The sequence below is a fragment of the Taudactylus pleione genome, unplaced genomic scaffold (assembly GCF_031769625.1).
Source record: "Taudactylus pleione unplaced genomic scaffold, aTauple2 ptg000703l, whole genome shotgun sequence".
Taxonomy (NCBI): domain Eukaryota; kingdom Metazoa; phylum Chordata; class Amphibia; order Anura; family Myobatrachidae; genus Taudactylus; species Taudactylus pleione.
The window spans coordinates 4,830,270-4,968,039 of record NW_028285105.1 but is presented as its reverse complement, the minus strand read 5'-3'; the positions used below and the strand labels follow the sequence as shown (position 1 = coordinate 4,968,039).

Sequence of the window (137,770 nt, the reverse complement as noted above, 5' to 3'; positions counted from 1 at the left end):
AATGGGGTTTCTTTTATCACTACAAAATGTACTAGGCACTATGGATATTTCTGACAGCTACTTGTTACATAGCCCCCAGCTAATTATTGCTGCTTTATGTTGCCATATGTGATATATGTTATATGTTGTCATATGTGTTTGTTATAGATGGTATTGCTGCTGATTCAGCAAGGCTTCGTAAACGAGCAACACCATATATAACAAACACATAGAGTATCACAACATACAGTAGCAATAATTAGCTAGTGGCTGCAGGGGAAGGGCATGGAGAGCCATATGTGGCCACAGGGTTGCCCCTTGCCCTTCACTGGTTGAAACAGTCTCCATGTTTTTAAGTAGTTAATTGGCTGTGTTGGCATTATTAGCAGGTATTTCTGGTCTTTTTGTAAGAAGTCAGCAGCGTGCAATAATCAGTGCCACGGCTTACACCCCCATCCAGCAGACTCCACAAACACCCCCAATACCCCACTGCACTCACATCGGCTGCCCTCGCGCTACAATCAACAGTAGCTGCATGTGCACCTCACCTCCTATATTCTCAGCTCAGAGGAGTCTCGGAGCCTGCGGGACCAAGTGAATAACGGCGACTCACTGTCCGTGACTGCCGTGGCGCCCTCCTCAGTCTGGCGCTCTATGCAGCCGCATACCCGGCGCATAGGTCGGGCCGGCCCTGACACCCACATTGGTGCACATCTTGTTTTAACTGGAGAGAGTAACAAGGAAGTATAGCTTTCTCCTATCACTATACTATGTTAAGGGTGCTTCCTAAAGGAATACACCCAAATAATCCTTTAGATTGCTTACCATTTCTGGACATTCACCCAGTGGCAACAAGGCCGGTGCTAGGTTTCTGGACACCCTAGGCAAAGCTTCACACTGCTTAACCCATTATGTGTGTTGTCGCGTGCCACTTATCTCCACTTATAAGCCAATCAATGGAATATATTCGGCCAAGCTGAATAAGCGGGCGTCGGCATGATAGCGGGTCCATGATGCTCCCTAATGAGAATAATTAATATCTGTACTAGTTTGCTACAAGTGCATAATATAAAGTGGCTCTGATTGTTACCTACACCATAGAGCTGAGGAAATTGACAAGGAACAATTTCCAATCAGCCAACGGCATCTCATATGATAGATAGAACCATCTGAGAAATAGCATTATAAAGTGTCAACATGTGCACGACCAATTCAGAGTGCTAACAATCTGAGAAGCCTCCCACATTTATTTCTACACTGACTGTGATATTACTGTCAATAATATCTCAATAAACTGCGAATATTCCTAGCAGTCCCAATATATATGTGGTGTCAATACATCTAGGGCTAAATGAATTACGAACCATAGCAAAATCTGCTATGGAAGTAATATAAGCCAGCAGTAACAATTAAATTATATTGTTGCTATTCTCTGTCAGTTACTATTTTTGACATTGCAACAAAATTTGCAACATTCATGTGCGTGATTGTTTGTATGGATGCATGCTATTGGGAGTAACTAGATACAATACTTACTTTCTGTTTTCTATGGTGTGTTTTTAATTTATTTCAAAACACTAAATATTTAAATCAATCAGTGTAAGGATATTCTTATCCGAATTTATTAATCCAACATTAACAATTGATCATCTTGATGAATAATGAGATCTGAGGTGTGAGATCAACAACACACCTTTAATCAATCTGTATTTTCATTTGATAATAATTGATTTCCTGACCTTCTTTTATCTTATGCACCTATTAATATTGTGAGTTTAGCAAGTAATTAAACTTCACTATTGATATAGACAGGAATTATAAGCCAATAACATGCCAGTTATATATAATAGTTTAACCAATCAATATCCTGGTCTAGTTGAAGTATTTCATTATAACATACTCCCATTACATCTAGTTACACAATATTATCCTATAGGGAATAGATATATCAGTGGACCTCGCTTTTTAATTATGTGTATTTCACATTATTTTTAACTTCCCCCTTTTTTTCTTTGTGCTTACACATGTATTGTCAATTTGTATTTTGTTGAATTTTTTTTTAAAAAAACCTTTATATTTCACTGTATAATCCCTTTGATTTGGAATAATCTTAGTGTAATACCTAATAAAAGTTATATTGTATTGAGTTAATTCTTTTTGTGCGCACAGTAACACAACCCCTGATTTTCTTTTTCTTTTTCAACTCCACGATTCAATTTGGTTGACCAGGGCTGCACCCCCATGATTTAACATATTATTTATTTGATCATATTTGGGGCCTAACATTTATAAGATTCAGTGTGCAGGTACTTTCCTTCTCTCTGTCCTTTTCATGGACATAGTGAAAAACATGCTGCCTATTGTTTATACTGTACATAATTTATTACATAGGTACACACTCATACATAACACAAACTGTACATGCCGCTCCATATTCCAGTAGTTTTGAAGTGATGGGTCTCTCACTTTGGTAGTACTGCATCTCATGTAGACACTGGAGCTCATTCAGAGCCGCTCGCTCGTTCGCGGCCGATGGTTAGCAACCGCGCATGCGTACACTTCGTTCTGTGCATGCGCAAACTACTCAGAGCAATTGGAATCCGCTCGCTCACCCTGCAAAGACAGCCCAGTGTAATGAGTGACAGGAGAGGCCGTTTGTGGGTGGTTACAGGGGCAGGACTCTAATAACGAGGGAGTGGAGGTGCGAACGCAGGTGTGCCTGAGTGTTTCAACGCCGTTGCATAGGCGTGCATAAATAACAGCCAGCGTCATAGTACACATCACATGGCTGTTTTTTACAGTGAAGTCCTCGCAGTGCTTGCGGTAGGGTAAGGCAACCACAAGCGCTGCGATCGCTTCCGATTGTCCTCGACGTACCAATGTTTTAATACACTTCCTGGAGATGACGTGTGCTAGTGGGTGTCTCTTCATAAGCTAAAGGGTGTCTATAGAGACAAAGTGATCACCTGCCAAAACAAAGTGGTGGCGTGCTTATGCCTTTTCGAGCGAGCACCTGTCATGCCGTCCCTTATCCGAATTTGCATACGCTGGGTGTGAGCGATCTCATCTAGCGAGCAGGTCTGAATCAGATCCATAGATCACAAGCCTTCCACTCATATTAGATGCATACAGACCTGTGTGCAACTCAGAATCAGGCTCTATGTCTCCAGAAAATGTATTTAGACAACACGATGATTTGCAAGAAAGTTGTATAACTGATTTATTGTACATTGGATATACAGTACAAACATAAAAAAACATTTTATATTGAGAACAGGTAATATAGAACATTTTTAATCACCAATACAATAATACTTTCTGTGATGCATTTTAATGTATACCGCCCAATATTCTTGGTTGGACAATTGAGACAAATTAAACCGCACACTGGATCTCCTCAAATCACAATCTGTCAACGTCATGTCAGTCCTAGTAGACCATGTCTCCCACTTATCACAGAAAGTTAGAGCAATCATTCAGCATGTGTTACCTTTTTAAGTAATTAAGTAATAATTAAAAAAACATTTACTCCACGTCTTCCTAGCTTTTCAAGTCCGAACAAGTGGGCCTATTTCATTTCAGTTATCTGCAAAAAAATATACATAAGCATAAAATTATACAAAGTAGAGACAGTAATTGCACATTACTAGAGGACAGGGCTGGTTCCAGATCTTGTGGAGCTCATAAAGAACTGGAACCCCCCCCAAAAAAAAAAAAAAAAATTAAACTAAAGAGGACTCTCTTGCGCTCGCCCAAGGCATGCATGCTCTCGAAAAGGGGGTATGGTTTCATGATATGCTCCTTGTTCATAACTCTAGGGGACATGCCCTATGGAGAGGTAGAGAGTGACAAGGAGAAGGTGGCAGGGATAGGCATGGGTGACAACATAAAGCAGTGGGTGACAGCGAGAAGGTGGCAGGGAGAGGCATTGGGTGATAGGAGAGAGTCAGGGAGAGGCAGTGGGGGTTCAATGACATGCCCCTTGTTCATCAATCTAGGGGACCTGCCCTATGGAGAGGTAGAGAGTGATAGGGAGCAGGTGGCAGGGAGAGGCATGGGTGACAACATAAGGCAGTGGGTGACAGCAGAAAGCAGAGGGTGACCGAAGGTGGCAGGGAGAGGCATTGGCTGACAGGAAGATGCAGAGGTAGAGAGTGACATCGGATGGCAGAGGTAGACAGGGAGAGGCAGTGGGTGACAGCAGAAGGCAGAGGGTGACATAGAAGGTGGCAGGGAGAGGCACAGGGTGATGTGTGAAGCAGACAGGGAGAGGCAGTGGTTGACTGGGTTTTCAGTGGGTGACAGGAAGATATGGAGGGTGACAGGGAGAGGCAGTGGGTGACAGCAGAAGGCAGAGGGTGACATAGAAGGTGGCAGGGAGAGGCACAGGGTGACGTGTGAAGCAGACAGGGAGAGGCAGTGGTTGACTGGGTTTTCAGTGGGTGACAGGAAGATACGGAGGGTGACAGGGAGAGGCAGTGGGTGACAGAGGAAGGTAGAGGGAGACAAGGAGAGGCAGTGGGTGAAAGCATAAGGCATCTGGTGACAGCAGAAGGAAGAGGGTGACGGTGAAAGAAGCAGGGAAAGGCAATGGGTGATAGGGTAGAGGCAGACAGGGAGAGGCAGTAGGTGACTGGGTAGTCCCTGGGTGACTAGGGGAAGCAGTGGGTTACTGGGTAGGGAGTGGGTGATACATAGAGATAGAAAATAACTTTATTTCTTCAGGTTACTCCACACAACTTTGCCCCGAAATAACCATTTTTTGTAAAGTGGTAAAGATAGCAGCATCTACTGTATATATGTATTTACAAAAGAAATGCTTTCTTTTACTATTTTGGATTGTATTTTAACTTTTTAATATATTTAACATGAATAGGTGCTTACTGTACTTTAATTCTTACACCAACTGCTCCCCACTGCAGTCCTCCTCATGGAGGTGTATCAGTGGGTTATGTATGGGATCCCAGCGGTCGGAATGCCGACAGCGGCATCCCGACAGTCAGAATCCTACCCTAACACTAACCCCTAACCCTCCCCGGTACTGAGACATATCCTACCCTCCAAGTGCCTAAACCTAACCTCCCCTTCCTCACACCCTAAACCTAACCATCCCCCCCTTAGTGCCTAACCCTAAGCCTCCCCCTAGTGCCTAGTCCTGAATGCTACCCTTAAACCTAAAAGGATACAAACTGTAAAAGTGTAGTGTCCAGGGGGCATGTGGCACCCTGCCAGTGACATCCCTCCCCATGGTGTCACCCAGTGTGGGGAGGGACGCTGTGCGTGGGGCACTGCCGCACGCTGCCAAAAAAGTGTCATGACAACGTGAGAATGGCGTAGCCTTGCGGCCCGAACCCCCATGCCTATTACTTGGGAGGGAAGGGGGGAAGGTGCAGGAGGTCCCTGTGTGGAGTGCCAGCTGGCTCCTTCAGTGTCAGGAGCCGAGTGCTGCACTTAATGCTACAGTGGAGCACCCAGCTCCTGTCAGTGAGGGGGAGTCTGCACCTTGGTGTCACCCCTAGGCGGGTGACACCCAGGTGCGGACTGCACCTCCCTTGTGACACCAGTGCACCCTGCCCCCCGGCCCAGGCTGCCACTAGCTGTAAGATTAGACCTTGTTGGTGGAGTGACTGCAGATGCGCCCCCAGGCCAAAGAGCCCCGGGCGTCGACCCCGCTTGCCCACCCCTAGACCTGCCACTGTTAGAGGACAGTATTTCATACTGTATAACCAGTTAAAAATATATAAGTGTAATAATTGTGCATACCACAAAAATATATAATATAACTAATGCCTATCAACAGTAATATAACACTGCCTGGTTGATACTGAAATATCTTGTTGGTGTTGATATTTAAAAAAAAGGAAAACCCAAAGTATTGCAGTTGCTTTTAAAAATGAAATTGAGTACTTTAAAAGTACTACACTATTTTGAGTTTTCCTTTTATTTACATATATTAATTATCAACAGTTATTTCAGTATCAAGAAGATCCTTTGGACCCAAACGGTGTATTACCAGATAAGCCTAATTATGTATTTTTGTAGCAGTTATTAATGCAGCTTATAACCTCTTACTTCTGATCACTGTGTACAGTACTGAGCTTCTCACCATTCACGTATACGAGTGGCAGCAGCTTAGGTTCCTGAGTTTATACTGTGTTATTTATTTACTTCTGTATCTGTATCTCTTTCACTATTTATGAGCACTCTCATTAGACTAGAGTCCGAGTAGGTTCCTGCAATGTTATGACCAGGTCCCTCTATCTGATCTGACCTAACAGCAGAAGCTCAATATTCCTATTCTCACCCCTTGGTGAGCGGACAGTACATTCACATATCATTCAATACTGGCTATAATTATATGCAGCAGCTGCTACCCTGTGTAAAGGGGATAGTCTATTTTCGGATTTAAATCTGCCTACCTTCTCTGTACTACTTATTTGAGGTACCTGAAGCAGGATACATACACATGGCTATTTGGTGTCTCATATTGAATGTATCTAATTATTAGGAAATATAGGTTTGATGTTTTTTATTAGTGATATTTTCCGACTTATGTTAGATACCACTCAGAAGTGGATTTTCTCTACTATTATGCTATGACTACTGTATGTGGTATTCGCCATTACCGTGGCTGCTGATATACCAATTGGTCATTGCACCTTTATATATATATTTTTGTGGTATATTTTGATTACCGTTTGGTTATGATACGGTGATTTTGATATTTTCATAAATGTTACTGGATATTATATCATGATTACATGTTTGCTAAATCACCTGTGTATATTTCACCAGCTTCCCTTTGCGTGAAATTCTTTTTTTTAAAACTTCTGGTTCTTTTTATGGTCTGCCTCTGATGTGTGAATTTTGGCAGTTATAATTTTTAATAGATATATAATAAACATTATGTTTTATGTCTGATACTGTATTTCAATTGAGTGCCCCCAAACAATGACAGTTTCTTTTTTCCTCCTAAAAACGATCTAAGGTTCATTAGGTTAATTTTATAACAGAAGTCTACAAGAGTGCTGTATAAGTGTTACATTTTGTATACTGTATTGCCTTACTTACAGAGAAAGCAATACTTATACAGCATTCTTGTAGACTTCTGTTATAATTTTAACCTATTGCATCCAAGTTTTAGGGTAGATTAAATTAGGATACCATGATGACAGTCTATTAGCAATTAAGTCATATTATATGCGCAGAATGGGCAATGTACTAGAATATCACCTGTAGCTGTAGTCATAGGAAGACACATAAAAATATATTATATTATAAGTCCCTTCATCACTTAGTCGTAAGAGTATTAATCTAAAATATTACAATATAAAGGTAATTTAACATGCTAATAATCATATTACTGTATATGTGCATAGTAGGAAAACCATTAATTTATGAATATGCTATGTAGCTTTATGAGCAATACAAAATGTATTAGCTGACACATTAACAATTATTAATAATTCATATGAACAGTCATATTTTATATTGAATCACTCACATTTTAGTAATTTATCACTTACAATTATTATAGATGATTATTTTGATTAATTTAACCATTTTGAGTATAGTTATGATCACTGGTTATAGACCTATATTCCCCCTTTTTTTCTAATTTCTTGTTCATCTTATCGTTTATATTATTTTTTTCTCTTTACTATTAAATAATAATCCATCAGTATACTGTTGGCTTCACTTTTATTATCATAATCACGTCCGTCTTAATTTTGAATTATGAATATCTAACACTAAATGAATGAAATGAAAAATAAAGGCTTACAACTATAAGAATATAGATATTGGGCAGATGTACTAAGGACCTGATTCAGACCCGGATGCTAAGCCGTGATCGCTTGCTATGGGCGATTGTCGCCCATCTGCGCATGCGTATGCATCGCAGTGAGCATGCGCGAGCCAGTCACTGCGATCGGGAATCGTGCGCTCATAGCACAAAGACTGAGCGCTACCTTGAGTGACAGATAGTGCCATTTGTGAGTGGTAACAGGGGAAGGTGCTTGTGAATGGGGGAGTGGTGGTGCGAACGCAGGCATGTCTGGGCATCAAAACGGCATTTAATGGGCGTGCATAATTAGCATGGAGGCATCATTGTTCACGTCACCTGGTTGTATTTCAGTCAGCACTGATTGCAGTGCTTGCGGTGGGGTAGGGTCTACCTCAAGTGCTGCGTGCAGCTCCAATGGCTCTCGATGTTACCGATTAATCATACACTTACTGGAGATGACGTGTGTTAAGAAAGGAAAGTGGGTGTCTTTATACACCAGCGTATGCTCACTGCGTCGCTCTATAAGACACAGAGGGCATCCTTACGCCACACAGTGCGATTGCGGAATTTGCATAACCGGCCTCTTTTGGCAAGAGAGCGATCGCGGCTTAGTGTCCGGGTCTGAATCAGGCACTAAGCTCTGGAAAGTGATAAATTGGAATGTGATAAACTACCAACCACTCAGCTCCTAACTGTCATTTTTCAAACAAGGCCTGTAACATGACAGTTAGGAGCTGAGTGGCTGTTAGTTTATCACTCTCCAATTTATGACTTCCCAGAGCTTAGTACATCTCCCCCAAGACATACAACTACAAATTACAGGATGAAAATATAAAAAACAGGACTTTTTTCCTACAATAGTGACTGCCGAATGGGGAAAGATAACTACTTTATCGTCATAGCATGATCTATTTTAATAATATGGGAGAATAGAAATACAAATTACATTATCTGACAATAAAAATAGAAAAGGGACAGGGAAAAAGTGGGGGGCAATAATTAACCACACAGATCCTCAACAGATTATCATAGACAAAGAATAACAAAAGTGCTATAGCCACCTCTGAAATAAATAACGGTATTGTAATATCTTTGGTAATACAGGGTGCTGGTGCTACCTAGAGTAATACAGGGGTTACGTAAAACAAGAGGTATAAGTCAAAAGAAACTTCAACCTAAGAAACTCTATAGTGGTGCACTCCAATAGCTTTGAAATACATCTATTGAAACATAGCTTCTATTAATATCATCTAACCTATCAAAGTAAAAGGACTCACGATGATGTCAAAGATTTTACAAAAGTATTGAAAAGAGTGAATAAAGAAATCCTGGTTAAAATAACTCAGATAAAGTAGGCAAAATCTAGAAAAAACATATAATAAACAATACAACATGAAACATGTATTCGTAAAAAAACCCAGGTTCGAGTGATGTTAGTTGTACGCAATAAATATCAATACGATCTTATAGTACCCTACTTGGGTTGTACCGGCAAGATAAAAGAATAGAACGATAAGGGGTTTCAGATTAAAAACCAGCTCTCTGCTGCTCCTTTCACACTTCAATAAGTGGAGGAAAAGGAGTGAGAGATCTCCTAGTACTGTAATGTCTAGGATAAGTAGTCAACAATTGTCCATCTTATAAACAAATCACTACTATTTGCTATTATTCCAAATGGTATTGGACAACAATAGAGTGAAATATAAGGTTGAGATGCGGGCCACTGGAAAGACAGATAAGTAATCATAAAAATAAAACCTGATATCAGGTAGGAGATATCCAATTTGGGGAATAGATAATCATTTTTTGGATATATCACAGTCAATTAGCATTGACATGCTCTGATTACAAAATAAAATAGGTAAAGAAATGTAAGTTAAAGATAAGTGGGTGCTAAATATTCTACAACCAGGCTCTGCTGCTCAGTCTCATGCACTGTTGCAGAGGAGGAGGAGTGAGAGATCTGCTGGTGTAGTAGTCCTGTGAAAATTAAGTCAAGAGAGGTCCCCGTCATCAACCCCAATTTCTGCTGTTGATTGTCATACCCAACGGGCCTTGGACAACAAATGAGAGAATCATCAGGTTGGTATGAGAACCTCTCGAGAAAATAGATATATATTATTAAGTGAAATATGAAGTGAGATGTATCCAGAAATAACTGATCACATAACAAAATAGTGTGAGAGAAAGCCTCATAAATGTAGTGTATTGGTACAGTTAAATAATGAAGGCAAAGGCTGATCTAAATCTTAAAGCAAAGGGATATATCTCAACAGTGGATGTAATCTTTGCACCCAATCATGATAAATGGCATGAAAGAAGTATTTGTCAAATCATACATCAAAATAGAGTGATACGTTGGATAGGAGTCTCATTATTAATCTTAATTGAAAGCAACCATCTGTCTACCGCTGGTATAAACAAGGTAATCCAGATAAACAATTGACTGGTCTAAACAGTGGAAGTTCAATACGATTGGCATAATAAATTGCTAATAAAAACAGAAGCGGGTAAATCCTAAACGCCAAAAGCAAGTAGCAGCAGTGAAGGGGTAAATCCCACAAAGGAAATAGTCACTTAAATTGACTGATAAAAGTAATACAATTACCATTCATGGCTGATAATAAGTAACATATTGTTTACATAATACCAGTACAAATTGTACCTGAAAGAGCATATCACACAAGCATACCACACATTGGCAGTGAAGGGGTAATCCCAATTGCCATAGTGTGCTTGTCAGTGAATAATGTTGTGCTGTTACACAATATCAAACATGCTGTGTCTGCAAGAGCAAATTATGCATTGGCAGTGAGAGGCTAATCCTGGTTGCCGCGGTATGCTCTATCTTACAGTGACATGTTGAAATAAGTTGGTGTCTAAAACAAAAGTTCCATGGATACAAAACCTGGTGTTGGGGTGTCCCGTACTGCGCAGTCACTGGAACACCCTGGATCTGTGCCGACGCGCGTTTCGCCTCATCAGCTGGATCACGGGGGATACAGCTCCTGATAGAGCATACCGCTATTTTGTTATGTGATCAATCATTTGGGATACATCTCACTTCATATTTCACTTAATAATATATATCTATTTTCTGAGAGGTTCTCATACCAACCTGATGATTCTCTCATTTGTTGTCCAAGGCCCGTTGGGTATGACAACCAACAGCAGAAATTGGGGTTGATGACGGGGACCTCTCTTAACGTAATTTTCTCAGGACTACTACACCAGCAGATCTCTCAATCCTCCTCTGCAACAGTGCATGAGACTGAACAGCAGAGCCTGGTTGTAGAATATTTAGCACCCACTTATCTTTAACTTACATTTCTTTACCTACTTTATTTTGTAATCAGAGCATTTCAATGCTAATTGGCTGTGATATATCCAAAAAGTGATTATCTATTCCCCAAATTAGATATCTCCTACCTGATTTCAGGTTTTATTTGTATGATTACTTATCTGTCTTTCCCAGTGGCCCACATCTCAACCTTATATTTCACTCTATTGTTGTCCAATACCATTTGGAATAATAGCAAATAGTAGTGATTTGTTTATAAGATGGACCATTGTTGACTACTTATCCTAGTGGTTACAGTACTAGGAGATCTCTCACTCCTTTTCCTCCACTTATTGAAGTGTGAAAGGAGCAGCAGAGCCTGGTTTTGAATCTGAAACCCCTTATCGTTCTATTCTTTTATCTTGCCATTACAACCCAAGTAGGGTACTATAAGATCGTATTGATATTTATTGGGTACAACTAACATCACTCGAACCTGGTGTTTTTTACGAATACATGTTTCTTGTTGTATTGTTTATTATATGTTTTTTCTAGATTTCGCCTACTTTATCTGGGTTATTTTAACCAGGATTTCTTTATTCACTCTTTTCAATACTTTTGTAAAATCTTTGACATCATCGTGAGTCCGTTTACTCAGATAGGTTAGATGATATTAATAGAAGCTATGTTTCAATAGATGTATTTCAAAGCTATTGGAGTCAACCACTATAGAGTTTTTTAGGTTGAAGTTTCTTTGACTTATACCTCTTGTTTTTCGTATTATCTGACAATATTAAGAAAAAAATCTGGAACCTAATACTTACATTTTTCGAATAAAGGAACTCGGTAAAGTCCAGGTATTAAATTGATATCTGTAAAAAAAATATAACAGCAAAGAACATAATAGCAAATAATACCTGAATAGATTAAAATGCTTCATCTTTAAAAAAGTCATTAATTATTAAATATAATATATAGGTAAAAATAATGTGGCCAAAGATGACAATAATATATTACCTCACTAAAAGCAGGGAGAATATCCACACATTTAACAAACTGGAATTGAGATAAACCCAAGAGAGATACAAGCTTCAATGTACACTTATATTGATTTAGTGTATATGTAACTAATGTACATTTGACATAACTGTATATAGACATCTAATAATTAAAATAGGGCCTGATTCACATACTGTATGTACGTAAGCCTAGTGGTTTACGTACATATCCAATGTTTGGACACTGCACTGGGATCACAGATGCATGCAGGAGGTGCCTATTCCCTACAGACACCGCCTGCTGTATTTGCATTTACCGCTACATCTGAATCTGACCCAAAGTCACTGTGAATCATATATTATTTAAAAATACAAAATTACATGGTAATATCTCTTGAAGAGGAATATCTCTCTTATTATTTATCTTATAGATTTAAAAAAAATTTGGATCATGAAAATAAATATTCTTTATGGATATAAATATATATCGAAATGCCATGATCAACCTAGCTTAAGGCATGATATTAAAATAAAACTTTTTTTCTTGAATATACATAAGCATATATTAGGGCACAGGTTCTTAAACTCGGTCCTCGGGACCCCACACAGGTCACGTTTTGCAGGTCACCCAGCAGGTGCACAGGTGTAGTTATTACTTACTGACACATTTTAAAAGTTTCACAGGTGGAACTAATTATTTCAGTCATGATTCTGTGAGGAGACCTGGAAAACATGCACTGTTTGGGGTCCTGAGGACCGAGTTTGAGAACCACTGTATTAAGGAATATATCAAAATGTGAAAACATTTTGAAATTACAATGCTAGATCTATATTATAGTATATGGATATACAAACTATCTTATACTGTATATAAAATTAATTGGTCTGTTTGTTTGTTTTACTGGTTATGAATTTGGGCACCCCTGCATCGATTGGGATGAAACCAATGCAATGTGATCCAGTTGGAACCTGGCCAGATTTTAGGAGGGTTAGGGTCCCAGTCGGACCTCCCGTTGGTGTACGCTGGGCAGAACCAGCGTACACCAGGGACCCTTTGACCCAGGGAGCTTGTTCTGAGCCTTCCACTGGATGGATTTGGATGAAAACTTCACAGAGTGGTAACATTGGATCCCAGAAGACGTACTAGGGGGTTGAGGTCCCAGTTGGACCTCATGTTGGTGTACGCTGGGCAGAACTTTGACCCAGGGAGCATGTTCTGGGCTTTCCACTGGAAAGATTTGGATGAAAACTTCATAGAGGGGTGGCAATTGGTATGGGATGCCTAAAGGAGTGGTTGGGGTCCAGTTGAAACCTGGACAGATTTTAGAGGGAAAAAGAAGAAAAAGAAGACTCTTTCTTGGAGGCACTCAAAAAGATATAACTGAAAATAAAGAATAATTAAAATTTAACATTTATTGGTTATATTTCTAAAATGTAAGGTTGACGTACGATATATAGTATATAAAAATGTCATATGACATGTATGTTATCTGTACCTGTTGACAGATGTATGCCTAAGAAGAAACTTTTGAGAAATTTATCCTCATAAAGTAAAATATACTAAACGATGGCGAATATTGAAAGATAAAGGTCAATCTGTTCATAGAGGATATTTCAGATATACATAAATGTGACCATATATAATTATAGATCGTTGTAGATCAAAGAGTTGCCAGAACAATGATTGACACTTATCATGTAAATGAATACACAAATAGAGTGCCCTCCTGCACGGAGGATCCCTCATGCACCAACTTGCAATATAATATGTACAGATAAATGTGTCAAAACCTAATGCCTGTGGAATAAAATTGATGATAAAGTAGCATGCATAAATATTCCAAATAAGTTGTAAATAAACACAATATAAGGATATTACAATATATCAATCCCACTTGTTAGGATAGGATGTTACGGAGGATCCCTCATGCACCAATTTACAATATAGTATGTACCAGTAAATGTGTCATATCCTAATACCTGTGGAAAATAGTTGATAATAACGTAACATGCATAAATATTCCAAAAGGATTTTGCGACCGGACGCATAGTCCGTTGGAAAATTTCAAATAAAAGGACCACTTACAGGGAACAAGGAGGGGATTATACCTCCTCAGAAATAGAATCGTCGGGGGAAGAAGGAGATAATAACAGCACATATAATATCTTTCCCTCACAAGCACCCCTTTTTTTAGGGAACCCACGAGGTATCAGAGGAGGATACCGGGGCAACAGAGGCGGACCAGGAGATCGATCAAAAAGAGGAAAACTCAAATGGGACAATTTTTCACCCAACAGGTACAGCACCCGGAATCAACCAAAAAAGTAGCTGATAATCTTCAGATAATCAACCTGTCGGATCATATCCTAACTCATATAGAAGAGGATGTTCTCAGTAGGGGTCTATCTTTTTCACCTACCTCTAATTTCAATTGATTTGGATGGGAGAGAGATCTTAAACTCTTTGGTCGCAAATTACTTTAAAAAAAATTCTTTTCATCTAAGGAACAAAATGTTACGTCTAGCTCTGAGGAATCTCTGGTGGAAACGGAGATATTAGCCTTATGAGCACTTGAGGAATTACAAGAGGAAGCGCAATCCAACTGCCCCACACCTAGACGGAGACCACAATGTAAGAACAAATCGATGTTCTTCCCATCTGAATCAATATGCCCAGAAGTTAGTGTCTTTATGAATCTTGTATCTAATGATCTAGATAGACTACATATGAACAGACATCTATATAAAAAAACCAACAACCTCAATAGGGAAGAAAGAGAGGCTCTCAAGAACATCAGGGGGTGGCAGGATGTTGTGATTAAGCCCTCGGATAAAGGGGGCAACATCGTGATATGCCCAAAAAAAGATTACACTAAAGAGGCCTATAGACAACTGCTAGATGAGAACTGTTATCAACAAATATTGTTGAATCCAACAGAAGTTTTTAAAAATCTATATATGGATATGATCAACAGAGCCTTAAACAATGGTATTATATCCAAATCTGAACATACCTACTTACAAGTGGAACATCCCAGAGTGGCGACATTTTACCTCTTACCAAAAGTCCATAAGAACCACCGAACACCACCAGGTAGACCGATAGTTTCTGGAATAGGGAGCCTATCTGAAAAGGCCAGTACTTTTGTTGATTTACATCTTCGACATTTTGTCCTAGAACTACCATCATATACGAGGGACACCTCGGATATTTTGAGGAAAGTACATGACATACACTTAGGGGAAGGACAACTTTTGGCAAGTTTGGACGTTGAAGCTCTCTACACTAGTATTGACCACTCTTTGGGAATGGAATCGATAAGATACTTTCTGAGTATGGAGGATCATAATGATTTCCATAACCTCATACTAGAACTGTTATACTTTGTGTTACACTACAACTTTTTTACATTTGAAGACAAATTCTTTTTGCAGACAAGAGGAACTGCAATGGGCGTGGCTTGCGCACCAACCTATGCGAATCTTTATCTAGGCTGGTGGGAACGCGAACATGTGTTTAATGATAACAACGAACACTACACTAACCACGTTATCTCATGGTATCGATACATCGATGACATTTTTGTCATCTGGGACGGTGAAGAAAAACTCCTCTGTGATTTTATTCAACATCTCAATAACAACACCTTCAATCTTAAACTAACACATGAGATCAGCAATACCGCAATATCCTTCCTGGATTTAAAGATATATAAGAACTCAAAGGGGACCCTGGAAACTGAACTCTTCAGGAAAAGCACTGCTACTAATAGTGTATTACATCAGACCAGTTCTCATTTTCCACCAACTGTCGAAAACATCCCCAAAGGTGAATTTCTTCGCCTACATAGGAATTGTTCTGATCCTCAAACTTTCAAACAACAAAGTGCAGTTCTGTCATCTAGACTTAAGGAGAGAGGTTACAGCAATAGGTCAATTAAAAAGGCACTTAGATCCACTTTGAAAACCAATAGAGAAGATCTTATCTTCACTGAGAAATGTAAAATTGGAACAGATACAAAGGATACTATTCGATTTGTGGGAGATTTTTGCTACGAATGGAAGATGATCAAGAATGTTATTCAAAAACATTGGCATATTCTACACCTAGATAAGGATCTATCATCCAACCTAGGTGAAAATGTCTCGATGAGTTGGCGACGATCTCAAAACCTACGGGATAACCTCACCCAGAGCCATTATAGACGTACTAATCCCCGTCCACCTCCAATGGAAGGCTCATATCCTTGTGGATCATGTAAGGCCTGCCCCCACATGATTAAAAAGAAACAAGTAAGTGACAAATATGACCAAGTCATATCAATTAAAAATTACATCAACTGCAGAACCAAAGAAGTGGTGTACTGCATTACTTGTGAATGCGGTATGAGATATGTGGGTATGACAATGAGAATGCTCAAAGAAAGGATACTAGAACACATTGGCACTATCAGAAATGCCCAGCAGGACTCCTTGAAAATGTAGAAACTCATGTCAGTAGCCAGGCACTTTTACCATATCCACAAAGGAAATGTAAAATATTTTAAAGCCTTTTGGTTAGAAGAAGTCAAACTTGGTATAAGGGGTGGCGACCTTACAAAGGAACTACTTAAACGGGAAAGCCAATGGACTCAAACTGGGCACCCTTGTACCAGGAGGATTAAATGAATATATTAATTATAGTTCGTTTTTGTAACATCCCATAGTAGAAATCTCACCTTCCCTCTTCCATACGTCTAAACACACATATATTCTAGCACTCTGCAGGCTAAGATATGCACACGGATTAGTGCATGTACTACTCAGTTTTCATACGGCATAACTAATAATCAAACTGAATATGTTGAACTTCTATCTATCTCTATTCAACTACTTCACTCACACATTATGCCGTCCTTTTGTTATAGTAGGTATATCCCTCTCTTAACTCACATGGTTATGGCATCTGTGATCTCACATACACCTGTTCATACGAATATATGAATATGTTAATACTTAGATCTCACAGGGTCATTATGAACCGGTGGATACATGTGTACATATGTGCGTACATGTATGTCCGAGAGTGTTCAAATGTGTTTAAATGTGTATGTGTGTGTGTACATATATGTATATCTGCGCATGCGCATTGGTCCTTGGTACAGTAATCCTTTTACCGTTTCCTCGATTTTGTACTTTTTTATATCTTTTTCTTTACATTTTTTCTCTGCTTTGGAACAAAAACATTGATTTATGGAGAAATGTGCATATATGATTTGCATATGTACATGTGTATACTCAATGTGAATACGTGTACACGTGTACTAATGCATACAGATGAACCCCCTGACAAATCAGGGGAACTATCTATTTCTCAATTGGGTATCATACAATTAAGTATAATTACTCTGCTTCCATCATCCTCACTATTGATGAATTAACTGTTACTACGAATATCTTTAATAAATTATTACTCTCTCTCTCTCTCTCTCTCTATATATATATATATATATATATATATGCTTTTTATGTTCTATCTATGCTATCCATGTATGTGGATGACATAATTGACTGGTAACTATACCTCCGGGCATGTATATCATGTAATATTTGCCAATGGGCTTTCTAATTACTTCAATCAGGTAGGGTATAAATATCACTTGAACACATCACACTTTGCTGGATGTGAACAAGCCTCTGAATAGGCGAAATGTACGTCATCAAGAATGGTCATGTGATCTGGGAGGCAGGGCACCCTCCCGACTGACGCACACAGGGATTTCCCTGGAGCTCACCGCCGCCTGATCACAGTATGGCAGCCGCTACTTCCTGCCCTACACAAGGGTCACATATCTGGAAGGCAGGGCACCCTCCCGACTGACACGCACTTGGGATTTCCCCGGCACTTCACTGCCGCTTGGTTACAGGACGGCGGCCGCGACCACTTGTCCTCCATGGACACATCTTACTAGAAGTTGCCCTGATCTGCACGCTGTGCATCAGCACGAGGTATTTGAATCCCCGCACCTATAGACACAATACGGAGCTGTACGGTGATTACAGCACACTTGTCTGGGACTCAGTCACTACTTATGGGCTGTGACTACATGGACACAATATATCAGAAACTGCCCTGATCGAGCATCGGCAAAGGGTAATTTAATCCCTGCACCCACAGGCATTATATGGAGCAATGTGGTGACAATAGCACACTCGCCCAGGATTTAGTCACTCTCAGAGAGGTGTGACTCTTGGGCATTACGTATCACAGTACTCTATCATTGTAAGGAGTAGGACAATAGGTAATAAGTTGTACTAATAATTAGCCCTCTGACGTCCTCATAATACTGAGGACAATCAGTACTAATATATTGGGATACCACTCAGCACATGCCCTTTATATCCAACGTATGCTAAAGCAGCTATTTACTCTATTTTCATTAACTTTATCTTGCTGAAATTACCTAACTTAAACATCAGCCAAAAAGACATATGTAAAACTCTTTTCACTGTGTGGAATTAAACTGCAATTTTTATGCTGTATTCTTATTATTTTTCGCACTCTCTCATCAGCCGACCGGCCCTGCCTGTCCTGCAATGTCTCTGATATCAGGATAGCCGGGGTTTGCGCACACTGACAGCAGAAGTGCTCATTTCCTTCCTTCCCACCAGCTGCCAACCCCACTCTCTCATCCCTTGTCCTCTGTTAGATACAAGACTAGGTGACAGCAGAAGTGGGGTAGTCAGGATCTGGGCACCTCTCCTTCACTCTGTGATACTCACGATATGGTATACCTATTGAATTCTCAGATATCCAATCTGACATGCTATACCTAATCTATTTTTTGCTCCATAGGTGACAATTTTAGCTGCTTAAACATCCTATCCTAACAAGTGGGTTTGACATATTGTAATATTCTCATATTGTGATTATTTACCAATCATTTGGAACATCTATGCATGCTATGTTATTATGAATCTTTTCCCACAGGTATTAGGATATGACACTTTTACTTGTACATATTATATTGCAAGTAGGTGCATGAGGGATTTTCCGTAACATCCTATGATGACATGTGGGATTGATATATTGTAATTTCCTTACATTGTGGTCATTTACTAATTATTTGGAATATTTATGCATGTTACGTTATTATCAACTATTTTCCACAGGTATTAGGATATGACACATTTACTGGTACATACTATATTGTAAATTGGTGCATGAGGGATCCTCCGTAACATCCTATCCTAACAAGTGGGATTGATATATTGTAATATCCTTATATTGTGTTTATTTACAAATTATTTGGAATATTTATGCATGCTACTTTATCATCAATTTTATTCCACAGGCATTAGGTTTTGACACATTTATCTGTACATATTATATTGCAAGTTGGTGCATGAAGGATCCTCCGTGCAGGAGGGCACTCTATTTGTGTATTCATTTACATGATAAGTGTCAATCATTGTTCTGGCAACTCTTCAATCTACAACGATCTATAATTATATATGGTCACATTTATGTATATCTGAAATATCCTCTATGAACAGATTGAACTTTATCTTTCAATATTCGCCATCGTTTAGTATATTTTACTTTATGAGGATAAATTTCTCAAAAGTTTCTTCTTAGGCATACATCTGTCAACAGGTACAGATAACATACATGTCATATGACATTTTTATATACTACATATCGTACGTCAACCTTACATTTTAGAAATATAACCAATAAAAGTTACATTTTAATTATTCTTTATTTTCAGTTATATCTTTTTGAGTGCCTCCAAGAAAGAGTCTTCTTTTTCTACATATCTTGTTATCCTGACTCTGGGGAGCACCGCCAACTATAAATATCTATTCTCCGAATCACGGTACTTGAATTCATTAAGTTGGTTTATAAACTATATTTTCTTAATATGTTAGTTAAAATAATTTGTTAGGGCAGTGGTAATCTAATATTTCCACAAAAAATTGCCCTCCCATCCTGAACTGAGTCCTGTGCAAAAACTCAACTCCAAACACACAGATTTTAGGGGGGTTAGGGTCCTAGTCTGACCTCCCGTGGTATACGTTGGGCAGAACTTTGACCCAAGGAGCCTGTTCTGAGCCTTCCACTGAATGGATTTAGATGAAAACTTTACAGAGTAGTAACATTGGATCCCAGAGTACATACTAGGGGGTTGAGGTCCCAGTTTAGCCTCCCGTTGGTGTATGCTGGGCAGAACTTTGACCCAGGGAGCATGTTCTGGGCTTTCCACTGGAAAGATTTGGATGAAAACTTCACAGAGGGGTGGCAATTGGTCTGGGATGCCTAAAGGAGTGGTTGGGGTCCAGTTGAAACTTGGTCAGATTTTAGGGGGGTTGGGGTCCCAGTCAAACCTCTCGTTGGTGTACCCTGGGTAGAACTTTGACCCGGGGAGACTGTTCTGAGCCATCCACTGGATGAATTTTGATCAAAACTTCACAAAGTGGTAACATTGGATCACAGAAGACATACTAAGGGGTTGGGGTCCTGATTCGACCTCCCACTAGTTTGACCCGGAGATGCAGGGCAGAACTTTGATCCAGGAAGCATATTCTGGGCCTTCTACTGGATGGATTTGGATGAAAACTTCACAGAGGGGTGCTAACAGGTCTGGAGTGATTGGGGTCCCGGTCAGACCTCACGGTAGAGTGCCCGGGCAGAACTTTGACACAGGGAGCTTGTTCTGGGCCTTCCACTGGATTGATTTGGATGACATCACATCTTAATAACTTAAAGATTTAAACCCAGGCAACACCGGTTACTTCAGCTAGTAATTACTAAATAAAGGTGATTTGATTAGGAATAGATTTATAATGTAAGAATATTAGATGTATGGAATTGAATTACATTTATACACAAAAGAAATCTGAGATGTGAGAAATAGAATGGGTAAGTTATGATGATCGAGACGTGTGAATGGATCACTGGGTAATGATGTAATTACAAACAATTGAACACCGAACTATGAATGAATGATGATCATGACTAATAGACAAAAGGATAACTAATAACTACTTTGAACATAGAAACCTAATGTGAATAAAGTTAAAAAGTGGCACTGCAGGATTGGTCACTGTGAAATATCTGTGTGAGGTCACTAGGTAACCCAGTGTATTATTACAGTTCATGAATTGCAAAGACATAGACAACAGGCAAGATACAACTGTATTGTTATTTTATTGTAAGGTGGTAAAATAACATACCAATATCACACTAAATGGTACTTAAACAATCCCCAGGTTAATCACCAAACCCTCTAGTTCAGATCTTACCCATACAGTGTTTCTGGGAGGAAACAGCAGTTTACAGTATGCACATTTAGAGACAAAACTCTCAGGTTCAATGTTCTAAAGAAGTGAGAGGGAGCTCTCCAGTCTAGCAGAAGCCTAACAACTCTAAGGTCTGGACTTCTTCCCATCTGTAGACTCTGCAACACAATCCAGCAGTTAAGGGATAGTACTCCACACAACCAGTCTGCTCAGAATGGAACCAGCTGGTAGGAGAGACTACACCACACTCCCAGCTCTGTTTAGGATCTACCATCTGGTAGGGGACAGCACTCCATTTTCCAAGCACAGGTTAGGATCAACCAGTTGGTAGAGGACAGTACCCCACTCAGCCAGAACTGTTTAAGATCAGCTAGTAGGAGATTGTATCCCACTCATCCAGCTCTGCTCAGGACATGATCAACCAACATTTCTCCTAAAAACATATCTCTATTCCCATGCTACCTGTCCCTCCCCTGGGTTTAAAACAAGAGGACTGTAGTGTGTGTGTAAACATTCCATTGTTTTGCTAGTGGCCTCTTGCTGTGTCAATGAATGCTAGTATACATGCTTCCATGCTGGTACAATAAAGACCAGTTGGTCACTTTGCAAAATTGCTCCATAAAGGCACCATGTTGCACAACCCAAGAGGAGACAACCAATCTGGTAGAATGGACCACCGGGTGATCCATATTCAGGAAACTGTCTGAAACATCTGCTTGTAGAACGATAGCCATGATCCATCTAGCCACTGACTGTTTTGTTGCCGACCAACCCCTATTGTGTGCATCATAGAGCACCAGGAGGCTATCAGTCTTACAGAATGCAAGTAGACGTCAGGTAGACTCAAGGTCAAGAGAATCTGCACTGCCAGAATATGAGTTGTGGTTCAGAGCCAGAACCTCAATGTCTTGGTTGACATGAAAATGCAACATGACCTTGTTAAAAGGTGTGGTGTGCAGAACCACCCTGTCTTGATGAAAGACCAGGAACGGTAAGCTTCAGGACAAATCTGCCAACTCCAAGAAGCCATCTGGCAGAAAAATGGTCAGCATGAAAGAAACCTTCCAGCTGAGAAAATTCTGATCCTCCACATCTCTAGGTACAAAAGGTCACTTTTGAAGTGCTGAAAGGACCAAGTTGACATTCCAGCAAATAACTGGGGGAATAAAGAGTGTATGGACATTGAGCACACCCTGAAGAAAGGTCTGAACTTCCCACTTAAAGGACACAAAAGACTTTTTGAATTTACTTACCACCATAAAATGGGAAGAGGGTTTAATCATGGTCACAGCTGAGGTCCGGTCTCTATATACCATTATTGATCATAGAGATGGTATTAATGCAGTAACTAAGAGCCTGGACACTAGTACTATGAACCAAAGTTTAAAGAATTTTATTATTGAAGGGGTGAATTTTATTTTAACAAATAATTATTTCACATTCAAAGACGTGTTCTATTTACAGAAGGTCGGGACTGCAATGGGCACCAGGTTCGCTCCTAGTTATGCAAATATATTTATGGGGCAATGGGAGATGGACCATATTTGGAACAACAACCCCTTTGGAGCGAACCTGGTGTCCTGGTCTAGATATATAGACAACGTCTTTTTTATTTGGAGAGGTGATAATATTGTCTTGGGGGAATTTTTTACTTATTTAAATACGAATCTTTTAAATATAGAGTTTACATTTAATAGTAGTGCCACCGCAGTCAATTTTTTAGATATTACAATATTTATTGAGAATAATTTAATCCATACAAAAATTTTTAATAAACCAACAGATTCAAATGTCTATATCCAAGTGAATAGCTGCCATCATTCGACTTGGTTAAAGTAAATTCCTGGTGGACAGTTAAGAATACTTAAGAGAAACTGTACAGACCAAAATATGTATGATGTTCAAGCAAGAGAGATGTGCACTAAATTCACGGCATCAGGCTACACTAAAGATGTTTTAAACAAAGCTCTAGAGGAAGTAAGAGAAATCCCAAGGGAAAACCTATTGGAGAATAAAAATAAAGAGAAAAGAGAGTGCCCTTCAATGGAATGGGCATTTGTGACTTCATATAATAGTCAGTACAAAAATATAGAAAAAGTCCTATGTAAGCATTGGAGAATTCTACAAAGGGACCCTCTGATAGGCTCTTATTTACCATCTAGACCAAAGTGTATTTATAGAAAGGCCCCAAATATTGGCACTAGTTTAGTCAGAAGTGCTCTCCCCCGAACAGATTCTGCACTGAGGATTAAGTCTCAGGGCTTTTTCCGATGTGGAATGTGTCTAGGTTGCAAAGAAATAAAAGGTGATGGCCAAAGTAAAATTACGGAAGAAACAATTAATGGACATAATTGCAAAATAAAAGATTTTGTTACATGCAACACAAAAAGCGTGATTTACGCAATAGAATGCAGTTGCAATTTGTATTACATTGGTAGCACCTTAGAAATATCAGAAGGGGTCTGGAGAACCATGCATTATCGAATCATTTTAAACTATTTCACAATAGTAATACGTCAGGCCTTAGACGCTTTGTAGGACTTCAAAACATAAAGGGACACTGGCGTAGAAGGGAGAAATTAAAAGTATTTTTAATCTGGACACATTGAAACCGGGAGGACTCAATCTCGATTTCGAGATAAAATGGTTCTTATAATGGAAATTTGTGGCCTTAATACTTACCATATTTATGCACTTTATTGCACGTTTGACACTTTTTTCACTTGCATATGTTTTTTAAGTATTTTAATATGCACTGTATTTATGGAGTTTTATCAAATTATTAATTATGCAGTTTTCATTTACCAAGGTTTTGTGACTATTAAATGTCACATGATAAGAATGCAAAAGAAATTAACATTGAAGAAGAAAATAATGCATCAAAGATCTATTTACATGTGGGAAAATGACAAACAACTCATCTAAAGCCAGTCAGCAACCAAACTACAATACAGCGCTGTTTGTTTACATTTCCTTGACAACAAAGCGGAAGTGACGTTACGCATTTGGTTCCCTGTTGAAAACTAACCGGAAGTATCGGGACTCCAACGGCACGTGATTGGTCGGGCGCAGCTAAGGATCATGGGACTTGTAGTCTGATTTCTGTCTAGGGATCAGCTGCGCCCGCAGTCACGCGATTGGAGGAGGGGGGTTTATTAGGCTAGGGAAGGAAGTGTGCATCATACTCACCTTGAAAAAGACCCCAGTCAGGGGTTGAAACGCGTTGGTTTTAGACGGGAGAACCACGGGCGAGCAGGGAGTGCAGTATCCGGTAGTGGAGATTGAAGCCCAGACCAGTGCAGTTCCCGGGACTACTTCTGTGTCATTACACGCCTTGGCTTATTAAGGACTGTTCGTTAACAGCTCCTTTACTCCTATCCAGTAATTGTTACCCCCTAGCCATTTGTGGACACCCGTTTTCTTGTTCATTCTCCATACGTTTGGATTTATTATATGGTTTATATAAGTGCTGCATATGCACTTTTTAACTTTGTGTGGAAATATATGCCCTGAAGATTTTTATTCTAATTCATGTGGATGTGATTATGTATGTCTATTATATGTGCCATTTGTATTAAACTATACTTCACTATACATGTTTTTTTCCCCTTACTTTTGGGTATCAACCCTGGGGATACAAGGAGATCATGTATCATATATGAAAGAGAATCCAATATCCGGTTAAGGTCTGTGATTTTATTTCATATCTATAGCGCAGACAAGGAGGTTTTCGACTATTTATATATACTATTATGTGTATGTATGTGTTTGTGTGTATATACTGTATGTGTATATACAGAATGTGTTAGTGTATGTATACTGTTCATGTATATGTATTAGCGTGTGTATGTATGTGTTTGTGTGTAAACTGTATATGTGTGTGTTAGTGGAGACGTAATATATAATACATTAGTCTTCTACATACATATGTGTGCATGTTTAACACACACACACACACACACACACACACACATATATATATATATATATATATATATTATATATATATATATACACACATATATATATTTTATAATATATATATACATATGGAATCAGTATGATTTACCACCTGCCGCAAATCCCAACAGTGCGCTGCCCGACACAGGAGGAAATCCCGATCGTCCCTAAGGTAAATACTAACTTAATTCCCCCCTAACCCTAACCCTCACTTAGGGCTGCCTAACCCTAACCCCCCCCAAGTGCCTAACCCTAACCCTCCTCTAAGTACCTAAACCTAACCCCCCCTTTCCCCGCTGCTTAAACCTAAGTCCCCCGTGGGGGGTGCCTAACCCTAACCTCCCCCTGGAGGTGCCTAACCCTAACCCTCCCTCCCCTTAGCCTAACCCTAACCTCCCAGGGGGGGTGCCAAACTCTAAGTACCCCCCGGGAGCCCTAAACCTAACCCTACCCCCCCTGCGGCTGTCCGCACCGGCTTACCTTCGATCGGTAAGCCGCGTGTCGGGCTCCCGGTGTAGGTCTAATGACAGGCGTCGGGATTTCGACGCCTGTCATTAGTGCCTTGCCGGGATTAAGCAGTCGGGAAGCCGGCAGACGGGATTACGTCCGTCGACTTCCCCTACACACACATATATATATATATATATATATATAAAATCTAATGTTGAACTGGCACTCGAATTATATAGATGATGTAGGCCAGGGTGCCCTCTGCATAGGATACCAGTAGTGCTTGCAAGAAGAGTCAGCGGTGCTCCTGGGCTTGTATCAATCAAAGGTGTTCTTTATTGCATGCTTAACATAGCCAATGTTTCAGGATCACACAGGACCCTTTTCTCAAGGCTAGCACTGCAATGTGACAATCTAATATACAAAATTATATTAGATTGTCACATTGCAGTCCTGTGCGATCCTGAAACGTCGGCTATGTTAAGCACGCAATAAAGAACACTGTTGATTGATAGAAGCTCAGGAGTGCCACTGACTCTTCTTGCAAGTTCTATTGGTATCTATGCAGAGGGCACCCTGGCCTACATCATCTATATAATTTGAGTGCCAGTTCAACATTGGATTTTATATATATATAAAATCCTACGTTTGCCCCTGCCCACATAGGGTCAGTGTGACCCTGATGAGGCTTGGTGTGGCTTGGTGGGGGCCCCCACAACTTAGTTGCCCAGAGACCTCTCAAGCCTTAATCCGGCCCTGGTCACCAAGGATGATCTGCGTCCATGATGGGAACTCCCTCTGCTTTTGCCTTTTTTAGCACATTAGCGAGCAGTGGAATCAATGGGAACAAATACACTAAGTGGAACTTCCACTGGACCATCATTACATCCACCAGGATTGCGTACAGATCCCTCATTCTCATTCTGTAGATTGTCACCATCTGGTTCTGTCAAGAGGCCATCAAGTCCACCTCTGGCAGACTGCAGAGTAGAATGGACACCCACTTGGCAGACAGCAGGGCAAGAACTCCCATGGACCTCAAGAGCACCACTTTGTCATGACCTTTGTGAAGACCCATGGGCTATGGCCAGACCAAAGGGAGGAGCCCTGAACTAGTTATGCCCCTTCAAGATTATGCAAGTACACATATTTTATATCCATGTCAACAAAGAACTTGTTCCACTCCATGGAATTGATGACCATATGGAAGGACTCCATCTTGAACTTGGCCATTTGAAGATGTTAATTTAGAATCTTGATATTCAAAATTCGAAAAGGTTAAGTCCAGTTTTGGAACCAAGAACAGGTGGGAATAAAATGCCAACCCTGCCTCAACTGGCAGAACAAGAACAATCACGCCAACACGAAAAAGGGATGAGATTGACTCATAAAGGGCGAGATGTTGGGCCCTCCACCCTAACATTTTTTTTACAAAGCTGCTTCCTCTGGATGAGACCAAAAGTTCCAGGATATAACTGCATTCGATAATGCCTCCCACCCACCGATCCTAGGAAATAGTCACCCACTTATCATGGAAGCACAGTGCCACATTGCGGTTCTTACCTCACTTGGTGCCAGAGCCGGATTGGCCATCTGGCACTTATTGCAAATGCCAGAAGGGCCAATGGCCAGCCGGGGATACTGAAAGATGGATATGTGCTGCAAGGCCAGGCCCCTGTGACTTGCGGCATGCCCCCATGAGGTGAGGCCACGTCCCTTTTGCTGTAAGGCCGCACCCCTTTTGCACACACACAGGTAGGCTTCCAGGACTGCTTAGCAGCCCCAGTCCGTCTCTGCCTGGTGCTGTCACTATTCCACATGGCATGTACATGCAGCCCAGATTCTACATGTCCTTCCAAACATGGATCCCGAGTAACAATGTTTCTTAAGTCTCAGCACGGCATGGGCGCTGCCATATTGATACTCACTCATCACATGACTCTTATTCCTAACCTGGACATTCCACATGATCTTCCCAGCCAATCCTCACTCAAAATGCACTATTTAAGTTCCTCAAGTTTACTAGCAAATTGCCAGTACAACTTGTCTCCTCACTAGTTCCTAGTCCAGGGTCTACAGTTCCGCTTGCTGACTTCCCTGTCTGTCGCTCGCTGAGTGCATCCATTGTTCCTGCTTCCTCACTATACTATGCTAGTGTTCTCCTGTGGTGCGCAACCTTATATACACCAGTGTTCTCCTGTCTGCATTCCTTCATAGACCTGCTGTATGCCATATTCATTAAAGCCTATATCTTCATCCTGGAAACAACGTGCAACTACCTTATCTGCGGATTTATTAGTTATCTGTGTGCAGTATCCTAAATATTTTTCTGCTGACAGCTGCCTTCGTCTGCTAACCCATGCAACTTCCAAAGATCATTTCAGTGTACTGATTACTTCAGCTAAATTCCAGCTGGCTTCATCTTAGCAACTGTGCTGTATATCAACATCCAGCTTCCATTACAGATCTTCCCTGAAGAAGGTGCATGTAATAGTGTGTATCCTGTTCTTCCTGAACTATCACACAGTTCTTAAAGCACCACTCACCTTCAAGTGTTCTAGGTTTGGGCAGTGTTCAGCCAGGGCAGTGTTCAGCCACAGTCAGGCTATCCACCAGTGCCTCTACCTTGGTTTAATATGTCCTGCCATTATTCCTGTTAGCTCTAACTATTAAATAAAAGCACCATTGCTGGACAATAATTCATATACATTAGTATAGGTTTTTTTTCACAATAGAGAATTACAATGACAAATAACAGATTTTCTGAATGCAAATATAAATGATTTGTAGAAAAATACTGAACAGTTCTTTCCAATAGCACAAGTATTTTCCACAGTAGAGAATTCATTCAAAATAAAAGGTTTTCTAAATGCACAGGTAATTGCCTTGTAGAGAAACACTAAACAGTTCTTTTAAATAGCACAAATATTTTCCACAGTAAAGCATTGATGGCAAGTAACAGGTTTCCTGAATGCATAGGCAATTACATTGTAGAGAAATAACAAGTATTTTCCATAGCAGAGAATTGCTAACAGATAATGGATTTCCTGATCAGCACAAGTACTTTGCACAGCAGCAAGCTATTGGGTAGATCTTCAGAGTACTCCAATTAGTTGCCCTGTAATGAAATGCTAAACAGTTTTTTTTTAATAGGCACAAATAATTTGCACTGTAGCAAGATACTTAGCAGATCCTTAGAAGAATCCAGGTTAGCTTCACAATAGAGAAATATCAGCTGGTAACAGACTTTCCGAATGACACAGGCAGATGAACTTCACTCAGCAGCTCAGAGCAAGAATCAATGTATGTATCAGGACAAGATCAGAATCAGTCTGATTACAACCCACAACAGTGGAGACTCCCTATAAGGGCTGAAAATCCTATCAGCACCAAATAACCAGCCCTATCAGCACCAAATAACCAAGCAAGGCTCTAACCCCAGCTTCAGCAATCAGGAGTCAGAACGAAGCCCAGCACAATGAAACCTAGTCTGCACAGATGATTGCCAGGAGACTAACTTTAGCTTACAGAACTAACCTGACCACAATCTACTAAAAAGTGCTTATTCCAGGTTATAACAATAATCCATATAGACCATCGCATCCTTAATCAAATCTGATAAAGGTAACAAGTCTGGTAGGGGAGACCCAGAATTTAACCCTTCAATGAATTAGTCAGCCCTTATTGGCCCAGGCAGCTGCCAAGACAGGCCTGGAGATGCCCTAGCAGTGATCGATTTACTGATCCCCTAACATTTCCTATCTGAGCTATCCTTCAAGGATGCTGCATCAGGAATGGGGATGGTGGTGGCCTTAGGGCCTCATTCAGAGATGTATGCTATGATTGTTTAGGGTCTGCACATGTGCAGAATCGATTCTGTGCATGTGCTGAAGGGGTCCTGTTATCTTGCTTGCAAACCTCACCCAAGCAACAGCATGATTGACATCTTGCAGCATTTGGGGGTGGAGCATGGGTGTGGCTGGCCACCATTCCCGGAAGCAAGGCGTGTTGCCCCCATTTTCCGGGAGGTTGATGCAGATTTCCTGGCCTCACAGTTGCCAGGACCTGGCCAGGTTGCGGTATGCTTCAGCTACTGCAACCTGACCAAAGGAGCAACCATCTGTCACGATGGTTGTGATGGTGATCCCAGGCTGTTGGATCGTAGATGTAGCAAGGAGTAGTCTGTTTCCTACAGACACCTCCTGTGTGTACGGCTCTGCAATTCCATCTATCTCTGAATCAGGCCCCTAGCCAGCAATGTAATGTTGGCAAATCCTATCCAGATCCTCCTCTGAGAATGGATAGGAAAAAGTGAACCGCTTTAGTACTTGGAAATGCTGATCTCTGTACGGTTAGAGTCAGAGAGAAAAAGGACTGCAGATTTCTTTTTGCATTTCAGTAAGAAAACTGGAGGAATGTAAGGTTCCACCAGATTTTTTAAATTCAAGGCCTGGCGAATTGTTAAGACCAATTCCTCCACCCCTTGGTGGATGGAGGTTTCTCTCTCCCAGGTAGCTGGGTCCACAAGTTCTGAGCTCATGCCAACCTCCCACTACTCCACTTCAGAGAGATCTGAATTGGATTCCTCTGGTATCTGGGCCTGCACAGAGCTCTGATGCAGGAATGGCCTGACGATGACGCCTCACAGATCCTATCCAATGATGAGGCCAAAGAGTCCATCTTCTGCTGCATAGAGCTATCCCAGAAGGAAGCCTCTCTTCTGGGTAATGTCCACCGGCAGGAACATAGGGACATGTGAAGAAGATGGCACATGAGGAGGGGCAGGGGAAGGGAAGAACTGGTCACTCACCGGACACTGATGGTCTGACCTTTCCTGTGCAAGTTCTGCAATGGAGTGCACCAACATCCTCACTGGGTTCCTTCATCTCAGCTGTTACATCTCCAGAAGGGCACAAAGCTTGGTTCCTCGCAGCACAAGACGTGCAGCGGTCACCTGGTTAAGAATAGCCATGGAGCAATTTAACCTAGTATTGGGAACACGTGTAGTATGACACCGACTATTCCTGTGCAGACCGGGACCAGTAGTAATATTTTCAGATATAATGAAAGAATAGAAATAAAACAGTAGCCCTGATTCAGAATTGGGAATAGAGTTAAGCTAGCTACACACTGTCAGATTTTCTTGATCGGGATGAGGAACGGGACAATTTTCCAGAAAATTGAAAGCACCAATATCTGTGCTATATATTATGCAATTTTCCATAGAAGCTACCGATTTTCCACCCACCACACTGATTTTGCATATGTACGCCCACAAGGATGATGACAGTGACAGGAGAACATAGTAAATATGGGCAGATTATTGAAAATGCACACACACTGCTCGATATCGGGAATTTGAGGCTGAGATTTTTGTTCTTGACCGACAGATCAGATAATGGAAAGAATGAGTTTGTGAATGTTTTCTTACCGTTTTACCGGTGAAACTCTGAAATGATCATTCATACACACACTATACAATAAATCAGGCTATTATTCGCCAGATTATTCTGGCGAATTATAATTTGCCAATCAGCCCAATAATTATTATTCGCCAATCGGCCCAATAATTGTATAGTGTGTAGGTAGCTTAAGAAAGAGCAAGTAACTGTGCATCTTGGTAAACTATGTTGCACTTCAGGTGGGACAGAGAGATTTAGATTTGCCCAAACTGAAATCTAAACTGCAGTGTAAAAATTAAGCTGTTTAGCACTTGTGGTCTACATGCAAAAGCAGCCAGTATTTACCCCACATGCAAAAAATATTATGTATTTGCACCCCTTGCAGTGCAATATTGTTTGCTTTGTACAGTTACTTTCTCTATCTTACTCTATTCCCAATCTGAATTAGGCCAAGTGACAACAATCATAAGAACACAACCAACACAGAGTGAAAATGTACTAACAGAGTGACACACAGTTAAAGCCCCTTATTTATTTTTAATTTTTTTATGCTAAATGTTTAGTGCCCTCTGCAAGCCTCACAAGATACGTTAAACCTGCAACACATAAAAAAAGGCAGACAACAGTAGCATAGCCAGGGATGGTTCTAGAGGCGGGTTAACAAGGCCATCGCCCGGAGCGCCGCTCCCTAGAGGGCGCTGCCGAGTCCCCATAAAAAAAAAATCTTTATAAAAGTATTGGCGGTGACCAGGGGCGGTCCCTTTTATTCTTTTTAATGGCCAGCAGATGCCCTTTGCACACCCCTTCGTTCCGCTGGCTGCCACGATCGGAGTGCTCCGATAGGGCAGCGTTTACAGCCTCTGGCCCTCTGCACATGAGCAGCCAGCAGCTCACTGAGGCTATAGAAAAAAATGGCCGACGGGGGAGCTGCAGAGACCGTCAGTCACCACTGACGGCTCCGCCTCCAGACCGCCCTCCCCTGCCTCCAGGACCTCCAACCATCTCCGTCTGCTCTGGGGCACAAATTACATCTGCTGCGGCTAATAGTAAATAATAACTTCACTGCTCCGCTGGCTACCCGGCTGGCTTGTGTGAAGTTATGGTAAGATAAATTATTACCCCCACCCCACCCAAAGGGTAACCCCGACGTCCCGTAGGCCCCGTCACTACTCACTTGAGTGTGGCCGGGAGTCGGGCGCCGGCGCATATCGCGTCATGATATCATTTTGCTTGACGCTCAGCTGCTGGGACGGCCCTCCTCCCTGTATCCCTGGCCTCCTGCTGCTATATATATGATCCATGCACCGAGGAGCAGGGAGGCCAGGAAATGTAGAACTGACTGCTGCCGCCGCCCGCTGGGCGCACGGACAAGTCAGCTGTGTGCCTGCAGCTCTGCTCTGCACCTCCACTGTCTGTCCCAGCGGACGTTTATCTAAGTAAGTGAAAGTGACATCTAGGACAGACAGTGTTTGTTTTATTAACATTGATAGTGCCCCTTTTCCTAATTATATATGTAGGCAGTGTCAGTTTTCTTATACATATATCTATCTATATGTATATACTGTATGTACATCTATATATATATATATATATATATATATATGTATTTGTATAATAGTATTTCTCTATAATATATATATATTTCTATATATATATATATATATATATATATATATATATATATGTATATATGTACAATAGCATCTCTATATATTTATATGTATATATATATATATATGCATTACTGTGTAAGACATACTGTCTAAGGCGCATTACTGCGCACAGCAATTAATTGAGGGGAGAGCTTGGGGGAAGCCCAGCACCTCTGTAAGTGCTGGGCATGCCCTAAAGTGTGATGAATTGGGCTGTTCCGCAAGGACACGCCCCCTTTCCAGAGAAGCGTGTGCACCTAAGGTGCATGCAGAGGAACGCCCTCTATAAAAAAATTTTTTTGGGCGGGGGTGCAACAGGGAACTTTCGCCCTGAGCTCCACAATGTCTAGAACTGGCCCTGAGCATAGCTATAAAGTATGCTACTGCCACAGACCCCAAACATCATAATAGAGTTGTATGAGGAACCACCCAGGCAACTGGAAAATCCGGACTTGCAAAGAGGAAGACGGCTGCTGCAGGGAGGCAGAGCTAAAAATGGCATGCTTATAAGGGCCAGCCCAGATGGGCACAATTGGACAAGTCCTGGCTGCTGAGTATCCTGAGGAGCAGGACAGCGCAGTTGTGGGAAAAACCATAGCAAGCCTCGTAACAACAGTTCTGAGGCGCTGCGGAGTGGTTCCAACCATGGCTCCTGGAGTTTGCAGTCACGACAATCACAATGGATGCCTGGAAGTCTTGGTCTTGGACAGGCACTGTGGACAGGTTGCAGTAACCTTCCTCACATGTCCCCCTCCAGCGGAGTTCATAGCAAAACTCCGCAGCAACCCTGCAGTTCAAAATAAAGTGGCAAAAAAAACTAATCAACTTACAGGAAAAAAAATGATGCCCAGTGCCTACTCCTTGAGCACAAAGAAAGTAACTGAGGAGCTTAGTCCTATGGTGGAGGTAGCCCACAAACAAGTTTAATTTGAAATTGTGTCCTGGAACAGTACCCTCTACACCCCAGTTATTCAGTGACCCCATGGAGGATGACAGATAAATACTGTAAATGTATTATATACCTCCGTTCTATAACACTAATCTACAGTAATTCTTGTTAGAGCATTAGTATGCGAGTGTAGTAGTTTTGGTGATCGGATACGAAGAGGAACACCTAGAAAGAGTGACTCTTGTAGTCAGAGAAGAATCATTTGAAACATACTGTACAGTACAGTCAGGGTCGGACTGGGACTAAAAATCTGCCGTGGCATGTAAAGCATACAGGCCCACCTCGCGATGGCATGTGGCTGCGGGTATCCTTCTCATGGCCCCTTGAGCGACTTCCCGTCTCCCTCAGTATGTGCAATGTGATGTCCTTCTGTCATGCCTTATATCCATCCAATTGAGTTGTTCGTTTCGGCTTGTGAAAGAGCTGTCTTTTGGGATTTATGCACCACTTACACTCCTATTAGTAATTGGTTTATACAAAGAGTTGAGTAACATCTCCAGTTTTGTGACTTGACTGATGCACAGTATAATCCAATTCCACTAAGTCCTGGATATCTGTCTATATTTAGCATTGTGTTATTTGAAAATTTATATTTTATATACTTTTTATACAATTGCTTTTGTCCAACTTGTTTATTTAAATATATGTCTAATGTATAATTATATGGTAATTGTGATGTTTTAGTATTGTTCTTGATTCCCTCTATTTTTCAGTAACATAAAAAAACATTGTTGGTTCTTTTTTGACATTTGAGCTCCACAAGCGCTCCTTGCCACATCTACAAGTCCTGTTTGCCTGAGGAGGCTAGCTATCCCTTCCCTGTTTCAGCAGCTATCAATATCAGATTGTATTTATTTACAGTGCACTATTTTTTATATGTTAATTTCTTTCGTCCTTTTTTTTCTCTGGAAGTTGGCTGTGGTTATTTTGCTAAACTACATTAAAATACCTATCATAGTTATCATCATCATCATCATCACTAGCATGATGATATGCTTAATAGTTTGAATATCCTGATTTGTATGGATCATAATAGCATATATGTGTAATTGCGTATTTTTGCATGAATGATAAGTGTCAGCAGTTTTTGATGTAAATGCATCCAACTCAGCATCAGTCCTATAATAATCCAAGGCTTCTGAAACAAAGTATGGTGACACCAAAATGTGTAGAGACATTCATGGTGTGGCGCACACAATAACAGCAGGGTAAAAGGCTGGGTCCAGTGCGAGAACATCCCCTGGTCAATCAACAGAGTAAGGGGAGGAGAGTGTGCTTTGTGCTTTCCTACTCTCCCAACGGTTCCATTGGATACTGCATGGGCATCTAGAAGTAGCCAGGGTTGAAAAACACAAGGTGGGGAGGGGGATGGAAGGGTTATATAAAAAAAATGTTTGGAGTGTGTTCTTTGGGTGGATACGGTGAGATGGGGACGTTTAGGGGGTTATTGTTTTTTTATTTAAATAACTGCTGGGAGTTTGTGTGCTCAGGTATGTCTAGCAGATTTTAATAATACAATAAGATTAATTAATATTCATTATTATTTCTTTAACATTTTGTTTCATATATGTGGATGTCACTCTTTAGTGTGTCACGGCAGAAAAAGGTTGCAGTGAACAGTAAAATCCCTAATTTCATCCAGAAATGTCTCTTCATTTGGCTCCTAATGTGGCTGTGAATATATACTAAGTGGTTGGGTAACATATAAGATTTCTTTAGTGGCTCATTCACGTTTTCTCACATGTCCATAGAAAGAAAAAGCATCAGAATTGCATTTGCATCAATGTAGAAAAATTGGAAAAATATTGTGTTACTCAAAGTGCAACATACTGTAGTGTTCTAACGTTTCTATACTGAGAAGTGAATGTTGAAATTTTCTATGTATTTTTCATGTAACCACAGCAAAACAGGACTGGAAAAAGTATATACTGTAGCTATGGGTATGCTATACACAGAATACAAGTATTGCCTGTAATCCCCATGTACCATGCTCACCTTTAATGACCCTGATCCTAGATACATAGTCTTGTGGAGAAGCTGCGCTCATCATTGTAGTATGGATTGTAATACTAAAACAGACAAAAAAATATAAACATATTATATGTAATTAAACAAACTGCATATTCATTATAACTAGGGATGTGCAGGCTCGGATAGGTTCGAGTTTGCACGTGGAGTTCGGATTTTTCCCTCCAAAAAAACGGAACTCAGAACGAGGCAAAACGTCATCTTACATGGACGAACATCATCATTCCTGGACAAATTTTGTGACATGGCAATTTTTTCTGTTTGACTGGGTACATGCTTTGACTTTGTGAATATGAATTACAAATAAGGTATTGTATATGGAGTTTAATATACTCACCGATTTAACACCTTTGGAGTAGATAACACCTACATGGATAAATATATATATACAGTATGATTAATACAAAATAAAACAGGGTGTATGACAGATTTAGTTCTTTGCACAGCCACCTCCCAGAATATACAATGCCACATGCAGCAACAATCACACAGAAACTGATTCTAACAGGAATCCTACAACACAAGACTTACTGCATATCTAGCTGTGAATAAACACTGTCCCTTACTAACATTGTAGAGGACCAATACCAAATGTTAAGCATCACACATGCAGGGAGGATTAATGGATAAAACTTGTATGTTACCAGTATATGTCAATGTCATAAAATAACATTACAAACCAAATTATACAGATTACAATATCACAGTTGGAGAATGCTACCTACTGTCTCCCTGTCCCGCCAGTATACCTTTTCAAATATACTTAACCTGTAGCTGCTGCTATGCTCCAACATAAACAAGTTTACTCACTTTTTACAGGCTCTTGCAAGATAGCATTGCCTGCATATTTCTTAGGCAGTGGGAGACTAGTAATTTATACTGTAAAGGGTAATAATCTAGTGGACACATACAGTGCATCCAGAAAGTATTCACAGCGCTTCACTTTTTCCACATTTTGTTATGTTACAGCCTTTTTCCAAAATGGAATAAATTCATTTTTGCCCTCAAAATTCTACACACAATACCCCATAATGACAATGTGTAAAAAGTTTTTTTTTCGAGATTTTTGAAAATTTAATAAAAAAAAAAAAACTATGAAATCACATGCACATAAGTATTTACAGCCTTTGCCATGAAGCTCAAAATTGAGCTCAGGTGCATCCTGTTTCCACTGATCATCCTTGAGATGTTCCTACAGTTTAATTGGAGTCTACCTGTGGTAAATTCAGTTGTTTGGACATGATTTTGAAAGGCAAACACCTGTCTATATAAGGTCACACACTTGACAGTGCATGTCAGAGCACAAACCAAGAATGAAGTGTAAGGAATTGTCTGTAGACCTCCGAGATGGGCTTGTCTCGAGGCACAAATCTGGAAAAGGGTACAGAAAAATATTTGGTGCTTTGAAGGTCAAAATGAGCACAGTGGCCTCCATCATCCATAAATGGAAGAAGTTCGGAACCACCAGGACTCTTCCTAGAGTTGGCCGGTTCTCTAAACTGAGCGATCGGGGGAGAAGGGCCCTAGTCAGGGAGGTGACCAAGAACCTGATGGTCACTCTGTCAGAGCTACAGCATTCCTCTGTGGAGAGAGGAGAACCTTCCAGAAGGACAACCATCTCTGCAGCAATCCACCAATCAGGCCTGTATGGTAGAGTGGCCAGACGGAAGCCACGCCTTAGTAAACAGAACATGGCAGCCAGTCTAGAGTTTGCCAAAATACAACTGAAGGACTCACAGACCATGAGAAACAAAATTCCCTGGTCAGATGAGACAAAGACTGAACTCTTTGGCATCAATGCCAGGCCTTATGTTTGGAGAAAACCAGGCACCGCTCATCACCAGGCCAAAACCATCCCTACATTGAAGCATGGTGGTGGCAGCATCATGCTGTGGGGATGTTTTTCAGTGGCAGGAACTGGGAGACTAGTCAGGATAGAGGGAAAGATGAATGCAGCAATGTACAGACACATTCTGAATGAAAACCTGCTCCAGAGCGCTCTTGACATCAGACTGGGGCGATGGTTCATATTTCAGCAGGACAACCACTCTAAGCACACAGCCAAGATATCAAAGGAGTGGCTGCAGACAACTCTGTGAATGTACTTGAGTTGCCCAGCCAGAGCCCAGACTTGAATCCGATTGAACATCTCTGGAGAAATCTGAAAATCGCTGTGCACCGACGCTTCCCATCCAACTTGATGGAGCTTGAGAGGTGATGCAAAGAGGGATGGGCAAAACTGCCCAAAGATAGGTGTGCCAAGCTAGTGGCATCATATTAAAAAAGACTAGAGCCTGTAATTGCTGCCAAAGGTGCATCAACAAAGTATTGAGCAAAGGCTGTGAATACTTATGTACATGTGATTTCTTCATTTTTTTTTTTTCTCTTATTAAGTTTGCAAAAATCTAAAAAAAAACTTTTTACACATTGTCATTATGGGGAATTCAGTGTAGAATTTTGAGGACAAAAATGAATTTATTACATTTTGGAATAAGGCTGTAACATAACAAAATGTGGAAAAAGTGAATCGCTGTGAATACTTTCCGGATGCACTGTACATCCCTTCATCCAATTTTATTGCATTCATCCCTTCATCCAATTTTATTGCATTCATTTGCTTTCAGCTATACATCAAAAAATTTAGATTTAAAATTCAGAGACAAATCAATACTACTTAGTCTATAATGGACTATGTATGTTCATTATTTGCAGCAAATCTCTTAAAACATGTCACCTTTTATGAAAGGATGTACTTATAATATTATGATGTACGTATAACACCCTCCTGGGTTATTGCAGGTGCCTACCAGCATAACAAAGTAGAGACTGAGATAGAGGATCAAGAACACTTCTTAATTAAATCAATGTAAACTGTTGCAATGAATGTCAGATTATCCATTGTGTAATCATTAGAACCCGAGAACACAGGCTATAGAAGACCAACAATCTGATGCTCTGGCGAGGTGACTGAGGATCTGATAGATTTATCTGAAGAAAAACTGAAGGAAGAACGATTCAGGCAGCCTGAATCGTCCACCAACACACTGCTATAAATAAAAGGCCTGCTTTCTATTTGTATGTAAAATGCAGGAGTCTCAGTTGCACACACGTGTAAGTATATCATAATTCAAGTATATCATAATTCACCATCCACATCAAGATGTCCAGCTAACAGAGTGTACCTACAACAACTGTAGACAATGACAGTCACAATATTAGGGTTTGATATTCATGGGTTTTTAAATTGAGAACTACCTGAGCTTTAGGTAACCAAGAGGCACCACAGTGACCATTACTTCTTCCCCAACACTACTAAATGAGGTTCTCAATCAAGCAGAAAGAGTCTAGCCAAACAATACAAATTTGGCAGAGGCACCTATGGGCATGCTTCTTACAAACAGGCCAATCAGCATAATTTTAGCACAAGGTAGTAATAATAATAATAATAATAATAATAATAATAATAATCAAAGTGCTTTACATTTGCATTAAAAAAAGATACAAAATAAACAAGCATATGGAAAAGAGGGCTAAGCATTTGGGTTGTATTTTCCTTTTTAAAAAAAAAAAAAAAAAAAATACAGGGACATTAGTGAAATACTTCAATAAACAGGTAAGTCTTTCTTCTGTTTTTGAAGGTTTCTAGAGTGGAGGCCTCTCAAACTGTGCAAGGAAGCAAGTTCTATAGTCGGAGCTACAAAGCTATAATCTTGACAACCAAATTAATTAAGGGAGATTCTAGTTACTGGCTAATAGTTCTTTAATCTGCAGATTGAAGTAAGTGAGTGGGGGTATAAGGAATCAAAAACTGCTTCAGGTAACTTGGACCCAGGTTATGTAGTGCAGTAAAAGTTAGTAAGTCAATCTTGAAATAGGTTTGCCATTTTACAGGGAGCCAGTAAAGGGAGTAGAGAATAGGTGTTATGTGGCAGGAGAGTTTAAATAGTAAAAAAAAGCCTGGCTGTTGAATTTTGCATCAGCTGTGAACGGTGCAATTATTTTGCTGGGAGACCCAAGTAGAGGGTATTGCAGTAGTTCAAGTGTGATGATACGAGTGCATGTATGACTTTAGGTAGATCTCCTGAGGGAAGAAAGTGCATCACCTTGGCTGTTTCACAGATAAAAAAAAGAAATATTAGAGCATGGTTTACACCATATGTTTGAAGACGCATATCCACTACACAATATCGCTCCATGAACGATATCTTGTAGTGTGTTCCCGGCAGTGGTGTGCTCAAAGTCCTTAATGACATTGAGCACACACACTGAACGATATCATTCACGATATCATACAGTGCCAGCACCCTCCCTCATCCCCGAACCTGCACAATCTGACAATATTGTCAGGTTGGACAGCAGGTTCGGACGATGAGCGACGTCGTCAACTTCCACCGGGAGCGTGAATCGCTGGTCGTTGACGGCATATCCACTGGCTGATATAATGAATTATATAGTTATTGTTCAATAGTTCATTGTATCAGCTAGTGGATACGCGGCTTGAGTGTCAAGCCACAATCTAGGATAACATAAACATTCCACAAATGTTCAATGCACTGCAACTCTGAACCCCAAAGCATAAGTCGAGTTGGTTGGCTAAGGTTGGCTAAGATATTATATCTTGTTCTTTGACGTAAAATCATATCATAAGAACCTCTGTTTTATCAGGATTCAGTCTGACTCCATAGTTGAATTCCACAGCGCTGATGCTCTTTCTTTCTCCCTGCCTGCCACCCGGTGCATTCCTCGCCGCAGCTAGCCGGGCCCAATCTCTCTCAGGACAGGAGAACGCAGGTATATTGACCCTGCCCTGTGCCCCCCCTTCTCTTGGCCAGCCAGCGCTGTTCCCCCAGTCCAGCCAGTCTTTCCTGCGCCCAGCCCCCCCGTTCAGCCAGCCAGCCTTTCCTGCCTTGCCCCTCCCCCAGTCCAGCTAGTCTTTCCTGCACCCCCCTCCTAGTCCAGCCAACCAGCCTGTCTTCCCTGCACCCCCTCCCCATGTCCAGCCAGCCTACCTGTCTTCTCTGCCCCTCCCCTACTGCTCTTTGCCCCCCTAGACGAACCAGCCTTCCCTGCCCTTTGCCACCCCAGTCCACCCTTCCCAGCCCAGTGCCCCCCCTTGTCCAGTGTTCCCTGCCCTGTGCCATCCCCCACCCCCTCCCCCATGCCTAGCAATCCCTGGTTTTTGCACCAATTGAGGCAAACCTCCTGCTGTAGCTCCATCCACATTATCCACCACTCTGCCTACTGTATTTTGTTAGTACCGGGCCCCAGAATTCTGATGGCAGCCCTGGATAGGAGACTATCACTTTGATTCAAAGATTAATCAAGCTCAATGATTGTCAACTATATTTCAAAACTATGGTGGACACAGAAGAATTCTGCTTCATTGTATACTGGGAATCCTCATATAAGTGAAAGCTAATTTCAATCTATTAACATGGAGTTTATTCCAGGATGTGTCAACTACATTACAGGCAGGTATTCTCAGTGTAATTTATTTACCCATGAAAACTGCAATAGAACTAGGACACGAAAGTAGATTCTAAGAGGATGGAGCTCTTGTATCAGACACATTCTCCATTACCTGCAATGTCAGCCTCTGCTTTGTTTTCCCTCTGATCCTGAGAATACTTAGCATGATTGTTGAAGACAGGGCAAAAGGTATTATGGTCTTCCATTGTGACTAAAGTGGCTTTGATACCCACTTCTAGCTGTTAATTTTCCTTACAGATCATTATTGAGAAAAAGCGTTTCTGTCTTAGGGTGCCAACAGAGCATGATTCATAGCTTTGTCAGCACTGACATATTGCAAATGGATAGTATAAGTTTATCAGCCTATGTTTCTACTAAGGGGGTGATTCAGCTGCAAAGTTGCACGCAGGCAGCTTTGCAATTCCGTCCTTGCAAATATGCAAATGCAGCAGGAGGTGTATGACAACCCCTGCTGCATTTGTGATCCCAGCACTGCGACCAAGGTTGCGATGATGGACAGCGGCGGGCCACCAGCCAGCAGAGTAAACCTCAGAATGTGTCCTGCGCGCACACAGAATCCCGATATTCAGGAATCTGCGTTCAATGCTGAATTAGCCATTAAGTCATTTGTCCAACCTTGGACCTTCATGTAGTGTTGCAAGCTTTTGCTACGGAACCGTGGTGCTATTGGAGATGGTTCTATTAGGGATATTATCTTGGAAGATTACTTTCTTGTTAGCCATAAATATGTATTTTTTCACACTTTATTCTTGTAACACTCTTAACACTGAGTATGTGCCTTCATACACCTCATAATCTGTAACACTCCACTGCAATTTTCACCAGTGTGATGCCCTGGGTTGGTTCTCGACTGGGCTGGTTTGGGGGCACCCTGTGCCCGAGACGTGAACCCCAAAGTGTTAGGGACTTGCCCGACAACAGGTGACCTGGACGGTGAAGATCAGGCCCATATTTTTGGTCAAATATATGCTAACAACCTCTTATATGATATTTGTAATGTCATTACATTTTGAGTAGTAATGATTGCATAGTGCATCTGCATCCATTTTTTCTAAGCGTAGTACTATAAATCTCAGCAAGATAGCACCTCTCATTACAAGCAATTAGGGTGTGCAATCTAGAGCCACTCCCCTTGTATATAGCCATAGCATTTGACAGAAACTTCTCTAAAATCAAAGCTTTTCAAATAATTTACTTATCTTTCCCCAGTACAATGTATTTATGTTTATGACCCAGGTTATCTGTGCAGTCCACATAAGTCAGAATATCATTCTGCCTAATCTTTAAAGTGAAGAAGGGGAAGTTCGTAGTTTTTTTAGCCCAAATTAATTATTATAGTAAAGCTTGCAGGCAGTATATCGATAAAGAAAAGAATAGTATTTTATTTGCTAGGGGACAGCTTTCATGCACCCTCTTAATAGTGACTATTGCCATAGTGATAGGAAAATTGGTCCAGGCAAGTTAAGTAGGACTGTTATAGAAAGATGAGGGGGTATTTAATAAATGCCGTCTGTCCACACACGTCAGGACTTGGTTACCTCGTCAATGACCAGTGCCATTATGAATTTAGAAAAAGCATTTTTATGCTAGCAAATCAGTGACATTCAATAGAAAACCACATCCAAAATCATAGTTTACATTGAGATAAGTAACAACTTAAAAGGTAGACCACTGTCGATGGAACAAAAAAAATATACTATAAGAATTATATACTGTATACAAATAAAATAAATAAGCAAACCAACCGTATATAAGGAAGAGTTGTTGATGTTTTCCTGCCCAGTTGCATTCAAAGCAGAGGTACCAATAATCCTATGATGCAAAAATATATTTAGGGCCTGATTCTAAGGTGGTTGTAAGCAACAAAGAGCAAGTAACTTTGCTCCTGGACAAACATTATTAGTAATTATTGACATCCTCGGACTTTCATTCACTTGTCATGCAAACATTGTCCCTTTAAATAAAGATGTAGTTTGCACCTCAATAACCATGCCAATTTGCTTGGTCTCAGGGCCGGCTCGAGTCATGTTCGACCATAGAGGGCGCACCCCTCCCAACATCCCGATTTCAGATGGACAGCACTGTTCCACCCGTAGGCCGAAGTGTCCCGCTGGTGGTCTGGTCGGGAGGTTGGACACCCCCACCGTCGAAGCTGTGTGGTGGTGCCGGACCCCGGAGTGGCTGAATGGATGCTGTGCGCATGTGCGTGGCATCCATTCAGTGCCGGGAGAGGAATGACGGAGTGCTGGGCTCGCCCCCAGCCTGACGTTACACGGGAGGCGTGTCATGCGGACACGCCCGCAAATAACATCATCTAGGGGGCAAAGTCTATGGTAATTAGTCCACTCCCCCATTTTTGGTCACACATCGGCTTCGCCGCGTGCGACTACCCAGGCGGCACACTAATATATATATATATATATATATATATATATATATATATACATATACAAATGAAATGAATAATGATGATGATGATAATGATGATGAAAACAGATTGTGATACATACAACTACAAAGAGTATTTATGCTGTTTTCTTCTTGTATATTGGAAATACTGACTGTGCAAACCTAGATCCTCACTATTAGGCCTGAGTCTAATAGGGTACACACTCTATAGTGGATAGATGCACAAGAACAGGCAATATAGGTCACTAGGAGGGCATTCACATACTGTATACAACACAAGGGTTAAAATAAATGACCATATATAAGAAAGAATAGATTATATTTTATTTAATTAAAAACATATATGTAGGGTTATTTTAACATCTGTCCTAATAATATAATGGATGCCCACGATGCAGGGCTCAGGCGTTCCTCAATGATCCCAAAGAACAGCACATGCCTTGTACCTTAAGAGGAGTCAAACCATAAATACTGTATAAAAGAATGATGATCCAGCACGATCATTGTAATTGGCTACATTCTTATTCCATGATATTGTTACATACCTTCTCTTATCATATACGGATGTGTCTTGCCATCTATCATCATTTGTTTGCAAAAGAAACCATCTGCATATGCACAACAAACATAAAGCAAGTTAGCAAATAAAAAAGAGATTTGAAACAATTTATATGAAGACCAATAAAAAATGTTGCATTTCACTGTTTATTCAGTAAAGTGTAGTAGATGCTCTGGTCTAGCACCCCCACACCCATCACTCACGACATTATGAAATCACACAGAAAACACTAATGGCTAAAGTATAAATATGCAGGCGCATCCCCTGGCTGGGTTGGGCCGGGATGCCAGCGGTCATAATACCGACAGTGGCATCCTGATAGTCAGAATCCCCACGCATGCGGGTAATACCCTAACCCTCCTCCTAACCCACCTTTCCCACTGCCTAATCTTAACCCTCCCCTCCTGCTGACTAACCCTTAAACTTAACCCCCATAGTGCCTTAACCATAACCTTTAAACCTAACCTGCCCCCACCCCCCCAATACTTACTGTCGGGATGTTAGCGGTCGGGATTCTTTGACCCGGATGCCGACTACATCCCCCCCTGGCTGGTTTATAATAATGTGGTATTGTGGCTGGGATATATTTATATGGGCATCTCTGCTAGTCAGTGTAAAATTATGTGGTCTAGTTGTAATTTCTGGTCTGGTTTATAATATGTGGGCACATACATTATCTTTCTCATATGATGCCACACTCACTTAACACTAGCTATGAAAGTGTATTCATTCCATTTTATGCCCCCCTTCTTTAAAACCGCTTAATGCTAGTTTTATTTAGGTTACAAATATAAAAAGTGGGCAGAGAATATAATCATGTGGGTACCTCGCTAACAAGTTTGAATAGGGTGTCAGTTACATATTTATTTCAACCTCTCCCTTCAGCTGTAGCGTCCTTTGGAGAATAACCAACTATGAGAACATATTACATGTAGGGTAGCCACAAGGACATTCAGTCATAGCTGATATTTCATGAAAGTATTTTCATACAAATGAACCTATCTGGCTGCCTAACAAGAGGTTATTCTAATGGGGCGAGTGGTACAGAAAGGGTTATCCAGAGTAAAGAGTGCAATATACATATTCGGGATGAGGGGGCTGAGAGATCCTCAAAGTTACCCTCACCACTAACAATGTATAAAAGTTAGAGGTATTGGACCAGCCCAGCCTGCTCAGTGTTACTAGTAGTCACCATGTTACATCTCTCGCACAACCAGGCACCCAATTGCCCTGTCACCCCAATAACTGCACACTACCATCACTATTCCAGCTTACTCACTGTCATAAAACATGTACTGCTCTTCTGCACCTCAATATCGCCTCCCCCTTCCTAGGTATTAATTAAAATGGTGTACCCCAGGTGCAGGAATGGCTCTAGGAATGTTCCACCTGAGTGGCTGCACACAGAGGGCGTGCCGACTTTCCCCTGCCATTTTCCCTGTCTGACAGCAGCCTGGCCCTAACTGTCACTCTGGCTGTCTCTATGCAACCTTCCGGCTGCCCAACAGGCTTCCTTCGGCTTTAGGACACACCCACCCACGGCCGCCACCCTATACTAAGCCACCAGTCCCAGCCAGCCAGGATTGGGCAGTGCTGGCCTGGGGGTGTGTGAAGTCATACGCAGGGCCAGATTAACAATGGGGCGGATGGAGCTACAGCTCCAGGCCTCCACATAAAAATAGGCCCATTGTCATGACAACACGATGTTGACTGGCCATCTCCTCTCCACCCGCAAATCCATTAATCATAAGTAGTAAAATTGTATTTCTATTTACCTCACAAAATGAAGCATTTTTTTATTTTACATATTTAGGGAGTCCTTGGGGCTGAGAGTATAGCGGTGTACATGCCCACATGACACTGGTCACACCTCCTCTGCTTCTCATAATAGGCCCTTGTTCATTTTCAGCTCCAGGCCCATGTGGCCCTCAAGACGGCCCTGGTCATACGCAATCCCTGCCCACACAGTGTCTGATTCTGGTGGCAGTGGACGTTACTAGTGACTGGGCTGCTGCTAGCGGGCAGGTGGCAGCTGTCCACAGCCACCGGACCAGCAAGCAGACTTGGAGTGTGAGGTTCTGATTTTGTTGTGGACTCGGGGTGGTGATAGGAGCAGACTTAAATGAAAAAGTGGAGTTTTTAATAAGTGGCTTAGAAGACATGGGAATGTTAAACAAAAAAGTCCAATTATAGCACTAAAGTGCACTTGATAACTGTAGTGGGGGTTAATGGGAGAATGTCCAGATAGTGACAGGCAGGAACAGTCCAGTATACAGGTATGGTGAGCTGTAACTGAATGCAGGTATGGGGAGCTGTAACAAATGCAGGCAGAGGTAATGAAGTCCATCTGGGAGTGAAAGGAGGCAAGGTGCAGGGAAACAGCAGGTTCAGGTACTCAGGCAGGTGAAAAGGCAGGTGGAGGATGCAGGGTAAGTCCAGCAGGTTGGAGCAGGCAAGGTTCAGGCTAGAAGCGCGTCCAAGGAGACAGGTAAGGCACAGGTACTCTCTCTCAGGCGCAGCTGAGAAATACGTTGCACTGGCAAAGGAAGGAAGGCTCTGGACCTTCCTAAATACTCAATGCCGCGCTTTGACTGGCTGGAATGAGCACATGACCTACAAGGATTGGACAGCTGGAATCACATTGCCGTAGGCAAGATGGCGGCGCCCATGCCAACGGAACGGAAACACCGCCAGACCTCACCAGGCCTAGTGACAATGTGCCCGCACAGAACCATGCGCAGCCAATACCCCTCGCCAAACACCAGCACCGCTGCCACAGACCCCCCGCCATAACAACCTCACAGGTAATACCCGGTGACCACCATGCCGTGACATGGAGCACACAGAGGTCGGTCAGGTGGACGCCGGTGTCGTGACGCGTGACCCCAGGATGGAGGAGACAGACCGTGACTGCCGGCCCGGTGACTCAGAGACTCGGTGAGTGCTGACGGCAATATGTGAATTGAAGGACTTGGAGTAGTTTTTCATGAAAACTGCTCCAAAAGTCCTAAAATATATTTATGTGATACTAATATAATGTGAAAAAGGTGTGACTGTGATGTGAATACACCTTTTTTCACATTTTTTTTGGAAAAATAATATTGATAAATAGGGCCCTTAAAAATGTTTAAAAGAAAACACAAATTGACCACTATTACAAAGACATGTTTATTTGGGGTGGCTTTATACATGATCATGCCCGCATGAAAGTAGAAGTCAATCCGATTAGCCACGAAGGATGCAAGGTGCCGTTGCTGTCATTAACATGACGGCAACGGCACCTCATCTCACACCCCTCACGGCACGCTTCCAGCCCGAATTCACTCAATTTTACTCGCAGCCCTATGGGGCCAATCCATTTAGCCGCAATATACTCGCAACCCTAACTTGCTCAAATGTGCAAAATTGAGCGAAATTCAGGTTGAAAGCGGCTTGCAAAGGTGCAGTGACAATGAGGCCGGCTCAGCGAACAGGTGGTTGCATGAGTACTATGCTTACAGCAAAATTAAAAATAAATAAAATCAAAGTACGTATCTATACATCAACCATGGTGATCATTCCCTCAACTTTGCAGAAAGATGACTGGATATTCAGCAAACCTGGGGCACCGAAAGAGGAGACCCAAACTAGGTTATTAGGGGGTCACCTGGGCAGGGTCGACTCCAGGTCTACTAGCACCCTGTGCAAGAAATGTTGGAGGGGCCCCTCCTCCAATTCTTTTGTAAACTGAACAATATTAATATATTTCCTATCTTTTAATTAAATGAATTAATCCACAGGAAACAGAAAACACAAAGGAGTTAAAAGTAGGTGGCCAAACCATTAATTGAGAAGACACAATGCTGGATGGCAGTATAACATATAGTCATGGATTATATTCCCACTGTTAAACAGAGTGTTAGGTACAGTATATAATGGCTGAGTGCTGATGAGAAAAGGGGGTGTATGACTTGCACATACTAACAGTGGGAAGGTTCATCCAGGACTATATATTATACTGCCATCCGGAGCAGCATTGTGTCTTCTCAATAAACGGTTTGGCCCTCTACTTTTGTTTTATGCCTACTTTGTTCCTCACAACTCCACACCACACCACATCTACCCACTCCATTCCCCCCCCGCCTCCTACGCGCGTCCTTGTCTCTCCATCCCTGTAACCACTCTCCTTAGAGAGCACAACCGTCTCCTACAGTATTTCTAGCCTAAACACAGCAGGACTAGGTTTTCCTGCATATGCTGCAGCACTTGTATATCCCCATACTCACCCCTTGTACCCATATAACCCCCCTCCAATAAAATTTCCCCCCCCCGTCTTTCACCTCTGAACACCACACCGAGTAGCGACACCCCCCCTCCCCCTCATTCCCACTCCTTCTGACCAAAGAGCGCAGTTTGACTTTTCTTATTCTCACTCAGGGCACTGGAAGGCTGAGGCTGTGAGTGTGACAATATCGTCATGACGTCTCTCCCATAATTCAGAGCGGGCCCGCCTGACAGGACGAAGGAGCGGACGGCGGCAGAAGTTGAAGCCGGGATTCAGGTAAGTGGTTTTTTTTTTCTTTACGTGTGTGTTTGTCTGTACTGCTGGTGGGGGAACACTACTGGGGGTACTGCATTGGGGGGGGACTACTACTGGGGGCACTGCATCGGGGGACCACTACTGTGGGCACTGCATCAGGGGGGACCACTACTGGGGGCACTGCATCAGGGGGGACCACTACTGGGGGCACTGCATCAGGGGGGACCACTACTGGGGGCACTATACAGTGGCAAACGCAGGATTTCTAGAGGGGGGTTTCCAAATGCTTGATTTTAGAGTGAATGTGGCCAGTCCATGAAGAGGGCATAATTAGCACTTATCCAGCTTTAATATGTGTCATACAAGGTGTATTGTGTGTATTAATTCCAGCATATACAGGACCAGTGATCACAATAAGCCATTAGATGCGGCAGTAGGGCCATCCTGCCTGAGCTGAATGCTTTTATTTTAGATGTGGGCACCATTCCAGAGTATTAGAGCAAGTCCAAGAGTCTGGGGGAGCAGCAGAGGATCCTAGCACTGCCCTTGACATATATGTACATATTGGGCTCTATAGCAGCACATCCCTAACATTGAAAGTTTTCCAGATCTCCTAGTTGGTGCACAGGTTATTTATTACTGGCTGATACATGGTAGAAGATCCACAGGTGGTGCTGATTATTTCATTTGTGATACTGAGAAGAACATGCAGCACTAGTAACAATCTATTATATTACTATTTCTACTGTGGTCATGGTGTGGGCTGGGGAGGGGGGTTTCCAGGCAGATGGAAACCCCCCTGCATTTGCCTATGCTATATAAGGGGCACTGCATAGGAGGGACCACTACTGAGGGCACTGAATAGGGAGGACCACTACAGAGGGCACTGTATAAGGGGCACTGCATAGGGGGGACCACTACTGGGGACACTGAATAGGGAGGACCACTACAGGGGGCACTGTATAAGGGTTACTGCATAGGGGGTATCACTACTGGGGGCCAGGATAAGGGGGACCAGTACTGGGGGCACTGTATAAGGGGCACACTGGGGGCTTGCATAAGGGGGGACCACTACAGGGGGTACTGTATAAGGGGCACTACTGGGGGCACTGCATAGGGGGGGACTACTACTGGGGGCACAGCAGGGGGGACTACTACTGAGGCCACTGCATAGCGGGGACCACTACTGGGGGCACTGTATAAGGGGCACTGCAGAGGGGTGCAGTTATGGGACAATTAAAATTGTAGGAGGGGACAGTTACGGGTCATAATTGTGTGAGGACGGGGCAGAGTTTAAATACCGCAGTATAGCTTAGTGGCCCTCGGCTTCGTAGAATTTTTTTTATGTGGCCCACACTGCCTTAAAGGTTGAAGACCCCTGGTCTAGTGTGTACCCGTTATGCCGCTGACGATGCACACCCGCGTTGTCAGCGACACCGCCCGTCGGACCTGCATGCACGTCCGATGTGCAATATTGTCAGTGGGGGCCATGTTGCCAAAAGCAGAATGGCCCCTGCTGTTGCTTCATTGTGCACGGCATCGGCAAGTGTGTATGCACCTACCAGGTCCCATTGCTGACGAGGTCGGTACACACTAGACATCGTCTAGTGTACCGGCCTTTAGATGCGGATTGTGATAAATAGAACCCTTAGACAGTGGAGAACCAAACATGTCTTGTTTTGTCAGCATACAGTATATCAATTATACAACTTACCTTCCATTTGAGGCATTCAAATGCAAAACATCAGCTGCCCCTCCCCTGTTTCTGGTAATAACGGCTCCCTCTCCTGGCTTTGTACCAGCAACAATAAGGTAAATTTCAGCAGTGAGGGGGGTGTCTGATAGTAATGAAACTGCTGATTGATAATCTGGAGCCTCATTCAATACCTGATGGAAACAAAAGCAGCAAAATGAGCAATCGGTTTAAATCCTTAAACTATTACTAAATCCCATACAATAGATATATATTTATAAACATTAGTACAGTCTCAGCCTTTACTGATTGGGGGATGCCATGAAGATTATTCATCCACTTTGATTAATCTAAAATAATAAGCAAATTTTTAGTGCAGATGGGGCAAGGCATAAACACATGCTCATTTGCAGAGCCGTAACTAGGCTTTTTGGGCCAGAAAGAGCATTATCCCCCCCCCCATTTTTCAAATAGGGACGTAGGACGTGTGGCCAAGAAGGGGCAGGACAAATCTGATTTGTCCCGTACGATGATGAAGGGGTACCAATCCTGTTGTACCACTTATCCAGGTGTCACTGCCAAATACAGTGTGAATCCAGTGGCTGCAGTGATGATACACAATAGATATGCAGTATAACTCATCAGCTCTAGATGTAGGATAGCGCTGGTGAAGCTGCACCTGCAACAGGATTTGTCCATCAGAATAGCAGCGCACAAGCCTGTAGCTAGCCAGGGGCAAATGCAGGATTTTTATGGGGGGGTTTCCATATATATTTATATATATATATGTATATATATATATATATATATATATATACAGTTCCGTAGTTGCAGGCACTCCTGTTCACAAATAACTTGCCGTGGTGCTCACAATGGAGGACGAATAGAGAAGCAGGGCAGCGTCACTCTCCGGACTTGACAAAGGACCATAACACAGGCATCAATACATGTATTGACGCCTGTGTTATGGTCCTTTGTCAAGTCCGGAGAGTGACACTGCCCTGCTTCTCTCTATATACATATAAATATATATATATATATATATATATATATATAGTCGAAGCCGGATGATTGGCTGAGACCAAATCTTAAATTAATATCTGGCGACGCCATTTTGCATCGCCCCTGATGAAGCCATCTTGTGTCGTCAGCACGAAACCATTGTGTACGATGATATATTTGATTATTAGCGTCGTGCGTCTGCTTTGCTACCGCTTACTGTTGAAAGTCCTATCAAAACCTATACGCACATTAAATAATACATATGAAATATACAAGACGCACAACGCACAATTGCGCTGTTTATCAAAGCACAGACAAGCACAAAACACATAGACGCACAACGCATACTAGCGACTTTACACAATAATCTCACTCTCACACATGCAATCACTTATAAAAAGGTTCCCAAGCATTAAGCTTAATGATAGATGTTTTATTAGCTAATACTTATGTTATGAAATGTAAAGTATATGATGTTTAAGGTATAGAGACTTGGAGACAAATCATGTTTGGTACCATTCTAAATCACTGTTTATTTGCAGATCTCCTGTTCTATCGGCAAGGAGATCGCATAATGCGTCTGCAAGATATGAAATAAGTGGTTAGAATGTATATCTGTATGTAGTGTCTTTTATTAGTTTAAACCAGTTCTTCGGCGGGAAAACCACACAAAGCAACGTCTGAGGAACTGGGACATAGCCCTAGTGACACTGTATGAAGTGTCCAATTACCTGCATCGTACCAGAATGTCCAGGAGCAAGGGTCCTGGGCACTGGTTATAGTATACAGCCATTCTTCTTGGATGACCACAGGCTTCTGGAGAGATGACTGTATACGTGGACCAGTGCACACGCGTATGTATCAGCTTTTACCTTTTGTATTTACTTGCTTTTTGCGCTAATTGTATAGATCACAGCGTGTTATACTTTTCATTGAATGATATAACTTTTTGTGCTTTGGAAGCACAATTGGATTGGAAAGCAATTATTATGTGACTTGTAGTGTTAAACAGCGACATTTTGGGTATATAGATTTAGGGGTATCATTAATATATATATATATATATATATATATATATAGACATACACACACTATATATACAGTCAGACAGTCAGGTGCATAAATATTGGGACATTGACAGAATTTTCATATTTTGGCCTCTATTCACCACCACAATGGCTTTGAAATGAAACACACAAGATGTGTTTTAACTGCAGACTTTCAGATTTAATTTGAGTGTAATTACATCCAAATCAGGTGAACGGTGTAGGAATTACAACGGTTTCTATATGTGCCTCCCACTTTTTAAGGGGCCAAAAGTAATGGGACAAACTAAACAATCCTAAAACTAACTTTCACTTTGTAATACTTTGTTGCAAATCCTTTGCAGGCAATTACAGCCTGAAGTCTGGAATGCATAGACATCACCAGACGCTGGGTTTCATCTCTGGTGATGCTCTGCCAGGCCTCTACTGCCTGGCTTGTTCTTGGGGCATTTTCCCTTCATCAAGTGAAATGCATGCTCAATCAGATTCAGGTCAGGGGATTGATTTGGCCATTGCATAACATTCCACTTTTTAGCCTTAAAAAACTCTTTGGTTGCTTTTGCAGTATGCTTCGGGTCATTGTCCACCTGCACTGTGAAGCGCCGTCCAATGAGTTCTGAAGCATTTGACTGAATATGAGCATATAATATTGCCCGAAACACTTCAGAATTCATTCTGCTGCTTTTGTCAGCAGTTACATCATCAATAAATACAAGGGAACCAGTTCCATTGACAGCCATACATGCCCACACCATGACACTACCACCACCATGCTTCACTGATGAGGTGGTATGTTTTGGATCATGAGCATTTCCTTTCCTTCTCCTTACTCTTCTCTTCCCATCTCTCTGGTACAAGTTGATCTTTGTCTCATCTGTCCATAGGATGTTGTTCCAGAACTGTAATGGCTTTTTTAGATGTTGTTTGGCAAACTCTAATCTGGACTTCCTGTTTTTGTGGCTCACCAATGGTTTACATCTTGTGGTGAACCCTCTATATTCACTCTTGTGAAGTCTTCTCTTGATTGTTGACTTTTACACATATACACCTACCTCCTGGAGAGTGTTCTTGATATGGCCAACTGTTGTGAAGGGGTGTAAATAATTCTTCTGTCATCCACCACAGTTGTTTTCAGTGGACTTCTGGGTCTTTTGGTGTTGCTGAGCTCTCCAGTGCGTTCTTTCTTTTTAAGAATGTTCCAAACAGTTGATTTGGCCACACCTAATGTTTTTGCTATCTCTCTGATGGGTTTGTTTTTTCAGCCTAATGATGGCTTGCTTCACTGATAGTGACAGCTCTTTGGATCTCATATTGAGAGTCGACAGCAACGGATTCCAAATGCAAATGTCACACCTAGAATCAACTCCAGACCTTTTACCTGCTTAATTGATAATGAAATAATGAGGGAATAGCCCACACCTGTCCATGAAATAGCTTTTGAGTTGATAGTCCCATTACTTTTGGCCCCTTAAAAAGTGTGAGGCACATATAGAAACCGTTGTAATTCCTACACCGTTATACAGTGCCCTCAGTAGTGCCCCTTATACAGTGCCCCCAGTAGTGGTCCCCCTATGCTGTGCCCCCAGTAGTGGTCCCCCTTATGCAGTACCATTATTAGTGTCCCTTATACAGTGCCCTCATTAGTGCCACTTATACAGTGCCCTCTGTAGTGCCCCATATACAGTGCCCCCAGTAGTAGTCCCCTTATGTTGTGCCCCCAGTAGTGGTCCCTCTTATGCAGTGCCCTCAGAAGTGGCCCTTTATACAGTGCCCTCAGTAGTGCCCCTTATACAGTGCCCTCAGTAATGCCCCTTATACAGTGCTCCCAGTAGTGGTCCCCCTATGCTGTGCCCCCAGTAGTGGTCCCCCTTATGCAGTACCATCATTAGTGTCCCTTATACAGTGCCCTCAGTAGTGCCACTTATACAGTGCCCTCAGTAGTTGCCCATATACAGTGCCCCCAGTAGTAGTCCCCTTATGTTGTGCCCCCAGTAGTGGTCCCCCTTATGCAGTGCCCTCAGAAGTGGCCCCTTATACAGTGCCCTCAGTAGTGCCCCTTATACAGTGCCCTCAGTAGTGCCCCTTATACAGTGTCCCCAGTAGTGCCCCTTATACAGTGCCCTCAGAAGTGGCCCCTTATACAGTGCCCTCAGTAGTGCCCCTTATACAGTGCCCTCAGTAGTGGCCCCTTATACAGTGCCCTCAGTAGTGCCCCTTATACAATGCCCCCAGTAGTGGTCCCCCTATGCTGTGCCCCCAGTAGTGGTCCCCCTTATGCAGTACCATCATTAGTGTCCCTTATACAGTGCCCTCAGTAGTGCCACTTATACAGTGCCCTCAGTAGTTCCACTTATACAGTGCCCTCAGTAGTGCCCCATATACAGTGCCCCCAGTAGTAGTCCCCCTATGTTGTGCCCCCAGTAGTGGTCCCCCTTATGCAGTGCCCTCAGAAGTGGCCCCTTATACAGTGCCCTCAGTAGTGCCCCTTATACAGTGCCCTCAGTAGTGCCCCTTATACAGTGTCCCCAGTAGTGCCCCTTATACAGTGCCCTCAGAAGTGGCCCCTTATACAGTGCCCTCAGTAGTGGCCCCTTATACAGTGCCTTCAGTAGTGCCCCTTATACAGTGCCCCCAGTAGTGGTCGCACTATGCTGTGCCCCCAGTAGTGGTCCCCCTTATGCAGTACCATCATTAGTGTCCCTTATACAGTGCCCTCAGTAGTGCCACTTATACAGTGCCCTCAGTAGTTCCACTTATACAGTGCCCTCAGTAGTGCCCCATATACAGTGCCTCCAGTGGTAGTCCCCCTATGCAGTGCCCCCAGTAGTGGTCCCCCCCTATGCAGTGCCCCGTACACATAAAACAGACATATAGACAGACATTAAACATTATACTTACCTGAATCCCAGCTCCTGTGCCTGCTGCCGTCCACTCCTCCATCCTCCTGCTCTGCATTATGGGAGAGATGTCATGACGTCTCTCCCTTCACCCACTGCAGGAGCCGGAAGGCGGTGCTCATGAGTGAGCTCCTGCCCGGCTCTGGCAGTGGGGCAGCAGCCAATGAGAGTATGACTCTCATCGGCTGCTAAAACAAACACACAGCCGGCGACGCTGGCGGCGGTGTGTTTGTTATTGTGTAGTGTGGACCACACTTATGTGTGGTCCGCACTACACTTAATGAAACCAGCGAACCCATCCAGTTACCGGCGCTCTAGGCAGCTGCCTAAAGCTGCCTAATGGTAGTGCCGGCCCTGTTTACGTGCAGTGTAATTGACAGTCAGGGAGCATTTGTGGGAGGTAACGGGGAGTGGTGTCAAAGAATGCAGGCTTGTCCCGACCATTTTTGGTGTGTGTCATAGGCTGCACCTGCAATCCTGTACGCAGTGAAAGTGGCTTTGGAGTGTCAGTTACCTTGGCCATTCTGAGTAGACATAGGATTATTATCATGATATTTATTCTTTAGGGCATCTCCCTATACGAAATGAATTGTAATAAATGTTAATAGGGGGAATAGATTGAGATAAATTAAGTTCCTGTGCAGATAATGTTTGGGTTTAGCCATAGGACTACTCAGATCTGCGATAATCAAATCATCTGCAACCGATGCTGCATCTTTGTAGGTGGGAGTCTCAAGACAATCCTCAGCGTCTGAGACATTTGCATATTTTCCCACAGCAGCTGCGTACAGGATAGTGGCTACGATGGCATTAGCATACATCTCTGAATCAGGCCACGTGTATGGTTACCACTGTTGACTAAATTGTTAGCTGTGTTACATTTCTGTGCATCTTTGTTATTCCAGACCACAGTAGCTGTAAGGGTAGGAATTTTACGCGTATCTAGCATTTTATTAATCTGCCATTGTTGATTTTTTTTTTTACAATGAAGCAGCAATTTTATTCCATTGATCAATATACACGTCATAGGGGCAGTGGGTCCTACTCTTATAGCCTGGTACTACCGTGAATAAATTAATCCATTGTTCAGAATTGGGAAAATGTCATTCTATCAGTGTCAAAGCTATATTGTTGCTGAATTTCCACGGAGTGAAGGTGAACACTATTAGGTAATTTAAAAAAAATGTAGAAATTAGTGAAAACACTTCCGGTGGACGGGCCTTGAATGTGGACACATTTTACAGATGCCCATCCAACTTTTGCTTCTTTCCTGACTTAGGGGCAGTCACCTTAAGTTTGAGCGGCTGACCTGAACCTCAGATTCAGTGACGATAGCGCCAGGCAAGAGAAAACCAGTGTACTGGCTCTCCGCTGTCACTTATACCCGGAGTCCAGCTTATGATGTTGAGCATGTAAGCCCGTTACTGTGTTGGAGCTGTGGACTGTTAGGTGTTTACTGTGCCCATCCCCTATTTTTGACAGAGGACCTCAAATTGTTCCTCTTCTTTGCCTTACCATCAACAAGTGTACCGGGCTTTGCAGAGCTCCATGCATCTTCTCCCGGTGGAGGACATGTGATGGAATGGTTGGGCCTGCGATTGATTGATGGTCCTTGGGGACCTGAGCACTACTAACCTAACTCATCTCTAGATGTGGTTATCCCCTGGTGCCTTTGCAGGAGCCATACATTGAGCTGCACCTGAACCTCGAGGAAGCCTGACATCCACTAACCGCTCCTCCTACTTGGCATCCCTGAGAGCTGCTGGAGCCTGCTGCCTCATTTACATGTCTTCCTCCCAGCTGTGTCTGTGGCTTCACTCTCTTCCCCTGCTGCTGTCACAAGCCGCTGCATCTTGTTGGACAATGGTGCTCCTGGCGGTTCTCTTAGGCCTGTTGCTGGGAGACGCCACGCTGTCAACTCATGAAGTCCTCCCATTCCACTGTACGTCTTCTTTGCCGGGACTTGATTGGTTCTTCCTTCTTTTTCTTTCCTGCTGGTGCATTGCTCGGATGCCGGTGATAGCGTCTTACACGTGTTTCCGGTTTCATAGAGTTGGTATCTCTCCTTGTGATCCTTCAGTGTCTCCAGTTCTGAGTCTGTTGGTTTCATAGAGTTGGTATCTCTCCTTGTGATCCTTCAGCGTCTCCAGTCCTGAGTCTGTTGTTGTCTTGTGCCGAATTACATCCAGACGGCACAGTCCGCACTGCAGCGTCTGAGGTTCCAGCATAACATCGCGGCTATCTCCGCTGTAGAGTTCCTCCAGCTTCCAAATGCTGAATAATAACCCGGTGGCACAGTCTGCACTGCCAGTCTTACACCGCCACTACCTCTGCTGTATTGTGAACCTGTCATCTCAAGTTGCTGCATCACTTCCCGACGGCATCTACCGCAGTGCAGCGTCTGAGCGGACTCAGCCTTAACATCATGACTATCTCCGCTGCTCTGCATCTCCAGTCACCACAGTTGCCGCACCCCTTCCCGGCGGCATTAACCGCATTGCAGCATCTGAGTGGACTAAGTGAAACATCCAGGTTACCTACTCTGCTCTGTGTCTCTGAACATCTCCAGCCATTTGGGCTGCAACTTGGTGACTAGGCCACATCCTTGCCAAGCGTCTCTAGCCCTCAAGGCTGCTCCATGGCCATAAGGTCACCACCCTTGCCAAGTGTCTCCAGCCCTCAAGGCTGCTACGTGACCTCCTGGTCACCATCCTTGCCAAGAATCTCCAGCCCTCAAGGCTATTACATGACCACCAGCTCACCACCCTTGCCAAGTCTCTTCAGCGCTAAAGGCTGTGACATGACCACCAGGTCTCCACCTTGTCAAACTTCTCCAGCCTTGGGCTACAACTGCACTATCCTTCGGTTAATCCCATCACTCAAATAATCCTCAGAGCTACTGTATTGCCTCATTCTGAAGTGAATTTCCCTGGGATTCATAACAGCTGCTCATCTAGTCCCCACTAATGTCCTGGTTGATTTTTGACACACATCTAGACTTAGTTTCCTGCTTGACACTCTTAACATTTACTGGGACATCTTACCTGTCTCCAGACACTGACTGTGACCTCCGGACATTCCCTTTTTATCCCTATTTATCATGGCAGATCAACAGACCTCTATCTCATTAGCTGCTCCTTCAGCCTTGGCTGCAGCTCAAGAGATGCTCCTGGTCATTAAGCCCATTACAGACCAGCAATTAAGGAAATTTCAGTCCACCTTAACATCAGTGGTGGCCGAACTAGAAAATACTAAATGGATTAATACTGTGGAGCACTGTGGTGATACTTTTAGGTCCCTTGATAAAATTGACGACCTTGAAAATAGAATCAGTAGTAACTTGAGATTTATTGGGATCCCGATTTCGCCTACTTTGAAATTGAATACGGGGAATAGCGGACACGCTCGCGATACTTTTCCACCTGGAAAACAGGCGAAGGAGGTGAAAAGTCCAGCAAGTGAAAAGTCACAGATCTGCCAGTTGGGTAAGGCCCATCACTTTACTAGTAATGGTTGGCAAATTGGCTGATCGTTACCATACACTAGCAATCTACAGCCCCAATTGGTCAGTGAAATCCAACATGTTGCACAACATGATTTACCGATTTTGATCACTTTTTGGTTAGAATGGGCACTTAGTGAACCCCATACATTGCAGATATTTTTACACAATCATTAAAACAGGGAATTGCCCCAATTTATTGCTGATGTATGGGCGCCATAAGTCTGTTGTCCAATTGTACTGGTTTTAGTGGGACAGTCTCAATTTTGATCAGCAGTGCTGCACAGGCAGGCATTTGTGAATACTACTTGTGAAGGGAGAGCTGTGTTCAGCTAACAATAGTGCACGGGGCATTTCATGGGGTAAATTTACTAAAGGTCGATTTTGCATTTTGAGGTGTGATTGTCATTAGATTTGTATTCGATTTTGCTTTTGGGTATTTACTAAAGGCCAAAACGAATTTCAAATCGAATTTGTGACAAATCGACCTCAAATCGAACATCGGAAAAACATTGGTACACACAAAACCCTTATTTACTATCATTCGATTTGAAATCGACCTCAAAATCGGACTTCAAATCGAACTTCAAATCACCAAATGAACAGACCTGCTTCATGCTTTCGATTTCAGCATGAGCAGGTCATTCTCACACAGATACATGCAAACATCAGTGAGATGCCTGCATGTATCTGACTGTAAAAAGTAAATAAAGAGTTAAAAGTAATACAAAAAAAATCATGTGAAGTCTCCCCCCAAAACAGAACCAGCCCCGGACTGTTCAAACCCAGTTCTGGTTGACTAAGTACAGGGAAAAAATTGCGTAGGGTCTCCCGTACTCAGTACAACCAGCACTGGTCTATGGAAAGCAGGGCTGGTTCTGGAATTACAGGGAAAAATTTGCATGGGGTCTCTCTATCACCGGGCCCCTCAGCCGCAGCATCAGCCCTGACCGCTAGTCAGCCCAGGCCAGGGATCCCTGGGGAGTTGGAGACCCCTCCAATAAAGAGGTCTCCCTCTCCAGGGCATCCCTAGCTTATTCTGATAGGATGGTGATGGTTAGGATGAATATTGATTTTAGTGGGTTTGAACAGTCCGGGGCTGGTTCTGTTTGGGGGGGGACCTCACGTCATTTTTTTTTTACTTTTAACTCTTTATTTACTTTTTACAGTCAGATACATACAGGCATCTCACCTGTCATTCATTTATTTCTTATATAGGGATTGTGCGCTGAATATACTGTTTTTGTCTGATATCACTAGGAGGCTAGACATAACCCCTCATTCAGCAGCACAACCCGCCTCACAGTTGGAGCCCCAGTGCGTAGTGTTTATTCTGTTGTGTACTCATTGTCAAGGAGACTCCCTGAACTAGCAGCAATCTCCCTGTCTCCCTGAAGAGTCTACCAATCTCCCTCATTTCAGCTTACCCCCATTATGACACTGTTATATAAAAGAAAAAACAGATATATACATTCAAATGGGATCATTAATATAATATCCCTGCATTGGTTATAAGGCACAATGATCCCTATGATTACATGTATTTTCTGAGAAGTATCAGTGTGTTTTCATCAACAAGTAGTTATTACTAACTGCTTTGGGGCTCATTTACATGTGGACGTAAATCAATTTTATGACACGCCTCTCAGATGTAGCAGTACACGCCCACTTTACCGCCGCTCTCATAGGTGCTGCTTTCACAATCTCCGTGAAATGCTTTTTCAAAAGTAGGCAAGTATGTGCTGAAAGTGAAAGCATGAAGCAGTTCTATGCTGTCGGGGATCTGCAGTTCGGTTTCTTTGAAGTGTGATTTGCCGTTCGATTTGTACATGAACATGTCAAATTGAACAACAAATCACTTTCACAAATCGACCTAAACTGAATTCGATTTGCAAATCGAACACCAAATCGATAATAGTAAATCTGGCAAAATCACTGGTTTTTCTACATTCGGTTTGAGAAGAGCTAAATCACTCTTCAAATCGACCAGCAAATCGACCTTTGATAAATTTAACCCCATGTGTATCTGCAGGTAATTGGAGGGGGTTGTAGGACACTGGCACTGTCTAAAATGATAGTCTTATTACTTACATGTTTGTCATGTCTAATCTGGTGACGTGGCATTAAAATCAAACTTGAAAACACTGCTCTTCCCCTTAATGCATTTCACAATATACTGTACCAACTTCTCATTTCTAACTGGATTTGTAATGTATAACAAAAAGCTTACATTCCGTATAAGCCAGCTGAAGGGAGGTCTGTTCATTAACAGAGAGAGTGCATTCTTCCACAAAACATTATTCTCCTCTGTGCAGAAAAATAACAAAACATTTTTATTAATATTAGGGATGTAAAATAATTTGTACAATCTTACTTAGATTAGTGATATGTTTATAAATAATAAAACATGCACGGGTGGCATTTTTTCCATATTAGCAGAGATCTGTATAAGGACAGGGTCACCTATTACAGGCCTAGAGACTGATTCTGAGTCTGACCCATTTTCAGCATCTTTAGATGTTGAAATACCGCTCATGCATCAGTCATTAGTCTCACCATCAAAACTTGTACCAGCTCCATGCTAGGAGCAGAATCTCTGTCAGACTATGCCCTCCAATGTACCGAAATGTGCCTTTTAAACCACATCCACTTCTGCAACGCATCCATGACAGTCACGTAACACGCCAACAACTGTTGATGACTGTTGTGTATGTGTGTGTGTGTATATATATATATATTAGGGGTGAGCGGGTTCGGATTTCTGAAATCCGAACCCCCCCGAGCTCCCCCGATCCGAGTCCGATCCGAGTCAGGCTCGACTTTTCCCGCCTGACTCGGATCTGAAATCGAGGCAAAACGTCATCATCCCGCCTTCCGAGTCTCGCGGGTTGTGGATCCTATATAAGGTACCCGCGTCGGCGCCATTTTCTCACTCGGCTGTGGACAGTGAAGAGGGAGGGTGGGAGTTAGGGCTGGCTGGGCTGTGTAGTGTAGTGTAGTGTAGTGCTGCTGTTGTCCACTACTTCAAAGTCCATAGGGGCTGGCTGTGTTGTGCTGTGCTGCTGTTGTTAATAGGGGCTGTGTCCACTACTTCAAAGTCCAGAGGGGCTGGCTGGACTGTGTTGTGCAGTCAGTTCTCCATAGGGGCTGTATCCACTCCAAAGTCCTGTGCAGTGTCCCAGTCCTAAAGGGGTGCTGTAGTGTTGTCCAGGGGGTGCTCTGTCCATCAGGGGTGCTCCCCCCAAGTGCTAAAAAAGTAATATATTTTCTGTGTTTGTGAATTGTGTGCGCAGTAGCCGCACGTGCATCAACAAAGTAGTGCCAAGCGTGCGTCTGTGTCATAAGTAAAGGGCCGGCTGGCTTGACCGTTAAAGGGTGCTGTAACCCCCAAAGTACACTCCAGTCCAAACCAAAAAAAAATATATTTTCTGTGTTTGTGAATTGTGTGCGCAGTAGCCGCACGTGCATCAACAAAGTAGTGCCAAGCGTGCGCCTGTGTCATAAGTAAAGGGCCGGCTGGCTTGACCGTTAAAGGGTGCTGTAACCCCCAAAGTACACTCCAGTCCAAACCAAAAAAAAAAAATATTTTCTGTGTTTGTGAATTGTGTGCGCAGTAGCCGCACGTGCATCAACAAAGTAGTGCCAAGCGTGCGCCTGTGTCATAAGTAAAGGGCCGGCTGGCTTGACCGTTAAGGGTGCTGTAACCCCCGAAAGTACACTCCAGTCCAAACCAAAAAAAAAAATATTTTCTGTGTTTGTGAATTGTGTGCGCAGTAGCCGCACGTGCATCAACAAAGTAGTGCCAAGCGTGCGCCTGTGTCATAAGTAAAGGGCCGGCTGGCTTGACCGTTATAGGGTGCTGTAACCCCCAAAGTACACTCCAGTCCAAACCAAAAAAAAATTATTTTCTGTGTTTGTGACTTGTGTGCACTGTGGCTGCACGTGCATCAACAAAAGAGCAGCGCCAAGCGTGCGCCTGTGTCCCATAAGTAAAGAGCCGGCTGGCTCATTTCTTAAAGGGTGGTGTAACCCACAAAGTGCACTACTCTCCAGCAAAAATAAAAAAATATTTTCTGTGTTTGTGTGCGCTTTAGCCACATGTATATATCAATATAACATAAATGGAGGACCAAACTTTCTCCGATAAAAATAAAATAGGGAAAGATCAAGAACCACTTCCTCCTAGTGCTGTTGCTGCTGCTGGGAGTTGTTCATCATCCCAGAGAGGAAGTAGGAACATCACTACTTTTACTAAACAATTGACCCTCCAACAGTCCCTAGCGATGAGGATGAAGTACGACAACAGTCATCCTGAAGCAAAACGTATAACTGAGGCCTTGACTGCTATGTTGGTGTTAGATGTGCGTCCGGTATCCGCCATTAGTGCAGTGGGATTTAGACAATTGATGGAGGTAGTGTGTCCCCGGTTCCAAATCCCGTCTAGATTCCACCTGCATCCTCAAAGCAGCAGCGACAAGCGTGCGTCTGTCTGTTAAAGGGTGGTGACACCCTCAAAGTGTGCTACACAAACAATAAAAATATTCTTCTTCTTTTTTCTGTCTTTGTGAAATGTGTGGGCTGTAGCCGCACCTGCATCCTTAAAGCAGCAGCGACAAGCGTGCGTCTGTCTGTTAAAGGGTGGTGTAACCCTCAAAGTGCGCTACACAAACAATAAAAATATTGTTCTTTTTTTTTCTGTCTTTGTGAAATGTGTGGGCTGTAGCCGCACCTGCATCCTCAAAGCAGCAGCGACAAGCGTGCGTCTGTCTGTTAAAGGGTGGTGACACCCTCAAAGTGTGCTACACAAACAATAAAAATATTCTTCTTTTTTTTTCTGTCTTTGTGAATTGTGTGGGCTGTAGCCGCACTTGCATCCTCAAAGCAGCAGCGACAAGCGTGCGTCTATCTATTAAAGGGAGGTGACACCCTCAAAGTGTGCTACACAAACAATAAAAATATTCTTCTTTTTTCTGTCTTTGTGAATTGTGTGGGCTGTAGCCGCACTTGCATCCTCAAAGCAGCAGCGACAAGCGTGCGTCTGTCTGTTAAAGGGTGGTGACACCCTCAAAGTGTGCTACACAAACAATAAAAATATTCTTCTCCTTTTTTCTGTCTTTGTGAATTGTGTGGGCTGTAGCCGCACTTGCATCCTCAAAGCAGCAGCGACAAGCGTGCGTCTGTCTGTTAAAGGGTGGTGTAACCCTCAAAGTGCTCCAAATATAAAAAACTATTTTTTAATGTGTTTGTGACTTGTGTGCAATGTAGCCGCACTTGCATCCTCAAAGCAGCAGTGACAAGCATGCGTCTGTCTGTTAAAGGGTGGTGACACCCTCAAAGTGTGCTACACAAACAATAAAAATATTCTTCTTCTTTTTTCTGTCTTTGTGAATTGTGTGGGCTGTAGCCGCACTTGCATCCTCAAAGCAGTAGCGACAAGCGTGCGTCTGTCTGTTAAAGGGTGGTGTAACCCTCAAAGTGCGCTCCACAAACAATAAAAATATTCTTCTTTTTTTTTCTGTCTTTGTGAATTGTGTGGGCTGTAGCCGCACTTGCATCCTCAAAGCAGCAGCGACAAGCGTGCGTCTGTCTGTTAAAGGATTACATCGGTGACAGCATCCAAGTAGGCATGTCAGACAGTCCGTACCTGTACTGGCAGGAAAAAGAAGCAATTTGGAGGTCCCTGTACAAACTGGCTCTATTTTACCTGAGTTGCCCCCCCTCCAGTGTGTACTCCGAAAGAGTGTTTAGTGCAGCCGGGAACCTTGTCAGCGAAAGGCGTAGGAGGTTGCTTCCATAAAATGTGGAGAAGATGATGTTCATAAAATGAATTATCAACTCTTCCAGGGAGACCAGCCTCCAGAATGTACAGAGGGACCTGTGGTTGTGGATTCCAGCGGGGACGAATTAATACTCTGTGAGGATGAGGATGTACACAACACTGAAGAGGGTGAGGAATCGGTGGATGAGAAGGGTGAGGACGACATCTTGCCTCCGTAGAGCCAGTTTGTGCAGGGACAGATTAATTGCCAGCTTGTTTTGTGGGGGCCCAAATGAACCAATCATTTCAGCCACAGTCGTGTGGCAGACCCTGGCGCTGAAATGTTTGGTTTGTTAAAGTGTGCATGTCCTGTTTATACAACATAAGGGTGGGTGGGAGGGCCCAAGGACAATTCCATCTTGCACCTCTTTTTTTTCTTTGCATTATGTATAGTTTGGGGCCTAATTTTTCAAACTGCCATCCTGTCTGCCACTGCAGTGTCACTCCTAGATGGACCACGTGTTTGTGCCGCCCACTCGTATCTCTTAGCATAGTCATCCAGCTACCTCGGTGCAACCTTTTGGACATAAAAATACTATTGTGAGGTGTGAGATGTTCAGAATAGACTGGAAATGAGTGGAAATTAAGGTTATTGAGGTTAATAATAGCATAGGAGCAGAAAAACCCACAAATTCTGTGATTTTAGCTGTTTTTATGCTTTTTTTAAAAAAAATACAGATCCAAAACACAAAACCCAGAACCCAAAACACGGAAGGGTGGTTTTGGCAAAACCAATCCAGATCCAAAACACGAAGAAAGATCCAGATCCAAAACCAAAACACGAAAAGTGACCGGTGCACACCCCTAATATATATATATATATATATCACCAAACAAGTAAATGCCTGGGTGCCCTCAGTGCTCCAAGAGATTACAGTGTAGTTGTTATACTGTGGCACTATTATATACAGTATTGGTGAGAATCTTGAAGTGGGGTAGGGGAACTTGAACCGAACAACCGGTAGCTTTTGGGATTAATTCCAGGGGTCCCGGTGGGTACAGGTCAGTTTCCTATATGTGGTTTCTCTGCAGCGGGGAACCTCTGGAGAAATTGATCCTCCCTGGGCAGATGGTGACTTCAGTTGGTATTCACTATTCACTTAGGAGATCACATGGTCCTGAATATGCCTCTTTGCGTAGGAACAGATAACCAATGTCATCATCATATAGCAGAGGTTCAACCATACAAAACATAGTAACAGAAGAGGTTATTAAAGCTCAGTTTTGGTGTAAGTTTTTGAGCCGATTAAATGGTATGCAGTCGGGAAACCGGTGGACCTAATCCCGACAGCCGGCTTCCCGACTGTCATATTCCCAGCTAGGGTCTAAAGACAGGCGTCGATATGCCGATCCCTGTCATTAGAGATAGGGACGCCGGGCACCGAGCACGGACGGCCGCGGGTGCGGGGGGGGGGGTGAATTGCGCGTAGGTTTAGGGTTCCCGGTGGGGACTTAGGGTTAGTCCCAATGTCACAGTATAAATATAAAGGTTGCAAACAAGGGAGTCTATTGAATATAGTCACCATACGTAGTTCTGGGCCAGAATCGGTTCCTCGGCAGGTGTATGGTGTAGAATGATACCGCTGATAACGCGGTGTGTAGAACCAGAGGGTCTCCTGAACAAATGCACGCTCCCTTGTCTCCCTTACCCCGGTGGTGGCAATAATGCAAACGGACTCCCCAAATCCTCACTCTGCCAAGGGCTCTCAATGAGTAGGTGGCAGCAAAGATGTATGGCTGGGTCGTGCCGCTCCGGTGGCTCCCGACCAGGTTATGAAGGGAATGGGCAGATGTCCGAGTGTGGAGGGCTCATCGTGGCAGACGGGCTGCGGGTGGGGGAGGCAAATGCAAGGATGTGGGCTCCATGTGTGCAACCAGGGGCAAGTGCAAATAGTGCAGACACAGGCACTAGAAGATGTGGTGGCAAAGACCGCTAGCAGCCGGTGTGTGAAAGTTCCAAATCCAAACACATGTGTGTTGGTAAAAAGTAGTCCACTCTAGTCCTTGACGCGTTTCTCCCCTCTTACAGTGTTTTTTTTTAAAAGGCAAGTAAGATGACAATCCTCAAGGAAAAAGGCCTTTTCAACCTGTGTCTAATTAATCAATTAGTTGTAATTCAATCCATCAGTGTGGCTACCATTCTTATATCACCATAAGTATACACATTTAACAAGCCTTAAAAATCCTGATAGGAATATCATACAGATACAAAAGGAGGTACTGATGTGCCCAGCTATAACGTGGCATCACAGCGCTATCTCTCATGCCATGCATGGCGCGCCACACACCACGCCATGAGTCACGCCACAAAGAAAGTTTAGTAGTGAAAAAAGTCATTACGTGTAATACAACATTTTGCCCACCAGATGTCACTTTTCCTAAACTACATAGCGCATGCGTCTGATTTCATTACGTGTAATACAACATTTTGCCCACCAGGTGTCACTTTTCCTAAACTACATAGCGCATGTGTGTGATTTCATTACGTGTAATACAACATTTTGCCCACCAGGTGTCACTTTTCCTAAACTACATGTGTGTGATTTCCAATGTACCGTACGGTATGTTCTGTATCACCGCCCGATGATTGTTTGACAGAAGCTGTGATTCGGTACACTATACAGTATTACAGCGTTTTCCACATGGAATCAGGAATGTACGGTATAATAAAGCGGTAGAAGAATGTCTAATCCAGTTTGAAATCATTAAGCTCTGTATTATCCACTGACTGTGCGGTTGAAATCATACTGTGTTTGCGCAAATGTAAATACTGTCGGCACTGTCCCAGACTTAGACATTAGACTTTACAAACTACAGAACTCTAGTAATGGGTGAAGCGTGTGGCCTAGCGGTCTAATGTCTAGTCTCACTGCTTCTCCCCTCTTCTTGTTCCGTGGGTTCGAGACCTTGAAAATACAGTATGTTTTTTTAATTTATTTTTAAAATCTTCACTTATAATATTCAGTATTCAATACAGTACATGTGGAGCGCATGTCTGCCCAGTGCTTCGGGAGTCAAACAGCGAAAATAGGATTTTTATTATTGTACATACAGTACTATACCTTAGAATGCAAACTTGCGTAAATGCCGGCGCTGACATGAACGTGGACATTATAGTGATTTATTATGACCATCAAGTGGCAATGGGCCCTGTTAAAGAGACTGGTTTCTGTATATCAAACTGACTGCGCGTTTAAACCGCAAAATTGCGTCAATGTCTGCGCGTGCCCAGTGGTCGGGTTTTAATCACAATGGAATGTGTGCCGCATGTCCAGTGGAGCCAAGCCATACATTAAGTAGCTCTATTTTATGGCGCATGCCCAGTTGTCTGTATTGCTAACAGTACTGTTGAATTTTCACACTAGTGCCATTCTGCACTGTCCGAGACTTACCGCACAGTATACACAATAGTAAATTCATGACTTCATAAGGTGCTACAGTAGTGGACTAACAGCAGTTTGTAGGGCAGATGCAGAGCGCAAACTTGCGTCAATGAAAATGCTGTCCTAGACTTGGAAACTTTAGTAATTTAATATGTTTAGTAACTGATAGTTGACTGTGTATAAGAGAGGGGTCTCTATAGTACAAACTGACTCCGCGTTTAAAGTGCAAAATTGCGTCAATGTCAGCACAGTTTGCATTGTGGTAACTTATAGCCAGTTCTGATGGGTTACGGTACAAATAGGATCTCTGGCGCGTGCCCAGTGGCGGGGTTGCAATGCATTGCCAGTGGTGCTGCACCATAGCCATACCCTTGTAGCGCTATGGCTATGTACTGTACGCCATGGCGAATATCATACTGTACAGTAGCGGGTCATGATTCACACACAGTGAAAGTGTGTTATTAGTACACTGACTGTGTAATAATAATATTAAAAATAAAAAGTGTAACCTTGACTGTCTAATAATAATGAAAAAAAAGTTTAAGCTTCCTGGTTTCGAACCCTGAACCGGGTTGTACAGACGTCTGCAATGTAGAAGTTCGATTTCTTACCTCTACGCTACAGACGCCTGAGTACTTCATCGTATGGTACTGTAGATGTCACATAAAGTACTGTAGAGGACTAGGAGAGACTTGTGAGCAAGGGCTTAGGTGATCCGTCTTGCTTAAACTTCTCTCCTTATGTTCGAGACCTTGATAATTTAATTTATTTTTTTTAATGTTCACTATAGTACTGTAGTTCAGTCTTGTTATCCAACCCTTACAAAAATCAATATATTGTACTGTAGATGTGCCCAGCTACAGTACTGTAGTTTGTTGCTCCATATGGTACGCCATACAGTGTACCGCATTTCTAGTTGCGCGCTACACTGTGGCGTATTGAGTCTCATAGCACTGCGCATGCCCAGTTGTCTGTATTATACGTAACTTACAACTGTAGTTGTAAGTACAATACGGTAGACATTGTAGTGATTCCCTGACTCTAGGGACTACAGTACAGTAGATGCAGTAGTCTAGGGGGCTAATGCCTAGCCCTACTGCATCTACCATTTTCTTGTCCCACTGGTTCGAGAACTTTAAAGTACATACTGTATACGGTAATTTTATTTTGTTTTAAATCTTCACTAATACATTATCCAGAAATTCCGCCAGAGATGGAAATGCAACAGCATACAATACTGTACCGACTGCAGTAATACAGCCAACTGCGCATGCTCAGTGATAGCATAGCGCTACATGGCGTATGGCTTGGCGCCACAGATCCCATTGTACCCCCCTCCATTTCTAATCCATCGCAGATGGCTGACAGCCACCATAGTGCCAACCGTGTAATACAGAGAGCTCTCTCTCATACAGATCCCACTACTACCGTACTTAGTGTGCAAGGTTGGAGCAGCATCACCAATGTCATAAGTTTGCGATGCAACGCTATTTTGCGCTTCAAACGCACAGTCAGCTTTGAACACAGAGCGCTCTCTCACAGACGGAAACCACTCTCAGACACAGTCCAAGGGACGTAGCCATAGTGCACAAGGCTGAGACCGCATATGCTTTGTCGCATGTTTGCGATTTGCATTTTGGGCGCACAGTTTGTGAAGCAGAGCCCTATCTCACATTCTAGACAGTAGATTCACTAGCAGCTTCTGCAGTTACAGTATGAAATCACTATTCATTGAAATACAGAGCCCTCTCTTGGCACTACAGATCCCATTGTAAACCCTCCACTGGGCATGCGCATGAAATCCCATTGCAACCCCTCGAAGCAGTCAGCCACCACAGCGCAGACATTGACGAAAGTTTTGCAGTATTGAAACACACAATCTGTTTGTAATGTCTTACTTTTAAGCAGCCTTTTAAATAACAACACTACAGTATTACAGTACAGTACAACACTACTAAAGTAGTTTCACTATAGTGTCCAGAGCAGACAGTGACAATAAAAAAAAATATACGGTACAGTATATTCTTTTCCAGGGATCGAACCCGGGACCATAATTCTACCAAAGTGATCACCTAACCACTAGCCCACATGACAGCTACAGTGAACCACAGAGAGTGGCCTCATCCTTGTGCACTCCTCCCGCTGCTGTTTTTTAATAAAAAATAAATAAAATTGTCATACTGTAATGCATCCCATATCAGTGAAAGCTGTGCGTGCATCTCATTAATCTACAGTATCGGTTATACCGTGACAACAACTCGGGCAACTTGTCTACTATTCAGTTACTGCACCGTACCGTATGTACAATACAGTATGTGCAGTGATTTGCATCCTGTTATAAGATGTTACGTACGGTACAGTACTATATACTGTATATGTATATTATGTGACATTAAAAATACAGTATGGGTTGTGCGTACATGCAAATGCTGTGAATGTGATATCCATCAAATTTAGTGTACAGTGGCATTCAGTACAAGGCATTCAGTACAGTGGAGCACTCGCCACCCAGCGGTTAAGCACTATATTACATGCAATTACAAAAGTGGAGCACTCGCCACCCAGCGGTTAAGCACTGTATTACATGCCGTAGCATATCCTTCGTTGAAGAATACCACGGTATTCCACAAGTCCATGGCACGACTCAGAGGTCTGCACGCCACGCCACAAGTCCATGGCGCGACTCACGCCACGCCATGAGCAACAAAATAGCTGGGCAGATCTGTAGATAGATGAGAATAACCCTAAAAAACTAGATGAATAACTAAATAATATTATTAATGAGCTGAATTGATAATAAATTAAATAAATAAAACAAAATATATATGTAAAAAGAGGACATATACATGTTTATATATATACACACATATATAACTCTCTCTTAAATCTTAAATCAAGGTGCTACACAGACAGAAATCTATATCTGGATCCAGGTGTTATAATAAATAATTCTAATAATAATAATAATAATAATAATAATAAACTAACATAATGATTAATAAATCAAATAAAATCAAATAAAAATGTATATATATATATATATATATATATATATATATATATAAATAAAGAAAAACATATGCATATATACACACATATGCGCAGCTAATGTAGCGGCAGGCGTTTGAAGAAAAAAAGACACCTTCTGCCTGCACCGCAGATCTGAGTGCTGCAATCCTCAGATTGTTTTGAGTACATCAGCCATCTGAGTAATTCTGCAGTTACTCAGATTGCCCCTCGCAGCTCTGTAGACGATGCAAGGAAAACATGCCCCTGTTTTCCAGAACGGAGCTGGGTCCTGCCCAGTCCCCTCCCCCAAATGCCTGTAGTCTTTCAATCAGGCTGCGGCTTTGGTGAACTGCGAGATATGTCGCAGTAGAAGACCGGTGCATATGCAGTACAGGTCCTGAGCGTACACCAATCTTCTAACATCCAACCATCGGGTTTGCGTACTACTCAGGCCCATGGACAGATTGGCAGACCAATATTAAAGACAAACAGCATAATGATAATACATGAAACATGTCCTGTTCTCTGAACTACATATTTCTCTCAACTGCTAGCGGACCAGATACCAAGCCTGATGTCCTACTTTTTTTGACAGGACTACAAAATAACAAGGCTCATGAAGACTTGAAGATCTCAATCACCAGTGTTATCCTAGAGAAGCCCTAAAAGTGCTAAAGTTCCCCTTAACTTCAGAATTTGCAGCAGGGGAGAGGCTCCAAGGGGTCTGGTTGGCCCATTTGGCCATGCAAATAAATCATGAGTTTATATAATCAGTTTACTTGTTATAGTCTTTTTCAGGTTATGTGAGCTTTGGGACTGAACCTTGCTTCCTGCACCATTTGTAAGATTGCTACGGGACTTAGGTGGTCATTCAGACCCGGTCGTTAGCGCCGATGCGCTCGGACCGGGTCGATGGCCCCCCACAGAGCATGCGCACGATGGCGCCGGCGCCGTCGTGCACATGCGTGAGACCCGCTACGACCGATAGCGCCGGTCATAGCGTGTCTCGATCCAAAGGGGGCGAGCTGTCGATGTTGATTGACAGCTCGCCCCGTTTGGAAGGCGGGCCGGAGGATGGCAGCCCAAACGGAGGCGTTCCTATGGGAACGCCTGCCGTTTGGGGGCGGCCCACTGACATCACTAGTGATGTCAGTGGAGAGCTTCCGGCTCAGACAGAGCCAGAAGCTCTCCGGGGCTTACGACAAGGGAGACCCTACCCTAGGGTCTCGTCGTAACCCCGATGGTCGCGATGGTCTCTGACCATCACGACCATCACCGGAGCGGTCGTTAGAGCTGTGGGTGTTAACCCACAGCCTAACGACCGCAAAAGAGGCGGGCGGTCAGGATGCAAGTGGCCGCCCAGTTTCTGAGCGACCGCTTGCATCCTCTGACCGCCTCTGAATGAGGCCCTTAGTTCCACAGAGTATGGAGCCAACAGCTTAGGGGTGCTATCAATCAACTGAGTGTCTCAACTGTATTAATAACTCCTTTAAAGAATTTCTTAGGAAATATAGTGGTGCTCTGAGGCCTGGCAACACAATTTTCCTTAAAATTTTCTTCTTTGCTGCAGTCTCTTCGTACCTGGTCCCGTTAAACGAAAATGCATCTAATCTGTGTGTGACTTATGCTGGCCATACACGGTGCGATGCACCGTGTAGTGCGACTGCCGATCCGTCAGCAGACGGATCGTACTGTCACTGCCGGCATTCGTGCGGTCCCCGCAGACCGCAGGATATGCCAGCTCCCCCCTCCACCATTTGAATGGGATCGTAGGTCAGATCCCAGGTCAGATGGTTTTGCAGGAAGACCTGGGGATGCGATGTACGACCCCGCGGGAGCGCGCAGCACGATATCAGGTACGATATCGTGCCCATACACGGCACGATATAGCACCTATATCGTGCCGATCCGTCGGATCGGCGATCGGCACGTATATCGTGCCGTGTATGGCCACCCTTAGTCTCTCAATGAGCATGCAAAGTGCTACAATGTAGCGGCCAAAGCTTTCTCCACGCCAAGTTCTGTTTACAGACTCAGTCGCACACAGATAGACAAATTTCAAATTAATAAGCACAGTCTCCTGGTGCGTCCTAGTCACATCGCATAAAAAGACGCCCCAACGCTAGCAGAGTTGCATGGGACCTGAGGGCTCACTCACACCAAGCATATCGTGCTGCATGGCGAATTAAGGCTAGGTGAGCAAGGACACATCTGTACTTATAAATACTTACATACTTAATACAGAGCTGGTGAGACAGAATGCCTTCTATTTGTGATGCCTGGCACACATACACACACACACATACACTGAAGTGCCAAAAGTCATGGGATGCCTAGTATCGTCTAGCCCAGCAAAGTGCAGCAAATCAACACGGCATTGATTGCACAAACGGACGGAAGACTACTGGAGAGGTGTTGACCCATGCCATCTGGCTAGCTTCCCAGAGGTCCCTGATATTTGTAGGTGCAGGATCTTGGATCTCTCCACCACATCCCATAAATGCTCGATTGGGTTCTTGGTGCCGATGACACGGTGCATTATTCTGTTGGAATATTCCATCCTTGGACATGAAGTCCATGAAGGACTGCAAATGGTCAACAAGCAATGCAACTAGCAGTTACCAGTCAATGAAGTGTTCAGGCGGAGCAGTGGACCCAACCCATGCCACATGAACACATCCCACACCATTATGGAACCACCCCCAGACTGTATGGTGCCTTGTTGACAACAGGTCCATGGCCTCATGGGGTCTGTGCCACACCCGAACCCTTCCATCAGCCCAAAATAACTGGAATCGTGACTCATCGGATCACGCCACATGTTGCCAGTCCTCCAGGGTCCAATTAGTGACATCACAAGCCCAGGTATGTCTGATGTCGTAGTGTGAGCAGGGGCACTCTGATGGGTCTTCTGCCAAATTCCATGGAAGCTAAAGAACGCTGCACTGCCCGGCTAGATATTTAACACCAGATGGACTTCGTGCTTACCTTGTAATGCCTTTTTGTATATCTTATGCTCCTGCTGCTTTCCATAGTTTGATAATTCCATTTTTCATTATGTACTTTATCAGTTCCTCCTTGTGTACTTGTTCTTCTCTTGGGACTTTGAGACTCATAAAAATAATGTCAAAAAGTTTTAAGTCATTACAGAAGAAGCCACACGTTTTATGTAAATTGGAAAAATGTCTCTGAGCAAGTTTACCTTTTTTGGTTGTGTCATTTCTTATTCTAGTCTTCAAATGGATGTGGACAAAATCAAAGCCATCAGAGATTTAACTCATTCATTAAGGGCTACTCTTCTTTAGTTGCTTCTCGAACTTTCCATCAGTCAAAGCAGACATTTGCATCTGCTCCCATCTCAGGACAACCAGTCACAAATGCTCATTTATCCTTTAAGTGAATGCATCTTCCATTATAGTAGACACATTAACTCACAGAATCTGAAGGCATTACCCTTTTCCCTATCTGCCCATTTTCATAAATGACCCCTAGAATCAGGGCAGTTTCTAGGGTCTGAGGCTCCCAGTGCGAGCAATCAAAATGCGCCCCCCCTCGAAGCAGTAATATTGTGGAGTGGCCGTGACCTCATCGTGAGGGGGTGTGGTATCACAGTAAGGGAGCGTGATCTCGAAAGACCACAGAATGACAGCCACGGTGACTACTGAGTACAGGGTTGGCTAACCTGTCGGAGGCAAAGCGCTGAAAAATATATGTAGCTAAATAAAAGACAGACAGCATGCTCAAAAAATGGGGTGTGGCCTAGCTGTCACAAGCCCACGCCGCATTTTTGTGTACATGCCTTTGGTGTGACATTTGCAGAATTATGACCTTGCATCACACTCGTTTTTAGTAACGTTGAGAGCGAACCCAGCACATTGAAAATACAAGCCAGATCCACATAAAATACACTGAAATAAGCCAGATCCACATAAAATACACTGCAACAAACCACTTCCACATAAAATATATTGGAAAAGCCAGAGGCACATAAACTACATTTTAAAACCACATCCACCTCAAATACAGTACTGTGTATATGTATATATATATATATATATATATATATATATATATATATTTGTACACACATACATATATGATATACACACATACTGTCCCAATATTTATGCACCTGACTGTACATTATTAAATCCAGAACCACATAAAACACATTGAAAAAACAAGATTCACATAATACACACTTCATTCCAGCCCCCTCCCTTGCCATTCCATCCCGACAGGTCTTAGGCTTCCCCCCCACTGGCTCTCAGGCAAAAGTGCCCATTATGCAGTGCCCCCTGTAGTTGTCCCCGTATGCAGTGTCCCCTGTATTTGTGCCCCTTATGCAGTGCCCCCTGTATTTATGCCCCTTATGCAGTGCCCACAGTGGTAGTGCAACCTTATGCAGTGCACCTAGTAGTAGTGCCCCCGGAGTGGTGCCCCCATTAGTAGTGCCCCCTGTAGTCATGCCCCCAATAGTAATGGTCCCTGTTGTAGTGCCCCAGTAGTAGTGTCCCCAGTTGTATTGCCCGAAATAGTAATGCCCCCTGTAGTAGTGTCCCCTGTATAAATTTCCCAGTATTAATGCCCCTGTATTAGTGCCCCCAATAGTAATGCTCCCTTTGTAGTAGTTCCCCAAGTAGTTATGCCCCCAGTAGTGGTGCCTCCTAAGCAATGCTCCCAGTAAAAGTGCCCCCAGAGTAATGTCCCCAGTAGTAGTGCCTGGCTGCCCCCAGTAGTGGTGTCTCCCCCAGCAGAAGTGCCCCCAGAGTAATGTGCCCAGTAGTAGTGCCCGGGTGCTCCCAGTAGTAGTGTCTCCCCCAGTAGAAGTGCCCCCCTTGTAATGTCCCTAGTAGTAGTGCCCGGGTGCCCCCAGTAGTGGTGTCTCCCCCAGTAGAAGTTCCCCCCTTGTAATGTCTCTAGTAGCTGTGCCCAGGTGCCCCCAGTAGTGGTGGCTCCCCCAGCAGAAGTGCCCCCAGAGTAATGTCCCCAGTAGTAGTGCCCGGGTGCCCCAGTGGTAGTGCCTCCCCCAGCAGACGTGCACCTCCCCCCAAGTATTGTCCAGGCTGCCTGCACAAAAAAAAAACCAGTAATACTTACCTTCAGCCCCACTCCAGCGTCCGCTCCGCTCGGCTGCTCCTCTGCACTATGGGAAAGACGTCATGACATCCTCCCATAGTGCACACTGGGGGAGCCGAAAGCCGGAGCCTCCGTCTCCGGCTGCCCTGCTCTGCCGGGCGCCCGCTGGTAACTGAATCTCAGTGGGCACCCGGCAGTTAACAGGCTGTTTATGCAGCAGGGGTCGGAGGCAGCGTGCCCCGTGCGATTGCACGAGTCGCCTGCCCCTAGAAACGGCTCTGCCTAGAATGTCTGTCTGATTTTAATCATACTTACCTACCCTCCCGAAATGGTCGGGAGCCTCCTGTTTAAGTGACTCATTCGACTCCACGTAAGAGTGGGCAAGTCTCCCGGCCAGCGCAACCTGCCCGCATACCCCTGCCGGCATCCGCTCACCCCGTTTAAGTGGCTGGTTCCAGGGAGCTGATGACGCGATTTGCGCTGAGTCGCGTCATCGTGGCCCCGCTCCCGGCTACACAATGCCGGTAATCTTCGCATTGTGTAGCGGGGACGGGGCTGTGTTGAAATTGCGTCACGCCCCCTCCCCCCTACCGAAGTGCCGAGCTGGCTGCCTCCTCCCGGAACAGACAGCAAGATTATCGTCAAGCCTGATATTAATAAATTATCTTTTCATATTAGTATGATCACAAAGTTCAGAAAGTTTCTGAGAGATACAGTACATACTGACATTGAATTTAGGTGCTGATACTATGTATTGCAACAAATCAGGAACTAACTGTCTAATGCAAGTAAAACAAAATGTATTATAGTTTTATAATATTGTTTAATGCATGCAAATCACACCTAAATGTACTGTTAATAAATATCACTCTATGTTGCTATTGGTAGTATTGTTGGAACACATATCATAGGCAAACGCAGGGGGGTGTTTCCGTCTGCCTGGAAACCCCCCTCCCCAGCCCACACCATCACCACAATAGAAATTGTAATGAAATAGAATGTTACTAGTGCTGCATGTTCTTCACAGTATCACAAATTAAATAATTAGCACCACCTGTGGATCTTTTAACATGTATCAGTCAGTAATAAATAACCTGTGCACCGACTAGGAGATCTGGAAAACATTCACTGTTAGGGATGTGCTGCTATAGAGCCCAATATGTACATATACTGTATGTCCAGGGCAGTGCTAGGTTCTTCTGCTGCTCCCCCAGACTCCCGGACTTGGGCCCTGATTCAGAGCCGTTCGTTAGAGGCAGTACGCTCGTTGCGTTCCGATGTTGACTAACCGCGCATGCGTCGGTGTTACACTGCGCATGTGCGTACGGCTGATTGCGAGTTTTTTTTGTCTCGTTCGTCAAATAGCGTACAGGAAGTGACATGTCAAATGTGATTGACAGAACAGGCCGTTTTTGGGCGTTGACGGGGGTGAAGATGGAAAAACGCAGACGTGGCGAGGCGTTTTTGGGGCGTACATACATTAACAAATGCGAACGTCAAATGTGTTCGTACAAACTCATACGTCACTGGATGATCCTCTTTCCCTTCAAAATGCTCGCACAGCTTAGGGGCTGGATAACTCGACCACAGTGGCGATGGCCTTCTCCTCCGTCCCGGCACTCCACGATGTTGCATCGATTAATCACGGCTTGTCAGAAACTCAATTAGTGTTGGATTGAAAACCGGCTTGGTATGTGTTTGGAAAGCAGTTTTTTTGGATAGCACAAAACCGAACGCAGGTGGAAATCAGAGCTGCTAATGTCAGGATTACACAATCAATTAGCGTACATTTGTGGGGGTGTATTTTGGCCGCAATGTGTTCGTTTTTGGACTATTGTAACAATAATGTCATCATGTTTAGGTTTGGTCCCTCATTTTGTGTTTGCAAGGTGTTTTTTACTCCTTAGATAATGTTTTAAACGTTCCTTAACGAGCACTTTTTTTACAATGTGTAATTTGTGTTTTTGAACGTTGTTGGCTTGTGGTCCCGGATTAAAAGTAACCCATTTTGTAAAGAATGTCAGAATACAAAGTCGTACATTTCTGCAAAATTTAATTGTATCCACCCATAAAAAAAAAACATATTGAACTACAACATTTTGGGCAGTGTTCCACAATATTTATTAATTGTGCAAACAATAATTTTTGAATAAACGTAAATGTAAAAATTAAAAACAATTCACAAGAAAGGAGAGGGAAGTTTTGGCCAGAAAGGAATATGAGGCAAGCACAGAAGGAGTGTGGGAAAAGTAGCCAATGGTGTCACCGTTTTTTCGCCCGTTTGGCTGGGGGAGGGAGGGCGCCAGACCGGGTCCGGGATGTCATCGGGCTGGCCTGTCCAGAGGCAGATGTTGTGGCCTCTGGACTAGGCACAGGGCTAGGCACATTTGGAGGATTGGCTGATGTTGTGCCAGAGGTGGAGGATCCTGATGTTCCGGCAGGAAGGGAGGTCGGCTCCACCATGTGCTGGTGAACGAGCTGCTCCAGGGCAGTGGCGATGCGGATGTTGGCCCTGGTATTTTCCGCCAGGGCCTGACCAATGGTCACGTTGGCCGCAGCATTTTGCTCCAGGGCCTCAGCCACCCGTACCAGACTGGCATCCATCCTCTGCAGAATCTCCGTATGGAAATCCGATTTTAAATTGAGTTCTGTGAGGAGGGACACTGCCTGCGAGGGGGATTGCCCTGGACTGGCTTCTGCAGGGTCCTCAGCCAGATGTACTGGTTCCTCCCCTGCAGAGCCAGCAGAAATTCTGCGGCCAAGGCTCCCCTCTGGAGCAGACTCATCCGCCTGTGTCTCTGTTGGAAAAATGAGAAAAGACTCACATTAGAATCTACATATTGGCACAATAACATTTCACAGTTGGTGACATCACAACATTTACCTGGGACAACATGAGGAGCCGCAAAGTCTGGCATGTCCGTATCCATGTTGGACACGCCAAACACCTCCACAGGCTGCACACACCCCTGTGCCAGCTCTTCTAAATCTGTAAACTCCAATGACACAGGGGTGGGACCTCCACCTGTCCCCCTTGCATGCCTAGCCCTGTGTGCCATTTTTTGTTTCAGCCGATATTTGAAGTCTTGCCATCTGTGGGTTAAATTGGAACCATTAATTGTTATTTGATTGGGTTGTTGGTTTTAGGGTGGTCAAGTGTTTACTTACCGCCGTTTGACATCCCGGGCTAGACGGACATAATCCCCCACCCTATTGACCTCCACGGCTACCTCTTCCCACATTCTCCACTTCTGGCTTGCACTCATATTCCTGTCTGCCTGTGGCAGGATGTCCACACACTTCTGAATCAAAACCTCCATCTCCTTTCTTGTGAATTGTGGCTGCCTTTTCTTTTTGGCAGCTTTGCCCGGATTACTGGGCCCAGCAGCCTCTTCCATGTCATCCTCCTCACCTATTTGGGGTAATTTGAAGAAATCTCAAATTCCCAACTTGCACAATAATATGTTTAGAATTAATCATTGAGTCAAAATGCATGAAATACTTACCGCGGGACTGTTGTCCATTGTTTTCCTGGTCTGTATCCATGTGTGTTGTTCCAACTAGAAATACACCAGAATTGTGTTTTTGTCTTGTGACGTATTTATACATGCGTCCTTATTTTGCGGCCGCATCATTGATTGTGCGTTCCTCTGATCCTTCCTTAATTTGGGCGGGAAACTAAACACTATTTATGGGTTGTGGCGTTTCGACTCGAGGTGGCGTTTATTGAATGTTGGAGGTTACGTTGGTTGGAGTTGATTGTTGGCTGGTTTTGGAGATTGCGTTTATTGTTTTTTTTTTGTGTGTTAGCGGTTTTTCTTGGTTTTCAGTTCCTTTTTTTTCACTTTTGGTTTTTTGGATCGTTTCCAGTTTTGGTAAGTTTGGGGAAGTATAACTTCGGGGCAATTTGTCTCTCATTGTGGTGTTGATTTTTCTAATATTTTTTTTCCGTCATTTCATCTCTCTTAGGTTTTTTTTTGGCTCTGCCCCAAAGACATTTTGGTCCGGTTTCTTAGATATTAGCTCTTGGTAAGTTCATGTGTTAAATTGTTTAGGGAATGTTCTTGTTTGTCTGTACGCAACTTTGGTTGCCCTTCCACATGTGACGTTGTTTTTTGGCAAATCGAACTCTGTGTTTTTTGTTAATGTTTTTGGCCGCCGTTATTGTGCCCTGTATTTGCGATTAAATTAGCGCATTTTTACTACTTGCTATTGTGCCCTGTATTTGCGAACTAATTAGCGCATTTTTACTACTTGCTATTGTGCCCTGTATTTGCGAACTAATTAGCGCATTTTTACTACTTGCTATTGTGCCCTGTATTTGCGAACTAATTTGCGCATTTTTACTACTTGCTATTGTGCCCTGTATTTGCGAACTAATTAGCGCATTGTGAAATGTGTATTCATCCCTTAATAATGTTTTTTTGTCGCCTGGAGCATTGGTTGATTACATTTGGCCTCTATTTGGCGTAGTGTGCGTAACGTCATTTTGCTCTTGGGCCAAATGTGTGTGTGTCCCCATTTATGTTTTGTGTTGCTTAAATGTGTGATAATGACATGGCCAGTATAAAATTATGTATATTTTTGATGTTATTATTTGCAGTTACAACATATCATGACAATACCCCGGCATGTAAGCATCACTGGATGGTATTTGAAAGCAAAGTTACATGTATTTTTCTTGGGTGTTGTAAAAAGGCTGACCTTCCAATGTTGTAATTTCAGGTTGATTTGGGTCGGATTGTTCTGGCCCTGCTCCCGGAAGCCGACCAACCTCAATCTCATCCCAGGCGTAGGCATCGTAGGCGTGCAAGGCCCCAGATATTTCGAACACGTGTCACCCTTTTTGGAATGCCAGATGATGAGATTTTAAGACGATACCGTCTTCCTCCAAAAATCATCATAGACACTCTCTCATTAATAGAGAGTGATCTTGAGCGGCAAATTGACAGTCCTACAGCAATTCCACCACTTACGCAATTAATGGCGGTGTTACATTTCTGTGCCTCAGGATCGTTCCAAACAATGGTGGGAATAGTGGCGGGCATCTCACAATCCTCCTTTTCCCGGATCCTGAGGGCAGTGATGGAGGCACTTTTCAAGCACCTCCATTATTTGATTCAAATGCCTTTGGATATGGGTGCCCTTAGTGTGGCCAAGGCCAATTTTTACCAAATAGCTGGCTTCCCACACATCATAGGGGTTGTGGATGGTACTCACATACCACTTCAGCCTCCAGCACGGCTGGAGGCAATATTTAGAAACCGTAAACACTATCACTCCCTCAATGTAATGGTGGTATGTGATGCCTCCCTCCAGATCCTGTCCCTGAATGCAAAATTACCAGGAAGTGCACATGACTCCTTCGTCATCCGGCAATCAGGGATATGGCACAAATTAACCAACCTACAAGCTGGTGATGCGTGGCTTCTGGGTAAGTGGAGACCTTTAGTACATAACAATGTTAAGCTTCATACAGAGTGAGCCTGATGTTGTCTTTTCGTTTTCACAGGAGACAGTGGCTACCCTTGCACGTCCTGGCTGCTCACTCCTTATTTGGCTCCCACACCAGGGCCACAAAGTGAGTATAATTCCGCACTTACTGCCACCAGGCAAGTGGTGGAGTGCTGTATCAGCCTTTTAAAAGGCCGATTCAGATGCCTCCACCGCTCTGCTGGCGAACTCATGTATTTGCCGGATATGGTTTCGAAAATTGTGGTCCTGTGTGGAATATTTCACAACATCGCCATAAGGAGTGGTGTCCCAATGCAGCCAGAGGATGCCTTACCTGAGGATGGCCCCCCCGAGGTTGGTCGGAGGTCAGTATGTGGGGGGGCCATACGCGATGATGTGGTGGCCAGATTTTTTAGGTAATTATTTGCAAAAAACCAGTGTTGATACCTAATGTGGTTGGGTTTGTTTGAGAGCATCTAATTTTTTGCTAATTTGTTTCTCCCTCTTCTGTTTTTTGACATAATCTTTGGCACGCCAACGATGACTACTTCCTGCTACCCTTACAAAACCTGTATGTGGATATTTTGTGGCTATATTCGGGAACACTTCTTGCCACGCCATATATGTGGAATCATGTTGGCATGGTCCTTCGTCAACCAGTTCTTGATTGTTTTTTTTGGGTGTTTGTTTTTTGTTATGTGTTGTATTTGAGATTATCACTGTGTGTTTTGTTGTGAGTGACCACTTTGCAATTTCTGTTGGTATTAAATATTTTTAGAGCGAAATGTTGTCCCTTTTTTGTAACGTTACCACCAAGTGTAACCAGGTTCACACATGTAACATTTGACTAAGGGGTAATCCAGTACTGACGCCATTTGTGCAAAAATGATTCCTTTATTCTGGGCCCAAACCAACACCAAAAGGAAGCTTGGACAATCCTTTTGCTTCTTAATATTGCCCTAAGCTGCTTGCACACCAACTAGGAACCTGGAAAATGTTGAAAAATCTAATTGTGACTACACCAAAAAAGGGAAATCAGATTTGTACTGTTAGGTGTTTCTTGTGGCTGTTTGACCCAAAAATACAACACACACTCTTATTGACCCAAATGTGAAATCCTTGCAGGAACACTATACTTATGTCAGGGTAAACAATATGTGGTTGGGACAAAACGAATGAGCCAGAACGTAACTTCAAACAAAACTATTTATTTACAGAATGTTGAACAAAAAAAAACCTACTCCCTAAGGAGGACCGACATACGGTCAAGGACCACCAGCACCTCGATGATTTGGCTGTGCATCTGGGCCACACATCCTGTTAAATTTGCCCGAAGCCTCTGTTCCTCTGTGGGTGAGAAAAAATTGGGGATTAATACAACAATAGTGAAACCACATAAAAAAACAATTTAAAAAACAAAAAAAAAAAATGCATTAAAATTCATCACACTAAAAGGGTGTAGGGCAAAAATACAAGGCCTATGTCCAAATTCAGACAGGTGTGCTATGTGTATGTTGAAAACAGCAGTAACAGGTGACGGCAAACGACCAAAACCACTTATTTTTGTGTTAAACAAACAAAAAACATAAAATTAAAAAAAAAAAACAAACAGTTTGTGTCGAAAAAAAACAGCAAAAAAAAACATACCGGAAGGCCCAACGCCAGCTACAGAAGGCCCTCCATCGTCCTCCTCGGAGGTGGGTCCATTCCCCAAAGATCGGGGCGGTGTAATGACCGACTCCGGGGAGGGGGTCATTCGAAGAGGGGTGGTTGGAGGAGAGGGGGAATTGGGACGGAGGGGAAGGAGTCCAGAAAAATCTGGCTGAGGGTGTAGGAAGGCTGGGGAGGAGGGGGGAATAGGGGAAGGAGTGGAGTTGGAGTGTTGGCTGGGGGTGGGGGAGAGTGGCCGTGCTCGCCGTCTGGCGGAACGCTGATGGCGTAGTCTTCGCTGGGCCCCTAAAAGATGGTAACCAAATTGTGGTTAGATCCAACACAAATCCGCAAACAAAAACAATTTCAAATGCACCCCCAAACCCCCCCCCCCCAAAAAAAAAGAATGAATAAAGATGAAAGACAGGGAAAACATGGCCATGCAGATATGAGAATGAATAAAGATGAAAGACAGGGAAAACATGGCCATGCAGATATGAGGAGAATGAATAAAGATGAAAGACAGGGAAAACATGGCCATGCAGATATGAGGAGAATGAATAAAGATGAAAGACAGGGAAAACATGGCCATGCAGATATGAGGAGAATGAATAAAGATGAAAGACAGGGAAAACATGGCCAAGCAGATATGAGGAGAATGAATAAAGATGAAAGACAGGGAAAACATGGCCATGCAGATATGAGGAGAATGAATAAAAATGAAAGACAGGGAAAACATGGCCATGCAGATATGAGAATGAATAAAGATGAAAGACAGGGAAAACATGGCCATGCAGATATGAGGAGAATGAATAAAGATGAAAGACAGGGAAAACATGGCCATGCAGATATGAGGAGAATGAATAAAGATGAAAGACAGGGAAAACATGGCCATGCAGATATGAGGAGAATGAATAAAGATGAAAGACAGGGAAAACATGGCCATGCAGATATGAGGAGAATGAATAAAGATGAAAGACACGGAAAACATGGTCATGCAGATATGAGGAAAATGAATAAAGATGAAAGACAGGGAAAACATGGCCATGCAGATATGAGGAGAATGAATAAAGATGAAAGACACGGAAAACATGGCCATGCAGATATGAGGAGAATGAATAAAGATGAAAGACAGGGAAAACATGGCCATGCAGATATGAGGAGAATGAATAAAGATGAAAGACAGGGAAAACATGGCCATGCAGACATGAGGAGAATGAATAAAGATGAAAAACAGGGAAAACATGGCCATGCAGATATGAGGAGAATGAATAAAGATGAAAGACAGGGAAAACATGGCCATGCAGATATGAGGAGAATGAATAAAGATGAAAGACAGGGAAAACATGGCCATGCAGATATGAGGAGAATGAATAAAGATGAAAGACAGGGAAAACATGGCCATGCAGATATGAGGAGAATGAATAAAGATGAAAGACAGGGAAAACATGGCCATGCAGATATGAGGAGAATGAATAAAGATGAAAGACACGGAAAACATGGTCATGCAGATATGAGGAAAATGAATAAAGATGAAAGACAGGGAAAACATGGCCATGCAGATATGAGGAGAATGAATAAAGATGAAAGACAGGGAAAACATGGCCATGCAGATATGAGGAGAATGAATAAAGATGAAAGACAGGGAAAACATGGCCATGCAGATATGAGGAGAATGAATAAAGATGAAAGACAGGGAAAACATGGCCATGCAGATATGAGGAGAATGAATAAAGATGAAAGACACGGAAAACATGGCCATGCAGATATGAGGAGAATGAATAAAGATGAAAGACAGGGAAAACATGGCCATGCAGATATGAGGAGAATGAATAAAGATGAAAGACACGGAAAACATGGCCATGCAGTTAGGGCCACAAAGACAAACATGAAAACCACAATCCATTAAACTTACTCGCAGCGATCTGCATGCGAAAGCATGCCAGCAAGCGGGGCGTCCGCCTTTGCAGGTCCGACCACCTGCGCTCCAGCTGCCCGATATGGCGGCGTGAGCCGAAGGAGCGCAGGCGGGCCCGAACCTCTGCATATGCGGATCGCTTCTCCCGGTTGGTGATGGGTGGAGGTTGGCTGGTTATCCGCTGATCCATCACCTCCGTAAGCACCAGCAGCTCGCGCCTGGTGAATGCGGAGGCTCTCATGATGGCAATGGAGTTTTGGCAAAAAATCATTTTTGATAAAGTGCTCAAAAATTTTCTGATTGGCTAATGTATTTAGGATATTAACAGGAGCAATTCTATTGGTTAGTATATGAGTCATGTGTTCGACAGGGCCAGAAATCTGAGGAGACTTATGATAGGCTTAATGCAGTGACATGCGTAAGCAAATTTACATAAAAAAATGAACTCCATGAAATATGCGGGGCTAAAAACAAATATACCAATTAGTTTATAGGGGTTAACATGTATTTTGACAAATAAAAGCGAATGTTTAAGCCGTACGTATTCTGCGGGTAAACACAAACACGGACATAAATAAAGTTTATTGCATTGTGTAAAAAAAAAAAAAAAAAACAATTAAGCTAATTGATATATTGATTGGCATGTTACGATTGAGGGAGGTAGGCAGAATAATCGAGCGGTTAATCGAAATGTCTCAGGCCAACTTCCGGGTAGTACTAGTGCGTGCTTTCCCTTCAAACCACTTCGAGGATGTACGCTCGCTATTTGGCACGCTCGTTAGTTAGAGGAGGGGTCGCCTGAGTTTGGGGAGGATGTTTTGATGCGAACGAAAATACGAGCGTGTGCCTGAATTTAAATATTTATTTACGTTCGCCTAACGTACGAACGGCCACTTGCGTCCGGGTCTGAATGAGGGCCTTGCTCCCATGACCTGGAATGGTGCTCATATCTAAAATAAATACATTCAGCTCAGGCAGTATGGCCCTACTGCCGCATTTAATGGCTTACTGTGATTACTGGTTCTCTATATGCTGGAATTATGACACTATATATATAGTTTGTATGACACATATTAAAGCTGGTTAAATGCTAATTATACCCTCTTCATGGACTGGCCACACTCACTCTAAAATCAAGCATTTGGAAACCCCCCTCTAGAAATCCTGCGTTCACCACTGCATATAATAGTGAGCACAAAAATAAACATGCAGAAACAAAAAATGTACCTCTGGCATTCGCTGATATAGTAAATTTGTATGGACTCTGCCCAGTCATAAGGCCAACATATCCCACAAAGGTCGTTCCTGTGTATACAATCTGGAAGTTCAAATACACTATAGTTATACATGCTCTTTCTCCAGGGGGGAAAATTTTGCTTAAAAAGAACTTTCCATAAACCTTTTGATCCAATTTTTCGATGCTTAATAGGGGGGTCCAGTTTTACCCTTGATCTTTATCTTTGCCTTCTCTTAAAGGCTTTGGCATTTTTTCTTTTTTTATAGAAGTGTGTGTGATTCTGACACTTGAATCTCAATGTATTTGTAGTTTTCTGTTATCTTTTCATTATTAATGCTATATATTACGGAACATATTAAATGTTTTAATAGATTTAGACTTGCACTTGTCATGTAGGTTGCTTTTAAATTTCTGCATAGGTTCATACTAAGCTAGCTCAGTCTGGTTTAAGGTGGAGACTGTGGGTCGGAGAAGGACGCAAATGACATCGCAGTTGTAATCTCTCATGGATCGCAATTGCAAAATATGCTAATGCGCTTAGAGACGCCCACTGAGACTATCTTACATCTGCCACTTATGCACAAAACCGGAAACATCTGAAACATGGAATGCAGATTAGACAGCCATCAGCCTTCTGAGTAACTCTAAGCTGTCGCAGACATAGCGGGTCTCCAGAGACGCAGAGGGCTCCCCTGCTGTGGACAGCAGCTAATTTATGGCTGCCCAGAAAACAATGTCTAAACGGTCCGACATGCCTGTGTTTTTCTAATCACCCCCTGTACATTCCCCCAAACGCTGATTATCTGTCACTCACTTTGTAAGTGAATCCTCTATGTGAGCGTATACGCAATTCAATCGCTGTGCGTGCGCAGTGTGGCTTACATGTATGCACAGTGGTAAACAATCGCTCCATTTGAGTAAATATCGCATTGCCTCCATCTCTGAATCAGGCCCTGTGTTGGCCATTCCGTTATTTTAAGGCTACCGTCGTTCTTTTGCTCAAAGGTACAGCAGTTCTGACATAACCTAGATAAGGTATGTTTTGGGTCATTAGAGTGAACCATTGACCAACTAGGCGTAGACCAGAGAGTATTGCTGCTGTGATAGCCATTTTGATTGATTTTGGGTTTTCATTACTTACATGTTCCCTGAAAAATCCTTTTTCTTTATAACTCTGACATTTACATTATTTTCCAGTTTTTACTAACCTAAACCTCTTTTTAACTTCTACAAGTTTATTGCTTACCTTTGTACCATTTCAGGTTATTCACTGGATTTAAATAGCTTAAATTTCAATAAAAACTGGAAAATGGGGATGTTCTAAAACTTTTCACCTGTAGTGTATACATTTTAATAGTGTGGCTGTTGGTTGCAAGCACTTTTATGGTACTTACTCTTTAACTTATTTATTATTCCAATACAATATTGGTGTGTAACGAATAAAAATAGTTCAAAGGAAAAAAAGTCAGCAAATGTGTGACAGCATCAAAAGGCTAAGCATTCAGTGATTCTATAGATTATGAGCCAAGATATAGATCATGTAGAGCAATAAGTGATCGTTACTATAAAACATTTTCCTTTACATATTGTACCTTCCCGTTCTTTATAAAATCCACATCCACTGTCATTTGTTTAAGAACATCGGAAAAGAACATGTCCATATTTCTTCCATGGTAAATATTTCCTTCTTTATCTTCTGTTATTATACTTGTGCATGCCCTGAAAAAGTTGCACACATGTGTGGTAATTAATAAGAACCCTATAATTAGATTTAAACATCTCACAATTGATATGGACCCTACTATTATAAAATATAATAAACCCTTCCATACTTATGCCCAGGTGGTATTCTGCTGTCCCAGTGTCATGAGTAGTTGAATCTTTTGTTCTGTAATACACATAATAATCATTTATGTTCTACTCAATCAATTAGCTGGGCATCAGAATGTGAAAACCAAAACTATAAACCAAGATCCTTTTCCTTGAGTGTAAACAAGAGTAGAGATTGAGAGAAAATGTTACCTAAATACATTCTTAAGTCTATTCTTTGTGGTCTAACAGAGCATTGTTTTGGAGAGATACAGTATATAAAAGTCAATCATAGGGGGTCACTCAGTTGTCCACCATGTGCGGTTGCCATGTTTGGCTGCTTGCATTGTTGTAGAATATGGTATGCCAGCATTGCCAATTTTTCCTGCGTGCCTCTATGGGGTGCAAGGAAAAATGGCAATGTTGATGGTGGGAAAGAGCCTGCATTCCAACATTCTGATGGCACTTTGGAGACCTCGCCCACAATTGGATAGCACCCATTGATTGAATCATCACACTGAAATAGAAAATGTTGCCCTTTGTTTATTTTGTTCGTAGCCCTTGCTGTAAATCCTTATTTCAATTTATAATAAATATGCACAAGTAAGATTGCAGGCATAGGGTTGGGTACGGGATTCTGATATTCAGGATCCCGGCGGTAAGAATCCTGATACCGGCATCTTGACAGGGTTAGAATACCGACCCTAACCTTCCCTCCCCAGTGCCTGACCCTAACATCCCCCCCAGAGCCTAAATCTAACCTTCCCCTTCCTGCACCCTAAACCTAACCCTCCCCCTTAGTGTCTAACCCGAACCCACCTGCTAACCCCGTTACTTACCTTCAGATGACGGCACTGGGATTCTGACTGGTGTCAAGATACCGGCGCCGGTATTCTGACCGCCGGAATCCCCTCCATCTGTATTTTAACCGCATCCCCAGACATATTGCACCTCATTTAGAGTTGGATGCATGTATACTTTAGTAAAAATTCTGTATTTTTTTTTCGTTTTTTACTATCTACAGCACCAGTATAGCAAAAGAAATAAGTAGTAACTAGAGATGTGCGCCAACCCCCGTGTTTTGGTTTTGGATCTGTATCTCCTCTTGTTTTGGATCTGGATTGGTTTTGCCAAAACCGTCCTTGCGTGTTTTTTTTTTTGTTTTTGGTTTTGGATCTGTATTTTACAAAAAAAATAATAAAAATATAATTTGGGACCGTTTTTGTTCCTACAGTATTATTAACATCAATAATATTTATTTCCAGTCATTTCCAATCAATTTTGACCACTTCACAATATTGATTTTTTTTAATCTAGTTTAGGGCCAAAAGGTTGCATCCAGCTAGCTGGCTGACTAAGGTAAGCGACAGCAGTGGGCGGCACTAACATGTGGCAGTTCAGCTTCCAACACGAATACAGTGTGTTATACAGTATGGGTTGGATACACCAATAGTGCACTTACTGTGACAGCAGTGTCGGCAGTGCGGGTGCTGGCGGTGTCCTCAATGCGAGAGTGCCAGCTGTGTCCTCAATGCGGAAGTTGCAGCGGTGTTGGCAGTGTGGCGGTGTTGACAGAGTGGGGGTTCTGGCAGTGTTCTGAGTGCATAGTGCCAGCAGTGTTGGCAGAGCAGGGGTGCCAGTGGTGTCCTCAGTGCGGAGTGCTGACAGTGTCGACTATGTGGGGATGCCCTCGGCGTGGGAGTAGCGGCAGTGTGAGGTTGCTGACAGCATCCTCAATACGTGGGACAGTAGTGCGGGGATGCTAGCAGTGTCCTTAGTGCAGGGTGCCGGTGGTGTCGGCAAAGCGGGGGTGCCAGCGGTGTCATCAGTGCACGTGTGTTGACAGTATCAGCAGTGCAAAGGTGCCAGTTATGTCCTCAGTGTGGGAGTGCCGGCAGTGTGGGGTCACTGACGGTGTCCTCAGTACGTGGGGCAGAAGTGCAGGGGTGCTGGCAGTGTCCTCATTGCAGGGTGCCGGCGGTGTTGGCAGAGCGGTGGTGCCAGTAGTGTCTTCAATGTGGGGGTCCTGATGGTGCTGGTGGTGCCATCAATGCAGGGTGCTAGCAGGGGTGGCGGCAGCGGGGAATGCTGCCAGTGGGGGTCGGCAGCAGGGGGTGCCGGCGGAGTTGGCAACAGGGGTGCCGGCAATGTCAGGCAAGGGGGATGAATGGCATCTTCCTGCTTCCTGTGCCCATATTCAATGGGCTTAACACTGATTGGCTGAGAGCCGTGACAGATGGCTCTCTCAGCCAATAAGCGTTAAGCCCGCTCGATGCGAAACCTCGTGATCCGACAGAGGGGTCACAAGGTTTTGCCTCGAAGTGGGATCCGATGCAGGCAGGGAGATCCAAGCTGTGTCTCGGATCGCCCCGGATCCCCAAACTTCGGGTGGGTCCGGTTCCCAGAGAAACCCTAGTTTAAACCAAATCTAAAAAAAAATATTTTTTTTTTATTATGCTGTGATGTGACTACAGGCACGGCGCTGTGATTTCTTAAAAAAGCCTATTATAAGGGAATCCCCATGGTATTATTCCACATTCTTGTTGCTGAACCAATACTTAAATTCACACGCAACAGAGAAATAGGTCAGGTGGGAGGATGAACCAGAGCAGAGAGGTACTAAGGGGGAGATTTAATAAACATAAATTTAGCTAAACTTAATTATCACTTTCTATCGCAATTTTTTTATCTCCATATTTATATGAATTTTGCTCCTGGGACAGGTGAAGCGAAAACAGCCTATCCCGGCAAGCTCTTCCAGCAGATACGATATATTTGTTTCCCTCCTCTGCGCATGCGCGGCCCTGTAGCGTTATTCCCTTCCGAACGTAGTTATTCCCTGCCGCTCCATGGTCCAGCATGTCCGGCCGGCAGCAGCATCAGCCTCCTTTCCGATCTTAGCAAGTGCTGTGCTACGAAGGCAGGCTGCTTTTTGCTGGAAACATGAGATAATTATGTTTATTAAATATCCCCCTAAACCTGCCTATCATCAGCTAAGACTCCACAAACTCCTCGATTCACAATCCTATAAGACAGGGGAAAACTACAACTAACATTCTCAATCTTAAAGAATGAACAACTCCAACACATTAAAGAGGCAATACACAGAGAAACACCTCATGGTTTAATCTCCTTCATGTTTATTTCAATTCAATACCTTCAGTCCTACTGAGATGAGTTGAAGGAAGAAAGACTAATGCTGCCCATCCACTAGCAGACCTCAAAACGACTGCTCGATTACGACATTGTAATCGTGCAGTCCTTTCAAAGTCTGTGATGCGCCCTCATTGAACAAGCAGTCGTTCAGTGTAGGCACATCAATCATCTGCAAACATGCTGAACCTGACGTTATCGTCAGGTTGTACAACATGTTTGCCCGATGGTAGATGTCTAAAACGGCCAGCGGGAGCACGCATCGCTGGTCGTTTTAGACATTTTTCAAAACAATTTGCAAACGATTAATGAACGATAACGATATCGCTCAATTTAATTGTCTTGTCTGACACTCTTTTGATGGGATAAAAACTGCTAATAATTTTAAATTATTAATATTAGAAAGCATTAAAACATGCTTGATTAAGGTTCTAATACATAGCAATGTTTCACAGTATTAATATAATAAGCAGGATTCAATTCTTTTTCACTAAATTATTAATGGGAAAAAACTGGCTTAAACTAGGGATGTGCGCTGGACCATTTTTGACGGATTTAGATTTGATTCTAATTCGTTGTCCGGCTTTGGATTTGGATTTGCCAAACTGCGGTGACTGGCTTTTGATTTGGATTTTTTTAATAAAAATTGACAAAAAAAAGCTAAATAAATGTTTTTTTTTTTCTTAAGTATTATTAACCTCAATCACATTAATTTCTCCAGTTGCATGCCTTCATTAGCAGTGCCCCAGTTGTATGCCCCCATTAGAGGTATGCCCCCCAGTAGTATGCCCCCCAGTAGCAGTGCCCCCATTAGTAGTGCCAACAGTATTATGCCCCCATTATCAGGCCCCCAGTAGTAGTGCCCCCATTAGTAGTGCCCCCAGTAGCAGTACCCCCAGTAGTGTGCCCCCATTAGCATGACCCCATTAGCAGTGGTGTCCCCAGTAGTGCCCCCTTACACATACACATGAATAAAAAAAAGAAAACTTACTTGAATCCCCGCTCCTGCCGCCGTCCGCTCTGCTCTGTCACCCGCTGAGGAGGGAGCCGGAAGACGGAGCTCCCTCCGTGCAGCAGCCAATGAAAGTCTGTGTGACTCTCATTGGCTGCTATAACAAACACACAGTTGCCGCTGGCGGATGTGTGTTTGTTTCTGTGTAGGGCAGACCACTATCACCGCTATCACTCTCACGAGAATCCGACATCAGGAGGCCGCCGTTTGGGATCCGAGTCAGACGGGGAACACCCAGATCCCCAAAGTTCGGAGCGGTTCGGATTCCACAGAATTTTAAACCTGTTTTTTTTTCCAACCCCGGAGGCAAGTGAAAGGAACACAATGATTTATTATATCCTTACTTATAGGTTGTCAGATATTTTACGATTATAGCAATAATCACACAATTGTATTTTATAACTTGTCACTAACTTACATAATAGTTTCGTATAAAAGATTTAGAATGACCACTTCACAAGTTCTCATTCCTGTTGTTTTGGCAATGCCACGCATCTCTCCAGCATATGGATCTTCTTGAGCATAAAAATCTAAATAAATATCTGCCATGAAACATAATATTGGTTTGGTTGATTGGTATGGGGAAAACCTAGAAATAAGGCACAAATAAATAAAGTAATTTCAGTATTTCATATCATGCACTTCTGATGACAGATGCATAAACATCATCAACTTATTCTAGTAAATTAATATTAAAATTATATACAAAAAAGACAACAGCACTGGATTATATGTGACAAAAAAAAGCACACACACAACTATGTATTTGCTGTACTGTATAACTGATAGTTTCACCAATATAATAAAACTCAATAAAGTTGCAAAGGTTATAAAGAAAAAGAAAAAGATTAATTGGCTTGAGGATCCAATATAGATAAAATTACTCTCTTTGGGCGGGATGTACTAAACAGAAAATGAAGTAAAAACCCTGTTTTTGGGGTTTTACCACATTTTCCGTATATATATATATATATATATATATCACCTGGCCACCGGGTCTCCAATGCAGAGGGTAATGCCAGCTTTTGCTGGCGTTACCCTATAGATGCCTATGGGCTTCTACTGCAATCGGATCCCTCCCAGCATGCCCCGCGGCCGCCGCATCACTCTGTGCATGCACAAATGGACTCCCGGGTCATAAACCTGGAAGTCCATGGGACAGCTCCCATCACAAAGTACAGATCTTATCGGAAGAGCTGTCCTTTGCGCTACTGATCGCATATGTTAGTACATAAGCGATCAGTAGGAATGCGAAGCATGGCGGTATGTACTCCGCAAGGTTAGTACATCCCGCCACTTAACTTTCCTTTATAAGACATTGAACACATGCATAATCACATAAAAAATGAAATAAAAATATAGACATGTATACAGTCACATAAAGGCAGATGTATGCGGAGTGGGTTAAATTAGTGCACTTAGGGAGATATGTATCAAACCTTAGAGAGAGATAAACTGGAGAGGTTGAGCATAGCAACCAAGCAGCTTCTAACTATTATTTTATATACTGTGCTAGATAAATGATAGCTAAAAGCTGATTTGTAACAACGTCTCTACTTTATCTCTCTCGAAGGTTTGATACATCTTTCCTTAATACTGCGATATCACAGAAATAAAACCATTGGTTAGCTCCTATGGTATAATATGGAACTCTTGTAGAAGTGCCCAGTTGTATAATTAGGAACTAAGGGCCTGATTCAGTATGGATCGCAACTGCGATTACGCATGTATTCTCACTATGATGTTATGCTAATCCACTGAGATCACTATCCCGTCGCACAGAGCCATAACTAGACTTTTTGGTGCCCTGTGCCAGAAAGAGCATTGGTGCCGCCCCCTCATTTTTCAAAGTGACATAATGCACCCAAAAAAGAGGAATGAACTCATGGGGAAGGGTCAGGGAAGAGATAGGAGATGCTGGGGATGAAATAAGAGGAAGTTACAAGTGAGAATGATAACAGAAATTTGACAGGCCCAAACAGCGCCCCCTGACCTGTGGTGCCCTGTGCAATGGCACCGGCCGCACTACCCTAGCTACGGCCCTGCCGTCGCAGCACAACATAAGGACGCCCAGCTTACCTTACACACATCCGTGCAAGTCTGCGAAAACATTGGTGACATCGAGTACAATCGCAGCCTTACTTGCACAAGGTCTGACCTTACTCAGGAATTGCTAACCTCATTGCACGAAGTGAAAGCCCAAGCTGCGTATGGCATCGCAGTGTCTAATTTATGCACGCCCCTGTAACGGCGTTCAAACACACTGGCACGCCTGCGTTTCACCGACAATCCCCCGTCACCTCCCCCAAATGGTACTTCCTGTCACTCTGCTATGGGTCAGCGTGGTCACTGCAATCGCAGTCCCGATCGCAGTGACTGGTTCACGCACTGTGATGCATACGTATGCGCATAACGTAACAATCAGTCAATTGCGTGCATAATCACAGTTGCGATCCTTGCTGAATCAGGCCCTAATACAGTAGTTATTGACTAGCCAAATAGAGCCAAGAGTCCCAGGAGACAGTCACTACTCTCTCAGGATATCAAACTTGTAATTAAAATTGAAAATCAAAAGCCACATTACTATACGGTGACCACCACCAGCACTTAGTAATCCTTCTATAGCATTCTCATGCAACCTCGAAAGCTGATCCTTTAAAGTCTGTCCTTATACTCCTTATACTCCTACTAGAGGGTTTCCTCTGTGTTTGAAGACTTTATCAATGCATAAGCCAGTGCTGCTCTATTTCTTATGTATTCTATGGTTTCTATTGGTAGGAAGAAATTAACAAAATTCATCTGAACTTCACCATAGGATAGGATTTGCACCCCTCATATATTTGGTGTTTTATTCTTTTATTGGTCAAACCCTATTTTAGTACCTGAATTTGTAAATTTTTTAGTCTTCAAGATTATATTAATGTATTTTATTTTTAATAACATTTACTCACAAGTTGCATTTGTATTGCCATATTTATATTTCTAACATACTCTATAGCACTTTACAGTTAGGAACAAACAAAGTAATTAAACAAGACTTTGTATTAACAAACAGTTGTAAGGGCCATGCTTGCAAGCTTACATTCTAGAGAGAAATAAGAGCATGATACATCAGGTTAAGGGGCCTATTCATTAGCTGTAAAAATTCAATGGACATAATTAGCTTTAGAACTCTCATGGAGTTCTAGCTAATTATAGGTGGAATTCATCATTCCACCTCTCCATAAGTATCTATTCCGAAAAGCTGTCATTTTTGCGATGACAGCTTTTCGGGAAATAGATACTTTTCCCTGCCTACACTACCTTATCGCATCTGGAAACAGTGCTGCGCATGCGCTGTTACATCTGTAAAACCAGCGCAGGCGCAGCACTGCCTACAGATGCGTTAAGTTTCGTACCCCCCCCCGACCCCCCCCGGGGGAGTGGAGATCCGAACGCTGGCATGCCTAATTATGCGAATGGCGTTTTATGGGAGTGCATAATTAACAAAGTAGCGTCATGGCACATGTGACATGGGAGGTTTTTACACTGACATGATCGTAGAGCTTAAGAGAGGGTATGGTCAACCTTAAGCTCTACGACCAGTTCCGATGGTTCCCGATGGTCTCAATGAATCCTTATATGCCCGGAGGTGATGTGTAATGCGTACGAGAAGGGGGCGTATTTTTTTGTCTTCCGGCCGCTTCCTCCCCTTGGTCGGCCAGCTACCGATCCGTTCTTAGGGACGCAACTTGCGAGTGCATCATTTGCATATCCGGCCCCTTTTCCTGTACGACCGTGCGGCCGCAACGACCGACTCTGAATGAGGTCCTGAGTGTGGGAACCTCTGGCCTAGGAAGATAAGATGCTACCGGAATTTGATATTCTTGTTAAAAGAGAGGAGCTTTCAAGGCACTTTTGAAGGTTTCCAGGGTAGGTGGAAGTGTTATGTATGAGGGAAAGTCAGCCCGGGAAGAGTCTTGTAACGGAATGGGAGCAGTTCTTAAATGATTATTCAAAATCCTGGGTAAAGGGTCGAGTGGGTAGATATGATGAGAGAAATGAAGACGTGTGTTGGTACAGTTTTGTTATTTTATGTTAATAAAAGTATTTTTAAATGAATTTGGTAAAATACAGGAAGCCAGTTTTGGGGCTGACAGAGCTAAGCAACAGTGAAAGAAACTTTTGCAAAGAAAATGATTCTAGCAGCTGATGGTATGAGTGAAAGTCTGGTTAGGGGGGAGATCAGTAAGAGAAAAATGGGCAATGTGGGAGATTATAGATTAAAACTTTTGAAGTGTACTAAGGGCTCTATTTACTACAATCCGCATTTGTAATGCAGATTGTAGTGTGATATTATCGACTGAATTCGCATTGCGAATTCAGGCAATATCACAGGGATTTACTACAAAACCCTTGCAGGGACAGAGCGTGCGATAAAGCTCTGTCCCTGCGAATCCCCTCCGCACACTATTCACGGTATTTTTGCAAAAAATAACATGACAAAGTCCCCGCGCATGCGCTGACCGGCCACCTCTGCTACCCCCCCTGGCGCTAAGCCATGCCCCATCATTAAGCCCCGCCCCCCACGATTGCGGGCCCCCCCGCCACGACCCCCCCTTCCTTAATAGCACTTACCTGCAGTCATCGGTGCTCCGGTGATGTCTTCCATGCCTCCGGTCAGCTGATATCCCAGTGCACCATGGGAGACCAGCTGACCGGAGGGGAGTCATCACCGGAGTCCCGATCACCGGTCCTTGGAGTCAGGTAAGTACATTTTTTTTTTTTCTTTTATCAGAGATCAACTTGCGGTCTGTTTACACCACACAGCTGATCACTGGGACCTGCTCCGGGCTCTGCTCTGCCTTTTAGAGCAGAGTAGGAGCCCAGTAACCTGGGGAGACCCTGGATAACGCCACCTCCAGGTGGCGTTATTATCACAGGGCTTTCCCCGGTATTTTTTCACATTTTATTTTTAGTAACTTTGGTCGGATCACATTTCCCATTACAATTATGGAAAATGCAATCTGCTTACTAAAAATAAGTGATACTTAGGGGTTGGAGTAGAATTTTACGAATTCTACTCCAATTGCCCTGTAATAACTATAGATGATACTAAAATAATGTGAAAAGGGTGTGAATACACCCTTTTTCACTTTATTTTAGTAAAAATAATGTTAATAAATAGAGCCCTTTGTGAGATATGTGCGTATTCTGTCATTATTTATTACTTGTTTGTTACAGGATTAGGATACTGGTGGAAATAGGGATAACAGGTAGCTTATGGTGACTGGTGGAAATAGCTTTTGGTGACTAGTGGAAATAGAGATGTCAGGTAGCTTTTGGTGACTTGTGAAAATAGGGATGTCAGGTAGCTTTTGCTGACTGGAGGAAAAAGGGATGTCAGGTAGCTTTTGGTGACTGGTGGAAATAGAGATGTCAGGTAGCTTTTGGTGACTGGTGGTAATAGAGATGTCAGGTAGCTTCTAGTGACTGGTGGAAATAGAGATGTCAGGTAGCTTCTAGTGACTGGTGGAAATAGAGATGTCAGGTAGCTTATGGTGACTGGTGGAAATAGCTTTTGGTGACTTGTGGAAATAGGGATGTCAGGTAGCTTTTGGTCACTGGAGGAAATAGGGATGTCAGGTAGCTTTTGGTGATTGGTGGAAATAGAGATGTCAGGTAGCTTTTGCTGACTGGAGGAAAAAGGGATGTCAGGTACAGTAGCTTTTGGTGACTGGTGGAAATAGAGATGTCAGGTAGCTTTTGGTGACTGGTGGAAATAGGGATGTCCGGTAGCTTTTGGTGACTGGTGGAAATAGGGATGTCAGGTAGCTTTTGGTGACTGGTGGAAATAGGGATGTCAGGTAGCTTTTGGTCACTGGAAGAAATAGGGATGTCAGGTAGCTTTGGTGATTGGTGGAAATAGAGATGTCAGGTAGATTTTGCTGACTGGAGGAAAAAGGGATGTCAGGTAGCTTTTGGTGACTGGTGGTAATAGAGATGTCAGGTAGCTTTTGGTGACTGGTGGTAATAGAGATGTCAGGTAGCTTCTAGTGACTGGTGGAAATAGAGATGTCAGGTAGCTTCTAGTGACTGGTGGAAATAGAGATGTCAGGTAGCTTTTGGTGACTTGTGGAAATAGGGATGTCAGGTAGCTTTTGGTCACTGGAGGAAATAGGGATGTCAGGTAGCTTTTGGTGATTGGTGGAAATAGAGATGTCATGTAGCTTTTGGTGACTGGTAGAAATAGCTTTTGGTGACTGCTGGAAATAGGGATGTCACGTAGCTTCTGGTGACTGGTGGAAATAGGGATGTCAGGTAGCTCTTGATGAGTGGTGGAAATAGGGATGTTACATAGATTTTTGTGACTGGTGAAATAGAGATGTCAGGTAGCTTTTGGTGACTGGTGGAAATAGTGATGTCAGGTAGATTTTGGTGTCTGGTGGAAATAGCTTTTGGTGACTGGTAAAAATAGAGATGTCAGGTAGCTCTTGGTGACTGGTGGAAATAGGGATGTCAGGTAGGTTTTGGTGACAGGTGGAACTAGAGATATCAGGTAGCTTTTGGTGACTGGTGGAAAGAGCTTTTGGTGACTGGTGAAAATAGAGATGTCAGGTAGCTTTTGGTGACTGGTGACAATAGCTTTTGGTGACTGGTGGAAATAGGGATGTCAGGTAGCTTCAAGTGACTGGTAGAGATAGGGATGTCAGGTAGTTTTTGGTGACTGGTGGAAATAGGGATGTCAGGTAGCTTTTGGTGACTGGTGGAAATAGGGATGTCAGGTAGCGTCTGGTGACTGGTGGAAATAGAGATGTCAGGTAGCTTATGGTGACTGGTGGAAATAGCTTTTGGTGACTTGTGGAAATAGGGATGTCAGGTACCTTTTGGTCACTGGAGGAAATAGGGATGTCAGGTAGCTTTTGGTGATTGGTGGAAATAGAGATGTCAGGTAGCTTTTGCTGACTGGAGGAAAAAGGGATGTCAGGTACAGTAGCTTTTGGTGACTGGTGGAAATAGAGATGTCAGGTAGCTTTTGGTGACTGGTGGAAATAGGGATGTCTGGTAGCTTTTGGTGACTGGTGGAAATAGGGATGTCAGGTAGCTTTTGGTCACTGGAGGAAATAGGGATGTCAGGTAGCTTTGGTGATTGGTGGAAATAGAGATGTCAGGTAGCTTTTGCTGACTGGAGGAAAAAGGGATGTCAGGTAGCTTTTGGTGACTGGTGGTAATAGAGATGTCAGGTAGCTTTTGGTGACTGGTGGTAATAGAGATGTCAGGTAGCTTCTAGTGACTGGTGGAAATAGAGATGTCAGGTAGCTTCTAGTGACTGGTGGAAATAGAGATGTCAGATAGCTTTTGGTGACTTGTGGAAATAGGGATGTCAGGTAGCTTTTGGTCACTGGAGGAAATAGGGATGTCAGGTAGCTTTTGGTGATTGGTGGAAATAGAGATGTCAGGTAGCTTTTGCTGACTGGAGGAAAAAGGGATGTCAGGTACAGTAGCTTTTGGTGACTGGTGGAAATAGAGATGTCAGGTAGCTTTTGGTGACTGGTGGAAATAGGGATGTCCGGTAGCTTTTGGTGACTGGTGGAAATAGGGATGTCAGGTAGCTTTTGGTGACTGGTGGAAATAGGGATGTCAGGTAGCTTTTGGTCACTGGAGGAAATAGGGATGTCAGGTAGCTTTGGTGATTGGTGGAAATAGAGATGTCAGGTAGCTTTTGCTGACTGGAGGAAAAAGGGATGTCAGGTAGCTTTTGGTGACTGGTGGTAATAGAGATGTCAGGTAGCTTTTGGTGACTGGTGGTAATAGAGATGTCAGGTAGCTTCTAGTGACTGGTGGAAATAGAGATGTCAGGTAGCTTCTAGTGACTGGTGGAAATAGAGATGTCAGGTAGCTTTTGGTGACTTGTGGAAATAGGGATGTCATGTAGCTTTTGGTGACTGGTAGAAATAGCTTTTGGTGACTGGTGGTAATAGAGATGTCAGGTAGCTTCTAGTGACTGGTGGAAATAGAGATGTCAGGTAGCTTCTAGTGACTGGTGGAAATAGAGATGTCAGGTAGCTTTTGGTCACTGGAGGAAATAGAGATGTCATGTAGCTTTTGTTGACTGGTAGAAATAGCTTTTGGTGACTGCTGGAAATAGGGATGTCAGGTAGCTTCTGGTGACTGGTGGAAATAGGGATGTCAGGTAGCTCTTGATGAGTGGTGGAAATAGGGATGTTACATAGATTTTTGTGACTGGTGAAATAGAGATGTCAGGTAGCTTTTGGTGACTGGTGGAAATAGTGATGTCAGGTAGATTTTGGTGTCTGGTGAAAATAGCTTTTGGTGACTGGTAAAAATAGAGATGTCAGGTAGCTCTTGGTGACTGGTGGAAATAGGGATGTCAGGTAGCTTTTGGTGACTGGTGGAAATAGAGATATCAGGTAGCTTTTGGTGACTGGTGGAAAGAGCTTTTGGTGACTGGTGAAAATAGAGATGTCAGGTAGCTTTTGGTGACTGGTGACAATAGCTTTTGGTGATTGGTGGAAATAGGGATGTCAGGTAGCTTCAAGTGACTGGTAGAGATAGGGATGTCAGGTAGTTTTTGGTGACTGGTGGAAATAGGGATGTCAGGTAGCTTTTGGTGACTGGTGGAAATAGGGATGTCAGGTAGCGTCTGGTGACTGGTGGAAATAAGGATGTCAGGTAGCTCTTGGTGACTGGTGGAAATAGCTTTTGGTGACTGGTGGAAATCGAGATGTTGGGTAGCTCTTGGTGACTGGTAGAAATAGAGATGTCAGGTAGCTTTTGGTGACTGGTGGAAATAGATTTGTCTAGTAGCTTCTGGTGACTGGTGGAAATAGGGATGTCAGGTACCTCTTGATGACTGGTGGAAATAGGGATGTGAGGTAGCTTTTGGTGACTGGTGAAAGAGATGTCAGGTAGCTTTTGATGACTGGTGGAAATAGTGATGTCAGGTAGATTTTGGTGACTGGTTTGTAATAGAGATGTCAGGTAGCTTCTTGCGATAGGTGGAAATAGAGATGTCAGGTAGCTTTTGGTCACTGGAGGAAATAGGGATGTCAGGTAGCTTTGGTGATTGGTGGAAATAGAGATGTCAGGTAGCTTTTGCTGACTGGAGGAAAAAGGGATGTCAGGTAGCTTTTGGTGACTGGTGGTAATAGAGATGTCAGATAGCTTTTGGTGACTGGTGGTAATAGAGATGTCAGGTAGCTTCTAGTGACTGGTGGAAATAGAGATGTCAGGTAGCTTCTAGTGACTGGTGGAAATAGAGATGTCAGGTAGCTTCTAGTGACTGGTGGAAATAGAGATGTCAGGTAGCTTTTGGTGACTTGTGGAAATAGGGATGTCATGTAGCTTTTGGTGACTGGTAGAAATAGCTTTTGGTGACTGGTGGTAATAGAGATGTCAGGTAGCTTCTAGTGACTGGTGGAAATAGAGATGTCAGGTAGCTTCTAGTGACTGGTGGAAATAGAGATGTCAGGTAGCTTTTGGTCACTGGAGGAAATAGAGATGTCATGTAGCTTTTGGTGACTGGTAGAAATAGCTTTTGGTGACTGCTGGAAATAGGGATGTCAGGTAGCTTCTGGTGACTGGTGGAAATAGGGATGTCAGGTAGCTCTTGATGAGTGGTGGAAATAGGGATGTTGCATAGATTTTTGTGACTGGTGAAATAGAGATGTCAGGTAGCTTTTGGTGACTGGTGGAAATAGTGATGTCAGGTAGATTTTGGTGTCTGGTGAAAATAGCTTTTGGTGACTGGTAAAAATAGAGATGTCAGGTAGCTCTTGGTGACTGGTGGAAATAGGGATGTCAGGTAGCTTTTGGTGACTGGTGGAAATAGAGATATCAGGTAGCTTTTGGTGACTGGTGGAAAGAGCTTTTGGTGACTGGTGAAAATAGAGATGTCATGTAGCTTTTGGTGACTGGTGACAATAGCTTTTGGTGATTGGTGGAAATAGGGATGTCAGGTAGCTTCAAGTGACTGGTAGAGATAGGGATGTCAGGTAGTTTTTGGTGACTGGTGGAAATAGGGATGTCAGGTAGCGTCTGGTGACTGGTGGAAATAAGGATGTCAGGTAGCTCTTGGTGACTGGTGGAAATAGCTTTTGGTGACTGGTGGAAATCGAGATGTTGGGTAGCTCTTGGTGACTGGTAGAAATAGAGATGTCAGGTAGCTTTTGGTGACTGGTGGAAATAGATTTGTCTAGTAGCTTCTGGTGACTGGTGGAAATAGGGATGTCAGGTACCTCTTGATGACTGGTGGAAATAGGGATGTGAGGTAGCTTTTGGTGACTGGTGAAAGAGATGTCAGGTAGCTTTTGATGACTGGTGGAAATAGTGATGTCAGGTAGATTTTGTTGACTGGTTTGTAATAGAGATGTCAGGTAGCTTCTTGCGATAGGTGGAAATAGAGATGTCAGGTAGATTCTTGTGATAGGTGGAAATAGGGATGTCAGGTAACTTTTGGTGACTGGTGGAAATAGGGATGTCAGGTAGCTTTTGGTGACTGGTGGAAATAGGGATGTCAGGTAGCTTCTGGTGACTGGTGGAAGTAAGGATGTCTGGTAGCTTCTGGTGACTGGTGGAAGTAAGGATGTCAGGTAGCTTTTGGTGACTGGTGGAAATAGGGATATCAGATAGCTTCTGGTGACTGGTGGAAATAGGGATGTCAGATAGCTTTTGGTGACTGGTGGAAGTAAGGATGTCAGGTAGCTTCTGGTGACTGGTGGAAATAGGGATATGAGATAGCTTCTGGTGACTGGTGGAAATATTGATGTCAGGTAGCTTTTGGTGACTGGCACTGAGTTTTTGGTATTTTTGGTGAGGACAATTAAATGATAACTTAGTATGTATCAAATTATATAGTGAGAAATCCAGTGAGGATTGATATATTTAGGTGCCATATTCATAGAGGTGATACTAAAATCCAATGAGTTTATTAGTATAGATAAAGAAGATGTATAGATAAAGAAGAGGAGGAGGCCTACAGCTGAAATGCCATACACTGATAGAGGAAGTGGAGAGGAATTGAATCTATAAAAATAAAAACTGGAGGAGCTTGATAAGTAGGATGAGAACCAGGATAACAGGATAAAACAATCTCCTGAAGATGTAAAGAATGCAGTCTTTGTATGAGGAGTTATCAAAAATATAAAATTCAACAGATAGTGAGCACTTAGAAGTGTGTAGTGCCCTTCAAAGTTAATTGTAATCAAATCAGTGACATTCTTAGGAGGAGATGTATCAAGCCTTGAAAAGTGATAAAGTGGAGAAGTTGCCCAAAGCATCCAATCAGCTGCTGTCATTTATCTAGCACAGTGTTTGAAGTAAATCTGTATGCACACTATACGATGTGTGACCCAGCCATTGGTACGCTGCAATGTAACAATTCATCGTGCATGCCATACACACTACACGATCCAGTGTATGACGGCACGGTCGGTCATTACATGTTGCATGTAACAGCACCTGGTTTTATTAGATGGGGCGATGCCATGAACAACCGTAGCGCACGCGCAATTGGCTATACACACTGCATGATCCATACAATATATTGTTCCGATCTGTGTCTGAATGATATATCATACAATATATGTTGCATAGTGTGCATCCAGCTGGAGAGGCTTATTGGTTGCTTTGAGCTGTCTTCACCTTCTCTGTTACAATCCACCTGGAATCAGGTAATAAATTACTAAAAGATGGATTCAAAACACTGACTTTCAGCATCTATGAGGACACAGCAATTTATACAATCAGTAAATATATATAAAACAATATGCTTTGGAAAAAAATGCATAAAACAGCTGTAATTCAGTGGCCCATAAACTGCACGTCCAAACCCTCGATGGATAAAATCACAAACTTTCTGGGTGAGATTCCAAATGTGGACAGACAGTTTGTGCTTTTATCCATCAAGTGTTTGGATGTGGAGTTTATGGGTCACTGAGTTACAGCTGTTTTATTTTTTCCAAAGCATATTGTTTTATATATACGAGTATTTTCTGATCGTATAAATTGCTGCTATATCAATGATATTGTATTGCTTTTTTAATATTATAAATCATGTTATTATAAACTTGGCCTCTTGATCTTTTTTTTGCCATATCCAATATATTTGGTTAAGAATATATATGTATACATTAGTGCAAAACTTTTCTTTTTCTTGTACTTGTAGCGACTATTATTAGTCATATTGAGCTTACACAGGCTCATTTGTTTTGCTGCTATACATTTATAATTATATTACCTTTTTTATTAGTGCCGCCTAATTTTTCTTGTTTCTATATACACACACAAACATTTTACTTCATCATTCTTTATAGCACATGTATATACTTCCAATACAGTATACTGTTCTCAGAACTTAAAATCTATTGTAAAAACTCTAAAGCCTTCCTTAAAGTTATGTGCAGAATTTATACTTACTTAGAAAACTTTTCTGTATTTATTTTTAGTTCAGTGATATTAAAATTTTGCAAAACTTCCTCCCAGCGCTGCTCAGGTGGTAGGTCCAGGTTGATGATATACCGAGGTGCAACATAGTCCTCTACCTCAGAAGTGGATGATAGAGAGCAAGAACCCAGGAGTAGCAACACGACCAAATAAGCCATATTTGGGAAAGGAAATATTCACCTCAGCAGATGAACAGCTGATACTGGAAAAAGTTTATGGTCTGGCAAAAGTATTTGTGTGTTGAACCTTTTTAGCTATTTCCAGTGTCCCCTTTACACTAATGTGTTATGCACATTAGTGAGGGAGAGCACTGTTTACTTGACCAGAGTCCAAGCATACAAACCATACAACTGAGTTTCCTAAAAAGGTACACAGAACGTGCCTTGTGAACAGTGTTGTAATAAATGAAGTTCACCAAAGGCTGATGCACATTGATTCCTGGAAAGTTTTAGGGGGTATTTATCAAAGCTGGGAGAGAGATAAAATTGTGAGAGATAAAGTACTAACCAATCAGCTTCCAATTTACATTTCGCAGGCTGTGTTTATAAAATGATAGTTGGGAGCTAATTGGTTGGTAGTTTATTTTTTACAATTTTATCTCTCTCATAGCTTTGATAAATACCCACCTTAGTGTAAACAAACGGCAACAGTGAAACGCATTTCAAATACATCCTGTCCTCCTCCACAGGCATGTCATTGAAACGCATAGCATATTTTGGGGGCGCTTATAAGTAGCAATATTGTACCACAGTTGCACAGTAAATTCCTTACTGATTTTCTACTATAAATATTTGAACTAGTGATTTATTGTTTTTACTGCAAATGTCCCAATAAATGTTGCACTATTTTATGATATATTTAATCTCCATCTACTATTTCTGCCAGAAATACCGTAGGTTAATTAGATCTAAGATATCTATTTTTTGGCACCCCATGTCTATGGTATCAGGGACTTTTAGACCATATATTGCAGGGGTGGGCAATAAGCGACCCAATGTTACTAATCTGTTAATGACTCATACATTTACTTACCATAAAACTAATCCTCAGCAATCCACCACTTTTTGTCATACTTATTAAATTCCTAGTTTTTAACGTAGCAGTAAATGTTCAGTTTTTTTAAATGTTTTTTCAATTTTGGTACTTACCGATAAATCCCTTTCTCCGATTCCATAGGGATCACTGGAGTATATACACTGGGGTACAGATGGGTAATGAGTAGAGCCTGGTACTTTAAATATTCTTAAGAATAGAAAGTTGGCTCCTCCCCCTCTATAGCCCACTGGCCTCAAGCGGAGAGAAAATCAAGGAAGGAAGAAAAGGAGGAACCAACCCTAAAAATGGCCGGGGACCGAAACAGAATATAAGAACTATCACAAGAGACACGCTGAAGACAACCAAGATGCAGCCACTGTGCACCAGGGAATTAACAGCAAGGAACAGCGCTGGGAGGGCGTTCATTGTCCCATATGGAATTAAAGGGGATTTATCTGTAAGTACCAAAAGTCTAGGGGACACTGGAGACACTTGAGTTTATACACTGGAGATGTCCCAAAGCTGACCTCCCCAGTGGGAAGGTACTGAGAAAACTTGCAGAACCCTGCGACCAACCCGAAGCAGTGGCCGCCAGAAAACAAATGGTAGAACATAAATAAAAGTATGAACTGTGGACCAAACAGCCACATGGTAATGAAGAGAAGCAGAAGCTCCTCACTTGACAGCCTCTAAGGACCCAACTAAATGCATAGAGTGAGCAGAGATGGAGCTAGGAGGAAGTTGACCATAGACGATATAAACTTGACCATAACTAGACAGTTCCACCGAAAAAGGCCTGCTTAGATGCAGACCAGATCCAACTTGAGGTATCAGAGAGCACCAACAAGGTATCTGCTGTAGCATGGAAGCAATACGTGAACTAGACACAATCAACCTAACCACATCCAGAGATGGTGAATATGCATCTGCAGTCTACCAAACAAAAAATCACAAGGGTTGATTAACATGGAGGGCCGTGACCATCATTTGCAAAAGAGACCAACCTCGTGAGAAGCACATCCCGATCAAATACAAAAAGGAAGTAGGGAGAGTAATCGGACAGAGCTCTGACCTGTCCAAGCGGAAGCAAGAGCTAATCATCAGGACAGTCATCCAGGACCTTACTTGAGGTCCACCTACCCATGGGGCACAAAATCAGCCGAGCATTTGAAGCGGATGGGTTTGAGTGTAGGAAGTCATGAACGGGTTGTAATCACGTAGGGCAGGAGTAGAAACCAAAGGTGACTGGACTCAAAAACTCCTGAAGCTGAAACACAGATGGATAAAGCAGTAGATGAGAAAACTATAGCATGCACACCAAGGGTCCAAAATCCTCCAAATGTGATAGAAGGGTGCCGTTGACACCAGCTTCCTGACCCAAAGCATAGCAGGAATAACAACTTCCGGGATACAGTAGTGCCTCAGGATTACAGCTAATAGAAGTCAAAAATTTGTTAATTGAGGCGCTTAAACTGGAGAACATGTAAGATGCACCAATCATGAGTCTTATAATTAGTGGAATAACGTCCCACTCCCTTTGGGTGAAAGGTTAATTCTTTACTCTAGAACAGGCATGTCAAACTCGCGGCCCGCAGGGCGCATGCGACCCAAATAAGCATTTTATGTGACCCAATCATGTGGACCCAAATACATATATTATGCGGCCCAGTCACCCCTGCTGCAATCAGAGCTCAGCTCCGATCGCGGCAGGGGTGACTGGGCCACATAATATTTGTGTTTAAACTTGGAACGCTGGTCTCTGAAGCGATCAGAGAAGCCTCTGATCGCTTCCGAGGCCAGCGTTCTTAGTGATGCAATTCGCGTGTGTGCGGGTGACGTCATGATGTCACCCGTGATGTGAGCGGCCTGCCCTTCTAGATCTAGTTAGATCCAGTGAGCAGCAGGAGTCTATGTGGGAGTGGTGCCCAGCGACCAGTGTGGAGAGGTAAGTAAGAAGTAATTAGGGCCTGTTCTATACTGGGAGGGGGCACAGCATAAGGAGCATTACTGGGGGCACTACTAAGGACATTACTAGGGGCACAACATAAGGGGCATTACTGGGGGCACAGCATAAGGGGCACTTCTAGGGGCATTAATGGGGGCACTACTGGGGGCACTGCATAAGGAGCTCTTATAAAGGGGACATTGCATAAGGGGCTCTTATGCAGGGGGGCACTGCATAAGGGGCATTACTGGGGGCACTACTGGGTGCATTGCATAAGGGGCTCTAATACAGGGGGCATTGCATAAGGGGCTCTAATATAGGGGGAATTGCATAATGGGCACTACTACAGGGGACACTGCATTGGTTTTTATTAATAATAACCCTTTCAAAATTGCATATAAGACTTTTTTTATTCTTGCGGCCCACACACTCTTAAGCTGGCCACACATCTAAAGATTATCTGTCCAACCAGCCAACTAGCTGATTGGTTGGAATGCAAATCTGGTAAGGTATGAAAGCAAATGACAATCAGCAATTTGCTCCCAAACTCAAGAAAATGGACAAAAACTGTTGTTTGAACAAATAGTTTTGATCAAACATTTAAAAAACTTGTCTGAACGACCATTTTCATCTGTTTATTGGCTTTCAGGAGCAAATTGCTGATCATCATTTACTCCCATTCCTTACCAGATTTTCATTCCAACCAATCAACAAGTTGGCTGGTTGGATGTAAGTTGGTCTAGTGTGTGGCCAGCTTTAGACCTTGAATATTCAGCCCGGTTGGTATTTTGAGTTTGACATGCCTGCTCTAGAAGAAAAATTCATCCAATCTATTCCACCTGGATCAAGATTCCTTCAATAATAGAACAGGCTGAAAATCCTTTTCATTTCCCAACACAGATGAATTTTCAGGGAGTAGATATCAGTCTCGAGCCTGCCCCTTGCTCCTATCCAGTGCAGATCCTGGGGCCAGGCAGCCGCTGGCGCTTGCCGGCGATTGCCTGGTTCAATTAATAAAATTTGTGTTTTTTGGAGTCAAGGTGTACGTGACGTCATGAAGTCACACCACAGCTGCAGTCAGAGAGATGTAAGTATATCTGGGCTGCGGGGGCTGGATGCAGGGGGCTAGTTCTGAGGGGCATGGGGCTGGAGCTGGGGAGACAGAAAAGGGGCTGACTAATGAAACATACGAGGAGCTGGCTGGTCAAACAGAAGGGGGGGCTGTCTTGGTAGACATAAGTGGGTGCTGGAGACAAAAGGGGATGTTGGCTGATAAGACAGAAGGGGGTGCTGACTGGAGACAGAAGAGGGTGCTGGCTGAATTGGAAGGAAGGTCGCTGGGGAATCTGACTGGGAGAAAAATGTTTTTATTAATTAATTATTATTATTATTATGTCAAATTTTTATATTAAAAAAGTACTGAGGTTTCCGGTTCCGGCGGTGATGGAGTGAGCTGCTCTCCACCTCAGCTCCGTTACCAGCTCCATCATACCTGCATATACAGCCGCAAGTCGGCTTCTAATTATTGCTGCAGCCCTCCGGGGTGCCTCACCTACCTGGCCAGTTGTGCATGGAGAGGTATTTGTCACCTCTGATGCCTGGCAAACAGCAGAGACCCCATCAGGAGCGTAGCCGCACAGTCCTGCAATCCAAGATGGTGCTACGTCCTCTCGTGTTGCCGGAGCTCCCGCAGCTCAGCCCAAAAAAGTCTTTATCATACTCGGACATAATACAAGCTATAAAGTAGACGGTTGGACCTCTCCTTAAAGAACAAGCACAAAAACAGTCTGCAGTACTTCAACAGGCAGTGGCTGACATAAAAGGCCAGATTCAGCAGCTTGCACACAGGGTGTCTCAAGTGGAACACAGATGTGGTGAAAACTTCCAAGATATCATTGCATTGAAATCTGCAACTTCTAAGCTTCAAAAATCTGACTATCAAATATGGTCTAAACTAGATGATCTAGAAAACAGCTCCAGACGTAGCAACCTAAGAGTGGCTGGTCCCCCACAATCGCTAAAAAGACCCTGTACTATATCAGTTTCTGCAGATTATCTTACCTGAAATTCTAAAAATTCAAGATGTCTACTGTGATCTTGTGATAGAAAGGGCTCATAGAACTGGTCCTGCTAGGATGCAATCAAACTCCAGACCACGTGTAGTTCTATTCCGATGTTTGAACTTTCTTCATAAAGAAGCAATATGGTCTGCGTCTCGTGGAATTAAAGATCTTTTGTGGAACAGTTTAAAGTTTTTTATATTTCAGGTCTATTCTCCAGAACTTACAAGGGCTCGCAAGGCATTTTCTCCGGTCTGTTCCCACCAGGTTCAGGCTGGTTGCTAATTTGCATTACTATACCCGGTCCGCTTATGTCTCTTTGAGGGGGACTCATTTAAAGATTTCACTGCAGCCCCAGACGCAGAGGCTTACGTGAAGGAGGCTATCCAGGCTATATCTGAACAACAATCTGCAGATAATGCTACTTAAATATGCGTGATTATACGTTTTGATATCTTGCCTATTTTTCTTTTGTATATATATATTTATATATATATATATATATTTATGTCATTGTATATATTTGCATTCTACTTCATTAATTACATATACTTGAGAATGTGTGATTATGTTTTGATATCTTTCCTATTCTTTATACTTACAGTAAGTCAATATGTATATTGTATTCTACCTCATTAATGTCATTGAAACCTTAGTCATTTTTTGTTCTCATTATGTATAATTAATATTCTTATATCTGATATCCCTATAAATCGTTAAATGCTACCAGTATTATATTATATTATTTTCTGTCCCGATTCTGGTATAAGATATTTTGAGGCCTCTTGATAACTATTTATATGATGTCCAGGTTCTCTATTTCTAGCTGGTGCTGCTGGTGGGAATCGCTTCAGTACTTGATCCTGTGCCCAATGTATGGGCAAACAGTCAGAGTCACTGAAGGGGAGAAGGAGACAAGGGAGCAGAGCAGGGGCATCACTATGTATTTGTAAGGGCCCCTATGTACCACCCAATGGTGAAAAATGTATATAAGACATGTAACTTTGACATGGAAGATGGGCCCCCCTCAGCTCTGGGCACCATAGCAGCTGCCCCCCTTGCACCTTTATAGTTATTTCCCATGGAGCAGAGCACTGGTGACTTGGAGTGTGCTAGGAGAAGAGCAAGAGGGAAGAGGGCCCTGCCCATAAGCGATATAGGGGTCTATTCATGTAAATCTTGCAGTATGAATTGTTACTTTTCACTATATATTGCATCGGTTTGATGCGATATATAGCTGGGTTATGTAGCAATTCATAAATACTTACCTTTCTGGTGAAGCAATGTGAAATCCAGGACACCGGCGATCCAGTTTTCAGCTGTGGTTTTTGGAGACAGCAGTGTTGAATCCAAGATCTCTTGTGCGCATGCGCCGGTAGCACAGCGGCAGAAGCAGAACAGGGGGGAGCCGAGCAAGCTAGGGGCAGCAGGGAGACAGCTGAGGAAAAGAATGACACCTGCTGATTTGGGGAGGGGGTGGCTAACGGAGCTGGGTCACTTCATTAAGCATTACATAGCACAGCGCTGTGGCAGGGGTAAGGGCAGAGTGGCCGGCCGTGGGGGCAGCAGTCTGAAGGATGCCGGCATATGCCAGGTCTCTTCAGCTACATACAAGACAGCTAGTCAGCAGAGTGAGGTTGGGTCACTTCACTATACTCTCTGGGAACGTCCCGGTTACACACAGGGAGCAGGAGGGAGTTTCTCCCTCCCACTTTCTCCCTGAGCACTGCTGATTGGCTAGTGTCAGGAGGCCTCTACACCATCCTGAGATGGAGAAATAAACGTAGAAGCAAAACTGAAAGGTGAAAAATCTGACAGGACAAAGAGTGAGTTCCAGAGGTTGGGGCACCTCACACAAAATCTTGGAAGTGAGCGTGTTAGGTGGTGACCAGACTGAAGGAGAGACTTATGGCAGAGAAGGAGCATAGAGGGTGGATGGGAGAGATGTAACGGGACTGGTTTAAGGCTTTGTATATGAGATTGAAGAGTATGAGCTGGATTCTGGGACTGATTTAGAGATGGACGCAGTTCTCACAGCAGCTGCATCCTTGGTCTGAGTAACCCTCAGGTAAGAGAACTCTTTTGTCTGGGGCACTCCTGAAAAAAATATCTAAAACTTAACTTGTAATATAAATGGACTCACAAATAACAGACATACATATAACTTATAATATCAGTCATGGACTAGCTATAAAAGTTGCACATAAATGGTAAGTATACACATTTGAACAATATAGTTCAGCGTCATTTAGAGGTATTATGAATACCTAATGATCTATACACCCTAAATGTCGATATTTAGCGTTATAAGTCGCACAATAAATAATTGCTTTCCAGACTTGGATTGTGGTTCCAAAGCAGATAATTACACGCTGTGATCTAAATACAATTAGCGCAAACAAATTATACAATCACAAGGTACAGTCGAATACATACGCATGCGCTCTGGATCCAGATTCCTGGCATCAACTATGAAACCTCTGTCAACAGCAAAGAAAGATGACAAACTACCATATCCAGGGTGCTTGCATATAAAACCTTGCAGAGATAGGCAATACAATAGAACAAGTTGGCATAATCCCATTGGTTCTTCTTCCTGGTTCTTCTGTTACAATGCAGTTCATAGGTCAGTTTGTACTGTAATAGTTCAGCCTCCAACAGCTCTTTGTGTCTGTTTTCCCGCCGAAGAACAAGTCTAAACTGGTTAATTACATTACATTTACAGAGTACATTTCAATGCCTATCTCTCTATGATCCATAATTTGCAGACGCATGTTGCGATTTCCTCGCCGATGGAACCGGAAATCTGCAAATAAACAGTGGTTCAGAATGGCACCAAACATGGTCTGTTTATCATGAACTAAACCCTAGATATCAAAATACCTGCATTTCACAATAGATTTGATAACATATAAAAACTTTTAATATTAACCTTAATGCTAGGGAACCTTTCTATGTAAGTGTGTAATATGTAAGTGTAAGGATATTAAGTAAAGACGCTAGTTAGCGTTGTGCATCTACGTGTTTGTGGAAAACACCGTGGCACATGTTTTGCAGGGCTGTTCATATTATATGTTTTAGTAAATGTATGTATTTATATTATGAGGACTTTTAATAGTGTTCTATTGAGTGGGAATCGCACAACGCTAAATAATAACATTGCCGTATGTACTGAAATTGTGTGAGATTCGCTAAAATGGCTCTGGGCGGCCATTCGCAAAATGGCGTCGTGCAGATTTTAATTTTTAACAAATTCTGTCTCAGCCAATTATCCGGCTTCGACAGTCACAAATCACAATATGTTATATCTCTATTTATATATAGACATATAAACCATCTATTTGCCCCTACAAGGAATATACATCCAGTGGAGGTACCACACCCCCTATTAACAAGTTTTGTGGGACAGTGACTTTCAATATTAATTTAAAATATTAGTTAAAGCCCACAATTCAGAATGTTTATGTGCAGCAGTTTGCTGGATGCATTGTACCAATACTATACCTCGTGAGTTACTTTTTATCCACTTATATGTAATGTATATTGTGGGTGTCTCAGCCCTGCTCCCCGCCCCCCATGTGTGTGTCTCAGCCTTGCTCTTCCCAGCCCATACCACCGCAGCCGCTTACTTACCTTGTTTCCTTGGCCGCTTCTCTTCGTCGCTGCTCCTCTCGACCCGCGGCTCCTCCTGATCCTCTCCCTCCAGCAGCCCGGCCCCCTGTTATGACACAGCGCGCGTGACATCATGACGTCACGCGCGCCGTACCATAACAAGGAGCTGGGCCGCGGTGGGTGTCTGACTGTCATGTTGGAGCCGGAGCTGCCGCAGCAGGCCAGCTCCAGTCCCAGCCAATTACTTAATGGGGACTGGGTCGGCAGGCAGCGGCGCTGTCGGATGCAGGTGGCCATGGGCCCCTGCACGACAGCAGGCCACAGTGCAAGGCACCGCCGCTAGTTCCCCCCCTGGAGAAGCCTGTTTATTGTGATCAATCAAGCAATCTGCATATCTAGTACCAGCACTAGAGTGGTCTGTGGGCCTGCTTCAGAGCCGCTCGTAAGCGGCCGCTCGTTCATTCCGACCGATGTTCGCACAACTGCACATGCGTATGGATTTTAATACGCATGCTCGAACCAGTCAGTGCGGCCGAAAATCGCGTGCTCGATTAAATAGCGAATGCCTGCTATTTTGATTGACAGAATGAGGCGTTTGTGGGTGGTAACAGGGGAAGGTGCTTGAAAACGGGGAGTGGAGATCAGAACGCAGGCGTGCCTAAAGGTGAAAACGGGCATTTTAAGGGTGTGCATAATTACTAAAGCAGCATCATCGACCACGTCACTTGGTTGTTTTATAGTTAGAACTGCTCGCATGATTGTGGTAGGAAAAACCAACCACAAGAATAGCGAGCAGTTCATACGCCGTCCGATGTACTCGATTAATCTAATAAATAGCGGACATGACGTATGATGCGAGCGGCCAGGGGGCGTTTTTTTCAAAATTACGTTCGCATGTTTTGTTCGCTTGTTCAGACATAGAGGCGTGAACAGACCGCAAAGAGCGAACGGTTAATTTAAATAGCCAGCCCCTTTTTCTGGACGAGCGAGCGCAAATAGCGTCCGGCTCTGAATCAGGCCCTGTATTTGTATATATTTCCTTGAGGTGGGAGAAAGCATAAGGAGAGAGGGCGGAAGAGCTGGGAGGGACAGGGGATCTGGCTCCTCCCTCCCGGAAGGAGCAGCCAGATAGTCGGCAAGTATGATCTAAGTGCCATTTTGATTACATCATCCTCCAGTGCCAACCATTAAGTGTGTTAATATTAAGGATATAAATGTTAAGTCCGAGGATGGGGCTGATTGGTGATATTGGGAAGGTGAAGTATTACAATTTTTACCAGTATCAGCATTATTAATATTTTGTAAGCCACATTCCCCATTTAATTGTTCAATAACGGGTATATGTACTATACAAAAGACAAATAGAGTGATCCAAAGAAGCGCGATCCTCAGGAAGTGTTTAAAGATTGTCCGCCTTGATAAAGGTTCCACTTAAAACAGAAGAGAAGATATGCAGTATAAAATACTTCTAAATACGGGTACACATTAAATATTCTGGAGTCTACTGTTTGAGACTCACCCCAATCGAATATAATGCTTTCACATAAAGGTATCTTTTTGCCGACTGTGGAATTTAGAATATCTCGTTCCCAACCTGGACCCCTCAGAAAGGAGCACTCACCTGGGATCAGGTGTAAGCGTTCCCATAAAGGTTTCTTTATATGTGTAACCAAGTCGAAGGAAGGGAGTTCTCCACCAGCAAAAACAGATAGTTGATTTAATAGTAGAAAAACAGCTCCAAAAACAAAAATAGATACGACAAAAATTCCCTCTTCCAAAACAATGGATAGAGGTAACATAGAAATTAAATAATACTTTACATAAACACCAACGCATTTCTGACCATAAGTCCTTCCTCAGGGTGTAATGAATTTCAAAACCTAAAGGGTATATATACCCTAACATAGATCACATGACTTAAATAAAACATTTTCAGGTATTATATAAACTCCGGAAGTCCGTTCCATTCTACCATCTCTCTACATGTATAGAGAACTATACCTTCTGATGATCAGTATCATATTGCCCTCAGTACATGTGCCTAATATTAAAAATACATATTAAAATTACAATTTAAGCATACAGATGTATATATATATTAGTATAATGGTGTATCCAATCCACATGCATTAGCGTGTCCAGTTCACGATTTCTCAAAAACCCTGGGCGTCTAACAGTTCCTTCAATCGCCAAAACGTCCAGGAAGAGGAAACATACGGGCTGATGACAACTTCCTGTCGACGGAAACTGCGCTCCGGAAATGGTCAGTATCACCTGACCGGAAGGCATCACGCGGCTCCGAGGCTCTATTTTAGATTCCCCGGAAAACATTAGATGACATTCTTAGTTCCGTCCATATCATTAAACGGGGGAAGATCTTTCATAATACCCCGGTTGCCTCCAATAGTATATTTCAGTGGTTGCCTTGGTAACCGGAGCGTCTTTCAGAGTAATAGATTCCAAAGGACGATATAGCTCACATAAAAACAACATAAAAAGATAAAATTAGTCCAGATACTACAGAACAGCAGACGATAAAAATAAAAATGTGAAATTTATCACATTATGTTTTATTAATGAAATTTGTGAACATTGATATATTTAAAATTTTTATTTTTTTTTATCGTCTGCTGTTCTGTAGTATCTGGACTAATTTTATCTTTTTATGTTGTTTTTATGTGAGCTATATCGTCCTTTGGAATCTATTACTCTGAAAGACGCTCCGGTTACCATGGCAACCACTGAAATATACTATTGGAGGCAACTGGGGTATTATGAAAGATCTTCCCCCGTTTAATGATATGGACGGAACTAAGAATGTCATCTAATGTTTTCCGGGGAATCTAAAATAGAGCCTCGGAGCCGCGTGATGCCTTCCGGTCAGGTGTTACTGACCATTTCCGGAGCGCAGTTTCCGTCGACAGGAAGTTGTCATCAGCCCGTATGTTTCCTCTTCCTGGACGTTTTGGCGCTTGAAGGAACTGTTAGACGCCCAGGGTTTTTGAGAAAACGTGAACTGGACACGCTAATACATGTGGATTGGATACAGCATTATACTAATATATATATACATCTGTATGCTTAAATTGTATTTTTAATAAGTATTTTTAATATTAGGTACATGTACTGAGGGCAATATGATACTGATCATCAGAAGGTATAGTTCTCTATACATGTAGAGAGATGGTAGAATGGAACGGACTTCCGGAGTTTATATAATACCTGAAAATGTTTTAAGTCATGTGATCTATGTTAGGGTATATATACCCTTTAGGTTTTGAAATTCATTACACCCTGAGGAAGGACTTATGGTCAGGAATGCGTTGGTGTTTATGTAAAGTATTATTTCATTTCTATGTTACCTCTATCCATTGTTTTGGAAGAGGGAATTTTTGTCGTATCTATTTTTGTTTTTGGAGCTGTTTTTATACTATTAAATCAACTTGTCTGTGTTTGCTGGTGGAGAACTCCCTTCCTTCGACTTGGTTACACATATAAAGAAACCTTTATGGGAACGCTTACACCTGATCCCAGGTGAGTGCTCCTTTCTGAGGAGTCCTGGTTGGGAACGAGATATTCTAAATTCCACAGTCGACAAAAAGATACCTTTATGTGAAAGCATTGTATTCGTTTGGGCTGAGTCTCAAACACTAGACTGCAGAATATTTAAAGTGTACCCGTAGTTAGAAGTATGCATATTTTCTCTTCTGTTTTAAGTGGAACCTTTATCAAGGCGGACAATCTTTAAACACTTCCTGAGGATCACACTTCTTTGGGTCACTCTATTTGTCTTTTGTATGCGATTTTGGAGGAGTGGTGCTCCAAAGAGTGGACTAAGCTGCGGTCTGTGGGGCGCAGGTTGCATTAACCAAAATTAAATTTTTTGGGGTATATGTACTATGTGAGACAGTATTTTCCATATATATATATATATATATATATATATATATATATACTAGGGGTGTGCACCGGCCACTTTTCGTGTTTTGTGTTTTGGATCTGGATCTTTCTTCGTGTTTTGGATCTGGATTGGTTTTGCCAAAACCACCCTTCCGTGTTTTGGGTTCTGGGTTTTGTGTTTTGGATCTGTATTTTTTTGAAAAAAAAGCATAAAAACAGCTAAAATCACAGAATTTGTAGGTTTTTCTGCTCCTATGCTATTATTAACCTCAATAACCTTAATTTCCACTCATTTCCAGTCTATTCTGAATACCTCACACCTCACAATAGTGTTTTTATGTCCAAAAGGTTGCACCGAGGTAGCTGGATGACTATGCTAAGCGACACGAGTGGGCGGCACAAACATGTGACCCATCTAGGCGTGAAACTGCAGTGGCAGACAGGATGGCATTGAAAAACTAGGCCCCAAACTGTACATAATGCAAAGAAAAAAAAGAGGTGCAAGATGGAATTGTCCTTGGGCCCTCCCAACCACCCTTATGTTGTATAAACAGGACATGCACACTTTAACAAACCAATCATTTCAGCGCCAGGGTCTGCCACACAACTGTGGCTGAAATGATTGGTTCGTTTGGGCCCCCACAAAACAAGCTGGCAATTAATCTGTCCCTGCACAAACTGGCTCTACGGAGGCAAGATGTCATCCTCATCCTCCTCATCCACCGATTCCTCACCCTCTTCAGTGTGTACATCCTCATCCTCACAGAGTATTAATTCGTCCCTGCTGGAACCACAGGTCCCTCTGTACGTTCTGGAGGCTGGTCTTCCTGGAAGAGTTGATAATTCATTTTATGAACATCATCTTCTCCACATTTTGTGGAAGCAACCTCCTACGCCTTTCGCTGACAAGGTTCCCGGCTGCACTAAACACTCTTTCAGAGTACACACTGGAGGGGGGGCAACTCAGGTAAAATAGAGCCAGTTTGTACAGGGACCTCCAAATTGCTTCTTTTTCCTGCCAGTACAGGTACGGACTGTCTGACATGCCTACTTGGATGCTGTCACCGATGTAATCCTTTAACAGACAGACGCACGCTTGTCGCTGCTGCTTTGAGGATGCAAGTGTGGCTACATCGCACACAAGTCACAAACACATTAAAAATTTTTTTTTGATTTTTTGGAGCACTTTGAGAGTTACAACACCCTTTAACAGACAGACGCACGCTTGTCGCTGCTGCTTTGAGGATGCAAGTGCGGCTTCAGCCCACACAATTCACAAAGACAGAAAAAAAAGAACAATATTTTAATTGTTTGTGTAGCACACTTTGAGGGTGTCACCACCCTTTAACAGACAGACGCACGCTTGTCGCGGCTGCTTTGAGGATGCAAGTGTGGCTACATCGCACACAAGTCACAAACACATTAAAAAAAAATTTTTGATTTTTTTTGGAGCACTTTGAGAGTTACAACACCCTTTAACAGACAGACGCACGCTTGTCGCTGCTGCTTTGAGGATGCAGGTGGAATCTAGACGGGATTTGGAACCGAGGACACACTACCTCCATCAATTGTCTAAATCCCACTGCACTAATGTCGGATACCGGACGCACGTCTAACACCAACATAGCAGTCAAGGCCTCAGTTATACGTTTTGCTTCAGGATGACTGCTGTCGTACTTCATCCTCATCGCTAGGGACTGTTGGAGGGTCAATTGTTTAGTAAAAGTAGTGATGTTCCTACTTCCTCTCTGGGATGATGAACAACTCTCAGCAGCAGCAACAGCACTAGGAGGAAGTGGTTCTTGATCTTTCCCTATTTTATTTTTATCGGAGAAAGTTTGGTCCTCCATTTATGTTATATTGATATATAATATACGTGCGGCTAAAGCGCACACAAACACAGAAAATATTTTTTTATTTTTGCTGGAGAGTAGTGCACTTTGTGGGTTACACCACCCTTTAAGAAATGAGCCAGCCGGCTCTTCACTTATGGGACACAGGCGCACGCTTGGCGCTGCTCCTTTGTTGATGCACGTGCAGCCACAGTGCACACAAGTCACAAACACAGAAAATATATATTTTTTTGGTTTGGAGTGTACTTTGGGGGTTACAGAACCCTTTAACGGTCAAGCCAGCCGGCCCTTTACTTATGACACAGGCGCACGCTTGGCACTACTTTGTTGATGCACGTGCGGCTACTGCGCACACAATTCACAAACACAGAAAATAATTTTTTTTTGGTTTGGACTGGAGTGTACTTTCGGGGGTTACAGCACCCTTAACGGTCAAGCCAGCCGGCCCTTTACTTATGACACAGGCGCACGCTTGGCACTACTTTGTTGATGCACGTGCGGCTACTGCGCACACAATTCACAAACACAGAAAATAATTTTTTTTTGGTTTGGACTGGAGTGTACTTTCGGGGGTTACAGCACCCTTTAACGGTCAAGCCAGCCGGCCCTTTACTTATGACACAGGCGCACGTGCGGCTACTGCGCACACAATTCACAAACACAGAAAATAATTTTTTTTTGGTTTGGACTGGAGTGTACTTTCGGGGGTTACAGCACCCTTTAACGGTCAAGCCAGCCGGCCCTTTACTTATGACACAGGCGCACGCTTGGCACTACTTTGTTGATGCACGTGCGGCTACTGCGCACACAATTCACAAACACAGAAAATAATTTTTTTTTGGTTTGGACTGGAGTGTACTTTCGGGGGTTACAGCACCCTTTAACGGTCAAGCCAGCCGGCCCTTTACTTATGACACAGGCGCACGCTTGGCACTACTTTGTTGATGCACGTGCGGCTACTGCGCACACAATTCACAAACACAGAAAATAATTTTTTTTTGGTTTGGACTGGAGTGTACTTTCGGGGGTTACAGCACCCTTTAACGGTCAAGCCAGCCGGCCCTTTACTTATGACACAGGCGCACGCTTGGCACTACTTTGTTGATGCACGTGCGGCTACTGCGCACACAATTCACAAACACAGAAAATAATTTTTTTTTGGTTTGGACTGGAGTGTACTTTCGGGGGTTACAGCACCCTTTAATGGTCAAGCCAGCCGGCCCTTTACTTATGACACAGGCGCACGTGCGGCTACTGCGCACACAATTCACAAACACAGAAAATAATTTTTTTTTGGTTTGGACTGGAGTGTACTTTCGGGGGTTACAGCACCCTTTAACGGTCAAGCCAGCCGGCCCTTTACTTATGACACAGGCGCACGCTTGGCACTACTTTGTTGATGCACGTGCGGCTACTGCGCACACAATTCACAAACACAGAAAATAATTTTTTTTTGGTTTGGACTGGAGTGTACTTTCGGGGGTTACAGCACCCTTTAACGGTCAAGCCAGCCGGCCCTTTACTTATGACACAGGCGCACGCTTGGCACTACTTTGTTGATGCACGTGCGGCTACTGCGCACACAATTCACAAACACAGAAAATAATTTTTTTTTGGTTTGGACTGGAGTGTACTTTCGGGGGTTACAGCACCCTTTAACGGTCAAGCCAGCCGGCCCTTTACTTATGACACAGGCGCACGCTTGGCACTACTTTGTTGATGCACGTGCGGCTACTGCGCACACAATTCACAAACACAGAAAATAATTTTTTTTTGGTTTGGACTGGAGTGTACTTTCGGGGGTTACAGCACCCTTTAACGGTCAAGCCAGCCGGCCCTTTACTTATGACACAGGCGCACGCTTGGCACTACTTTGTTGATGCACGTGCGGCTACTGCGCACACAATTCACAAACACAGAAAATAATTTTTTTTTTGGTTTGGACTGGAGTGTACTTTGGGGGTTACAGCACCCTTTAACGGTCAAGCCAGCCGGCCCTTTACTTATGACACAGGCGCACGCTTGGCACTACTTTGTTGATGCACGTGCGGCTACTGCGCACACAATTCACAAACACAGAAAATATATTATTTTTTTAGCACTTGGGGGGAGCACCCCTGATGGACAGAGCACCCCCTGGACAACACTACAGCACTCCTTTAGGACTGGGACACTGCACAGGACTTTGGAGTGGACACAGCCCCTATGGAGAACTGACTGCACAACACAGTCCAGCCAGCCCCTATGGACTTTGAAGTAGTGGACAACAGCAGCACTACACTACACTACACAGCCCTAACTCCCACCCTCCCTCTTCACTGTCCACAGCCGAGTGAGAAAATGGCGCCGACGCGGGTACCTTATATAGGATCCAAAACCCGCGAGACTCGGAAGGCGGGATGATGACGTTTTGCCTCGATTTCAGATCCGAGTCAGGCGGGAAAAGTCGAGCCTGACTCGGATCGGCCTGTGTATGATATGTGGGTGTATACAAGTCAGTGTCTGTGAGGTTTCCTCCATCACGGGACTGATTCCTCCTTACTGACACACACGCACACACACACGCACACACACTGATACAGTCACCACCCAGACACATTCCCTGGTGGGAATTGGTATGGGATGCCGGCAGTCGTGATCCCGTTTGTCAAAATCCCGACACCGGCATCCCGACAGGGCTAGCATACCGACACTTGTTGTTCGGTATGCTAACCTTCCCCCTGTCCCTACCCTAACCCTCCCTCTTTGGTTCTTAACCTTAACCTACCCCCTAGTGCCTGAACCTAACCTCTCCCTCCCCCCTTAGTGCCTAACCCTAAACTCTCCCCCCCCCCACCCCGCTACTTATCTTCGGTATCCAGGCGGTCAGAATGTCAGTGCCGGGACAGGCATAGGTGGCATCGCCAACGGGATACTGACTGTATCCCCCCTGGTGTTACCGTATAATGTCCTATTCCCAGCAATCACCTCTCCAGTCAGCAGCTGAATGATCTCGTTGGTGAGTTCCAGGAACTGCTGGTCATTGTGCCTCTCATGTATCAGTGAGTTAGGTGGAAGCACCGTGTTGGGGCTCTGGGTCCTTCTCAGTCCTCCTAATACATTGGGATGGCTGCAGGTGTCACATGCTCACCATGTTCCTTCACATAATTCGGTATATAAAGACACATAATAGCATATTGCAGAACATCCCCTTAACCTTAACGCTCTCTATAATCCAAAGTATCTGCTATGCCCCAATATAAAAACATTGGTTTCAGTTGTATATTATAAATTAATACTCTGTGGGATTTAGTATCATTAATAATATATGGAGATTTATACTTGCTATTATTCCCTTTCAGATCGGCCTGAACTGTTGGTGCCACTGAAAGAGTTATCTCGTAGATTTCACCAGTGGATTATGGACAAAGGGCCTGATTCAGCAGTACATGCAAGTGCACTGCTGAACGCAGTATCCTGATTATCGGGAATCTGCGCATGCGCAGGACCCATTGTGTGAGTGTGCAGAATGGGTCCTGCTAAGACGCACGCAAGCCCTTGAATGCCTCTGCCTGATTGACAGGCAGAGGCATTTAAGGGGCGACCGGTGTTCCCGGAAAAGGGGCATTTTCACCCTGCTATCCGGGAGTGGCCAGCCCAGGGACTGCGTGGACGTATGCAGTCTGCTGGGCTTGCAAGCCGGCCAGCCTGAGTAAGCTGAGGCCGCCTCCCCGGCACCATCCACCTCCGTTGCAATGCTGGGATCGCAGAGGCAGCAGGAAGCGTCATACACCTGCCTGCGTGCAGCTTTGCAATTGGGATCCTTGCTGAATCAGGCCCAATAACAAGAACGGAGCTGTTGCTTCTTCAAATAAACAACAATAAGACAGTTTTATTTTGAACAGGTAAAGTAAGTGGAGAAATTGATTATTAAACAGCAAACCTAGGGGTCTATGTACTAAGCCTTGGAGAGAATATGGAGATAAAACACCAACCACTCAGCTCCTAGCTGTCATTTTTCAAACCCAGCCTGTAAAGTGACAGTTCGGAGCCGATTGGTTGGTACTTTGGGCCTGATTCAGAGCCGGTCGCTCGCTTGCAAATGGGGCCGGGTATGCAGATCAAGTGATCGCACTGTGCAGTGTAAGGATGCCCTCTGTGTCTCAGAGAGCGATGGCAGTGTGCGTACGCAGGACTATAAAACTTCCCACCTGTCACTCGCAGCACACATCATCTCCAGGAAGTGTGTGATCAATCGGGAACATCGAGTGCCATTGAAACTGCTTGCTGCACTTGTGGTTGACCTTACCCTACCGCAAGCACTGCGATCAGTTCAGGCTAAAATACATCCCAGTCACATGTTCTATGACGCTACTTTGCTAATTATGCACACCCATAAAACGCCATTCAGACCAGACACGCCTGCGTTCGCACATCCACTCCCCCGTTCACAATAGGGATGTGTGCAGGACCATTTTTGCCAGACTTGGTTCTAATTCATCGTCCGGCTTTGGATTTGGATTTGCCAAACTGCGGTGACTGGCTTTGGATTTGGACAAACAAAAATGTACAAAAAAAAGCTAAAATCACATAAATTGGGCTTTTCTTTCTTCCTAGAGTATTATTAAACTCAATAACCTTAATTTCCAGTCATTTACAGTAATTTTAGAACAACCCCACAGTTTAAATTATAGTTTTCACCATTATTGGCCAAAAGTTGCAGTGAGCTGACTGGTTACCAAGCGACAAAGCAGCGGCACAGACACCACAGTTTAAAGCACATCAATGACACATTGCCACACAGCAGTGGCAGAAATGAAAAGTAGTGCGCCCACCCAGTGGGGTACGGCCAGCAGAGTCACAGTACTTGTTTACTAAGTGGGCTACGGCCCTAGGAGTCACAGTGCACAATCTTATTCACATTACACCGCACATAGGCCCTCATTCAGACCCACTCGCAAGCGGGCGCACGTACGTTAGGCGTACGTACAAAATTATTTAAATTCAATGGCTCGCTCGTATTTTCGTTCGCATCTAAAATTCATCCCTAAACTCAGGCGACCCCTCCTCTAACTAACGAGCGTGCGAAATAGCGAGCGTACATCCCCGAAATGGCTTGAAGGGAACGCACGCACAAGTGAAACCGGAAGTGGCCTTGTCAGATGTCGATTACCTGCTCCTTTATTCTGCCTACCTCCCTCAATCGTATCATGCCAATCAATGTATCAATTAGCTTAATTGTTTTTTTTTTTTCAACACAATGCAAGAAACTTTACTCTTGTCCGTGTTTGTGTTTACCTGCAGAATACGTACGGATGGAACATTCGCTTTTATTGTTCAAAAAACATGTGAACCACAATTAAACAATTGTTCTATTGCTGTGGATCCCCGCATATTTTCCGGGGTTCATTTCTTTATTTAAATTTGCAAACGCATGTCACTGCATCAAGCCTATCATAACTCTCCAGAGATTTCTGGCCCTGTTGAACACATGACTCATACACTAACCAATAAAATTGCTCCTGTTAATTTCCAAAATACATTAGCCAATCAGAAATTTTTTGCACACTTTATCAAAAATGTTTTTTATGAAAAACTCCATTGCCATCATGAGAGCCTCCGCATTCACCAGGCGCGAGCTGCTGGTGCTTACGGAGGTGATGGATCGCCGTATCACCAGCCAGACTCCACCCATCACCAACCGGCAGAAGCGCTCCGCGTATGCGGAGGCACGGTCCCGCCTGCGGTCCTTGGGTTCACGCCGCAACATCGGGCAGCTGGAGCGCAGGTGGTCAGACCTGCAACGGCGAACGCCCCGCTTGCTGGCATGCTTTCGCATGCAGATCCTGGAAAGTAAGTGTTATGTATTGTGGTTTTCATGTTTGTGTTTGTGGGGCAAACTGCGTGTGCATGTTTTCCTGTCTGTCCTATTTATTATTTGTCCTCATATCTGTGTCTGCATGTTTTCCTGTCTGTCCTATTTATTATTTGTCCTCATATCTGCGTGTGCATGTTTTCCTGTCTGTCCTATTTATTATTTGTCCTCATATCTGCGTGTGCATGTTTTCCTGTCTGTCCTATTTATTATTTGTCCTCATATCTGCGTGTGCATGTTTTCCTGTCTGTCCTATTTATTATTTGTCCTCATATCTGCGTGTGCATGTTTTCCTGTCTGTCCTATTTATTATTTGTCCTCATATCTGCGTGTGCATGTTTTCCTGTCTGTCCTATTTATTATTTGTCCTCATATCTGCGTGTGCATGTTTTCCTCTGTCCTATTTATTATTTGTCCTCATATCTGCGTGTGCTTGTTTTCCCTCTATTTCTGTTTTTTTCATTCTACTCCTATTTGCATGTTTTTTGTTGGTGGTTTTTTTTTTTGGGCCCCGGATTTGCCCAGAAACTAACCTCAATTTGTTTGACATATTTTAGGAGGACAGCCAAGACTACGCCGTCACCGTCCGGCCAGACGGCGTTCCCGGCCACTATCCCCAACCCCCAGCCAACACTCCACCCCAAATATTTCCCCTATACCCCACTCCTCCCCAGCCTTCCAAGACCCTCTCCCGGAACTGTCGGGCCTCCTTCCCCTCCGTCCCACTTCCCCCTCTCCTCCACCCACCCCTCTTCCAATTACCCCCTCCCCGGAGTCCGTCATTACCCCTCCCCGTTCTTTGGGGAATGAAGGCTCCTCCGAGGAAGAACATGGAGGGACTTCCGGAGCTCCCGTTTTGGCTCCCGGTATGTTTTTCTTTCACATTTTTTTTAACCACAAACTGTTTGTATGTAATCATGTGTCGTGCCTTTATTCGTGCTTGTTTGGTTTACTTTTGGTGATTTAGCAGTTTGCCTTTACCTCTTCCTGCTGATTTCAACATACACATATCACACCTGTGGGAATTTGTACATAGGCCTTGTATTTTTGGCAGCACCCCTTTTTTTTTTTTTTTTTTTTTAGGTTTAGGAATGATTTCGTTGTGTTTTTGTTTTTTTAATGTGGATTCCCTATTGTTTTATTAATCCACACACTTTTCTCACCCACTGAGGAACAGAGGCGTCGACAAGAGGTGGACGAATGTGTTGGCCAGATGCGCCAACATGTCATTGGCATTCTTGTGGGCCTTGACCGGCTGTCTGGCATCCTTCGCCAGTAGTTTTTTTTGTTTATTTTCGTTTTCTAAATACATTTTTTAGTTCTAATATACGTTCTGGCTCATTCTTTTTTTTCCAAAACAAAAATAGTTTTCCCTGACATAAGTAGACTGTTCCTGCAAGGATTTCCCTTTTTTAAAAGTTAGATTGTGTTTTGTATTTGTATGTTAAACAGCCACAAGAAACACATAACAGTAACAATGTCATTTCCCTTTTTGGGTGTAGTGTCAATTAGATATTTCGACATTTTACAGGTTCCTAGTTGGTGTGCAAGCTGCTTAGGCCAATCTTCAAAATCCAAAGGTTTGGACAGGCTTCCTTTTGGTGTGGGTTGGGAACCTGAAAACATATTTCAGTTTACATCAACTGGTGTCAGTACTGGATTACCCCTTAGTCAAATGTAAGGTGTGTTAACCTGGTTACACTTGCTGTTAACGTCCAAAAAAAGGAAGACCATTTCACTCTCCAAACATTTACTCACAACATAAATGAGAAATCAAAGTGGTCACTCCCAAAAAAAAAACCAGTGATAATCTCAAATACAACACATACAAATAAAATATTTAAATAAAAAAAACAATCAAGAACTGGTTGACGAAGGACCATGCCAACATGATTCCACAAACATGGCGTTGCGATATGGGTTCCAGAATATATGGCCAAAATCACCAGATCCAGGTTTGGTAAGGGTAGCAGGAAGTAGTGAGCGTTGGAGTGGCAAAGATTATGTGAACAAAGAGAAGATGGTGAAAAAAATAAAAATAAATTAGATGTTCGCAAACAAACACAAACACATTAGGTATAAACACTGTAGTTTTGGTCAAACTTACCTAAAAAATCTGGCCACCACATCATTGCGTATGGCCCCCCCCACATACTGACCTCCGACCAACCTCGGGGGGGCCATCCTCAGGTAAGGCATCCTCTGGCTGCATTGGGACACCACTCCTTATGGCGATGTTGTGAAATATCCCACACAGGACCACAATTTTCGACACCATATCCAGCAAATACATGAGCTCGCCACCAGAGCGGTGGAGGCATCTGAATTGGCCTTTTAAAAGGCCGATACAGCGCTCCACCACTTGCCTGGTGGCTGTAAGTGCGGAATTATACTCACTTTGTGGGCCTGGTGTGGGAGCCAAATAAGGAGTGAGCAGCCAGGACATGCAAGGGTATCCACTGTCTCCTGTGAAAAATAAGAGACAACATCAGGAACACTGTGTATCAAGCTTAACATTGTTATGTACTAAAGGTCTCCACTTACCCAGAAGCCACGCATCACCAGCTTGTAGGTTGGTTAATTTCTGCCATATCCCTGATTGCCGGATGACGAAGGAGTCATGTGCACTTCCTGGTAATTTAGCATTCAGGGACAGGATCTGGAGGGAGGCATCACATACCACCATTACATTCAGGGAGTGATAGTGTTTCCTGTTTCTAAATATTGCCTCCAGCCGTGCTGGAGGCTGAAGTGGTATGTGAGTACCATCCACAACCCCTATGATGTGTGGGAAGCCAGCTATTTGGTAAAAATTGGCCTTGGCCACACTAAGGGCACCCATATCCAAAGGCATTTGAATAAAATGATGGAGGTGCTTGAAAAGTGCCTCCATCACTGCCCTCAGGATCCGGGAAAAGGAGGATTGGGAGATGCCCGCCACTATTCCCACCGTTGTTTGAAACGATCCTGAGGCACAGAAATGTAACACCGCCATAAATTGCGTCAGTGGTGGTATTGCTGTTGGACTGTAAATTTGCCGCTCAAGATCACTTTCTATTAATGAGAGAGTGTCTATGATGATTTTGGGAGGTAGACGGTAGCGTCTTAAAACCTCATCATCGGGCATTCCAAAAAGGGTGACACGTGTTCGAAATATCTGGGGCCTTGCATGCCTACGATGCCTACGCCTGGGATGAGATTGAGGTTGGTCGGCTTCCGGGAGCATGGCCAGAACAATCCGCCCCAGATCAACCTGAAATTCAAAGATTTCAAAGTAAGGCTTTTGACCCACCCCAAAACTATATTAAAACAACTTAGCTTGATGATACCATCCATTGCTGCTTACATGCCGGGGTATTGTCATGATACGTCCAAACTGAAAATAAACACCAAAATTACTTGACACATTTCACTCTGTGCATTTTTGTTTATAAATTTTGTGCTAGACCAAAGTTAAAATATGCCAAACACCCATTTAGCAAAACCGCAAAGCGACATTTAACACAGTACATCAAAACGGGTCGAAATGTTGGCTCAAAAAGCGAAAGATAAACCACCAAAAAGTTAGAATGATTATTAAGCTGTTTAAAATGCGCTAATTAGTTCGCTAATACAAGTCACAAGAGTGACTACTAAAAATGCGCTAATTAGTTCGCTAATACAAGTCACAAGAGTAACTACTAAAAATGCGCTAATTAGTTCGCTAATACAAGTCACAAGAGTAACTAGTAAAAATGCGCTAATTAGTTCGCTAATACAAGTCACAAGAGTAACTACTAAAAATGCGCTAATTAGTTCGCTAATACAAGTCACAAGAGTAACTACTAAAAATGCGCTAATTAGTTCGCTAATACAAGTCACAAGAGTAACTACTAAAAATGCGCTAATTAGTTCGCTAATACAAGATAAAAAATGGACTTACCAAGAGCAAATATCTAAGATGCAAAATCAAAAGGTCTTTGGGGTCGAAAATAAACAAAATCTAAAATAGAAGAAATTAGGGATCCAAAAATTACAAAATATACGAAACACAATGAAACAACAATTGAACAAAAGTTAGACTTCACAAAACTTACCAAATCAAGAAACGAGGTCCCAAAAATATAAACCAACAAAGATAACGGAAAAAAACGCAAATCTAACCAACAAACGAATCTCCAACCTCCAACTCCTTTCTACGCAATCAATAAACTCCAGCCAAGATAACCTCCAACAATCCAAAAACGCCACCTCGACTTGAGACACACCAAGCCATAAATAGTGTTTCGTTTCCCGCACAAATTAAGGAGGGATCATAGGGCCGCACAATCAATGATGCGGCCGCAAAATAAGGACGCATGTATAAATACGTCACGAAAACACATTCAAATTCTGGTGTATTTCTTGTTTGGACCTCAGACATGGCGACAGACCAGGGAAAAAATGCCCAAGAGTCAGGCGGTAAGTCTTTCATGCATTTTCTATCAACGATTAATTTGAAACATAAGATTAGGCAAGTTGTGATTTTGTGAATTCTGTAAATTTACACAAATAGGTGAGGAGGATGACATGGAAGAGGCTGCTGGGCCCAGTATTCCGGCCAAAGCGGCCAAAAAAAAAAGGCAGCCACATTTCACAAGAAAGGAGATGGAGGTTTTGATCCAGAAGTGTGTGGACATCCTGCCACAGGCAGACAGGAATATGAGTCTAAGCCAGAAGTGGAGAATGTGGGAAGAGGTAGCCGTTGCTGTCAATAGAGTGGGTGATTATGTCCGTCTAGCCCGGGATGTCAAACGGCGGTAAGTAAACCCTTGCCCCCCCTAAAAACAAACCCCATTTTAAACCAAAGGATAATGGCTTCCATTTTTCCCCACAGATGGGGCGACTTCAAATATCGCCTAAAGCAAAAACTCGCGGACAGGGCTAGGCATGCAAGGGGGACAGGTGGGGGTCCCACCCCTGTGTCATTGGAGTTGACGGATTTAGAAGAGCTGGCACAGGGGTGTGTGCAGCCTGTGGAGGTGTTTGGCGTGTCCAACATGGATACGGACATGCTAGACTTTGCGGCTCCTCATGTTGGCCCAGGTAAGTATTGTGATGTCACCAACTCTGAAATGCTATTGTGCCAATATGTAGATTCTAATGTGACTCTTTTCTCATTTTTCCAACAGAGACACAGGCGGACGAGTCTGCTCCAGAGGGAAGCCTTGGCCGCAGAATTTCTGCTGGCTCTGCAGGGGAGGAACCAGTACATCCGGCTGAGGACCCTGCAGAAGCCAGTCCAGGGCGTGCCCCCTCGCAGGCAGTGGGCCTCCTCACAGAACTCAATTTAAAATCGGATTTCCATACGGAGATTCTGCAGAGGATGGACGCCAGTCTGATACGGGTGGCTGAGGCCCTGGAGCAAAATGCTGCGGCCAACGTGACCATTGGTCAGGCCCTGGCGGAAAATACCAGGGCCAACATCCGCATCGCCGATGCCCTGGAGCAGCTCGTTCGCCAGCACATGGTGGAGCCGACCTCCCTTCCTGCCGGAACATCAGGATCCTCCACCTCTGGCCCAACATCAGCCAATCCTCCAAATGTGCCTAGCCCTGTGCCTAGTCCAGAGGCCACAACATCTGCCTCTGGACAGGCCAGCCCGATGGCATCCTGGACCCGGTCTGGCGCCCACCCTCCCCCATCCAAACGGGCGAAAAAACGGTGACAGCAATGGCGACTTTTCCCACACTCCTTCTGTGCTTGGCTCATATTCCTTTCTGGTCAAAACTTCCCTCTCCTTTCTTGTGAAATGTTTTTAATTTATTTTTGTACGTTTATGTTAGCAGTTATTGATTATTTATTTTTGATAAAAAGTATCTTTGCCAGAAAAAAAGAAAACAAAATATTATGCCAATTGGTTTGTGTTTAAACAATAAATTTATGAAAAAAATCTGACATTGTATTGTGACATTATTGGACAAATGGGTTACATTTAATCCTGGCCCTAAAGGCAAAAAAGGACACAAAAAACCATTTCATTTGTTAAAAAAAAAGGCCTCTTGAAGGAACGTTTAAAAAATCACATAACGATGCAAATTCCACATAAAAAAAAAAAGGGGAGCTAATTAAAACATGATGACATTATTGTCACAATAGGCCATAAACAACAAATTGAGGCCAAAACCCCCCCCAAAAAATGTACGCCAATTGATTGTGTAATCCTGACATTAGCAGGTATGATTTCCACCTGCGTACGGTTTTGTGCTATCCCAATAAACTGCTTGCCAAACACATACCAAGCCGGTTTTCAATACAACACTAATTGCTTTTGTGACCACCCGCGATTAATCGCTGCAACATCATGGAGTCCCGGGACGGAGGAGAAGGCCATCGCCAATGTGGTCGAGTAATCCAGACCCTAAACTGTGCGAGCATTTTGAAGGGAAAGAGGATGTTCCAGTGACGTATGTGACGGTCCGAACACATTTGACGTTCGCATCTGCTAATGTATGTACGCCCCAAAAACGCCTCGCCACGCCTGCGTTTTTCCATCTCCACCCCCGTCCACACCCAAAAACGCCCTGTTCTGTCAATCACATTTGACATGTCACTTCCTGTACGCTATTTTAGGAACGAGAAAAAAAGCTCGCAATCTGCCGTACGCACATGCGCAGTGTAACACCGACGCATGCGCGGTTAGTCAACATCGGAACGCAACGAGCGTACTGTTGGTAACGTGCGGCTCTGAATGAGGGCCATAGTGTCCCTGATTCACATTACACCATAAAGTAGTGTCTCTTATTTATTTACGACACACAGTAGTGACCCTTTTACACAATGCCCACAGTAGTGGTGCCCCCTATGCAGTGCCCCAGTAGTAGTATGCCCCCCAGTAGCAGTGCCCCCATTAGCATGCCCCCAGTAGTAGTATGCCCCCCAGTAGTAGTGCCCCCATTAGCATTCCCCCCAGTAGTATGCCCCCCATAGCAGGCCCCAAGTAGCAGTGCCCCCATTAGCATGCCCCCAGTAGTATGCCCCCCAGTAGCAGTGCCCCCAGTAGTAGCGCCCCCTTACAAACACACAAATAAAAAAAAAAAAAAAAAAAAAAAAAAACTTACCTGAATCTTCACTCCTGCCGCCGTCCGCTCTGCTCTATTACGCGTGGAGGGAGTCGGAAGATGGAGCTCATGAGTGAGCTCCACCCAGCTCCCTCCGTGCAGCAGCCAGTGAGAGTCTGCCTGACTCTCATTGGCTGCTATTACAAACACACAGCTGCCGCTGGCTCTCTCCTAGGCTTAGTACACAGACTCCCAATAATAGTAATAATAATAATAGCACAGTCAACAATTTGGCTTTTGCAGGTGACCAGTCCACCTATGTAGCTGACCCACAGGACACTCTCTATCTTCCCTATCAAACAAGGGCCCTCATTCAGAGCCGCTCGCAAACAGCGAGCGCTCGCTCTGAATGAGGGTGGCCGCTTTTTTTTTTTAAAGCCGGCCTCCTGGCTGCTCGCTAAGCTGTGGATGACCACCCACAGCTTTTGCGAGCGGCCAGGTGATGGTCGCGACCATCGGACTCCCGAAGAAAGTAGTGTTCATTCTAGTACCCTGCATCTGCCACAACCCATGCAGGTCCTCTTTCCTGCCTGGGGTGTCACTATCTGCTCTGGTGCTTCTAGCACACCCTGGCCTGTATCTGAGCAGTTTGTTGCATCAGCTGAGTGTGCTAGAAGCTCCAGAGCAGAGAGCGACACCCCAGGTGGGAAAGAGGAACTGCACGGGTTGTGACAGGTGCAGGGTGCTAGAATAAACACTTTGGGCCATATTGAATTTGCCGTTTTTTTCAGGGATAAAGTATCGGGCGCATGCCCGCTTATCCCCGTATTCAATTAAGATCCTGCAAAACTTATGCTAATGCAAACACAACTACATTCTCTCATGGATCGCAGTTGCTAAAATATGCTAATGCCTTTCAAAGCACAGCCGAGCATAGGGACGCCCACTGTTGCCTTCTCATACCAGTCCGGCAATGTGCAACAGCATAAACATCGGTAACATTAATGCAGATCGAGTAGTCATGCTGCATATGCGGCAAGTCTGACCAGCCACTAACACTGCAGATTTCCTGACACGCAGAGAGCTCACATGCTGCGACAGAGATCGCAATGGCTGATATATGCATGCCCATGAAACAAAGTTTAAATGGTCCCGACACACCTGCGTTTGCATAGCCACCCCCCGTTACCTCCCACAAACGCTGACTACCTGTCACTCACTTTGCGAGTAAATTCAGTGCGTGCGTGATCACCATAGAAACGCTGCGCATGCACAATGGCAAAGAATCGCTTGATCTGCGTAGATATCGGCATTGCGTAAATATTAGGAATTAGGCCCCAAGGCAGGAAGGTCTCACATTCATTAAGGCAGTGGAGAAGTTTGAGACCCTCCAAGCTTATACGGTGGCATTTCTGCAAACTCATCATAATGCGGTTATGTAATAGGGTGCAACTTGCAACCGCTGCGGGAATTCCCGCGAGTCTTCCCATATTGTTAATGTGGCAATCATTTTAAAGGCTAAACCAGCTTTGCTGATGCATCTCACATCCTATTACATAAGCCCTTATGTCTCCACAATAAGGCAGGCCTTTACAGCCAATGACTGGGATAACCCCCTACTAGACACATTACTGTTGCAGAATTCCATCTCCAAAAGAGCTATTTCTTCTTCACTTTATATATTCCTGAGAGAAACTATGGACCATGATAATCTTACATACAGACAAAGATGGTAGGATCAGTAATGGAAGTGAAAGTACTGTATTGCCTCCCTTATGGATCACCCCTAAGTAACCCAACTTATTCATAAATGAGCTGGTGTCTAGTAGGTAATTAGGGTGACCCACCACACAAGCTTGTAGTAATGCACCAATGTAAATAGAAGTGCTCTGAAACAATGACAGAAATAATGGGGTGACCCAGGGGGATGTTCAAGCACTTATGGAGATGGCCATCTACAGCATTTGTGCAGGGCCGGATTAAGGCTTGTGGGGGCCCCAGGGCAACTAAATTGTGGGGATCCCCTTCAAGCCACACGGAGCCCCCCTTCTCCCTACCCCTCTCGACAGAGCTACTTCCTAGTCCTATCATCGTCACGGACGTAATGTGTCACGTGACGCTGATGAGAGGACACGGGAGCCGCTCTGCACTGTATGCAGCAGCACTGACTGTGCTGCTACATACAGTAACACCGGAGCGCAGCAGTGAGCCTTAATCCGGGAACAGGTGTCATTGGACACCCGTTCTCGGCAGGGTTACACTGACCCTGTGTGGAGACCCCTCCGTGTGCGGGGGCCCAGGGACGACTGCCCGTCACCCCCCCCTTGATCCAGGCCTGCATTTGTGTCAGACTTGTGTACATCTCTGAATCAGGCCCCATTATGTATAACATACTTGCCGACAATTCTTGCGTGGGATTCGGGGGGGGGGAATTGGGCTTACAAGTTCGCCCAGAAGGGAGGGTGGGGGTGGTTCAAGTAGGTGGAGCGGGGGCGTGTTGATGCGATTGCATCATAGTGGCAGAGCAGCAGCAGTCTCCATAGAACCTCCGCAGCCCTGCACACAGCAGCGTGTCCTGGCCAGGGAAGAGTGAGAGTCCACTTAGCAGCAGCAGAGCCGGATTTAGACCTCATGGGGCCCTAGGCAGGATACTAGTTTAGGGCCCCACTCCTTCAAACTACGCTCATCACAGCCCCTGTCAATCCCCCTCATTACAGTCACCGCCATCACAGCTCATATCCCCTCTTCTCAGCGGACCTTCATCCTAGCTCACTCATCCCCCCCATGGAGTCCCTCACAGCCGAGCACCTCTCACCACAGCCCCAGTCATCACAGCTCCTCCATCACATCTCAGTCCCCCTCCATCACAGCTCCTCTTACTCCCCCTCATCACAGCCCCCTCCATCACAGCTCTTCTCACCCACCCTCATCACAGTCCCCTCCACCACAGCTCCTCATATCCCCTCTATCAGAGCCCTCCATCACAGACACCCACTTAGACTTACCTGGAGCCTGGTTTCTCTCAGGCTCCAATAGCGGCAGCAGAAGACTGGCAGGGGGGGCAGGTCTCGCCGCGACATCGGCGGGAACCCTCCTGAGCACTGCGCAGGCAGCTGTATCACAGTCTGCCCGAAGGCTCTCTGGGAGTGGAGGCGGGACCGCGTGATGTCATGTGGGACTCACGCTGTGCTCCTCTGGGAGCGCTGCGATTATGTAATTTTTTCGGGCAAAGGGGCCCGCCCACGGGCCCTAGGCAAGCGCCTAGGATGCCTAGCGGGAAATCCGGCCCTGAGCAGCAGCAGTCTTTCCTACTGACAAGGGCTCCGCCGAGCCCCTCCAGCCGGCCAAGGTAAGTACCCGCAGACCCCCCCCCCCCCTCTCTGCACTTCTACCAGTTAGGGGGCAATTCAGCTACTGACATGGTCTATCCCAGCACATCATGGCCAGCTACATCACTGTTTTTTTCCTCACATACCATAGAGCTGTATAGGAAATCTGCATCGGTGACACCACTATTCTGACTGCTCCACTTACATGAGTGACGTAAAATGTAATCTTTATTGTGTCTGAATACAAGGTCTCTGATCTTTGTAGGGTCTATGTAGTTATTAGTATGTGATTAGAGAAGAATAAAGCAATGAGATATGTGATGGCTTAATCTGGTATTCTCTTGTGCTAATACATAGATACAATTACACAGCAGAAGCTGGAAGTGGAGGCTCTCCTCCAGCTACACACGGAGGAGATGCAGATTATTATGCTGAAGAACAAGCTGGAGCTAGAATCATTAAAAGAGGAGATACGGCAGCTGCAGGAACAGCTCAGATGCAGATCTATCTACAGTATACAGATTATTTTCTCTTTATGTAGAACAGGGCTGGAATAGTAGGTGGTGAATTACATTTGGCCCAGGTACATTATTAATTTCCCCCAGATGAGGGATACGGTAGGAGGAGAGACAGAGGAGCCCATTTATCAAAATGTATTTGAGGTAAAATCAAATACTAAGTATCTCTTGGATGTATTAAGGAGGGACTACGATACCTGCTGTGATCCCTCCATTGCCAATGGCAGCCGCCTCCCCCATAGGTTTCTATGGGGGAAGCGATGCTGCCAAGTTTACCAGTATCCGGTATCTGAAGACTGCGTTAGCCGCTGTAGCCTATAGGCTACACCGCGCACTATTAGCCGGCGGAGGGAACCCACCCCAGCTATGGCGGATGTACATATGCAGTCCACGAGACAGAGCATGCACACCACCTCCTGCAGTGGCTGGGTGCTCCACCGAGACATCGCAGGAACGGACTCCTTTTGTCCCTGCGATGTCCCGGATGATACTTCCGGCCAAAGAGATCACTTTTGCAAATCGATTATCGGCATTACTGTCATGCCCTGGTCGCTTTACAAAAGCGATCAATGACAAATGGGCCCTAGAGAGAGATAAGGGAAAAGGAGGGTAGAGAGACAACAACCAAATGGCAGCACCGGCCACAACAGCAAGCGACCCGGCCAATTTATCAGCAGAAGGGGACCTGCTGAGAACCCCTTAAAGGCGGCCGAGGCCGCAATTTATCAATAGAGGGGGACGTGCTGAGATCCCCTTAGAGGTGGCCGAAGCAACGCAAATTCATCAGCAGAGGGGACCTGCTGATAACACCTAAATTTGCGGCGCTTCAGCCACCGCTTATCAGCACAGGAGGACCTGCTAAAAACCCCAAAGAGGCGGCCGAAGTGCAGCAGTGATATTGCACGGAACAGAAGAGGGGGACCTGCTGAGAATGCCTATCAGGCGGGCAAAGCGCTGCAGTGATTAGCAGAGGGGGACCTGTTGAGAACCCCTAAGAGGCGGCCGAAGCGCCGCAAATTTATCAGCAGAGGGGGACCTGCTGAGAACCCCTAAGAGGCGACCGAAGCGCCGCAAATTTATCAGCAGAGGGGGACCTGCTGAGAACCCCTAAATGTGCGCTGCTTCGGCTGCCTCTTAGCAGCAGAGGGGGACCTGCTGAGAACCCCTAAGAGGCGGCCGTAGCGCCGCAAATTTATCAGCAGAGGGGGACCTGCTGAGAAGCCAAGAGGCGACGGAAGTGCCGCTAATTTAACAGCAGAGGGGACCTGCTGAGAACTCCTAAAAGACAGCAGAAGCGCCGCATATTTATCAGCAGAGGGGGACCTGCTGGGAACCCCTAAATGTGCGCTGCTTCGGCTGCCTCTTATCAGCAGAGGGGGACCTGCTGAGAACCCCTAAGAGGCGGCCGAAGCGCCGCATATTTATCAGCAGAGGGGGACCTGCTGAGTAACCCACATCAGGCGGGCAAAGCGACGCAATTTTATCAGAGGAGGGGACCTGCTGAGAACCCCTAAGAGGCGGCCGAAGCACCGCAAATTTTATCAGAAGAGGGGGACGTGCTGAGAACCCCTTAGAGGTGGCCGAAGCACCGCAAATTTATTAGTAGAGGGGAACCTGCTGAGAACCCCTTAAATTTACGGCGCTTTAACCGCCTTTAAGGGGTTCTCAGCAGGTTCCCCTCTACTGATAAATTTGCGATGCTTCGGCCACCTCTATGGGGTTCTCAGCATGCCCCCTTCTTCTGATAAAATTTATGGCGCTTTAACCTTTATCAGCAGAGGGGGTGTGATGAGAAC

General features: G+C 43.6%; 1 protein-coding gene across 1 annotated transcript; it reads right to left on the bottom strand.

Annotated features, from left to right (window-relative positions):
- Positions 1-30,537: 30,537 nt before the first annotated feature.
- LOC148477656 (N-acylethanolamine-hydrolyzing acid amidase-like) lies at positions 30,538-105,007 on the bottom strand. Its single transcript, XM_088456390.1, has 11 exons — positions 104,823-105,007; positions 92,824-92,994; positions 88,024-88,150; positions 86,422-86,512; positions 61,114-61,190; positions 50,458-50,630; positions 44,211-44,273; positions 43,002-43,068; positions 36,104-36,132; positions 35,734-35,807; positions 30,538-30,689 (listed from the first exon to the last, which is right to left on the bottom strand). The coding sequence occupies exons 1-11, from the start codon at positions 105,005-105,007 to the stop codon at positions 30,538-30,540; spliced, it is 1,209 nt and encodes a 402-aa protein (XP_088312516.1).
- Between the last annotated feature and the right edge of the window lie 32,763 nt (positions 105,008-137,770).

Coding starts and splice junctions, on each gene's coding strand:
- LOC148477656 (XM_088456390.1), bottom strand. CDS start 105,007: ATGGCTTATTTGGTCGTGTTGCTACTCCTGGGTTCTTGCTCTCTATCA. Junction 92,995..104,822: donor AATACAGAAAAGTTTTCTAA/GTAAGTATAAAT, acceptor CCTTATTTCTAG/GTTTTCCCCATACCAATCAA. Junction 50,631..61,113: donor TCAGCTGGCTTATACGGAAT/GTAAGCTTTTTG, acceptor TGTTTCCATCAG/GTATTGAATGAGGCTCCAGA.